The sequence below is a fragment of the Ovis canadensis genome, chromosome 18, assembly GCF_042477335.2.
Source record: "Ovis canadensis isolate MfBH-ARS-UI-01 breed Bighorn chromosome 18, ARS-UI_OviCan_v2, whole genome shotgun sequence".
Lineage (NCBI taxonomy): Eukaryota > Metazoa > Chordata > Mammalia > Artiodactyla > Bovidae > Ovis > Ovis canadensis.
The window spans coordinates 47479717-47621092 of record NC_091262.1 but is presented as its reverse complement, the minus strand read 5'-3'; the positions used below and the strand labels follow the sequence as shown (position 1 = coordinate 47621092).

Below are 141376 nucleotides of genomic sequence, written 5' to 3'. Positions count from 1 at the left end.
GAGGAGGAGAGGGTGTGAAAGGGGTGTGTGTTTGGAGACTGATTGGTAAGAATGCTGATAAACCTGCCCCCAGAATACTTTTGGCCTGAAAGCCTTTCCTTTTTGTATTTGTCGTAGAATGTCATAGAAGTGAATCAGAAAGAAAGGGGATGTGAAGAGATTTACTAGACTGTTTTTAAAAAAGAAGCTTTAAAAAAAAATTAAAAAATTTTTAAATGGAGCTTTGACTTGTTTAGATGATATTGATACCTGTTTCCAATTAATTAAAGCTTAAAAATCTCCAGAGGAATCCCCCCTCCCCCGTTTGTTTTTGAGTTGATGATTGCAATTTGAGAACTCTTGCCTCCTTTCGTGTTTCATTCTCTCATGTGGTTGAAATTGGATTCTTTTTGAGGCTATAATGTCCAGTTAGCATTGGCTCGGCCCACTCAAAAAGCAGGCTGGCCATTTATTCTGGGAAATTTTAAAAGTTTAAACCCAAGGGGAGTTTGCTAGGTTCTGCTCTTCTATGAGAAAAATCTTTGTGTCTGCCTGATAACTCTGTCTTGCTTTGATGGTAATATCTTTCTCTGATGGCCCTGGGAACATAAGCAATAGTCTCTTTCTTGTAGGCAGGCCTTTCTTTCCCTTTTTTATTGTGGTTTTCCTACTCACAACCTCTGTACAGTGCAAACCCAGTTGCTTTTTCAGTAATAAACAGATTAGTGTTTGATAATGTTGAGGAAGAGAGATCAGAACACAGATGTTTGCAGACTTCATGTCATCTAGGTTTACTTTGTTTTAAACCCACCAGTTGTCCAGCACTACTGAGATTCATCCCATATTTCTCCTCTTAAATCCTGTTCCTCTTCCTTACACTTTTTCTTACCCACCTACCACCCCGCCCCAAACTCCCACCACTCAGGTTTACTGGCACATGTTTAATGTTCAGAATTCATGCCCTTTACTGGAGCAAAGAAGACGTCTTTTTTTCCCTAAATTATTTGTGTGTGTATTTTTGGCTGTGCTGGGTCATCACTGCTACACTTTCTCTAGTTGCGGTGTGTGGGCCTCTCTTTATGGTGGCTTCTCTTGTTGCAGAGCACTGGCTTCAGGGCACACGAGCTTCGGTAGTTGCGGCACGTGGGCTCAGTAGCTGTGGCTCCCGGGTTCTGGAGCCACAGGCTCAGTCGTTGTGGTGCACAGGCTTAGTTTCTCTGGGGCATGTGGGATCTTCCCAGACCAGGGATTGAACCCAGGTCTCCTGCCTTGGCCGGCAGATTCTTTACCACTGAGCCACCAGGGAAGCCCAGAAAACCTTTTTATACCTGTTTTACATCTTTTTTTTCCCCTTTCTTTCTCCTGTGTGGTTTCTATTAATCACATAAAGGTTTAGACCCCGTGTGCCTGTCGGGCTGTGCCCAGGTTCGGAGCCATGCCAGTTTGTGGGTGACACTCGAGGCAGTGATGGAGCCACTGCACCCTCAGCAGAAGCAGCCGCCGCCGCCACAGCCACCCCACCTGGCTCCTCTGCAGATGGATGCCAGAGAGAAGCAGGGGCAGCAGATGAGAGAAACCCCGTTCTTGTACACCCAGAAGCTGGTCACACAGCAGACTCACCTTTCTGCCACACCTGGGAGGCCTTCTGGCAGCCCTGCCCTGGGTCCCTCAGCCAGAGTTCCACCGGCCACTGCAGGGGCCCGAGTTTTTGAACAGAGCAAGGTGAACTCAGAGCCTGAGGAAGAGGAAAGAGGTTTGGAAGGTGAGGATGGGGATGATGAAGTTGCAGAGGTGCCTGAGAAACAGACCCAGGCTGCTTCAAAATATTTTCATGTGCAGAAGGTGGCTCGCCAAGACCCCAGAGCAGCTCCCTTAACTGGTCTGCTCCCAGCACCAGGGCTCGCACCCCATGGACAGCAAGCTAAAGAAGACCATACCAAAGATGCTTCGAAAACCTCCGCTTCAGTCTCTGCGGCAGGGCAGCCGGGCTGGAACCTGGATGAGCAGCTCAAGCAGGTCAGTCTTTCCTCTTGGGGGTTTTATTTGTTCCTCTGAAAGGCTAGCCAGGGAGGGGTACTAGACTGCCAGGGTGTGTTGCCAGTCTGTGTCTTCTCAGCCTCCTTCAGTGACCAGCAGCCTAGACAGGGACAGACCTTGAGTTTTTCCCTCATAGTTGTTTTCTTGATTAGAGCAGTGAAATGTGTAAGTTACTCCTAAAATAGATAGTTCCAAGTTTAATGGGAAAGATTGTCAATACAGTCAATTCTTCTTGAGGAAGAGTGAAGTTGCAACAGTGTTATGAGGGATATCTAAAAATGAGATGTATGACTCCAATTTCAGATTTTCTAGTAGTAGTATGATAAGAGAACTGTCTTGCCTAAGATAGTGTCTTAGCCCCAGGCTAACCCAGGATCAAGCTTTTTAAGGGCAATTTTGTTGTTCTGCTGCTAAATGTGGCTGACGGGAAGCTGTTGCATTGTGTATATTTTCCAGCAGAGAGCCTTGTTGACATGATTTCATCTCACCCTTCTTAAACCTTCTCTGAAACATGGAAGGGTAGACCTCACAATTTTCTTTTTATTTTGCTGTGCTGCTCGGCTTGCAGGATCTTAGTTCCCCAACCAGGGATTGAACTCAGACCAGGCACTGAAAGCACTGAGTCCTAAGCACTGGACCACCAGGGAGGCCCTCACAGTTCTCTTTTAGCCAAGGCAAGCTTCAGTGATTCCTACACAAGGCAGAGCTTGAGAGTCATCTAGGGAGAGCTCCAGAATAGTTTTAAAAAATACAGACTCCAGGGTCCTAATGAATTAATTCAGGAGGTGGAGCCTAAGGACTCTGTGCTTTCTTTGCCTTCTGCTGCTTCTTGTCTTTCTGACTTGCCATGCTCCTTTTCTTCACCCAAAGAATGGGAGTGATGATCAGGTCTTCCAGGCCAAGTGACTTGGTGCGAAGGCAGGGAGTTCATAATAAAGCTGATAATATTTGGGTACTCCCTGTAAGCACATATACTTCTTTTTTTTCCCTGAAAAATACTTACTTACTTATTTATTTGGCTTTGCGGCTCTTAGTTGAGGCATGTGGGGTCTTTAGTTGTAGCATGTGAATCTTAGTTGCCGTATGCAGGATCTAATTCCCTGACGAGGGATGGAACCTGGGCCCTCTGCGTTGGGAGCTCAGAGTCTTGGCCCCTGAACCTCCAGGGAAATGTGCAGCATATATACTTCTTGTGGTCCAATGATGCTGTTTAGAAATCACTTGTGAAGAGCTATGGATTTACATAGAGCACCAAGAAGCCATATGAGAACGGTCCTTTGTAGGCTGAAAAATCAGCGTCTTTTTATCCAGGAGTCCTACCTATGCAGTTGATCTGAGCTTTACAGTAGCAGTGTTTGCAGTAGATTCCAGAGCCAGCAAAGTGGGTTCAAATACCCTCTCTTCCATCTGTTACCCTTGTGATCTTTCAGTAGGGCTCTTAATTCCTTTGAGCCCTCTGTGAAATAGAAATACCGAAGCGTACCTCCAAGGATGTTGTGAAGATTAACAGAACTAGCTCACGGTGGTAGCAGTGCCCCAGGTGCTTTTTCATGCACACAGTGCTATCCTCCGCTGCAGCTCCACAGACATGCTCGGAAGCAGGGGAGACACCGAGAGGCGCAGAGGTTTCCCCTCTGATCACCAGGAAGGTGGTGGCAGAGCTCGGACTAGGATCAGAGAGTCCTAGCTTCCCCGACAGCAGCAGCCTGGCTGCCAGCCCAGACCCGCCTCCCGGCTGATTGCTTTGGTTTAGCAAAACATCTGTGACTTGCCGGCAGCCCCCGAACTGCTGTGTGGTTGGCAGAGTTCCACGCCGGCCGCTGAGTCAGCTCCTAGCAGGAGCCCGCCCTGACAGCACTGGGAAAGTTCAGGCCCGAGGCGGCTGGGCTGCCCCTGCCTTGGCAGCTGGCCAGCCTCTGCGTGTGTGCGGTCGTTCCTAGAAAGTGCAGCCTCGTGCGAGGAACAAGTGGAGCTCCAGTGCCTGTCTGTCTTCAGGAAGTGCAGCAGGTGTTGAGGTCAAGCCATGAGAGCGTTGAAGAAAGAAACTCTGCAGAAGTGGCCTGTGGGTGCACACGTGTGTGCCGTGGCCGGCATCCAGCACCGGCTCTCAACAGCATCAGCCCCGGGCCTGTGCGGCTCAGGGCTCAGGAGGCTGGCTCTTGGCTTCTGAAACCTGAGTTCATTTTAAATTTCTGAGGCATGCTCACTAATTATAGACTGCCTGACAGAGCACTTGCCAGAATGTGTTTAAATGCCAGTGTGTGTGTGCTTAGTTGCTCAGTCGTATCTGACTCTTTGTGACCCCGTGGACTGTAGCCCACCAGGCTCCTCTGTCCATGGGGATTCTCCAGGCAGGAATACTGGAGTGGGTTGCCATGCCCTCCTGCAGGGGATCTTCCCAACCCAGGGATCGAACCCAGGTCTCCCACATTGCAGGCAGATTCTTTACCATCAGAGCCATGTAGCTGAGGCCTAATCTTTCACCCTAAATTTACCCTCCCCCTGAATTTGGAGATCAAATTCAGGGGGTCACAGGGTAAGAATGACTTTAAACTTCAGACGTGCACGTTCTTTTCTCCTTTTGAATTTAAGTTTTCAACACCGATTTGGTCTATGCCCTCCCTTTGTCTAATCCTGCTTCTGAAAGTGGTAGTTAATGTGCTTGGGGATTTTAAAAACTTTTTAGTTGTGCTTTGGAAAGGGGACTAAAAAGATGATATTCCTAGGGAGAACCTGTAAAAACTATTACAAACTAAGACTAGCTTTTTAAAAATGTATCATTATTCCAAGTCTTGTTTCTTACACATTTAACTTCTAGAGAGCAGAAAAAGATCTTATTAATGTGTGACGGTGTCCATTCTGTTCTCTCACACAACAGACTTCTACAGAAGCTTCTTGGGTCAGGCCCTCTGCTTCTCCCTTGAAGAGCCCTCCAGCTAGGTTTAGCAGAGGCAGTGTGGAAACCTCAAGGGGAATTGAGTCTTGGGTTGTAACAATTTTACTCTGTCCTGAGTCAGTTAAAGCCCAACTGCCCAATCTGAACTCTGCTGCAGATATTTTAAAACAGTTTTGTTTCAGCTATTCATACACAAAGATAAAGTTGATTTTGTCTGCAGCATAGCTAACATAGCTTGGTAAATCAACAGGAACACTCAGAAGTATTTTAGAAGATTTAAGGGTGCTGTGGGGGACTACAGCAGGCATCTGCCAACTACAAAGCAAAATTTGAAAAGTTTAAGGGCTCCACAGATTATCTTTTGTTTCTGAAATCATTTTATAGCCTGTAAAGCCAAAATTATTTGATGTTTTCTCCTTGAAGTAACTCTTAGAAAATAATTCATTCTGTATTCATGGTGGAATCCATTTAGATCAGTGTTACTCAAATGGAGACTATCTCCTCATCCCCTCCTGCTCCCAGGGGATGTTTGGCAATGTTGGGAGATATGTTTAGTTGTCATGACCGGGGCAGGTGGAGTTGTACTGCTGGGACAGAGCGTGTAGCGGCCAGGGATACTGCCACACATCCTGCAATGCCTAGGACAATTCCCCACAGCAAAGAATTACCTGGCCCCAAATGTCAGTAGTGCCAAGGTTGAGAAACCCTGCTCTAGATTGTGTAATTAGAAAGCGAACAAAGACGCTCTGCTTTCATCAGACACTGCCCTAGATGCTTCCTTTGTGTCTTGATCTTGGTAACTGAAGTGTTTGGCAACCTGGAGTTTTCTTCACTTCTGATTTCACTATCCGTGTTGAGTTTGTGTCTTCTCCCATCAGCATGTGGGTGAACAGACTGTCCATTACTTGGAAAAGGATTGGGGCCTACAGATTTATGCTCTGTCAGTGCGTTCTTCCAGCCCAATGTTTCCTGGTATCTAAGATGTTAGTGTTGACTTGTGAGAGAACTTGGCTGACCTTCTAGATGTGAACCCCAAAAGGTCAAGGCATAAATATTCAGCAACCTTGTTATGTATTAAGAGATGTGACTATTAAATCGGCGTTAGTTTTGGAACCTAAAGATGTGGGTTTAGATCCTGTCTCCACTGTTTGCTATAGCGCTTGAGATGGATGTCCTCTCCTCCCATTCTGAACCCATGCTTCCATCTTTCCCAGAGGATGATAATCCTCTCTTGCTATCCTCGGGGAACAATTTTAAAGATATTACAAAGGTGGAAGAAGAGAATATGAGTGTGAAAAATCTTCCTAAAATGTATGCCATGATGCAAAGGTTAGGTTGAATTGTCACTAGCGCCTAAATGCTTTTTGAAGCTGTAACTTTTCAGTTTTTACTACCTTTAGGAGTACGATGTTGCATAAACCTTAGTGCTCTAAAACTGTGACCAAACTCTAGTATTCTGGGCTTCTCTGAAGCATTTCAGGATTATGTGAGCTAAAGCCATTGCATTTTTGAAGCTGCTTCTTTCCATGTTAGAATAGGGATATTTCTCCTTTAGGTAGAAGTAAGCTTTATGTTGAATTCTTATAAATACTTGGTTAGGGACTTAATGACTCATCCCTTCATGTCTCTCTACTCCCATCCCTTCCTAATTTTCAGGACTTGTTCCATCAGTGAGCCCATTTCCCTGACTCTTTAAGTCTCCTTTAATCAGTAAATCTGCCCAATTCAGTTGCTACCAGGGAACGAGAAGTCACTGTTTATTTTTTTAATTTCTGTTTACTTATCTTCTGGCTGTGCGGGGTGGCTTGTAGAATCTTAGTTCCCCAACCAGGGATCATACACAGGCCTCAGGAGCAAAAGCACAGAATCCTGACCACCGGCCTGCCAGGGAATTCCAGAGAAGTCACTTTTTAAAAGCGTTCTCTTGATTGCACATCTCCTTCCAGCGCGTTGTGTAGTCCAGACTGTCCTCCCACTTGCCATAACGAAGCTTCCAGAGGAATGGCTTGCACGCCTCACCTTGTTTGTCACCTTCTGCTCACTCCTCAACACACTTCCGTCTGGACTGTGTCTCGTGTATATATCCCTGAAGCTCCTCTGGGTAAGGCCTCCCAGGGATCACCATGTTACTAAGCCCTGCCTGCCCTCACCTCCTGTGATTTCTCTGCAGTGTTCAGGAGAGTTCAGTGGGCTCCTCTCCTTGAAACATTTTCTTTTTTGCTTTCTGTAGCCCCATCCGTTGGTTTATTTTCTGTGATCTCTTTCTCTTCTGTCTAAACCTCTAGAACTCCAAGTTCCTCAGGGCTTAGTTTTAAACCCTCCTCTCTTTATGCTTCCCCTGGGCAATTTCTTTCACTTTCATGACTTTAAATACTACCTGCAAGCCATTGATTCCAATGTATATTGTTTGAGCCCATGTTTCCATTCTGAGTTCAGTGGGTGTTTTATTAGATGTTTTCCTGGCACCTCAAGTTTAATGTATATAACTCCTACTTCCCCACGATTATTTCCTCCTTTATTTTGCTTCACGATAAAGGGCATTTCTACCCACTTGGTCATTCAGAAACTTAGCGCTGACTGTCTTTGTATACCTCCTACTCTGTCACTCCATCTGGTGATGTCCATCACCAGGTCTTGTGAATTCTCTCATCTAAATATCTAGAATCCTGCCACTTCTTTCCTCCACCATCACCTGCTTAATCCCAGCGATTTACTGCTGTAGCTATCAACAAGTTTCTGTGTCTTCCTCCCCCAGTGTAATTCTCCACACAGCAGCTAGAGTGATCTTCTAAAAACCAAATCAGATTATGTCACTCCTTCAATGCCCTTCAGGTTTTTTGGCAGTTGCTGTAAGTGTGAAAGCCAGAACCTGCATGATCTGATCCTGCCTGCCTCTCCAGCCTTGTCTTTGCCAATATCCTGACCTGTCACTGTACTCCAGCCACCCTGGCCTTTGCATATGCTGGTTTTTCTGCCTGAAATACTCCTCCCCAGCCTTCTGTTTTCACCTTAAACATCACTTTCTCGGAGGCACTATTAGTGTGGGTCATGTTCTACCTTGCAGATACGGCAGATTTGGTTGTGAATATCACTATGCAATAAAGTCACATGAATGTTTTGGTTTCCCGGTGCCTGTAAAAGTTGTGTTTACATTTTACTGTAGTCTGCTAAGTGTGCGGTAGCATTATGTCTGGAAGAAACAGTGTACATATCTTGATTTTAAAATGCTTTATTAAAAAAATGCCATAATCTGAGCCTTCAGCAAACTGTAACCTTTTTGCAATAGTAATATCAAAGATCACTGATCATAGATCACCATAACAAATATAACAGTGATGAAAAATTTTTTAATATTTTGAGAACTACCAAAATGTGACCCAGAAGACATGAAGTGAGCAAAGGCTGTTGGGAAATGGCACCGGTAGATGTGTTCAATGCGGGGTTGTCACAGACCTTCAATTTGTTTAAAAAAAAAAAAATGCAGTATCAGCAAAGCACAGTAAAGCAGAGCACAATAAAATGAGGTTTGCCTGTATTGGCGGTAATTGAACATTGTGCTTTTATATTTGTGTGGTTTATTTGTTTGATAGCTGATTCCTGTACTCAGTGGTGAGCGCCAAGAGGATTGGGATGTGTTCTGCTTATGTCTTGTGTCCCAGCACCAGCAGAATAATAGGAGATATTATTATGCCCTGCATAAATATTTGTTTCTTCTACTTTCTTTTAATTTGCTCTGCTCTGTTTTATTTTTTTATGTGAATAGTACCATTTCATTTCTTTAAAAAAAAATACTATTTTTTAGAGCAGTTTTAGGCTCACAGCAAAACTGATCAGAAAGTACAGTGATTTTTTTCATACGCTCCCTGCCCCCACACATGCCCAGCGTGCACCAGAGTGCTGCATTTGTTACAGTTGATGAACCAACAGTGACACATCATTATCACCCAGAGTCCATCGTTTTACACTAGGGTTCACTCTTGTTACACATTCTGTGGGTTTTGACAAACATGTGACATGAACCTACCATTATAGCAACATACAGACTAGTTTTGCTGCCCCCCAAATCCTCTGCTCCACCCATTCATACCAGCCTTTTCAGACTGACTTCTTTCACTTAGTATTAATAGTATGCATTTAAGTTTCCTCCATGTCTTTTCATGGCTTGATAGCTCCTTTCTTTTTAGCACAAATAATATTCCATTTTCTGAATGGCTGCAGTTGATGCATTCATCTACTGAAGGACATCTTGGTTGCTTCTAAGTTTTGTCATGTATGAATAAAACTACCATAAACATCTGTGTATAGGTTTTTGTTGATAGAAGTTTTGAACAACAAGGAGCACGGTTGTTGGATTGTGTTAAAAGAACGTGTTTAATTTTGTAAGAAACTGCCAAACTGTCTTCCAAGAGTGGCTGTACCCTTTTGCATTCCTACCAGTAGTGAATGAATTCCTGTTGCTTCACATCCTTATCAGCATGTGTTAGTATCAGTGTTGGGGATTTTTTTTAATTGACGTTTTCATTGAGATGATTGTATATTCACATGCAGTTCTAAGAATAATTTAGAGAGATCCTATACACTTTGTCCAGTTTCCCCAATGGTAACATTTCATAAAACTAATATATGATGACAACCTGAATCTTGACATTGATGGGATCCACTGATCTTACTTAGATTTCCTAAATTTTACTTGTATTCTGTGTGCCTGTCCTGCTTTTTAACCCTATTTCATTATGTGTTTAACAAATCTTCTGAAATTCTTGTTACTTAAAAAAAATGCATTTGAAGCTGCTGCTTTCTCTCAAGGTTGCACTTCTGCTGTATCCCACAAGTTTGGATGTGCTTCCATTGGTTAGTACAAAATCTTGGTTGTGATTGCTTCTTTAACCTGTGGGGTTTTTCAAAAGTATTTTTTAGTTTATGAATATGTGAGTTTTATCTTTTCAAAAATATAATTTTATAACTTATAATTAAGCTCTGTCCATTGGTGTTAGAGAACTGGTGTAGTGTCAATTTTCTGGAATTCATTATGATGTCCTTTGTGTTGACCTTATATATGATCAGTTTTTATAAATTATTCATGTGTGCTTGGAAAGAATGTATACTGTCTGTTTGATAGACATGGGGTTGTATATCTGTCTGTTGGATCAAGCTTTTTAATTGTGTTATTCATGTCTTTCTTATCTTTACTAAGTTGTGTTTGTGTGATCACTTTCAGAAAGAGGTGAATTAAAATAATCCAGTATGAGACTGGCTTTCTTTTGGTTAGTATCTTGAGACCATATGTAAAAAACTTAAAAATCTCTGTCTTTTTTATTAGGTTAATTTAATCCATGTAGTTAGTGAAAGTGAAAGTTACTTATGTCCCACGTTTTGCACCTAGGCCAGAATCCTGGCGTGGGTAGCCTTTCCCTTCTCTAGGGGATCTTCCCAAGCCAGGGATCAAACCCAGTCCTCCTGCATTGCGGGCAGTTTCTTTACCACCTGAGCTCTCAGGGAAGCCATGTAGTTAGTTATTAGGACTGGTGATACCTGTTTACCGATTTCTGCCTTCTAACTTTGAATTTCCAGTTTAACTATGCTTTTACTTTGCTTCTTTTTTTTTCCTCTTCTGTCTTTTGTTCATTTGATTGATTGAATTTTCTTTAATCAACCTTTTTCTCTTTACTGGCTTAGAAATTATGCATTTTTTTTTTAACCTCACCATTACTTCTTGCATGACATTCTTCCCCTTTGGCTGTCTTCTTCCCTTATGGCTCAGCTGGTAAAGAATCCGCCTGCAATGCAGGAGACATGGGTTCGATCCCTGGATTGAGAACATCCCCTGGAGAAGGGAAAGGCTGCCCACTCCAGTGTTGCGTCCTGGAGAATTCCATGGGCTGTATAGTCCATGGGGTGGCAAAGAGTCAGAAACGACTGAGCGACTTTCACTTTCGTCCTTTCCTTGTTTAGTAACTAAATACAGTAAACTCAGTCTTGGTACTGAAAAAATTTTTTAGATATATATCTTTCTTTATCTTGCCTCTATTCTTGTACCATTGTTCATAGCTTTAGATTCTAGAGTGACTGTTATTTGCCTTAACACTTTGAGGATATGCTCCCATTTATCTTCTAATAACTATTTTTGCTATTGAGAAGTCTATTGTCAGTTTGTCACCTTTGTGAATCTTTTTTCCCTCTTTTTTAGCTTTAAATTTTTTTCTGACTCTGCTGTTGCCCTTGTATTATACTAGTGTTCTGGGTTTGAACATATTTTTATTTACCCACCTGGGCCTTAATCTGCTCCTTCAACTTGATGTTTCCTTCCCACCTTGGCTCCTATTTTTCCTTGACCACTATTCTATGAGAAGTATTTGAACCTTCTCTTTAGCCTTCCTAGTAGCTTTTCTTGAATAACCTAATCTCTTTATGTCTTTCTCTTGCATTCTGGAATATTTTCACATTCTGTTTTCCAGTGTCTGATTCTCTCTTCAGCTCTGTCTACACTGCTTAACCAAAAAAGCAGTTATCTTAATATTTCGTTTTAATTTCTATTCTCTTTTTTGGTTTAAAAAACCTGCCTCCTCTTACCATATGGTTTCAATTTCTTCCTTTAGCTCTTTGAACTTCTTTAACTTTTAAAAAACTTTTTATTATGGGCTTGTTAAAAACTTTTTATTATGAGAATTTCATATATACAAAAGAAGGAAATGGTAATGAGCCACCTGTGTCCTTTGCCCAGCTTCCAGCAGTCAGCAGCATTCTGTCACTCTTTCAGCATGCTTGTTTTAAAGATGCTTCTAGATTATTGTCACCTCTAGTTTTCGGAGTGCAGGCTCTCCTTCTGTCATGTCACTCTCCCCTCTGATGGTTTATTTCCTCTTGCAGCAGTTTGTTTTTGTTTTCAACGTGAGCCTGTTTTGAGTTGGGATTCGTTTCCGTGGGATTCCCATATGTTTTAGATTATGGAAGCATTCTGAAGGGGAGTTTTGTTTTCTCCTCTGCTGGGGCCCTACAAATTTAGCTGGTTGCCATTGGTTTGAGGTGTGTGTATTTGGAGTCTACAACTGTACCTCCACATCTGTATAGTCTGTGGGGTCACAAAGAGTCAGACACGACTGAGCGACTTACACTCCCTCTGTACCTGGCGAGAGCCCGAATTTCCATTTTCTTATGAACCCTCTTTTTCCATGAGGTCCCTCGCAGATGGCAAGGTTCCTTGCTGCTTCTCCAGGTTGGTGAGCAGTTTTTTAGGCTCCAGTTCATGACGTGGGTGGGGCAGTGGTGTGGAAATATAGTCCTTCCTGGCCTCTAGCTTTAGGAATTTATCTCAGCTCTGGTTTTTGGCATGCAGGGGGCCTGTAGTCTGGACTCTTCTTCCTTAGGGGTGATTAAATCCCCAGTCCTCAGCCCTCTGCTTTTAAGAACTATATCTGGGTGCTTTCTCCCTTGAGTCCTTCAGCTTTGGCGCCTGCTCACTAGTTTCTCTGATTCCTCCCTTTTTGTTTATGACACAGTAGACTCCGCTTTCCTTCTTGGTTTCAAGCTTAGCTGTATGTGTAAGGGGTGTGGAGTGTTAAATTTTATCAAACATTTCTAGTGGGGTTTTCTTTGGAGACAAGAAGGAGGTAGAGTTGCTCTACATCAGATTATCCTCGCTCAAGATCTTGCTTGCTACTTTGGTTTTTTATTGGTTTTTAATCGCTTCAGCATTTTAACCTCTCCTGTGCTGGGTGTTTGCCTTATTGCAGTGAGTTGTGTGAAGCAGGCCCTGATAGTCGCCCCCCCTTACATGTTTGTTTTATTTTACCGGTGAGGAAAGAAGGGTGAAATGGGCTACTTGTGGTCTCAGAGTTGGGAGGCTGGGCTGTGAGCACAGGTGGTCCAACTTCTGCCTCCATGCCTCTTCTCTTAATATTCCAGAGAGAGCAGGGCAAACATAATCTTTTCTCAGTTGTTTCATTAGCTAAAAGTAACTATTTTTTCTGATTTTCCAAGTAATTCAGACACATTTTAGAAAATATGAAAATTTGTAAGGAAGGGACTTCCCTGGTAGTCCAGTGGCTAAGACTCCACACTCCCAATGCAGGGAGTTCTGGTTCAATCCCAGGCTGGGAAACTAGATCCCACATGCTGCAGCTAAGACCCAGCACAGCCGAATAAATAAATATTTTTTAAAAAATTTGTATGGCAGAGGCCATCACAATATTGTAGAGTAATTAATCCTCCAATGAAATAAGCAAATTTTAAAAAATTTGTAAAGAAGAAAATATAGTCAACCACATAACTTCAGTATAAATGTTAACTTTTTTTGTATTGTGTGCTTTTTAAAAAATGCCTATTATAGGCACTTTGTTGTTGTTGTTTTATTTTTGTGTTCAGCTTTTATTACCTGATAGTCCATGAGCAATTTTTATAATTAAAATTTATTTTGAAGTGTTGTTTTAAAATAGTTTTATTTTTATAAAAGATATCACAAGTTATATTGACTCAATTTTTAAGATACAGAAACACATAAAGCAAAAGTCAGCCTAACCTTCCACAGGTCATTGTTTGGTCTATACCTTTGCAGAGTATTTTCTCTTCACAGATAACCTTTACTTGTTTTTAATAGATATAGAAGTTTTACAACTTAGTTTTTTACTCAGTATTATGACTATCTTTTCACACGTTTATAAAGATTTATTAGTGTTTTTATAATCATATCAGAATTATTGAAATAATGTTGAATAGATGCTCATGAAAAATTAAAACAATATAGAAAAATACAGTAAAAATGCGGAGTAAAAATGTATAGTTTTTAAAGATACAGTGTCTGGTTGCCTCCTTTGCTCTCTCCCAGCCGATCCTCCCATCCCAAAGGAGGCCGCAGTTAGGAATGAATCAGCCTCTGTGACTGTTGCTGTGTATTTACCTATTTAGTGTGTGACCACAGAATGTGTGAGTATATGTGTTAGGTATAAATGCAGACTGTGTTTGTAGATGCTGTTTGACCCTTTGCCCTTCTGTCTGTATTGCTGTGGTAGGCTAGGTTAAATATTCTAGAAGTTAGAAGCTGCTCACTCTGCAGGTATATGTATATGACTGTCTTTTCATATGTTTATTTGCCTTTTGTATTTGTTCTGTGACTTACCCTGCCTTTGCTCATTTTTCTTTTTTTTTTTTAAACTGAAAAACACAGGATTTACTCTAACACATTTTTAAGTATATAGTTCTTATTATTAGCTCTAAGCACAGTGTTGTACAGCAGATCTTTAGAACTTTTCTATCTTGCTTGACAAAGTTATACCCGTTAAGCTTCCCATTTCTTAACCTCCCACCCCCGCCCCAGGCCCTGGTAACCACCATTCTACTTTTTCCTTTCTTTTCTTGAAATTTACGTATTTACTTGGCTGTGCCACGTCATAGTTGCAGCCTGAGGGATCTTTAGTTGCGGCCTGTGAACTTTTAGTTGTGGTATGTAGTTTCCTGACCCAGAATCAAAGCTGGGCTCCCTGCATTGGGAGCCCAGAGTCTTAACCGGTGGACCACCAAGGAAGTCCCCACCATTCTACTTTCTTCTTCACTGAGTTTACTTTAGATACTTCATACAAGTGGAATCACACAGTATTTGTCCTTCTCAGAGTGGTTTATTTCACTTTATTTATGCTTATTTACATTTTGGTTGAAATGATTTTTTTGTGCATGATGTAAAATAAGAATCCATTTCTTGAATGTGGATATCCAGTTTTCCCAACACCATTTGTTGAAGGGACTGTCCTTTCTCCATTGTGTATTCTTGGCATCCTGTCAAAAATCAGTTGATCGTTGTGCATGGGTTTATTTCTGGGCTCTATATTCTGTTCTCTTGGTCTATATGTCTGTCTTTATGCTAGTACCATACTATTGTATTATTGTAGCTTTGTAATATGTTGTGTAATCAGGATGTCTGAGGCCTCAGCTTTGTTCGTCTTTCTCAGGATTGTTTTAGCTATTGGGGCCTTTGTGGTTCCAAAGAATTTTAGGATTGTTTTTTCTTTTTCTGTTAATATATGCCCTTGGGATTTTGGTCAGGGTTGCATGAAATCTGTAGATCACTTTTGGGTAGCATGGACATTCTACAATATTAAGTTCTTCCAATTCATGAACACAGGATGTATTTCCATTTATCTGTATCTCCTTTGTTTTCATTCAGTAATGTTTTGTAGTTTTCAGTGTACAAATCTTTAATCTCTTTAGTAAGATTCATTTTAGGTATTTTGTTCTGTTTGATCATTTGCAAAGTAAATGAGATTGCTTTTCTTAATTTCTTTTTCAGGTTGTTTGGTGTTAATTTACAGAAACAAAACTGATTTTTGTATGTTGATTGGGTATCCTATAGAATTCATTTATTAGATCTAACAGTTTGTGAGTGTGTTGTATGTGTGGAATCTTTAAAGGTTTCTGTTGATTCATGTAAGTGCGTGTCATCGTCCAGCAGAGGTAATGTTATTTTTTTCCTTTCCAGTTTGGATGCCTGTTTACTTCTTTTTCTTGCCTAATTGTTCTAGTTAGGGCTTCCAGTACTATGTTGAATAGAAGTGGTAAGAGTATGCATCATTGCCTTGTTCCTGATCTTAGAGGAAGAGCTTTTAGTTTTTTATCATTGAGTAGGATGTTAGCTAGAGACTCTTCATATATGGCCTTTAAAATGTTGAAACCATTCATTCTTTTCCTAGTTTGTTGAGTATTTTTATCATGGAATGGTGTTAAATTTTGTCAGTTTCTTTTTCTGCATCTCTTGAGATAATCTTGCGATTTTTATCCTTTGTTCAGTTAATGTGGTGTGGCTCATTGATTGATTTTTGAATGTTGAATCATCCTTGCATTCCAGGGATCAATCCTGCTTGGTCATGCTGTATGATCCTTTTAATGTGCTCTCAAATGTGGTTTGCTAGTAGTTTATTAAGGATTTTACATCCATATTCGTCAGATAGTTTTCTTGTAGTGGCTTTTTCTGGCTTTGGTATCAGGGTAGTACTGGCCTCATAAAATGAGTTTAGAAGTATTCCCTCCTTTTCAGTTTTTGGGAAGAGTTTGGGAAGGATTGATGTTTTAATTCTCTAAATGTTTGGTAGAATTTACTTGTGAGGCTGTCCCTTCCAGGGCTTTTCTTTGTTGTGAGTTTTTGATTACGATGCAGTCTCCTTACTAATTATAGGTCTCTTCAGATTTTCTGTTTCTTCATGATTCAGTCTCGGTAGGTTGTAAGTTTCTGGGAAGGTATCCCTTTCTTCTAGGTTATCCAGCTTGCTTGCATATAATCATTCACGACAGGCTCTTACAACCCTTTATTTCTGTGGCATTGTCGTGATGTCTGCTGTTTCATTTCTGAATATGTCTTCTCTTTTTTTCTTAATTTAACTGAAAAGCTTTGTCAATTTTGTTTATCTTAAAAAAAACCTGTTAGTTTCATTGATGTTTTTCTATTCTCTGTTTTGTTTATTTCTGCCGTAATCTTTATTATTTCCTTCCTTCTGCTAACTTTGGGCTTAGTCTGTTCTTCCTTTTCTGGCTCCTTGAAGTATAGTTAGGTTGTTTATTTGACATCTTTCTTTTTAATGTAGATGTTTGTTACAACTATAAACTTCTGAGTTCTGCTTTTGCTGCATTCCTTGAGTTGTGGTATGTTGTATTCTGTGGCCTTTACTTGTTTTTTTCTATTCTGTTATCTTTTCTGACTGATCTGTAGTAGCTCTTTTGCATATAGATCCTTGTCTTTGTGTTTCAAGTGTTTTTCTCAGTTGTTGCCTATTCAGCTTAATTATAGTTCTTTCGCCTAGTAGTTTAAATTTTTGATGTTGCTAAACCTAGTTGACTTTTCCCTTTATGATTTCTGTTATTCTTAAAAAGGCCCTCCCATCTCCCAAGATTATAAAATATATATATATGTTGTTATTTCATGGTTGTATTTCTATATGTGTATCTTAACTCCATCTAGAATCAGTGGGAAGGATGTGAAGTAGGGATTGAGCGCTTTTAAGAAGCTGTGTTAAGTGGCTACACAATGTTCTGTCACATGGAGAGCATTTTCGCAGGTTCCCTGTTCCCTTACTGTTGCACTGTTAGGCTTCTATGATTTTTTCTTATTATAAATAAGGATGTTCTGTGTTTCTAGTTGCTGCTTTCAGGTGGATTCATAGAACTGCACAGTCAGGAGACTAAGAAGGCAAGGCAGTCTCCAGGCGCTTGCAGGTGCATGGCCTACATTAGCTTCTCAACCCCACACTCTTAGATCACTTGGCAGCCTTCTTCAAGTCATTTCCTCGGGTCTTCCTTGTGCCTTGGTTTTCTCATGTGAAAAATAAGGATAGTAATACTACCTACCTCAGAGCATTGTGCTGAGGTTTAAATGTTTAATGCACATAAAATAGTGGAATAGGGCCTGGGTTAGCAGTTGTTATTAGTTGTTATTGCTGCTGGTTTTTTTATTGACATAGGGATTTTAAGGCAAGTGACTTTGAGAAAAGGTGCTGGTGTTTTAATATTTTCCTATGGGAATCTAGGAGATCCCATTGCCCCAATCCCTTCTTATCACTGAATGTTATCATTGTTTAAAGCTTTTCTAATTGAATGTGTGAACGAACTTCTTTTTTGCTGGCCCGGGATGGGGGGCAACTACAGCCTCTTCTGTTATCTTCCTGAACTTTAAATTGTTTTCTCTCAGAAATGGCTTATATTGCCTTTTAGTTCCCTTTTATGGAGTCGTCCTTTAAAAGTGGAAGTTCACCTGCTTCTCAGCATGATTCCCCCAGTCCACCCCCCACCAAATCCATCGCTTGGCCCGAAGCGACTCTCCGAACAACGGTCCCTTGGCTTCTTTTTCAGGTACTGACGTCCATTTGAGCCCCTTGTGTCTGCCAGGCCCTGTGCCAGGGGCACAGGCGCCTCAGAGGAGTAAGTTACCATCTCCGTATGAGAGAGACTCAGCCTGGGAGCGCAGGGGCAGCTGGCATCGGAGTTGGAATGTGTGCACCACAGTGCCATCCGCCTGTGGAGCGGGGGTGGGAGTGGGGTGGGCAGAGCCCTAGGAGAAGCTCTCAGATTGTCAGTGGGGTTGATTTGTAAACGTAACGCAACTATTCTGCCTGCGGAAACTTGCTCTGTAGAATCCCAAACTTGAAGGAAAGGTTTTTGTTTTTATTTTTTTACCTTATGAAGTAATTCATCATAGCATTTTTTAAAAAATTTGTTCTTTCTATACATTTAAAATACGTAGTTTGAAAAAAAAATTGTGAAAGCAATTTCTGAAGCACTGACTTCAGGCAGGTTTCTTGGCCTCTTCAGGCCTCAGGGGAGGTGCTCTTCCACTCGGCTCGCCCGCTCTGTCTCCCTGAGCTCTGCTGTGTGAAGGGATGTCAGCAACCATTATGGACGGTCAGGCGGTTGGTAGCTAACAGGTTGAATAAGCCGTGCTGCCGACGCAAATACTGCAGAGAAAAGGAGCTGGAACTTTCCTGTGGGGTGCTCAGACTTAGCCTTGTCTGGGCCACTTCACTCTTCAGCATAGAGGTGTCCTCATCCCCAACAGTGCATTGGAGTTTTTCTTCCTCCTTTTTGTAGGAACACCCCATTTCTGGGCAGTCTTCTTGATTATGGCGTGAAAGTGTGATTATATGCCTAGATGGAAAGGCAGGACTGCCACCCTCTCTCCATTCCTCCACCCTTCCCCCTTTCTGCTGCTTGATCAGAAAAGGGTCCCTTGGCTCTTTTTCCAAGCCACCGAGTTTGAATTGACTTTGTTGCCAGTAAGAACGTGGGGAAGCACTTTCTGGTTCCTGCTAAAGTTACCTGACAGCGGAAGGTGTGCATCTGATAATTATAACTCTAGTGCTTCCAAGGCCTGAGCCATTGAGCTAAGAGCAGTAATCCTGATCTTATCAGTAGGGTTTTGTAGTCCAACAGTGTTGCTTCTAACAGTATCTGTTTTACTTCCTGGGGCTCCCCTCTCCTTTCAGGATTCTCCTATAATCCTGCCCATTACCCCTTTGTGCCTGTCTCATTACCTCTTGGGATCAGTTAAAACTGGTGGGAGAGCAGAGGTGTTTTTTCTTTTCTTCTTGAGATCTGGGAATTGGACATTTAACATTACAACATTATCCACTTGTCCAGTAGCAGATAGTCACAAGTGTTAGGGGTAATACCTACAGAGACACAGGCAGAGCAAAGAAAAGGTAGTTCATGTGTTGCTTATTTTTAAAAAAGAACAGTACTAACAACAGCAGTATTCAGCTGGAATACTTTTGTTACACTTTATATTTCAAAGTTACTAACTGATATCCTTGAGCTTGGGATCAGCCCTTTGAAGTCTACCCATGGAGCTGACTATGAGGTTCAGGTCCCAGGAATTTGCCCAGATCTGAACGGTGGATGTGATTCAGAATCTATTAGATTATAGAGTAGACAGAAAGGAAACACGTTACTGTTGTGTTGCTTTCAGAGAACACCCAAGAATCTCCGTAAAGCTGTAGTGTGTGTGATGGTGTTCTAAGGACTGGACAGCTTCTTAGAGGTTTCAGAATATGGGGAACTCAAGTGAAGAGCTAGTAACTTAGCCTCTGTGTTTTAAACCTGAAGGAAAGGGTTAACTCTTGCCTTGGGGAAGAGTGAGGAATGGGGACTAAAATTGCTTTGGACATCTGAGCTGTGCTTTAATAAGATATTCCAGGTGGTCAAGGAGTAATCCTAAAATAGCCTAGATACTTAATTGCTTTTAAAGTCAGGCGCTCCTGTCTCTGGGGAGGCACAGCTCTAAGGAATGCAGTGCTGGCTCCTGAGGTCTTAGAGGCGTGGTCTGGTTGGGCTTTTTTTTTTTTTTCCCCCTTCTTCTTCCAAATCCCCAGTGAAAAAGCCCAAGGTATCTTTCTTGGGTCAGGAGACGCTGGTTAAATGTCTCTTCTCACTGGAAGTTTGGCAATAAGCTTTGGCTCCTGCTGCTGCCAAGTGCTAAGCCGGGCTTCCTCCAGGGCTGTTGGATTGTCCTTGTCACCTGTAGCACACCCCCAGAGACGGCGGCCTGCTTCCATTAGTGCTCCAAGGCGTCCTGCTCGGTCCCCTGCCCAGCGTCTCTCCATTTTCGTTGGAACTGACTTTTCTCACGTTAAGATTCAGATTTATCCTTCTTGTCCTGCTCCATCCCCTCCGTCCAGATCTAGCTGATTCTCTGACTTGGCTGGTCTAGGACAGTCGTTTCTCCCAGTTCTACTGCTCTCCCCACCCCCAACCCAGACTCTCAGTGTGGCCAGCCCCAGTGCTGGCTTTTCCTCTCAAATCTTCACTGCTGTTTACAAAAGTGATGTATTGACCTTGTGAATCATTACCAAGAAACATTAAAAACACATTTTATTAAGTGAAGAGTCATATTGCTGTCTTACCTGAAACACTAAATATTGTGATTGTATTAGTTCATTATTCTATAATTTTAATGCAGTCTGAATTTTCTTTGTTGTGGGGATGGGTGGGGAGGAGAAGAGTGTTGGGTCATGACAGATTCAGATGTTAATCTAGAGGAAATAAACAGTTTTTAAAATCATCTCTCTCTCTCTCCATTAGATTCTAACATCCAAGAAGTCTGAGGTTCTTATCTATCTTGTTCTCTTCCCCTTAGAACCTTTCACAGTATCTCGTATATCCTGGTGATCCAATGTTTGTATGTGAATGAATATAATGCAAAAATTGGAAAAAAGTTAAAATCTCCCATAATTCCAGTCCAATTAGGTGGCTACAGACATTTGTATGTGTATATCATGTATTTCCAACAAAAATGAGTGATTAAAATCAGCTGAAGCACTGATTTAATCATCTGTTTTCTGTTCAGAAAACATCCACGGCCTCCCCGCTCTTCACATTTCAGAGCTTAAATTTCCTCCTGGTATTCAAGGCATCTCACAGCCTCTTTCCACCTTAACTATTCAGACTTGCATCCTCTCTGCCAAAACATGCCTGTTTATCCCCCACTCCATGCTCATTGAGACTGTTAACCTCTCAGCCCTTTCTTCCAGGCCAGCTTGTCTCCACCTCCGAGCCACCTCCTTTCTTCCAGCTCCCTGGCACTTCGTGTTTTGGTACTTTGGCTTGCTCTGTCTATTAAATGCTGTGTGTGTTCAGCCTGTGTTTCCAGCTTTGTGGTAGAACTCCGGTGTGGGAACCACTTGGGGGGGAGTGGTGATTCTCCTCAGCGCCTGCACAGCTCTCTTAAGTGGGGCAGGTGCTCAGGAAAGCAGCGCTGAGTGAATGTCATAGGCTGTTTGCTTCTCCTAGGGGCCCCGTCTCACGTTGGATTCCACACCATGACATACCAGACAGACAGTCCTCCGGGGACAGGAAGCAGCCCACCTCCTGAGAAGGCCCACTCCATTTCTGGGCTGTTCTGACTGTTGGAAAAGTCTTTCTTGTAATCAACCTGAAATCTTCTCTCGGTTAACTTCTGCTTAGTGACTCTCATTCTGCCCTCTGGGGCTTTAGAGGGAAAGGGGGGAAAAAAAAAAAAAAAAGACAAGCCCTCTTCTTCTTCCACAAGGCAGCCTTTTCGATTTTCAAGGATGATGAATACATTTCCCCTTCCAGGGCTGAGGTGTTGAGGAGGCAGTATTTAAGTTTTGAGTGGCAGTTAGGTCAGACTCTGATTGGTCATTCTTTTCAAGGCCTTTTATGAGCAGGCTGGGAGTGCTAGATGCCACATTCTTTCAGACCCCTCAGAGCAGTCAGAAAGAAAGGAGAGTCTCCCCTTCTCGCTCTCCTGCGAGGAAGGTGGGCAGCTCCTCTTAGCCAGGAGGTTCTGTTTGGAAGGTAATGGTAAAAGGTGAGCTGTTCTTATTCTGGTACCTTCAGTAGTCCCAGGTAAGTCCCTTGGGCAAGTGCTGTGTGAGGGCTGGGTTTCTGTTTGGCTGCACCTGCCAGATGAAACCAATGAGAAGAATCAAGGAGTAAAAGAATCTCTCATTGATAGAGCTGCCCAAGGCCAAGCAAGACCTGGCATTTGTAGGCATTCTGCGTATAGAGAACATTATTCTTCATTTCCTCCCTCCATCCCTCCCTCAGGTCCCACCCAGAACACTTTCGACTGTTCTTTGCACCCACGAGGCAGTGTGGTGGTGTACCACAGAGACAGGCAGACCTGGGCTTCAATGCTGATGCTACCACTGAGAAGCTCTGAGAATGCGGGCAAGGTGACTAACTTGCTCTGCGAGCCATTGTTTTCCCATTTCCAAATAACACCCTCTCCATTGTGGAATTAAGGGAGAAATTGCTTGGCTAGCTCCGGGTCCGGCCCTGATTACACAGAAGATGTGCGGAGGCTTGCTTCCTGCTCTGCTTTCTTCTGTCTCCAGCTTTCTTTCACAACCAATTTTGAGAGATTTATAGGCAAAACACTCTGTGGCCTCCCTGGGGGAAATGAGCTGAATGTGGGTATGGTAGGGAAAGCTAGCCTTAGGTGGGTATTTGGGAACAAACTGTCAGTTTCCTGTGAGCTCCTGGTGAGATCAAAGCTGGTAAAGTGAACCCTCAAGTAAGGGAGGCTGAGAAGGTCGTAAAGGGCAGCAAGCGGCCACTCTGGCTACTGTTGCCTCCGCACATCTCTGGGCTGTTGAATCCTGGCTGCCTGCTGCCCACAGGGAGCAAAGCCTCTTCGCCGGCTGCTCGACTGCATGTGGCGACCTTCGGCTGAAACGGTTTACGTGGGGGCCTCTCTTGATCTTTATTGAGCTGACTCTTCGGGGGTGTATTTTCTCCACGTTCGCTTCTGCCATTCCCTGTGTTCCTCCTCCGCCGGCTGCTGTCAGCCACATTCTACATTCAAGAATTCAGTCATTTCCGAGCTGAAAACTTCCCAGCAGCCACACCCATACCCTGTTGATAGGTAGAAACCTCCTGTACATAAATTTGAAGTGCATAAGCGAGCTGTGTTTTGCAGCCATTGAGCAGAGTTAAGAACCAAGAAAATAACTTCTGAAGCCTGTAATCCTGCTAATGAAAGGAGGAGGGGAAGACAGGAGCTGTGGGGTTGGAAGTTCCATGGAGGAGCCCCTCCCCGTCTCTCAGCAGATGAGTCGGGGCTTTTCACGTGCTGGGGGCCAGGGATACCCTGACAGGATGCTTACAAACTGGGCACAGGCAGGGGCACAATAGAACACAAGGCCACACCGCCCAGAGGAGAACGCCACTGTGGGCAGAGGCTTCCCAGAGGAAACAGCCCGACCGTGAAGGGCAGGCAGGGTTTAGGAAGTACCCTCACCTCAGCCAGAAAATCCTGTGAATCAAGGTGGAACTTTAACTGTCTCAGACAGAGCAATGCAGAGACAGTGGACATGTCCCCGTCAGCCCCAACTGAATGTTTTCAATTATATAATGGTCCAGTTTTGCCTGGACAAAAGAAAACGCCTCCAGTCCCAGGCAGCTCTTTCCCTGTGTTTCCTTTAAACACTAAATGGACATTCCTATCTGAGGAATGGGTCAAACAGGGGGATTGCTCATAGGAATGTAGTATCCTGTTTCTGTCCAGTTCTGACAAGCATCCTTGTCCTCCCTGGTCACCAACCTAGTGCATTTCAGGGTAAAATCACAGCTCAAGGCAGATTTTGAACCTGAGTGGTTCTCGGTGGGCCACGACTAGTCCACAATCTGACCGTCCCAGTGCTTGGACTGTCCTGTGACTCAGGCAGAGCTGGTGAAAACCAGTCACGACGTCTCCATCCTCAAGGCCTTCTCCTCTGTTCCCAGAGCCGAACCCTCACACTCGGGTGTTTATTTTCACACATAGTCCCACCACTGGCGGCACTGGCGCTGGCATGCTTGTTTGTACACTCCCTTCCTGCTGCGGAAAGCCCTGTCTGAGATTCTAGGCTGTGGATTCCTTCCTCCCTACCCAGCTGAGTGTTAAATAGCTTCTTAGTGAGCATTCAGAGCGCCTTGAGGTTACTGTGATTAGCAAAAAAAGAAACTGTTTTTGCCTCTCTCTTGGTGACTGATAGAGAAAGAATCCTCCTGTGAACAGAATCCGCTTCAGATCTCTAGCTAGAGAGTTGGGAATTGAGCTGCCACGGTAAACAGCTGACATAACAGAAGCAGCAATGATCCCCCATTAAATGTCTTTCAGCTGATAGGGGCTCCCGGGATAATTGACTTTCCAGCAGGAATTACTGGCTCAAACGAAATCACTAGGCATTAGGGCGACCTGCTGCAGCCTTTGAAAGGAGACCGTAACTCTGTCTGGTTTTGCTGACCTGACAGGCATAATTCATCTTGATTATTCATTGTGCTAGTTGCCACCAGATGACACCAGGTTTCTGTTGACTGTAATTACAGCGTGGGTTTTAGCTTTTTTTTTTTTTTTTGAAACAGTGTTCCACTTGGTTGTTGGCCTCCCTGAGCTGAAGGTGCTGTAGGAACGTTTCTACAGCCTCTGCCTGGGGAGATGATGTGAGCACAGCCAGATAGCATTTCCTGAGCACTTCCTTACACACGTCTTTCAGTAGATAAGCAGGGAAACAATTTGATGGAGCCTGTTTCATGTCAACTGACAGGGTGTCACTTCTTCTTGGTTATCCTTAACCTGGTGTATGGTGAATTGCTGCTCTCACAAAGCTCAGCCCACTCCCCAGCCCGAGACGTCCTTCCCCAGCCACTTACACACCCCAGCCAGCTGGCTGGCACACATGTGCTTGTGCATGTGGGCACTTTTGGCCCTGAGGGAGAGAAGAGAGAGTGATGGTCTCAGTGTGTCCAGTGCCATCCCTGGGTCCTTCACTGACAGGTGGGATGAGGTGAACAGGCGACTTCTGCTCTGACATTTCTTTCTCTCCACTAGCAGAGGGCCTTTCAGACTCTCCTGTGTGATATACGTATATTTTTTTGAAGAGGTGCTTAATTGGTTCAAATAATAAGTTAATGCCTTTTAACAATGATTATAGTTGATCAGATATTCACTGGTGCCTTAAAATTGTCAGGCAGTGTGTTGTGTGCTACAGGTACAAAGATGAAGACACTTTGCTTTCAAGGAGCTTACAGTATGTGGGGATGACAAATAATTCCAAAATAATATGTCATATTCTAAGCTCAAGATGAACAGAGAGTGCTTCCAGAGAACTTGTGCATCTGTGTGTGAAGGGAAAGCTCTAGGTAGAAGATGATGCCTGATTTGAGAAAGAGTTACTCAACTGAATAAAAGCAGGAGGCAGATTTTAAGAACATAAACAAAAGCATGTTTGCCATTTCCTCCCAATCAGTTGAATGGTGTTGGTTTGACCTAATCAATTAAATTAGGATTAGGTTTTCATTACTTCTCTAATGAAAATGAACTTCACCCTAATGGAACAGTCTCTTCTATATCTTGGGAGTAATCTCAGGCCCCGGGGGCCCTCATATCACTAGGCAGTTCTAATCACTAGAGTTAGGGCTTCTGGTGGAGAGGCTTGGCTGAGAGACCACAAGATCTTCTGAGATCTTCATCTTGCTCCCTTTGACCCTTTATCTTCCACTGAAGTGTTGTGCACGAGGCCAGGCTAGGTATCTTCACAACATACCGTATAATTTGCAGGCACACCATAAAACATACAAACGTATGCCACACTGGACCTGCAGAAAAATGGTTCACCTCAGAACGATGGCTTCCGGAACATCAACTAGGGATGAGCCAGTTCTCAAAGCTAGGCCTTTGTGTCCCCTCTTCCAGGGTTATCAAGTATAAGTGACACCTACTGCCCTCCAGCAAATGAAGACGATTCTTCTACCTGACTCCCTCTGGTATTGGAACCATAATTGAAAGCACAAAACCAAGGTGTCCCTTTTAGGGGGGCAGAGGCAGTTACTCAAGCGGTCGCTCTTTCAGTGTGAGCCAGGAGAGCACAGTTGCTCAGGGTCCCCCTCTGTGCCCTAAAAGACTGCCTTGCCCCCTCACTCCCTGCATACTGACCCTGCCTTCTGACCTCTTGCTTCGTTCCCCTTTAGAATGGTGGTTTGGCCTGGAGTGACGATGCAGATGGAGGCCGGGGAAGAGAGATCTCTCGTGATTTTGCCAAGGTCTGTGATGTTTCCTTCGTGATAACAGAAGGGGCCGTTCTGCAGTGGGTTATTATATCTGCTCCCCAAGGAATGAGGATAGAAGTGGCCTGTGAGTCACATCTGTAGTCATTCAGATGGTTGTGTATCGCTGTTGTAAGACTTCCTACATAAGATGGAATTTATTTTCACTGTGGTGTGTTTTTTTCTTTTCTCTGGTGGGTTCGGGATCGCAGCTGTATGAACTGGACAGTGACCCGGAGAGGAAAGAGTTCCTGGATGACCTCTTCGTCTTTATGCAGAAGAGGGGTGAGTGTGCACCCTACTCATCATTTCAGTTCACTGAACATTTATTGAGTGCCCACTGTGTGCAGGTCACTCTTAGCCATCCTCCCTGTGGAGTGCCGGCATCTTAGCCCAGGAGGACAAGAGCCATTTATTGCCAGTGGGTCCCATACTTAGCTGAATAATTGACAGGTTGAAGAGGGCAGAGAGGGCCTGGGTAGAAAATGAATGGAATGATCATCCAAATTTGGTCCTGCTTTATTCTTGTCACTGTTCTGATTAACTGGTCTCTGGAGTCATTTCAAATTCAAATATACTTTTTTTCTTAGCCTTATAGTAAGTAGTCCTGGATATCACTTAAAACTCGTATATGGGGCTTCCTGCTGGTGCATCTGGCTTAATACAGACTTAGAATGGCCAATGAAAAAATGGAGGCCCTCCAGGTTGTGTTGGGAGGATTCTGAAGTGATCACAGGAAGGAAAAGCTAACTTTTTTTCCCCTTATCCATTGGCTGTTTGACTTTTGCATCCACTGGCTTGGTTGGGGTGCTCCTGCAGTTTAAGTGTAGGGCACATAGACATCACGCCTTCCTGCTTCTGGTCTTTGTCTCCTTCTCATTCTCCTGCACCCACCCACCCCCAGCCGTCTCCACTTGGGACCATGGCAAGTCTCAGTCTTAAGCCCACAGTGACTCAACTTCCTGGCTTTGTATTCTGTCACAGCAACGGGTTCACCAGCTGGCAGCCCTCAGGAAGCATGGTCAGAACCCCAGCCTCTCTAGGAGATAGTTCTCGGCAACCTGGGTGACGACATCTTCTTCACCCTCAGGACAAAGCCTTAGGGGAGCTGCTCCTGCCCGCATGTTCCCGGGGACCCTGCCTGATCGTGTAGCCCTTGGTTTCTGTGTCAGCTCCTTTACTGAGACCTGGGAATGAAGTCCTCCTCTTTATTGTAGGTGGGGCTGTAATGACGGCCTCCAGCAATGAAAGATCCTGAGTTAACTCCTCTTCTTCCCTCTCTCCCTCTCCCCACCAACCTCATCCCTCTTTCTGTCCCCCTCCTTCCAAAGCCTCATTGCCTGCTTAGTAGTGTGCCTATTACCACTGGTTTGCTTGCAAAGGCAATCGAAAGTTTTGAGTCTCAGTTTCCCCTCATCTCCAAGCCTATCAAAGCAGTCTAAGCAGCTCTAATTAGTTTACTCCTCCAACTGTTATCTGGAGCTGCATGTGTCAGTAAAAAACAAGAATATAATCCCGAAAGATAATGTGACTGGCAGCAATGAAACTCCCTGGTTGCCCTGAGAGAGAGAAATCCACTTAATACTTTGGTCTCCCCTTCCAATTACCTTTTAATTATTTACAAGCTCCACAAGCCCAGCTGGTGCAAGCCCAGGAGCCGATCTCATCTCAGAAGGGCTGCTATAGCAATATAGATTTTAATCAGCAGTGTGGCTCCACTGCTTTAGATTCTGCTTTATTGTTTTTCTCCCTTCCCAGAAGGATTTTTAAAGGAAAATGGAAGTTACAGCAGCTTAGCCAAGAGTGAAGATCCATAATTGTGTGTTTACTGCTCTGGGTCCCCACTAGGCGAGGCTCTCCTTGAGGGCGGCCGCTTTGTCATTTCTCCGTGTCCACAGTGCCAGCACAGGGCCAGACCTGGGGGCAGCGACTGGGAGGAGCCCTGGTCAGGACACATTTCCTGTCGGAACAGTCCTGTTGGTTTTCCTAACTCAGCTGCCCCAGTGGTGGTGGGGAGCCTCCCCTCCCCCACCCCACCCCCAATTAGCTGCCTGTGATTGGAGGTCAGCAGTACGGAGGGATGTATGCTGAGTGTCCTGCTATTGCACAGCACTGGGGCTGCCAGACTGCGTCTAGTCTATTCCAGAGTGAACCCAAAGCAGAAGTGACTCTCTTTGATCCTGTCTATGTACGGTTATTCAGGCCCTGAGTAAATCTTTTTTCTTTCTTCAGCACTTACGTTCGGTATTTCACTATTTGCTAGTGTCAACAATAGAAGGGAAACAGTCGAGTCAGTTTTGGTACTTGTTAATTACTCTAGTATAAGGTTTCTCAGCCTCAGCATATTGATTTTGGGGACTGGATAGTCCTTTGTGGTGGGGCTCCTCCCCAGTCTTGATAACCAAAAGTGTCTGCAGATATAAATGTCCCTGGAGGGACAAAAGTGTCCCCCTGTTTAGAACCACTGCCGTAGAAGGGTAGGAAAGAAGTTGAAGTTCAGAAATTTCCTCTGCAGAGAAACTCTTCAGGGAAATCATCCTAGCTCCACTCAGAGAGCAATACCTGAGGGTGGCAGGGCCTGTGTCTGGCAATGGGAGGAACTTCCCGCCTGTAGCTGAAGGCCAGCGGAGTGGGTGCTGGTCCCCATCCAAGGCTGCAGTGCAGGGACCCGAGAGTTGCTGTAGCTCCAGCATGGCAGGAGTAGAGGCAGAAGTGCCGTGGTGTGTACGTGGTCCAGACAGGGCTGGAAGAACCCTTGTCTGGCCTAGATGATCAGGTGGCATCAGATTGTGAAGAGCTGTGTTTGGCCAAGAAGGTAGCACTCCCAGTCTGTGACATAGGCGAGTTATTGAAGGGAACACCCGGGGAGTGTCGCCAGAGCTGTGCTTTCAGGAAGCTCGCTGTGGCAAGCAGTGTGTAGTTGGGCTGAAGAGGGAAGACTGAGGCAAGGAGACTGTGGAGGTTAGGTTGTTCTCTTTAAAATCACAGTGATCTCCTCCCTGGAAGACTCATGTCTGATGGCCTAAATTTAGAATGAGTGGTTCAAGGGGACTGGGAGCAGTTTGTGCTTCTAACCATATGAAGCTTGCTGTCTTTTCTCTTTGCAGAATGGTGAGACCAAGGGCCCCTAGGCATTTGTGATTTGTCATTCCTACATTGGAGTCTGGGGCACTCAGGAGCCCACTTGTGTTAGCTGGCTGGGTGCAAGGAAGAGCCTCATAGACCTTGGCAGTGGGTCAGCAGCTCATCCTCCAGAGCTAAGATGAAGGATAAGCAGTTGATTTCAGAGGAGCCCTGGAAAGCAGCCATAATCTGAAAGGCCCAGTGATGCCCACCTGGGCCGTGAGTGGGCTGGGCAGCTTTGACACAGAAGCTATACCACAGGGGAAGTGCACCGGGCTCCAGGGGAGGTGGCAACCAGCCCGAAGCCCCGAATGACTACAGCTGCAGGTGATGAAATGGCTGTGCAGTGGGAGAGGGGCCTGGCCATAACTGCTGCTTTGTGCTGGGTCTCTCCAGCTTGTTAACATGTTTGGGTGAATTGACTGCAGCAGATGGGCCTTTCAGCTCAAGGTACCTTGGTTTCTAGCCCAGACTGGGTGACCTGTACCCTCGTGACCCCTTCCCCCACCCCCAGCAGAGAAACCTGCCCCAAAAGGCACTTGAGAAGAGGCCAAGGCAGCGCCCAGTCGGGCGCCTGTCCTGCCTGCCTTAGAACGGCTGCTGCAACCTGTGGAAGGCCTGTGGACTGAGGCAGGTGAAGCTGGGGCCAGCATCCATCCTGAGCAAACCCTTCCTCTTCCAGGGGCCACAGTTTCCTTATCTCTAAAAAGAGAAGGCTTCGGTTGGAGTCAATCTGGAAGTTTCTTCCAAGTTCTCTGTTCTGTATTATGTGTCCGTGGTTGTGTCTGTTGAGCTGTAAGCAAACAATGAGCCACCCTTCATAACCAAAATAGAAGAAAAGCCCCTTGAGCAGTTTTCTATTAAAATAGTTGTGTAAAAACTACACCAGGGAACCCCACCCCGCCGCCAGACCAAATGCTTCAGTCCCTTCCTTGCAGAATCATGTGTTTATTCTTTTGCTGAGTGAAGCCAGACTGAACTAAACAAGTTTCTTTTGCTTGTGCTTCCCACACAGACGTTTCTGTAGAAAGATGGGTTAGGTTTCAGAACTCTGATGCCCCCTTTTCCTCACCTTTTGCCATGTGTACATGCTGGTGTGTGTGTGTGTAAACAAAATTCTTTGACTAATTTAACTCACTGTGGGTGATTTCTGAGGTGTTATTTATTCCCTGGTAGATTTTCCAGGGGGTACTATGGGCAAGGGAGGCAGATGTTGATTTGAAAGTCTCATAAGCAAAGGCTTATGAACAGTCTTCCCTCGTCACTGAGGAAGAAGAGCTTGTTCTCTTGTTCCCCAGGCAGTGAAGCAGAAGTATGATTTCATCAAAGAGGAGGAAAACGATTTTGCTGTTAATTTTATTATTGTTACCCTATGTACTTTACAGAACCCCTTCAACCCATTATCTGATATACTGTTGCCCATAGCTCCACCTCTGTGGGATAGAGAGAGCAAAGGTTATCACAGTAGCCATGAAGAACCAGCCCCCAGGTTAAATGACTCCCCTGAGGCCACAAAGCCGCTTTAGCACATGTTTCCTCATCCCCAGGCCAGGATTCTTTGTCTCACCCGCACTGCCCCCTAGCACCAGCAGCTCCATCACTTCCCACTGGGGCAGTGGACAAACCTCCGCTCTCCTTCAGCCTTCTAAGCCCCACAAGGACTGTGGCCCACCTCCACAGCTCAGGGCCCAGGAGGGTCTGACAGCATCCAGCTGATAAACATGGGGCACAGGTCTTCATGCAAGAAGAGTGTTCATCTCAGGGTGAGACAGCCTGTCTCTCAGGGAAGGGCAGATGTGACGGGTCACGGTGGCACAGAGGCTGCCGTCTGTCAAGGCAGGATTAGGGGGGCACGGGAAAAGCCCTAACAGCACCAAGGGCCCCCTAACCAAGTGCCCGCAAGCGAGGATCTCTCCTCCAGCACCTGTGCCAGCTTGGCACACCCGACGGAGGGCCTGCTTGGTCGCATGGAAGACAAGTTGTGTTAGGACTGCACTGGAGAACGGCCCTCCCTCCCCCACCAGTTCTGTTCAAGGCTGCACCCTGACCTTGGTTTTCCCAAATGGACTGTTGGATCTGTTTTTGATGTGTATATACAAAGAATTTACTGTGGGAAAGGGGCTTGGTCTGCCTCAAAGTGCAATTTGAGTGTTTTTCCTTCTGTTGTGTGCTTATCTATCCATCTCAGGCAAGGAAATGTTCGTGACATATATTGCTTTGCCTCTTGGTGGAGGGAGTTCCTCATATATTCTTTGTACCTTGCATTAAATGGTCTGTGCCATGGACACTCTTCCTGATAGACTAAAATATGTTTGTCTTTGTCAGATAAAATATGCTCTGGGGCTTCATTTTCCAACTTTATCCCCAAATGAAAGTCCAAAATACAAATCTTTGTCTCAGGATCAATCCTTTGTTTTAGGCCAGATCTTTTTCTCTCCCCAGGTAGTGGCTGATGTTCTAGTGCTAGGGTTCCTCTCCCACTTTTTTTTTTTTTTCCGGCTCTACCAGAGCTTTATTGCTGCATGTGGGCTTTCTCTAGTTGTGGCAGGCAGGGGCTGCTCTGTAATTGCAGTGCGCTGGCTGCTTATTAGGATGGCTTCTCTTGTTGCGGAGCACATGCTTTAGGGCATACAGGCTTCAGTAGTTGAGGCTCTCAGGTTCTAGAGCACCAGCATTAGTCGTGGCACATGGCGTAGCTGCCCCAAGGCATGTGGAATCTTCCTGGACCAGGGATTGAACCTGTGTCCCCTGCGTTGCAAAATGGATTCTTAACCACTGGACCACCAGGGAAGCCCCGTGTCCCCACTTTTAAATACCTTATTACTAACCAGTTATCCATGATAATAGGAAGAGATCCCTGGTTTTTGAAAGGCATGGTTAATTTGAATAACTCATTATTATCTTTAAATTCAGCCTCTTCCCCTTCAAAATCATTGATTGGTACTTTTAGCACTTGGTAAAATTGGGTTGAGGGCTTCCCTGATAACTCAGTTGGTAAAGAATCTGCCTGCAATGCAGGAGACTGCGGTTCGATTCCTGGGTCAGGAAGATCCACTGGAGAAAGGATAGGCTACCCACTTCCGTATTCTTGGGCTTCCCTTGTGGCTCAGCTGGTAAAGAATCTGCCTGCAAGTGGGAAACCTGGGTTCAATCCCTGGGTTAGGAAGATCCCCTGGAGAAGGGAAAGGCTACCCACTAGCCTGGAGAATCCCATGGACTGATACTTTGGCCTCCTTTGTTCCAGAATGAGCCAGTATTCAGTAGACCATCCAAGGACTGGTGTAGGGAAAGTCTGAAGCGAGCGTTTGACCCGCTTACACTGTGGGAACATCTGCTAGGTCTTGAGAGGCTTGAGGCACAGATGGGCAATGGAAGCTCAGACAGCCATGCACTGCTCAGGGAGAATGGCCTTGAGTTGTTGGGCCTCTCCCCAGTCACCCCTCCACCCTTCTCCTGGACAGCTCAGGCCGGTCTGTTGATCAGCGGCAGGTGAAGCAGAGACCCGACAGTCCACCTCCTTCTAACTCCTTAGTTTTCTTCTCTGAGCATAGTTTCTATGGGAGGAAACAGCACCACCATAGCCCTAGTTTTATTGTCGGCCGTAGCAGAGTACAAGACTGCATGTGCTATTAAACTTCACCTAAAGTGGTTGGTCTGAGCTAGAGTATCAAGAAGGGTAGTGGGTCTGAAGTTAGCCTCTCAGATTGTGGTGCCTCCAGAACTCCACTCATTGCTGGTGGGACTATAAATGGGCATCACTACTGGAAATCTCTTCAGTGGTGTTTACTAAAGCTAAATGAATGCCAACCCTATTACCCAGCAGTTAAACCTCCAGGTGTATCCCCAATGGAAATGAAAGCTCTGGTTCATTAAAAGACACACGCAAGAGTATACATAGCAACACCATTCATTATAGGCAAAAACGGGAAAGAACTGAAACATCCATCAATAGTAGAATGGGCAACTAAACGGTGGCATAGTCCTCTGGTGCAGTAAATACCACACAGCAATAACAAAGAATGGATTACCGTTGTACCCAGCTGGGATGGCTCTCACAGGCCTAATGTGTAACACAAGAAGCCATTCACAGAAAACTATATATACTGCATTCTTCGGTTTGTGTAAAGTTCAAGAAAATCACCTATAGTGATACAGGATAATGGTTACCTCTGAGTTGGGTGGTGAGTGGGTATTGATCGGGAAGGATAATGGAAGAGTTTTCTGGAGTGCTGGAGATGTTCTGTATTTTGCTGTGAGCAATGGATAGTGGGGTGTACACAGCAGAAAAGATCTGGTGGGCTGTATCCTTAAGACACTCATCTAGGCTCTAGGCACTAAGCCCTGTGTCAGTCAGGCCTCCTCAGTGAGAGCTCGTGGTAGAGCGCTGAAGGGTGCGTGTAGGCCCAGTCCAGTATCAGGATATCTGTGCATCCTCGCTTCACCCTGACTTGTAGACCAGTCAGCTCCACACACATGGCACGCCACCACTCCCTGCTGCCTAGTGTCCCAGTGGGAAATATTTTCTACATGAGCGAGTCACAGGCAAAATACCACCAGTCATTCCCCTACTTGTTCCTGGGGAGCAAGACTAGAGCTGGGCAGGAATTAATATGCAGAGGAGTAAGCAGGAGGCTTGCTTGCCTCTCTGCGTTCCCGCTTAAATGGGAACTTAACTCTTCTAGGCTCCCAGCTCTCTTGACATGCTGTGGAAATGATTAATGATCTTGTTCAAAGTCAGGAAAAGCAGCGAGGGTCTTGGGCAGGGCCACGCCCTGGGTCCTGGGCTCTCACCCCTTCCTGTAGGCAGGAAGGCAGCCGTGTGCCTTCTGTCCTGGGTCCCTGCCCCCGATTGCTTCTGGTCATCCTTGGAACGTGCCCACTCTCTGTGGTGGGGAGGAAGCGGCCCTCCCCTAACATGCCCACCATGCTCGAGGAGACCATCTCCCCGCTCCGCCCTCGTCCCTGCTCTGCTGCGTTTCCAGTCCCGGTGCCAGGGAGGAGGCCGAGGACCAGGAGCAGGCTTTGCTTGGCTCCCATCTGCGCTGAGGGCTCCGGACAGCAGCGTGAGGGCCAGCGCCCAGCGGCATGCCCACCTCCCAGGGTTAAAGCCCCCGGAGCCCCCAGCGGCTTCCCTGGGTCCCAGCCTCATAAAAGCCTTTTCCGCATCTCCCTCGGGCTGCTTCAGGCTCCTTGGCTGAAATCTGATAAGGGGCCTCTTTGTTGGAACTGTCAGTCTCCTTTATTGAGGAGGGAACTGGAGACCAGCGGCATTTCTTGGGGTACAGATAAGGCCCTGGATTGCTGTCAGAGGGACCATGATTAATTACCCTCAATCCAAGCGCCTGCTTTGATAGCAGTGACTGACAGCCCACAGGGTTTCCCTCAACGTGCTCCTGCCCACTCTGGGAGGCGTAACGGGGGGCGGGGATTCGGCCCCCTGCAGGGCCAATGCTGGTGACCCACGGAGAGTGCTCTGCAGTGGCTGCTGGCCTCCTTCCTGGCTCTCTGCAGGTTGCTTTAGCTTTTATTGTGGACTGAGGCCTGCTGTCTCTCCGGTGAAGAGGCTCTGTAGAGTAAGATGTAATCCAGCCCATAGGGTCGGCCAGAAGCTCCCCTACTTCCCCCCAAGGCTACGGGAAGAGGCATTGCTTATGGACTTGAACTTCGAATTTTTATTCCTAGACTCATAGGACTTTAGAGCTGGAGTCACCTAGTCCAAATTCCCTGCTTCAGCCAGACAGGGAAACTGAGGCCTGAATATGTCAATCTCCCATCCCCCCAGTATGATGTTTTTGGGTGTTTTTTCCTTGTTCAGGGAGGGAAACTCAGCTAAAAGTTCTTCTCCCCCTCTTTTCGTAGTTGAGTCTCTTTGAGACACAGGAGATGGCTGCTAGGTCCACTAAGCACAGGGCAGACCACAGAGCCAGACTAGCCTGAGGACCCTGCTTCTCTCTTAGTTGCCGAAAGAATCAAAACCAGGGCAGGTTTCATGTCCGGATTGGCTGCTTAATGTGAGAAAGCCATGATGTCATCTAAAGTTGGCTTGCAGGGTATGGTCAGCTTTGTTTCTGGTGAGACTGAGGGGCCCACCTGCCCTGGACGCTCCTTTTAGGGGTTTTGTGGAGGGCCATCCGTGGGAGGAAAACACCTGTTCCTCTTACCTGCCGATTCCTGGAACTGGGGTGCCTGACCAGGCAGTAGGGCCCCCGCTGAGAGAAATCACGACCCCCCGCATGCCCAGAGTGGGGCTGGGTGGCAGAGCAGCCCTGGTGTAGGGGAGAGGTCACCCTGGGGACTCAGAATGCCACTTTGCTCCTAGCTCATGAGCTCCTAGCTCATGCCCGTTTCCCATGCCCCTAGGCAACTCCCAGCCTAACGCAGTCACTTGCTGTGTGACTATAAAGAGGCGAATATTTAATGATATTTCCACATCTATGATGTTGTTCTCTTTGAAAGAAGTCATCTCAAATGACTAGACATTTAGTCCGGTGACTGCTCTGAGGGAATCTATAATTCCTCCCTGGGGAGTTGCCTTTAGAGGCAGTTTGAGCCCCACGAGGAAGTCTGTCATGCTTGATGGCCACAGCTCATCTTCACACAAAATCAGTATAAACCGCCTGCTCGCTTCGTCCTGTTTTCCTGGCTTGTTTCCTTGAATGACTGTTTTTTAAAAGTAAAACACACCCTTATATTTGAAGATCTACCACCTTGGAGAGAATCAAATGAAAATAGTATAAACTCTGAAAGCTATTCGCAAGTGGAGTTCCAAAGCCATGTGTTAGCTGGCTCTCCAAGGAGGCATTTCTGAAGGACAGCACACCCTCATCTGGGCAAGCCCAGCTTGGTGGTCACTGACTCAGCCATGCCTGTTCTGTGTATATCTCAAACCCAGCCACCTTCCCCTCTTTAACACTTGTCTCCCCTTCTCTGTGGCCCCACTGAATGACTTCATGGTTTCTTTACCGTCTCAAAATCCCCAGCTCTCCATCCATTCCTGTGCTGCTGGTCCTCTTATTGTAAGACTCAGATGCCAAGGGCTAGAGTCCTCACTTCCCTAGTCTGTTTAATAAAGGTTGTGACACTCATGAACCTGCCAGTATCCGAGAAGAGAGGGTGACTTCTGTTCAGGGCTGTCAGCATTAGCCACTTAGAGCTAGTGACGGACCCAGGCGGCCACACCACCGACAGGAGGAAAATGCATTTAATATTCCCCGTTGGGTTAGCACAGAGCTGGTTGCTTTGACTCTGAGAAGCACATTGTTCAATCTGCATGGTAGTTTCGCATATTAAACTTTATAATGTTCAAGACATGATGAAGGAAAAAACAGTCCCTGCTTTCATGGAGCTTACACTCCTCCTGGGATACCAGACAAGCATAAGTGAAATATGGGTAATTGTTTGTGGAACTTGTAGTGGTTATAATAGATATTCGGAGAGGAAAGAAATATATTCAAACCAAGGTAGTTAGAAAATTATTCCTGGAGAGAGTGAGCATTGAAGGCCCATATAAGGAGGATTTGAGCACATCGTTTTAGAGTTGATAAAGAGGAAGAATAAAACCCAAAAAACAGAGGAGGAAGAATTTGGGTTGTGGGGTGAGGGCGAGAAGACCCAGCTGATTGAGTGAGAGTAAGTTATTGGAATGTTCTTGAGACACATCATACATAATCTTCTAAGTGGGGGCTTCCCTGGTGGCTTAGATGGTAAAGAAGCTGCCTGAAATGCAGGAGACCAGGGTTCAGTCCCTGGGTTGGGAAGATCCCCTGGAGGAGGGAATACAACCCACTGTAGTATTTTTGCTTAGAGAATTCCATGGACACAGGAGCCTGTTCAGCTATAGTCAGTGGGGTCGCAAAGAGTCTAAACTAGGAAGTGAGTAATGGGGTGAAAGTGGTGTTTTCATCAGATTGTCTGGCAGGAGCATGCAGGTTGAGCGCGTGGATTCAAGGCTGCTGGGGCCTCTAATGGGAAGCCAGTGAAGGCCTGGCCCAGGGTGATGGCTGTAGAGAGCAAGCGAGCTTTGAAAGGTGCCTCAGAGGAGGAATCGGTGAGCCTCCAGACAACCTAAAGGTGAGGGAGAGAGAAGAGGAGCAGTCTCCCTCTTAGGTTCCTGCCCAGGACCTCTCAGAGCGATGGTGTTGCTGAATGAAGAGGCAAGGATGGGAAACGGAAGCTCGCCTAGGGGATGAAGGGGAGCTGAGTGTGAACATCAGACCTGGAAGTGAATGGGTCACATGTAAAGATGTTCTGGAAGCTTCTGGAACTGAGAGCTTCTGGGTCCTATGGGAGGGAACCTTGGAAGTGGTCCTCCCAGACTCTCAAGGCAAGGCCGTGAAGGCTCAGGCAGACCAGCCGCAGAGAAGGGAGACCTTAGCCCTGTTCTGCTGGGGGACCGATTTTGTTGCGTGAGACCTCTGTGCTTAGGACAGGGATGAAGTCTGATGTGCAGAACAGTTACAGGGAGGAGTTAACCAGCGTGCGCGCTGTTGTGTCTTAGGAGCATGCTGGCAGTCCTCTGGCATCTAACCAGTGATCCTTTGGATTCAACTCCATGGCCTTTGTCAGGACAAAGGTCTTCGAGACCTCTAGCTCCCTCCTACACTGAGGAAAGCGGCCTGGGACCACCACAGCAGTGCCATGTGTTTGCGCTCACACTGCTGCTTCCTCATAATCGTGGGACCCTTCACTCTACTCTGGCTTGAATTACCCTATAAAAAGAGCGAGGGCAGCGTGCGAGGACTGAGATGAAAATGCCATTCCTTGAGGGGAAAGAAGCAGGAGCTGAAACAAACAGCCCTTCTCTAATCAAGCTGGCCTGATGTCCACCAGGCAGTCAGTGAGACCGCAGCAAGCCAGAGTGGGGGTGGGAGGGGGTCTGGCGGCGGGGGGGGCAAGGCAGAGGAGGAGCAGCCGGTGTACAGTAAAAGGACTTGCCATCAAAAGGCAACAAGTCTCATACTGTGCCCCGGACGGTGACCCTTCCCGCTGGAATTCTCCCCTCTGACCTCCAGATCATTAATCCCGGGGCTGCCAAATGACAGTCATCCATCACGCCTCCTGACGAGCATCCCGGCTGCCCAAGAAAGGAGCCTGGCCGCGCCCTCCCTGCCGTCCCTGGGTGCTCATTAGTGGGCCTTCCTGCTCCGGGCCAGGTTTCCTAATCAAGTCCCTGACTCCTGTCACTTCCCTTCGGGGCCAGGGGGCGGAAGCAGCTCTGACCCTCCCTCTTTCAGAGGCCAGGGAGGGGGTGGAGTGATTAGTGGGAAGAGAATTGTTGAGTGGCTTTTCATCCCCTTGGAGACCTGTGTGCCCAGCAGCTCCTTTGACATGGTGGAGACACAGGAGAGGGAAAAAACCCATTTCTCTATCCTGCAGCAGGAGAAGAGATGAGGAGAAAACAAGGCAGGATGCAAATAAATTAAAGCACGACTATAAACGGCGCTGAGAGCTGCAGAAGAGAAGCCCGGGGGCTGTCCAGGTGGACAGTGGGACCGGCCCTCCCCTGTGCAGAGGTCAGGAAAGAGTTAGTTCACTGGGGAGGCAGCCGAATGACTTCTGAAAGCTCTAGAGGACTGAGTTGCCAGATCATTCAGTTCAGTTCAGTCGCTCAGTCGTGTCTGACTCTTTGCGACCCCATGAACCACAGCACGCCAGGCCTCCCTGTCCATCACCAATTCCCGGAGTCCACCCAAACCCATGTCGATCGAGTCGGTGATGCCATCCAACCATCTCATCCTCTGTTGTCCCCTTCTCCTCTTGCCCTCAATCTTTCCCAACATCTGGGTCTTTTCAAATGAGTCAGCTCTTCGCATCAGGTGGCCAAAGTATTGAGGAGTTTCAGCTTCAATATCAGTCCTTCCAATGAATACCCAGGACTGATCTCCAAATCATTAGGAGTCATATTGCTAGCAAAAAATAAAATCTTTGAAGTCATGTAGTCTGGCTCTCTTATTTACAGCAGGGAACAGACCCAGAGAGGCCATGTGTTTTACCCAAGGCTACGCAGCCCGTGAGTTGGACCTGTCTTTCTGTTCTTCCGAGGAGACCTGGCAGCTAGTCTGATAGCTTCTAGGCTTTAGGAGTTTGACTCAAATTACACTTCTGAGCATATTTGTGAACATATTTCCAACTCAGCAAAAGGTGGGCATGCACAGATGTCTTCTTTCTCTGCCTGAAAATGACCTATCCTTGTGTTTCTCTCCTCGCACCGTTGCAGGGACCCCTATCAACCGAATCCCCATCATGGCCAAGCAGATCCTGGACCTGTACATGCTGTATAAGCTGGTGACGGAGAAGGGGGGCCTGGTGGAGATCATCAACAAGAAGATCTGGAGAGAGATCACCAAAGGCTTGAACCTGCCCACGTCCATCACCAGCGCGGCCTTCACCCTGAGGACCCAGTGAGTGGCCCGCGGAAAGGCGGCTGAGGCTTGCAAGAGGGAATTAACCTTGAGGCAAGGAAGGAAGGAAATTCCACCGTGTGGTGAGCAAGACGGGCGGAATGCCTGAAAGAGCCAGGAGCTTTCTGAGCTGAATCCCTCGGTCACCTAAGTAAACCTGAGCGTGCCTTTTCTCAGGCGTGTCCTGTGTGCTGTTGCTTCACCTTTCCGTGTTGTTTCACCTTTCCGTGTTGTTTCGTTTCATTCATTCCGTTTCACCGGCAAGCCCACCAAGTAGGTTTTGTCCCTGTTTTCCAGATGACGTGAACTAAGCCTCAGAGCCTAGATCGTTCGGTCAGGGCCGTATCAGCTAGTAAGCAGGCTGGGGTTCATACCTGGACTTCTGTCTCTGAAGTCCACAATCTTTCCAAGACATCTTCTCCTACACAGTACCCCCACTCTGAGCCTGACCCTTTTTCTTGACATTCAGCTTACCCACAGGAAAGCAGGCAGGCCTCCACTGGGATTAGTGACCTGTTTTTATACCCATTTGAGTTAATTATAAGGGTGGCAGGAGCAGGGGGAGCACTGAAGAAGGGGGCCCAGAGGGCAGTCTGTTCTTTGGGAGCTCGGGATGTTGCTCTGTGAAGAAGACAGAAGAATCAGCTGTGTGTGGCTTGGGTGGGCATGTTAAGGCCTTGCTGAAAAGTAGAAGGGTCTTATCTAATGAAATGGTTCCTGCAGAAGTTGGGAACAGAGCGACGGCCAGCAGAGCCGTCTTTCTCCCAAGGTTCTTAGGTAGAGAACTGCTTCCTTGGCGCATCTCACACGAAGCGGGACGGCACTGCTAGGCCTACACACAACAGGAAGAGTTGCGCCTAGTTGCGCCTGTCTGAACAGCTGACTCAGAACGGTTAGGAGATCGAGGAGCCAGAAAGACATTGCAAAACATGGCATTTCCCCTTTCTCCCAGGACACTGGAAAGGCACCACACGGACACAGAACATTAGTGATGTTAGCTGTTTCCCTGATGAGCCATGACTCCAGTTCCAGCCTCACTTAGCCCTGGGTGCAGTTAGGGAGCCTGGGCTGGGGCGTCCCGCTATCCTTAGGGTTCCTCTTTCACCAAGTTCTCCAGGTTGTGCTCCTTCGTCCTGGAGGACAGAGCCTGCCCCACAGAGGCCCCTTGCAGAGGATCATCAGCTTATACTGGGCGGTCCTGGCACTGCATTTTGGGTGATCCTTCCTTCCTTCCTTCCTTCCCTCCATCCAGGTATATGAAATATCTCTATGCCTACGAGTGCGAGAAGAAAGCCTTGAGCTCCCCTGCTGAGCTGCAGGCGGCCATTGACGGCAACAGGAGGGAGGGTCGGCGGCCCAGCTACAGTTCCTCCCTCTTTGGCTACTCACCCACCGCCGCCGCCGGGGCCCCTGCCCTCCTCTCCCCACCCAAGATCCGCTTCCCCATCCTTGGGCTGGGCTCCAGTGGTGGCACCAGTGCCAGCGGCTCTCGAATGTCCCCGGCAGCTCCTCTCAGGAAAGGTCTGCAGGGCTCCTGGGGGAGAAGGGGCACCAGGCTCCCCGGGTCCAGGGCGCAGGCGGGAGGGCGGGTTGTGGGCTGCGTCCAGCTCTGGTGCCTTTGTCAGGTGATGGAGTCCCAGTGACCACCGTGCCCGTGCCAAATCGCCTGGCTGTGCCTGTGACTTTGGCTGGCCAGCAGGCCAGTACCCGGACGGCCACGCTGGAGCAGCTGCGGGAGCGGCTGGAGTCAGGGGAGCCTCCGGAGAAGAAGGTGTCCAGGCTGTCAGAAGAGGAGCAGCGTCTGGTGCAGCAGGCTTTCCAGCGCAACTTGTTCAACATGGCGCGGCAGCTGCCCATGAAGATCAGGATCAACGGCAGGGGTGAGCAGCAGCCTGTGCACCAGGCCCCGGCTCCACTCAGGGTGGGTTCACGTCCGGGGACTGGGGTGGGGGCCCTCCAGGTTCTGCCCCCAGCCCTCTCACCCGATCTGCACAAGGATCTAGAGACCAGGGAGTCACCTGGGGGTTCAGTGGCCACGGAGACCTCAATTCACCAAGCTGAGGTAATTTTCCAGGGTGCCTGAGTTCCTCGGGCATGCCCTGTTCTGTAGCAAAAAGGAAAAGCAGTTGTTCAAGGAGAAGGAGCCGGAGACCTTCAGGGCCAGTTGCGGGGTCTTCCCTGTCCACCCCTGCCTTTTGATCTGTCTCAGTTAAAGGGCTCGCCCTTTCCCCCACTGCCCCACCACCTGGAAGAAAGACAGCACCCCACTCCCAAGGCCCAGCAAGGGGCCAGAGCTGCCTCAGGCCGGCAGCCAGTGGCCCTCAGGAGGGAAGGGAGGAGGAAATACAAGTTTGGCAGCATAATTGACATCTGTCCCTTGCCCTCCACATTTTTCAGATGCCCCACCTCATCCCTACAGCCACATAGCCCACACCCCTCATTCCTGTTTCTCCCCTTTCCCCCTCACACATTTCTTTGCCATTCTTGACTCTCTCAGGACAAACATGAGCAGGCTTGTGTTGGGGGAAAATCAGGTGTGAGGGAGCTGTGCACATTCCCAGGCAGCCCCTTCCTGTCCCACTCTCCCCTGGCGAGGAGCCCAAGGAAACTGGAGATGGTGGCCCAGAGCAGGGCTCTGCCCTATCCCCCTCTCAGGCCAGCTGCCCCTGGTCGTGCACAAGCCAGAGGCTGATAGATGAAGCAGCTCATCTGGAAGAATTCTTGGCTCTCGACATCAGGAACGGACAGAGTCGCAGGTGGGCCGGGCAGAGGCCTCGTGTGCCAGTGCCTGCCGCCTCCCATAGACCGTGGATGGCTCCGATGGAGAGGGAGTGACGGGGACTGGATAGGCAGACCCCCTCCTTGAGGACCTCCCAGTCTAATTAAGGGGAGGGGGGAGCCAGGCGAGTTCTCAGTGGATGGGGCTGGTCTTAGTGATCTCCCGACGCCGACCCCTCCCCCCATCCTGGCCCCCCATCTGGTGGATAATGGGTGCTCAGGGTTTGTTGAATCGCACTAAACGCATCAGTGCACAGCTGTGAGCCGAGGTCAGCCTCCTTCCCGATGTGACCCTTCTCTCAGAGCAGAGCGAGCTAGGCAAGTGAAGTGGGTCAGTGGAGAAAGCAAGCGATAGGATACTGACCAGCCTGGGTCTCCTGCCAGACCTTACACTGGGAGAAGGTTACACGGGTGCTTTCTAACTCTGGGAGGCCTCAGCCTGCTGTGGCTGGGCCGGGAGGGTGGCCAAGCCTCGGAGGGGACGACAAAACTGCCCAAGGGCTTGACCGGGCCTGCCGTCTCCCTTGTCCCCAGCAGAGGACAGAGCAGAGGCCTCGGCAGCAGCACTGAACCTAACCACAAGCAGCTTTGGGAGCATCAGCATGTCTGTGGACATCGATGGGACCACTTACGCAGGTGAGGGAGGTGCAGGCTGGCAGCCAGTCTGGGTGCAGCTCCCTGCAAGGCCCCCTCGCCCCCTCCTGTCTGAACACCTTCCCAGGGGGCTTCCTTTCATGCTGTCTCAAAGTTCCAAAGGTCAAGTAGTTCTGGATGAGGAGGACTGAGGACTGCTAACAGGACTGCTAACTCCACCTGTGACGGAGTCATAGAGACCCCTTGTCTAACCCTTTTATGACCAATGGTTGGCTCGTTAATTAAAAGAAAGTTATTGCATGTAAGGAATCATAATCAACTCCATCCATGCCTTTAACATTGTATTGTAAACTAAATTGGGGCTTCCCAGTGGCACTAGTGGTAAAGAACCCACCTGCCAATGCAGGAGACATAAGAAACGTAGGTTCAGTCCCTGGGTTGGGAAGATCCCCTGGAGGAGGGCATGGCTACCCACTCCAGTAAACTTGCCTGGATAATGCCATGGACAGAGGAGCCTGGTGGGCTACACAGGCCATAGGGTCACCAAGAGTCGGACACCACTGAAGCGACTTAGCACGCATGCATGCGTAAATTAAATGTGGCTGCCGTTACAGTCTTCCGAAGCACAAGCCTCCTTTCTCTGATGGGTTCATCTCTAATCTTCCTAAATGTGGTCTGGGAACACTTCCCTTAGAGCCTTTGGGGCCTTTCAGCAAATTGACTGCCCGCCTTAGCAGTTTAGACGCACCTGCTGGCAGGGCAGTGTCGGCAGCAAGCGCACCTCCCCACCTGGAGCCTCACCCAGAGTCAGGCAGCATGAGATGGTGAGGGACTGAACCCCTGCACCCATCTCTGCTCTCCCCATCTGCTCACACTGCCTTCTCCCCTCCCCACTCGCTCAGGTGTGCTGTTTGCCCAGAAACCTGCAGTCCACCTCATCACAGGATCCGCCCCCCAGAGCCTCGGCAGCAGCTCAAGCAGCAGCAGCAGTTCTCACTGCTCGCCAAGTCCTACCTCATCCCGGGGCACCCCCAGTGCAGAGCCCTCCACCAGCTGGTCCCTCTGAGGGGCAGGACCCAGCTCTGCACTCCCCACTCTTCCTTCAAGAGCGGCGGAAGTTGATGCACAGAATTTACCTCATCTCACGGAGCCCACATCAGACACCATTTGGCCGGATGTTGAGAGTTTGGACATGTCCGTCTGCCCAGGCTCCATCAGGTCCTGCTGTACTCTAGAGGCAGGGAGAGGTGGAGGGGCCTGACAGGGCAGCGTTGTCCAATCAGGGATTGTTCTGGAGAACTGGGCAGGGTCTGTGGGCGTCCAGCTTCCCCCAGGGCTCCCAGGCCCCCTCCCATCCCGGGCACAGTGTATCGACAATCTGTAAGCTGACACAGGGCTGGAGACTCTCCACACCCTTTCCCCTTTAATTTATTTCTCTTTCCCTGCCTTCTGCTGTGACTCCAGGGTCGCTGGTCTCTTTCCCTGCTCAGCTCCCCCATCTTTAACTCCCATGTGGGGCTGCTTGGAGCCGAGAGCACACCTCTGTGGCCCTTCTCTGCTGAGCATGGGATGGGGTCCTCCCTGTCCACCTTGCTTACCATGTTTGGCTCCTGGAGTGTGGGCCCCTCAAATTCATGAAGCAGTCCTCAGGGCCCCATACCCCTTTCTAATGGTTCCGAGCAAGGGCTGATAAGGGCAGTCCTCAGGACCCAGGGCCTGCTGGGGATCTGCCAAGGGAGAGGCAGAGCCCCAGGGGCGGCCCCGACAGGCCCTGGCACCCACCCCACTGGCCCTTTCCTGACCCACCCAGACCTCATGCCTGCCCCCCCGCCCCCTTCATGGGTCCCTGCTGGCCAGCTCTCCCAGGAAACAGCCCACTTGTCCCTCAGGCCCCTCCTTTCCTCGGCGAGGGGCCACCTCAGCCCCTACATCCCCAAACCTGCCAGTGTCAGGCTCATTGAAATACCTCAGATTTGTAATTGTTGATGTTTGATTCTTCAGGAAGTATTTGCATCTCTGAAATCTTTTTTATATGTGTTTGCTGACTTTTGTGGTATTTTTTACTTTAAAATTTTTATTGTTGTTACTGTAGCACCAAAGAAATGAAAGCAGATGTCCCCCAAAGCCGAGCAAATGGTTTGGTATCCCAGCCCCTCTGGCCCTTCCCTAAGATCCCCCAGTGAAGAGGAGGGGGAGGCGGCAGGAGAGATGACTCAGGGATCACAGTGGCGGGAGGAGGTGGAATGGAGGGACCCCTCTCATGCAGGTTGGGTCCTGAAACCACACTGGTTGTCAGGATGGCCCTTGACCCATTTCCCACCAGAGCAGGGCAGCCCTTCACCGGGCTAGGGGCAGGACATCTCCCCTTGACTCAGCATTCCCCCCCTGGGGCCGGTGCAGGCCATGGAGGCCACGAACCCTGCAGGGGTCGAGCTGCCCCAGAGGGTGAGGCGATGCTGAGAGAGCTCTGTCTCTCCTCTTGCACGCTGGGGTGAAACAGGCTGCTCCTGTGTCATGAAGAAGAGGTGATTTTCACACACGGCTCTGCAGTGTTCACTAAAACCCCGCCCACTGTGACATTATCCGGCGGGAGCGGTGGGAGGCTGAGGTGGACCCAAGCCCACATATGCCCCACGCTCAGTCTGGCTAGGAAAGGAAAGGGAAATCAGACACGAGCCCAGATCACATACCTCAGCCCGGTGAGCTGCAGCGTCACCGACTGCATCTCCTCTCTCTCCTCTAGCCCCCAGCACCGTCTCACACACACACACAGCCCCATCCGCTGGGGGCTGACCCTCTCCTGGCCTCACCAGGCCGGCACAGGGCTGAGCAGAGAGGGGCATCTGGTGTCTGTGTCAGGGAGGAGCCTGGCTGGCTGGCGCTGGGCCCGCTTGAAGGCATCACAGACGTTTGGCCAGTGTGTCTTTCTCAGGACTTTGGTCACGAAGGATGGACCCTTGCCACCCGGAGGACACAGGGACCGTGTGCTGAGTCTTCCTGGTTGTTGGATCCTCTCCCTTTCCCCGGGCAGCTTGCCCAGCCTCACCCTCTCACCAAGGCCTCGCTGCCCTGAGGGGCAATAGCAGGGTCTCAACCTGAAAGCCAGAGGGTAGGCGTGCCGGCCAGTGCCCCCAGAATGGGGCCCTGGGCCAAGAAGAGCTCTCCGGACAGTGCAGCCCTGAGGTCACATGGCAGCCATTGACCGGGGCCACTTGGTCCCCTCCCCTTCCCCGTCTTGTATTTAACCAGGAGAAAAATGTGATAGCACATGGGTAGCCTAGGCAGTGGATGAATACCTCAGAAGTCCTCTTGCAGCAAGTGTCTGTATATGTTGTGGTTATTTTCTATCTACATGTTCTCGAATGTTTATATTTCAATAAACCTCTACCTCTTCACTCAAGCAGGACACAGGTGCTTTGGCTCTTTCATTTGACAGTAACAGGAAGAGGGCAGGGGACTTCGGAATAAAAGGGGCTAAATAAACTACTCTGATCCCTTGATTTTTCCTGAACTTTCTCTTCACTGCTCACTCACTGTTTCCGCAAAGCGCTTACTCTCAGCCTGTCGTCTGTTAGCTGGGTGCCTCTGATATGCGTGACCACCTGCACTGACCCCTGGCGTCACATCAGGGTCCCAGCAGGCACAGGGCCATGAGCAAGCCCTCTTTCAACTCCTGCTGAGTAAGTACAGTCCCCACACTTGCAGAGCTCACACTCTTGTCTGGAAGGCACACACAACTCTCAACAAAACATGATTGGAACCCATGGGCAGGTAAATGCTGGAGCAGCTCACTAGGGAATCCCTGGAAGGCTTCCTAGAGGTGGACACTTCAGCAGGAAGAATGAAGTTGCAAACTGAAGACCTGAGGAAAAGCGGACAAACCAATCCATGTGGTATCAAAGGACCTGGCATTGGGAAACTGGATAGTACCGGCAGACAAAAGTGTGGCTGGGGCCAGGATGGAGCCCAGGCTGAGGGACTTGGGCACTATCCTCTGAGCATCAGGACACTACTGACATGTTTTGAGGAGGGCACAGGCTTAGAGGCTTTTCTAGAAGGGTGACCTGGAACTGGGAGACATTCTAGTTGTGGACATCCTGGGACACTGCCACTGAAACAGGCCTAGACCCAGGCTGCTCAGCACTTTTCTCTACCGCAGTGCACATCCTGTGGGCACAACCTGGGACTAACAAAACTAAGAGAAACAGGCAGAGAGGTCAAGCGCTGGGCAGGTTTGTGATTGTCCTCCATCCATAACAGACACCTTGCCTGTCTGCGACCTTTCTCTGCCATTTTGAAGTGCTGGAAAGTGCGAGTGACATTGGGACAGTCTTGAACCTCTCACTGATACTTAAAAAAATTTTTGAAAGAAATAACCGACCCTTTAGTACTTTACTTATTTACCCGTAATTGGGATAACACGTCACAACTTCCCGTGACGCATCACAGGGCTGCCACGTGGAGATTCAGTGGGCCTGGTACAGGAGGAGGGCACCAGATAAGAAGCATGGTCCAAAGACACAGAGAAACAGCATGGAGTGAATGTGAGGTGACGCTGGGAGAAGTGGCAGCTGAATAAGGGTCCAGTTAGAAATGGAGAATCCGGGAAGAGCAAGGCACCAGGCCTGCAGTTCCATTCCACTCTAACAGGGAAAAAAAAAAATATATATATATAGAATATCTAAGACCTTGAGAAGAGTTCTTCAAACTAGACCCTCCAAAAAAAAGTTCATCAAGAGATACCAAAAAATAAAAAACTGGAAGGAGATACTTGTAATACAGAACTGACAAAGGAGTAGTGGTCAGAATTTTTTTAATGTTTATTATACAGACAAAAGCAGTCTTAAGATCAAACCAGTCAATCCTAAAGGAAATCAGGCCCTTATTGTACAGAGTGAAGTAAGTCAGAAAGAAAAACACTAATACAGTATATTAATGCATATATATGGAATTTACAAAGATGGGAACGATGACCCTATATGTGAGACAACAAAAGAGACACAGATGTAAAGAACAGACTTTTGGACTCTGGGAGAAGGCGAGGGTGGGATGATTTGAGAGAATAGCATTGAAACATGTATATTATCATATGTGAAATAGATCGCCAGTTTGGGTTCGATGCATCAAACAGGGTGCTCAGGGCGGGTACACTGGGATGACCCTGAGGATTGGGATGGGGAGGGAGGGTCAGGATGAGGAACACATGTACACCCATGGCTGATTCATGTGAATGTATGGCGAAAACCACCACAACATTGTAAAGTAATTAGCCTCCAAGTAAAATTAAAAAAAAAAATCAGGCCTGAATATTCATTGGAAGGACTGATGCCAAAGCTGAAACTCCCAATACTTTGGCCACCTGATGTGAAGAACTGACTCACTGGAAAAGACCCTGTTGCTGGGAAAGATTGAAGGCAGGAGAAGGGGATGATAGGGGATGAGGTGGTTGGATGGCATCACCAACTTGATGGAGATGAGTTTGAGCAAGCTTTGGGTATTGGTGATAGACAGTGAAGCCTGGTGTGCTGCAGTCCATGGGGTCGCAAAGAGTCAGATATAACTGAGCAACTGAACTGAACTGAAGACAAAAGCGAAAAAAGAAAGCTTGAGCAGATGGGGCAAAGTCATAGACAGATGTTCTGCAGAAGGGGAAATAAAATGACTGCACATCAGTGATCAGGGAAACATACAGAAAAAACATTCCCTGTCATCAGATTGTCACAAGCTGTAGTCTTAAAATACCAGGCCTTGGACTTCCCTGATGGTCCAGTGGTCCAAAACAAGGGACATTTGATCCCTGGTCCAGGAAGAGTACACACACTAAAGGACGATTAGACCTTTGCACCACAACTATGGAGACCTTACGCTATAGAGTGTGAGCACTGCAACAAGAAGTCACCGCAAGAGTAGCCTCTGCTCGCTGCAACTAGAGAGAGCCCGCCAGCAGCAATGAAGACCTGGTATGGCCGGAAAAAAATACACCAGGCCAAGATGGAGAGCTATGGGAGCTCTCAGATTGCTGGGGGGACTGTAAATCAGCCTAACTCTGAAAGACACTTTGGCTTTTCCTAGTAAAATGGAACATGAACATGCCGTGGGGCCCAGCAATTCTGCTACCAGATTTGTACCCCAGAGGAAATCTGCACGTGTGCCCCAGAGCATAGGACGTGTGTAGCTGGCAGTGATAAGGAGGCTGTAGAAGTCCCAATTACTGAACACTGGTGTGGGCCAGGTGTGCTTTTAAGTTCTTTGCAGGAATTAACTCGTTTGCTCCTCTACACGTTTATGAGACGGGAGCTACGGGGAGGTTAACTAAGTAGCAATGAGGTTCCAGAGCGGGGAGAGGAGCAGTCAGTGGCAACGGAGCCCAGGGTCTGTGCCCTAACCACGAGCAAGGCAAAGCACTCTGTACTCAAGTAGCTAATGTAACACTAAACCCACAGACGTGTGAGGCAGTGGCTTTGTTCATTCTGCGGATGAAGAAACTAAAGGGCAGAAATGTGCACGAGGGACATGTAGTCAACGGCAGGCTGGGAACAGACTCTTAACGCAGTTGTCCCACCTCTCCCGCATGTACCTATTTTCACTTAGGGCCGGGGTAACCCAGCGCGGTGATGAGAAGGAAGCAGAGCGTAGAGAGTGGGTCTGCTTGTCGCTCTGGCCCAATCGTCCCCACGCCGCGCACAGCAGGGAATCACCTGAGGAACTCCAGCATCCCCGGGACCAGCTTTCTCGGCCACTACTTTCCCGGCCACTAGCCGCAGCCTCCCTCACCTCATTGGCCAGGGCTCGGTATGTGCCTTCCGCGCAGCCAATGGGGCGAGGGGGCGGGGCGACTGGGACAGTCGCTCGGCGAGTGGAGGGAAGTCCCCAGCGCAGACCGCGTCTCCGCCCGCGTCCCTGAGAAATGGAGTGCAAATTACTGCCCGCAGAGAAGGAGGGGTTGGTGGCCTAGGGCTTCTGGAAGAGAAGGTTTGTAGCCACCACCGGAAGGAAGGGGAGAAGGAACCGACCAGACCAGCAGGACTGGGAAGCGTGGGGCCACCCGGCTGCGCTTGGAGACGGCGAGTACAAAGCCCCGCAGCAGCCGGGACACAGGGACACACATGAAGGCCAAGGGTGGTGGGGTGGTCTGTGCCAAGGGAACAAGCTGGAGCCGGGTATAAGATAAGCCAGTGGAGGGCAATGTTCGGCCTCCAGGGAGGACCTTTGGGACAGGGGCCAGTCCTCTGGTTTGGAGGCATTGACGGTGTTTTCCCTGGTAAGGGATCCAAAAAGGTCCATGTGAGCAGAAAGGATGGGTATTTACTGTCCGACTCCAGAATGTGCGGAGGAGCCCTAGGGCAGTGAGACCTCAGGCTGGCCCCAGGAAGGGTCTGGAACCCAGAAGCACTGCCCATGGAAGGTATTTTGCCCTCCCAAAGACCAGCCCAACCTGCTGCCTGAGCTACAGAACAAAATGAGAGGACCAAACCAAAGGTCAAGTTTAAGCCTTGTGCATACATGAGACCCCCTGGTGTGTGTGCTTAGTGGCTAAGTCTGTCAACTCTGCGACCCCATGGACTGTAGCCCGCCAGGCTCCTCTGTCCATGGGGATTCTCCAGGCAAGAATACTGGAGTGGGTTGCCATGCCTTCCTGCAGGGGATCTTCCCAACCCAGGGATGGAACCCAGGTCTCCCACATTGCAGGCAGATTCTTTACCATCTGAACCACTAAGGAAGCACAAGACCCCCTGGGCTGAAGCAAAATCTCTCTGTCCCAATTTAACTTTCTGAGACTTGTCAGTTCCATTTGCTCTTACTGAAATCCAGCTTTTTCCACAGAGAAAAACAGGGTCTCCAGTTTAGTTTTATGTGTCCAGTCTTCAGCCTTGGATGGATTACTCTTTTGTCCCAAGTCAAGTGGCCCTAGAAGGAGAACGTTGATTCAGTTGGGTTTGGTACCCAGTGCTGGATCTCTCAATGGAGAATTTGGCAGCCCCCACAGTGGCCTGTTTATGGCAGGGATGGCAGAGAACATTTTGCAGAGGACAATGCTGGGGAAACAATCCCAGAGATGTTCTGTCCTGTCACCCTGCCAGAGTCACCCTCGGCAAAACCCTGCTTCATTTAAGGCAGTTGATGGAGGGAATGTTCAGTGATGGCATCAAAGAAGATTCTAGGGGCATGTGGCCCAGCTGACAGAGCTCTTTGAGAGAAGGAAGCATATAGGAAGGTAGGGAGGGAAGTTCAGAAAAAGAAAAACAGCCAGATGACCTCGAGGGGGATGTAACCCTAAGTGGTCTGGCCCGTGGGCATTGAAGGTGGCCCTGCTGTCAAGCTCAGAATAGACAGTGTGAAATAAGAAACCACCCTTCTGGGACAGGTTAGGGAACCAGGGGGCTTACCTGCTGTTTTGCTGTGTGACCTCAGGCAAGTTACTGCCCTTTTCTGGGCAGTTTCTTATCTGTGAAATGGACACTGTAGACCACAAGTAAATGAAAACGCACTGTGAAAAGTCGAAAGCCCAGTGCCAAGGCAGTGAGACAGAGGGTCCTAGCCATCACTCAGCTGGCTCAGGGGCAATCAGTGAGCCACCCAAGCCCCACAAGGATCCCAGAATCCCCACTGGCCACTCCCTGCCCAGCTCTACTCTGAGCCACAGGATCCCTTTGGGAAAGGGCCAGGCCGTCCTCACCCATGAAGAGTCAGGAACCTTATGCCACATGAGCACTGCAGGCCCCATGGCAGGTGGGGGACAAAGACAGCCTCTGACTGTAGCTACCTACAATAGACTGACAGAGAGCTTGTCCTTGGGGGCTAAAGGCATAGACACAGGGTCCTCCCCTCTCCCCAAGAGTCCTTGTCCCCGCTCCTTGGTTTCCTGAGGCCTGTCAGTCCAGATCCTCTGTGCTAGGACTGCCTGGCTTACGGGGGCTGGGCCAGGGGATGACCTCAATCGTGTGCTGTAGGGCGAGGCTGTGAGCCTGTTCCCTGGTGGCTCTGGGCCTCAGTCTCCACACCACTTTTCTTCCCCAGCCTGGGCACTGGCCCTGGCCGCCAGCTTTTCTGAGACTCCTCTCTTCTATGGTTCCAGGGCTGTGGCTGAGGTCTGGGAGTGGATAAGGCAGAGGCTTCCCCCGACAGAGGGCACAGGGGCAGGGCAGGTACCAGGTATGGAGTAGCCTCAGGGAAGGCCGGGCAGCTGAGGAAGCCAGGTGAACTAGCTAAGGCCCACACTGGAAGGACCCTTCAGGCCCCTGACTTTCCCTCCAGTTTGCAGATGGAGAGACAAGGGCAGAGAGAGAAACTGGGCCTGGATCACACAGAGAGGTAGGGAGTGCCCCCCTGGAGAATCCTCAAATGATGCCTTCAGCTGAGAGCTGGCTGGAGGTGCCTGTCCTCCCAGCACTGGAGCCCTTGATGCTCGGAGCTGCACCAGCTCCTGTTTCCTGAGGACGCAGTTCCCAGCCTGAGGGTCCACTGATGGACCTGCTCTGCTTTGCTCAGGATCCCCAGAGAGCAGCTGAGGCAAAGGAGCCCCCACCCAGCTCCTCCATGCAGAGTCATAAGGATGAGGCCCGATCACGGTTAGTAGGGTATCCAAGCACGAACAGTACATAAGCTCCAGGCTGTGAACATGCTACATTGTCTGTCATTGGTGGCTGCTCATTATATCCGATTGTTTCCTGAACTTAATAAGAAGTGGGAACAATGCCTTGTTGGTGGAACAATGGATAGATTATGTGGCTAAAGCCACCCTACACAGTTGATCTTGGGTCTGTCTCTGGTTTTATGACTTTAATACTGATCCCCAAACTGGACCCCAGGTATAAGGAAGCTCAGGGGCACCAGAAATAGGCGCGGTGATCCTCACATCTTCCTTTGAAGTAGGTACTGTCAGTATCCCCATTTTGCAGATGAAGAAACAGAGGTTTAGCGAAGGCAGACTTGTTCATGCTAACCTAGTCAGTTGGTGGTGGTCAGTTTTCTTCCCCTCCAAATTTTTCAGTGACTAAAAATTTCCCTGAATCCAAAAATATTGATGGGTGATATTCCCTCAGTGCTTCCGGTATGACTGATTCTACCCCACCGGAGAGCTGCCAAGTCCCTAAATCCCCTTCAGTCTCCACATCCTTCCCTGTCTCCCCACATGCAGTCCCTGCACCAGGTCGGGGCCACAGAGCCTTGACCCTGAGGCATTTGCTTTGTGCCAGTGAGGACTGAGTGCCTGGTCCCCACCCAGGGCCACCCCGAGATGGAGCAAGGGCACCAAGGCTCAGATCTTGGCCCTCAGTAGAGACATCCTGATCCTGAGTCTCAAGCCTTCTTCTCTCCACCTCCATAGTTCACCCCACCTTCACCTCCCAGATGGCCTCGGCCTCTGTCCCAGACCCTCTGTTTCCTGGGCACAAGGACCCAGTGTAGTCTTAGAGGGCCTGGCCCACACCATTTCATCCTCTGTCTGGGAGGCCCTACTTCAGCCTCATCCCCAGCCCTGAGGGAGGGCAGCCAGGGCCAGCCAGGCCAGCTGTCACCTTCTGTGAGGGTGGGCGGGGGCCTGCTCCCAAGCTCTGAGGGGGCCCACCCTGGACACTCCTTGGGTCCCATTGTGGGCCTCGGCTCTGGCAACACCTGGGGCCTGGTGGGGATGGCAGGACCCTGGCCCCTTACCCTCATCCCATTCTGAACCTCATTAACCCAACCAAGGCCAGTGGGCCACTCCCCTGGGAAGCAGGCCATAAAGAGGTGGAGAGAGCATGACTGAGGGACAGCAACCCAGTGGGTAAACCAAATAGGGTCACAGTATCACCAGGAGTCAGAACCCCTGAGTCCCGCCAGCCCACTCCCAGCGCACAGATGGGGACCTGAGCCCAGAGTCAGCAGAGGGTTTGTCCAAGGCCAGCAGGCCACAGCCCATCTCTGTGTTCCTGAAAGCCTGCTGCCAAGAGACCCAGGGAGGATTCCACAGCAGCCTGCCCCACAGACAGTGGACTGGAGGCTGAGGGGTGTGGGCTTGGCTGGTGCCCACTCAGTAAATGCCAGTCTGGTCTCCAAAGAGAAGCCAAGCTGGGCCCAGACCTCCAACCGGCATGGAGCCCACCTTGCCTGCACAGACTCCGGGAAGTCGCCTGGGTTCTCTGCTGGGGCCTGCACCTTGGGAAGGGGGCTGGTGCGGAAGACTCGGGAACACCTGGGTTATTGGCCCCCCTTCTTGGCCGGCTGCACTGTCCCGGTTCTCACATTCCCTTCCTCAGGTGTGGGCAGACCTAGGTCACGCTCACTTGAGGGCACGGACCCTTGCCTCTAGTAGCTCTCGTTACAGCTTCCAGGGCCAGCTGGACTCGGAGTCCTGCTCCTGCCCCCAGTCATCCCGTTCAGCCTGGAGTGCAAAGCCCTTGTCCATTTGTGAGCAGAAGGGCTGCCTCAGCCCAGGAGGCTCCCCACTCTGGACCTGAGCCCCCAGCTCTGCAGAGGCCCGGACAGGGAGTTTGGGACCTATTATGCAGACAGAAAATCTGAGGCCCCGTGAAGGGAAGGGGCTAGTCCCTATGACAGAGCTGGGGCTGCCTGCTTTTTTGCACCAGGTCCCTGGTTTCTGGCTTGGGGAAGACTCTAAGCCCTTCAGGAAGGGCTTCATGGGAGTCCTGACTCCAGATGGGCCCCTCTTCCCCTGACCCCGGACAGCTCCCAGTTCCTTCCATCTTCCATCTGGATTCTGGCAGCCCTCTGGTTGTTTTTCTTCTCCAAAGCCTGCATCTTGCTCCTGTCACTAGCCAGGGCCAGGCAAGGAAGGACAGATTGCAGCCCCATCTGAGGGGAACCTCACCCCCATCCTCTACCCCCACACAGGCTCCTCCATCTGGGCAGGGCCTGGCATGCAGAGAGAAGCCCAATTTCCAACCTGGACTCCAATCTGCCTCCTCCACCCCTATGTGGATGAGGTGTCTGGGGGCTCACTAAGTGGCCCCTCCTGTGGACATGCCAGCCTCTGCAGCTGTGTCAGGGTCCTGGAATTAAAGGAGGGGAAAAACAAGACAAAGAACATCTGGGTCCCCAAGATCCCAAGTCACATCCAACCCACCCAACAAGAAGGCAGCAGGAGGACTTCCCTGGTGGTCCAGGACGAAGACTCCAAACTCCCAGTGCACAGGGCCCCGATTCCATCCCTGGTCAGGGAGCTGGATCTCACATGCTGCAACTAAGACCCAGCACAGCCAAATAAGCAATTTTTTTTTTTTAATAAAAGGAAGAGGAAGAATGGAAAAGATTTTAAAAAGAAGGTAGCAGGAAGCACATTGGAAGGTGTCGTGGGTTGAACTGTGCCCCCCGAAAGAAAAAGGTGTTTGCATTCTAACCCCCAATGCCCCAGAGTGGGACTTCAGTTGGAGCTGGGGTCTGTACGGAAGTACATTTAAAATGAGCTCATTAGAGTGGGCCCTGTGCTGTGCTCAGACACTCAGTCATGTCTGACTCTTTGCAACCCCAGGGACTGTAAGCCAAAGAGGCTCCTCTGTCTATGGGATTTCCAGGCAAGAATGCTGGAGTGGATTGCCATTTCCTCTCCAGGGGATCTTCCTGACCTAGGGATCCAACCCTATAAATAGGGGAAATCTAAAAACACGGGTACAGAGAGAGTGCCTTATTCACGTGAAGCCAGAGGCTGGGGCGATGCCTCTATGAGCTAGCGTGTCAAAGACTGTCAGCATCCGCCAGGAGCTGGGGGAGCAGTGGGACTAGAGGCCCCCTCACAGCCTTTGAAGGAACCAACCCTGCCGACACCTTGATCTCAGACTCCAGCCTCCAGGGCTACGTCGGTAAGTTTCTGTAGGTTAAGTACTACCTTGTACTGGGTTATGGCAGCTCTTGGGGCTTCCCCCGTAGTTCAGCAGTAAAGAATTTGCCTGCCATGCAGTACCTGCAGGAGGTGCTGGTTTGATCTCTGGGTTGGGAAGATCCCCTGGAGGAGGACATGGCAACCGACTCCAGTATTCTTGCCTGGAGAAACCCATGGACAGAGGAGCCTGGTGGGCTATATATAGTTCATAGGGTCACAAAGAGTCGGGCGCAACTGAAGTGACTTAGGAGGGAGGGTGGCAGCCCTAACAGGCTAACCCAGAGGGTACATAAGATCAAAGCCCCATGGCAGCTCTTTGCCCTAAAGGGACCCTGATTCAGAAGGGGGACTTTTGCCTCAAAGCAGCCAGGCCTGCAGTAGTGTGAAGGAACACTAGTAGCAGCGAACTGTAACAATAGCAGCTAATATTTTAGGACTATGTGCCACGTGTCCAGCACAGCACTGAGCCTTTTACAGGCTTGTCCAGTTTAACCCTCACAGCCAGCTGCTGAGGGAGGAAAACTGTTACTCTTCTTGATTTTTACAGATGAGACCCAAAGAGGCTTCCCTGGTAGCTCCGATGGTAAAGAATCCACCTGCAATGCAGGAGACCTGGGTTCGATCCCTGGGTTGGGAAGATCCCCTGGAGAAGGGAAAGCCTACCCACTCCAGTATTCTGGCCTGGAGAATTCCATGGACTCTATAGTCCCTGGGGTCACAAAGAGTCAGACACAACTGAGCGACTTTCACTTCACTTCACTTCCCAGAGAGATGGAGTATACAATGTGGGCACACAATAGTGTAATGCGGGGTCAGGATTTAATGAGCTAGTGGTCAGGTTCCATAGCCCACAGTCTTTTTTTTTTTTGCCTTCTTGGGCTTTTATTGTTGTGGTGCACCGATTTAGTTGCCCTGTGGCATGTGGCATCCAGGGATCAAACCCGTGTCCCCTGCATTGGAAGGTGGATTCTTAAGCTCTATTTTGGGGATAGTGAAGCCCACAGAATCCTGGGATTGCAAAGGAAGACAGACTGAAGTAGAGACTCTGAAACGAGGAGGGTGGAAGGAGCCTGAGGTGGGGGATGGGACTAGAGGTGGAGAGTGCTGGAGGCCCCAGGCACCCCTCACACCCCCTGCAGCCAGTCACTGGTGCAGCATCAGACCCTGTCCAGCTGCTGCCCCCTCTCCCTGCTGTGCTTGGCCCATTGGCTGCTCCACACAGGACCCCCATGATGCAGGACCAACTTCTAGGTCACCCCCTCTGCACAAGCACAGGGCCTGGGGCTCACATTCACTCACAGGTGAGTCCCCGGAGGGGCTCCCAGGAACTGGAGAGAGGGAGATATCACAGGACACAGGCAGGAGGCTGGGAGACCCTAGTGCTGGGGCCCACATCTACACTGGTTACAGGCCAACTGCCTAGTGTTTGCACAGGGCTCCTCAGGGTCCACCTCCTTCCTTCCCAGAGCCTCAATCTGCCCACAGGGCCCAGCCCTCGGTCACTGTGTTCTCTTGGACATGGGCCACTGCACACCCCATAAAGAAGAGAGTCCCTCCAGGCCCCCATGGAGACCTCTCTGACCTTCAGTAGTCTGGGCTGAGAAACAGACAAAAGCAGAGATTTTTGTTTGTACGCATGTGCGGAGGCAGAACTGGTATTGCAAATTTGCTTCCTTCAGGAACTGGCAGCCCTCCCAGAGCCCAGCCCTGGACCCCAGTTTGAGATCCACTGATTTAGACCAACTCCACCTTCTCTGGGGCTTCCCTGGTGGCTCAGGCAGTAAAGAATCTGCCTGTAGTGCGGGAGACCTGGGTTTGATCCCTGAGTTGGGAAGATCCCCTGGAAGAGGGCATGGCAAGCCACTCCAGTATTCTTTTCTGGAGAATCTCCATGGACAGAGGAGCCATGGGTTTGCAAAGAGTCAGACACGACTGAACGACTAAGCACAGCACACGGCACAGCCACCTTCTCTGGGGCCTGAGGCCAGCTCAGCGCTGCGGCGGAGACCCCCCGTCCCTCTGCTTCAGGCACAGCAGTCGAGCGACTCTGGTCCGGGTCTTGTCGCACAGCACACATCCCATCCGGGTCCTCACAGTGCTCCACCCCCTGGCTCTCAGCCATCTCCTCAACATCTGTATCTATTGCTCGGTGTCTGTGTGTGCGCACATCTGGGAGGATGTGCGTGTGTCTCTGGGTGAGTGTCTGAGGTGTGTCTTGGTATGTGCGCGTGTCCCACTGTCTGCCTGTGCACGTGTGCATATGGCCAGGAGACTAAGGGAGGATGCTGGTCAGGAAGAGGCCCCCTCCAGGAGGAGCTGGAGTGGAAGTCAGGTGGACAGGGCCTGGGACCCCCGAGCCGGTGCTCTGGCCCCATCCCACCCGTCATAGCAACTCCTCACCTACTCCACATTTCATCTGGATCAGGGACTATTCACAACGCACCCAGCTCCATATCTCTCCTCTCTGGGCCTTTGCAATAGCTCTTCCTTCTTGTTGAAATGCCCTTAAAAAAAAAAAAAAAAAAGATGTTTCTAACCATGCTTCATAGCATGTGGGCTCTTAGTTCCCCGACCAGCGGTCAAACCCACGCCCCCTGCATTGCACTCAGAGTCTTAACCTCTGGACTACCCTTTGAAGTCCTGAAATGCCCTTTTTGCTTTTGCTCCTTGAAGATGCCTAGTCATCCCTCAGTGAGGATTTTGAAGCCCAGAAGCCCCCTCTCTGGGGAAGACTTAGCTGTCTGCCGCCCCACCCACAGCTCTGAGTGCCCCTCCCCTCATCAGACACATTAAATTCTAACTGCCTGCCTGATGTGTGCCCCCTCCCATACCAGAAGCTTTGAGGGGCAGGGAGTGGTCTGCCCTGACTTCAGTTCTTCTGTGTATGAAAGAGGGCAGGTATGCAGTGGGTAGTTAGTGCATGCACGCTGCATGAGAAGTCAAAGCGCGAGCGTGACGAGGAAGAGACAGAGGGAAAGAAGCGGAGCACAAAGCCAGGGGCATCCTGAGAGTGGGGGAGGTTCATCGGCATGCCGGGGAGAGGCAGGACAGTGGAGATGAGAATGGGAAAGGAGAGGAAAGGGGTGCACAGATTGCACGGATCTGGGGAGGCCCAGACCTTTTTCTGCCTCTGAAGCCTCTGCGGTTCCTCCTCTGTAAATTTCAGGGCCACTGCTCCCTGCTGTCAGCATGCCCTCCGGTACTCAGCCACCTTCTCGTGAAGCCTGAGATGTGATTCTTGCCCCTGCAACTCTTTCCTGAGGGCACAGGGACCTGCTAGACCTTGAGTGTGCTAGTAGTAGGGATGGGGCGGTCTGGGCACCGCATGGACCTCAGATCACCTCGTTTTCACCCATGTTCAGTGATTCCTGTCCAAGTTGCATGGATGTTCTCACTATGTTCTGATGGCGGGGATGGGGAGTGGGGCAGACAGCTCCATCACGCCTCCCTGCACACATGAAGCCCTCTGTCCTGAGCGCTTCCACTCGCAAGCATCCTGACTTGAGCTCCGCAGCTAAGGTTACCTCACCTCCCTCTGGCCTAGCCCTAGGCTGGCAAGTGGGGCTCAGCCATGAGGAGGGGATCCAGGACTTGTTGGCACTGACAGGTTTCCCACATGCTCCCAAGAATGATCCAGAATGTGGTATCCAGGAATACTGATACCTGGGAAAGGGCATTTGACCTTGGCCACATAATTTGGGGTTTGGGGCTCTAGTCTCCTCTCCTTTGCCTGTGTTGACAGAGGCTGGCCCACCTCCTGCCCACAGACCATCCCACCAGTGTGAGAACAGCACCCCCTACCCAGCCCAGCTTGGACACTGCGGGGTGGGCCAGCCTCCTGGCCCAGGGCTGCCCCAGCGCTGCTAGCAGCACCAACTTCTCTCCAAGCAGCCAGACACGCTCTGCTTCCAGGGCCACACAAAGCTGTCTTTTCACCTTGCAGCTGCTCTAAGCAGGCTCCTAGCTGTTGGTGGCCCTGGCCCAGTTCCTCTGAGAGTCTCTTGTTCGCCTGTGTAGACCCCCACTCTGCCCCGAGTCATGATTCAGCCTCAGGGCCGGTGAGGGGCTCCACTGCCTGGGATCTGTCTGCTCAGGCTAGCCCTTGGGCCTTTACCCTTGCAGCTCCCTCCCCCTGAGTTCCTGACCTCCACATTGTCTGAGACTCAACTCTTCCAGGGCCCGCCTTTGACCATCACAGCCCACAGAGGCTTCTTAGAACTCCAGGCTTCAACTCTGGACCAAAGGATTTAAGGCTGGACAGTTCCTCAATGCCCACCAGCAGAGGGTGCTGTTTTGGTGGACCTACAATGTGAACGGTGCTCACCAGAGTGGAGCTGTGTAGGGGCCCTGCTCCAAGCTGTCCCTCCTGATCATTCTTTTCCATGGTGTCCTTAGGGCCCCTCAACCTCAGGATCCCCAAGGACAGCATGCCCCCCTGCTTCTCTTCCCGCAGCACAGGTGGGCACAGCCTGGCTGAGTTAGTACCTGGATTCCCGGCAGGGCTGACAAGTTCCCTGTTGTGGCCCCCCAGGGTGAGCATCAACAGTGGCTTCTGCAGGAAAGTTGAGCCCGTGGGCATCTCAGCTGCCCCCATCAAGACTCCATCTGGGCCCTGAGGCCATCCCACCATGGCTCCTGGCCTAGTACCAGCATCTCCTGCAGATACACTCAGTCTAGGGGCCCCTCCCAGTCTTCAGACCCACTGTTAGGGCCCTGAACAAGCTCTTCCCTGCCCTCTCGACTGGTTTCCCATCTGAACCTGGAGAGGAGTCAGGTCTTCCCAAATGTAAGGAGAGGGTGTCCAGCATCTCCTGTGCCACCCTCCTTCCCTAGCTACTGCTCCAAGAATGAAGACCTGGGAATGAAGTATAGGGAGGGCTGAAGGTGTAGGGGGGCTAGTGTTCAGGGCCATACCAGGCTCCCACTTGAAGGGGGCTTCTGCTCATCCCTACCTCAGGGGCCCCCAGGGCCAGGGGACTGTCAGCTCATCTGACAGTCTGGCTCATCCGGTCCAGACACAGCTGGGCCTTTTCCACTTCTGTCTGCAGTAGCAGGAAAGTGGGAACAGAAGGGACTCTGCCCATCCTCTGCCACTCCACCCTCTCCCACCTCCCGGCACCATCACTGGTCTTCTGTGTCCTTGTCTGGCCTCCTCCACTCCTCTGTCCCTGTGATTCCTACAGCTGGTGCTGCTGCTGCTCCAGGCAGACCTCAGAGCATTCCACCTGCTGGGTTGGTGGGGGCGCGGAGGGGAAGGGCTGAAGGCAGCACCAACCCCTGGAGAGGGCGGGTCCAGCCTCACCACACACATCCCCCACCCCCAGCAGGGCAGGGTCTGTAGCCCCTGATAAAGCAGGTCCTGCCTACCCCACCAGCTGTGATAAGCCTAGCTGGGGGCCCAGTAGGGACCTGTGCCCTGAGGCTCTGAGGAGCTGCCCAGCCATTGTCACTGCCAGCTCCAGATGTGAAACCCTCCACCTCCAGTTGGACTCAAGACACATCCCCTTTCCCACCCAGCTCCTCATGGTTCTGGAGCTCCAGGAAAAGTACAGGGGATGCTGTTGTGGGATGCTGGAGAGTTGACAGGCAGGTCAACTGGGTTCCCAGGGTCCCTCCTGGTCTGGTAGGGAGCCAGGGCTCTAGAAGGGTCAGTTGTGGGCTAAGACCCCCAGGCCACTAAAGGCTTAGGCTCCTAGGCCATTGAAGGTGGCTCCCATGGGGTAGGGGTGCTGGATATCTCCCCCAGAAGCCTCAGTTTGCATAACCCTCTCTGCCTCCCTGGGGACTGAAGCTTCACCAGGGCTGCCTGGGCTTCTGAGGAAACTCTCCTGTCCACTGAGCTGAAACCAACTACCTCCCTCCCTCTTACTCTTCTCGGGAGGGGAGGGGCAGAGGTTCCCCAGTCTGTCCTTTGCGTCTGTCTGCTGCTCCCAGCCTCAGCAGGCAATGCACGAGACACCTCCGAGGGGTCCATTCAACAGATGACGCTTTCACCATGGTAGCCCTGCTGGGGACTCCATTTCCCTCTGTCTCCTTTGGATGCCCTGGACCCTGACAAGATTTCTTCCTGAGAATATGACACCAGATGTGGGCCCCAGCCCTGAGCATTCTGGAGTTTTCAGTCTAGTAAGGGGACTTTGTTTGCTCAGGCGACATCCTTGGGACTCTGGACCAGCAAGGAGGATCAGGGGGAGAGGACCAGAGTTTTACTTTCTGCTTCAGAGCCAGCAGCTCACTGGGCCCTGCTGAGTCCCAGCTCGCATTCCCCCCTCCGCAGCACCTGTGCTTGCTCAGACGGGCCTCCAGTGCTGCCCGCGGGCAGCCAGCTAGCTTGGTCCACTGCCACCTGCTCTCTGCCAACCACACCCTTCTCTGCCTCCAGGCTTGCTCAGGGGCCCTGTCTGAGCACCTGCCAGGTAAAGAGCAGCCAGGCTTCAGCAGGGGCGCCAGAGACTGCCAAGCCCGCCTCCCCTACCTTCACCCGTATCCTTCAGCGGGGCTCAGTGGCAAGCACACTCCAGTGGCCAGGGGCAATGGGCGTGATGGGGACAGCAGGCAAGGCCAGGCATCAGTTCCTGGGGTTCTGCTTCCGTGGGTCCGACAGGACAGAGGGGAGGCCCTTCCTCAGATGTGGAAACTGAGGCCCTGGGGCTGAGCAAGCACTTAAACCCTTCAACCCCAACCTTTCGCCCAGTATGCTCCCTGGTGATTCAGATTTCAAATAAACACCAGCCTCAACCTCCTGAACAGTTCTCAGTTCCAACAGACTCCATGATCTGTGAGTGCTGACTATGGCCTGGCCAATGCTGAACAACTGCGGGTTCATTTGATCCTCCCTGGTTCCGGGTAGGGAGGGGCGGAAGTTCAGAGTTTGGAATTCATTTGCCCCAGGTCACACAGGTAGTCAGTCCACTGCGACCTGGGCCCACGTTCCCCCACTCTGCTGCTCTCCTTCCTAGTGTGGGAGTATAGCAGTGGCAGGGGGCAAGGGAACATTTGGGGAGATGCTGCATTTTAGCTCTGATATAGGGGGTCAGAAGCCCTCAGTTCAAGTCCCTGCTTCAGCACCTCTCTAGCTTTCATGGCTTCAACTGGAAGATGGGGCCTTACCCACAACTGACCTGCCTACTCCTCACATACGTTCCCAACCTGCCTCCGTCAGGATGTACCTCCACCCACCAGGCCCTCTCCCTTCTAGACACCTTGACTCTCCTCTCCGAACTCTAGGCTCAGGTTCCTATAGCTTTCTCCTCAGCTGTGCCCCTCGGGTTCACCGTCACACAAATCATCTTCAAAATGGACCATGAGGACCAGCTCATGGCACAGCACCCATAACTCCACCCTGGCTGAGTGCTCTGTCTTTCCCACTTAGAGGCAGGGACTCTCTATGGGCAGCCCCCAGCCATTACTGAGACCTTGAGCTTGCCTGGCTTGGTTTGAGGGTGAAGACTGAGGATTTATCACAGTGGTTAGTGGCACAGGCCAGGCCATTGAGCTTGTGTGGCCAGCGCAGAGAAAGCACAGCCACCAAGGGCTGTGGGAGGAGAGAGAAGGGCGCTTGACCCACCCTGTGAACTCCCAGGAAGGCTTTCCCGAGGTGACCCTTGGGCTATGGCCTGAAGGTGAATTAACTGTCCTGGAAAGGGCAGAGATGGATGTGGCACACCGAGCAAGAACAGCAGGGCAAGGAGGGGGATCAGAAAAGCTGGGGTCTGGAGAGAGGTGGGTTGAGCCAAGAGCCCAGGGGGGCACAAGGGAGATGAAAGGGGCTGGAGTTGCTGTGAGGCCCAGGTGGCTAGTGGCAGAGTGCAGGGCAGAGGCATCTCCTTGGTGTGGCACAGAAAAGACTGGGCAGGCACATGGGTTGAGGCTCTGAGAAAGAGCTTGGACCTAAGGGGTGGAGGATGTGGAGTAAACCTCTGCATGTGGCCCAGGCCCTGAGCTTCTCAGCCATCCACTGCCAAGGTCTCAACCATCCAGCACTGGAGGAATGAGGGTTGTGGGTGTGTGAACTAGGGGTGAAGGAGTTGCCCATACTTTACTTTTTTCAAGTGCCTGATACTCTGCCTCTCTTTCTTCTAGGTGCGAGCTCTTTTAGGAACAAAGAAACAAAAGAATGAGGCTCTAAGGTAGGATTTCAGGCAGGACAGTTGCTGGACTTAAGATTGTAGAGAGGGAGTGACCCCATGGCCTAGCCTACCAGGCTCCTCTGTCCATGGGATTTTTCAGGCAAGAATACTGGGGTCGGTTGCCATTTCCTTCTCCAGGGGATCTTCCCGACCCAGGGATTGAACCCATGTTTCCTGCATCTCCTGCACTGGCAGGCAGATTCTTTACCACTGAGTCACCTGGGAAGCCCTCCTTTAAGTTAATTGCCTTCAATACTGCTACCAGAAAAGCCGCATTCTGTTTGGCTGGGAGAGAATAGATACATGTACATGTATGGCTGAATCCCTTGTTGTTCACCTGAAACTATCACAACACTGTAAATTGGCTATACCCTAATACAAAATAAAAAGTTAAAAAAATAAATTATAATGCCAACCCTCTCCAAAAGTATAACCAGGAATTGAAAAGAGAAAAGAATTTTATTATTTTTTAATTCTTTGGTTGCACTGGGTCTTCATTGCTGCATTCGGGCTTTCTCTAGTTGTGGTGAGTGGGAGCTACTCTTCCTTGGGGTGCACGGTCTTCTCATTGCTTAGCTTCTCTTGCAGAGCAAAGCCTCGAGGTGCACAGGTTTCCATAGTTGCAGTTCTGGGGTTCTAGAGCTCTGGCTCTAGCTCCAAGACATGTGGAATCTTCCTGGACCAGGGATTGAACCGATGTCCCCTGCATTGGCAGACAGATTCTTATCCACTGTGCCACCAGGGAAGTCCTCTATTTTACTTTTGAAAAAGAAAGCTCTGTTTTTTTCCCCTGGGTTCTCCATGGTAGGAGGGCTAGTGGGAAGAGGGTCCGACTTACCCCCTCAGAGCCTGGTGCCCACAGCAGGGCTAGGGACAGAAACCTCTCTGAGCTGTTCCTCCCTCAGCTGCCAATGTGATCCCGGCTTCCAGGAGCCACAGGATCTGCGGGCAGCACAAAGAGGTGGGAGGAGATATCAGAGTCCTCCCACCGCGACTGAGTGGATGAAACCCTTAGATGAAACCTGGCTGTTGTGGCCACAGGCCATGGGCCAAGCTTCGAGGCCCACGCAAGAATGGCAATTCGGACTCCTAAAGGCCCAGGATCTAGGGGCGCAGGCTTCCAGGCTCTCGGGCACCAACTGCACACTAGAAGCGGTTCCTGAATTTTTATACTGGGGAGTTGGGTGCATTTGGTTGGAGGGGGACCAGGAGCCGGTTTCAGGCTGCAGCAGTATAGCAAGCACCCCGTTTTTATTTAACTTCGGTTGTTTACTTCCAGTAGGGATGGTGGAACTAGTGGAGATTTTGGGGGTACTAAGCACCCGCTCGAGCCACGCCGTCAGACGCCAGTTTAAAGAAGAGCCAAAGGTTAGACACTGGAGAGCTCCTTACTCCGAGGGGGCGGCTCCGCTCCTGCCGAGCTTGGTTGGCGGGGAGGCTAAGCCTCGCGTCACGGGCGTGCCCAGCTCTCATTGGGGCGGGACCAGGACTGGGCCAGGGAGAGGGCTGGCGGGTACCCGGCTTCCGCGGTGTGGTCTGCCGGGGAGGGGCGGGGTCTGCAGAGATGCTGTGTCCCTGGCGTGGCGCGGGGACAATTAGAGGCCGCTTCGCTTAGCGACGCCAGCGAGAGCCCGGGGGCGGGGAGCGCACGCTCGCAAACCTAAAAGACCAGACCTCACTTTTGTCATCTGGAAAACAGGGCCTGGTTAACCGGCCCTGGCCGAGAGCGGAACTGTAGGTGGGCGGGGCTTTGGTGAGCCGCGGTAGAGAGGTTCAGCGAGAGACTCGGGGCGAAATTGCAGCCCAGTCTGGCCGCGGCGGAGCGCAGGGCATTTCTTTGGTGGGGGCTTATGAACTGAGAAACAATGCTGGTCCACTTACTGCCATCCTCCAAGGATGCTCTAGGAAAAAGACACACACACCACCATCCCCTTTCTTCCAGACCCCGTCCTATCATCACAGACCCCGCGTACAAGACTGTCCGATATCGGCTCAAACTGCTGTGCACCTACACTGGGGCTTGGGTGTGCCGCCACGGCTTAAAAAAAATAAAAAACCTGCACAAAGAATAAGGTCTCATTTGCTTCTTCCACATAACCGGTAGTTGGGACCGTCCGCTCGAGTCTCCGTGATCTTTAGCGCCCTCCTGGGCCCCGGAGCCAGGCGTTGCGCTCAAGCCCCGCCTGGTTTTCACGGAGGCGACAGCGAAACAATGCCCTCTTCCCGGCGCGCAGGGAAGGGACAGACAGGCACAGGCGGGGTTGGGGCTCCAGCTTTGGGCTCTCGGAGCTGTCCGCCACGGGCTGGGCCCCCCGTAGCGTCTTTAGGGCCTACGTGCGACGCGACACGGTGGGAGGGCGGACCGCGGTCAAGGACTTCCCCTCGACCCTAGAGGAACCAGGTTCTGCCGCTGCTCCTCGGAGCCGTACAGAGAAGACAGGTCCTCCAGAGCCTTCGAGTCGGGGGTTAGAGCGGCCTCGGGGCTGAGCCAGGTCTAGCCCGGGCTGAGGACGGCTGCGTCACGGGAGGGGCGGGGCTGCCACGGGCGGAGGCCGGAGCCGGAAGCGGAAGAGGCGCTCGGAGCGGGGAGTGGGGCCTAGCAGCAGCTTGAGCCTGGGAGACCGTGAGTGTGGGGCCCGGGCCCGCGACGGGAGCAGTGGAGGGCGGTGAGTCGGCGGGGAGGGCGCGCTAGGGGTGGGTCCCGGGGCTCTTGGTTCGGTCTCGGGCTACTCCCTTTCGTTTTCTTCTCGGCCCTCCTCAGGCCGCGGCCCCGACCTCTCACCCCTGACCCGCCGCTTCTTCCCCAGAGGGCGATTACCACAGACCCCGACCGCTCGCTCCCGCGAGTCGGCGTCCGAGCGTGAGAGGCCTGAGGCCCCTGCAGAGATCCATTCAGTTTTGGCCCTGTAGCCTGCCCGCGGAATGGGGTGGGGGCCCTACCTGGAATACCCTGGAGGGGCTTTCAGACCCTCCCCTCCCCCTGGCTCGAGGCTTAGTTCGCAGACACCTTCCCCGCGCGGCTTGGAGTTTGATTCGAGCCCAAGCTGGCCTGCCTCCCCCCACCCCCCACCCGCCCACCCCAGGTCGCCCCTCGCATCCACTGGCGGCGGTTACGGGGGACGGGGCTCTGAGATCTCTGGGACCCGAGCGACAGGAAGGGACGCGAGCGAGGGCCGCAGGCCCCCTGCTTGTTTTGTTGTGATGATGGATCCGCTCCAGCCCTGAGGAGGGGCCAGGCCCAGCTGACAGTACAAATGCCCGGGCTGCTCCTCGCTCCGGGAGTCTCTGTGCTTTAGTTCCGGGTGCGGGTGTCCTGGCGTAGGGCTGGGGTGGGAATCGCCTGAGCCAGGGCTCCGTCGAAGCGGAGTTGGCAGCCTTCCAGCTTCCCTCCTCCATGCCCTTGAAAAGGAGGAGCGTTTCACCCGGTGGTGGCGGCTTGCAAGGTGGCAGGTTTGAGGTTGCAGTGGTGGGGCAGCGTCAGCCAAAAATAACCGTGGGGCGCTGGGGTGGCAGGGATCCGGGCGGGCAGCCGCTGACCTGGCTGGCTGCTCTTCTTGTCAGCCCAGTTCTCTGGCCAGGAGCAGCAAATGAGATGTAAGCTTGTGCTCAGAAAAAAGCTGGCATCCTCTGCCTGGTTTTCTTCGCATTACCTTTTTCTTCATTGTGCAGAGCAGAGCCTTCCAGAGCATAATTGTGGCCCTTACCTTCTTTTAACAACCTGTTTGCAGAGGTCTAAGAATTAGAGATAATTGACGAGAAATGGGCCCTAGAGCCCTAGCTGGAAATAATGAGCATCTGGTATTTCCAATATTTCAGCTGCCTAGAATGTGTTAAAGGAAGTTATATTCTCTATGATTGCCTTGTGTGTGGTGTTTTATATAGCTCTTATACTTGTCCTCTCCTTTGCCAAGTTGGCTGGGAGGTCGTGTTATCTCCTTTTTCCAGATACGGTAACCAAGGCCCAGAGTGACTTGTAAGAGGTTAAGAGACCAGTAAGCAGCAGCACTGGGATTTTGTTCAGGGTTTTCTACCCAGAGCTCTCTGCCCTATGGTTCCTTGGAAGGGACTTTTAAAATGTCCTTAGGTGGCGCTAGTGGTAAAGAACCCGCCTGCCAATGCAGGAGATGTAAGAGATGCAGGTTTCATCCCTGGGTGGAGAAGATCACCTGGAGAAGGGCATGGTAACCACTCCAGTATTCTTGCCTGGAGAATCCCATGGACAGAGCAGCCTGGCAGGCTACAGTCCATAGGGTCACAGAGTCAGACATGACTGAACTGACTTAGCATGCGCACATGCAATGCTCTTAAGGCATTTAACACAGAGTTACCTGGAACCTTTTTAATGTTGTTAGTGAAAAGCTGCCTTCAGTACATCTGTGGGCCCAGACCTGTGCTAGGCATTTGACCTTAAGGCATGTACTAGGCATGTTACTTACAGGGTGGCATAATTTAATCCTCACAGAGCTATCCCCGTGTTGTAAGAGGAAGCTGAAGGTTGCAGTGGTTTAATAACTTGCCTAAAGGCACAAGCTGGAAATGGCAGTGCCAGGATTCAGATTGACTTCTCTCTGACTTTGAAGCTATGCTGTTTCCATTAACGTGACCGTGTCTGTACATGAATCTTGTAGGTCCCAGGAGGGAGTCTTTGGCCTGTTGTGAACTAGATCAGGTCTTCCAGGTCTGATGCTTTGCCCAGTGAGGATGGGCAGTGCCTTTGTTCTGATCACTGGAGCATCTTCCGTGTCACTTAGTGAGATGTGAGATACTGCCTTCATTGCATTGCTTGGGGACCTGACCCAGCCATAATGGCAGGGAAACAGTGAAACATTAATCTGCTGATAACCAAAACAGAGCTGCAGTCTGAGCTCTTGAGCTGTTACAGAATATTTAGGGTTTTGAGTGATTTGTAAAAGGTTAAGAGACCAGTAAGCAGCAGCACTGGGATTTTGTTCAGGGTTTTCTACCCAGAGCTCTCTCCCCTATGGTTCTTTGGAAGGGACTTTTAAAATGTCCTTAGGTGGCGCTAGTGGTAAAGAACCCGCCTGCCAATGCAGGAGATGTAAGAGATGCAGGTTCCATCCCTGGGTGGAGATCACCTGGAGAAGGGCATGGCAACCACTCCAGTATTCAAGGGTTGCTGGGGCCTAGACTTTCAGGTGGAGGGCAGAAGACAGCTGCTAGCCAGGAGATTGAGGGCAGTGACTTTCTTGGGATCCCAGGAAAGCTCCCAGGTGTTTTATCAGATATGCTTTGGTGACCTGCTCATTCAAGGAGAGCTGTTCCATCCTTTTCTCCTCCAGACAGACCCTTCTCATGAGATGGGGCAGCCTCAATGGATTTTCCAAAAATGTGCTTCATCAGGCAAGCCCAGGACTGACCACCATTGGTTGACTATGGCCAAGTGAAGGATTGGGAGGGAGGCTGGCTGCAGTCTCTGACCGAGCCCTCCCAAGGAGGCAGTGTCATGTTTTGGGGTATGGGTGGAACGGGGAGCTGGCCTCACATAGCACATGGCTTAACCAACCTGGCAGTTTCCTGTGGTGAATGTAAATTCCCACTGAACTAGGAGTAATGGGGTGGGGCCCTTTTGGCCTGCCTCTGTGAACATAGAGCCTGTCAGACAGACAGCCTTCTGGCTCCTCCTGAGATGGGCACAGAAGAGGGTACTGGAGCAGGGGATTTAGAAGAGGGAACAATAATGGTCCTGTTGGGGGTGAGGCACTGCCTGGGCATGGCACCAGTGGCAGGTGGTGTAAGGGTGCGAAATAGGCCTCAGGCAACTAACTTGGTTGCTCTGAAGACACCTGGCATCTTTGCTGATTCTGAGACTGAATTTAGACCAACAAGGGCTGCATAGACCCCCATGTCTGCTTGACCAGACCCTCAGGTGGGCTCGGGAATGTTTTGGGGCCCCTCTTTGTCCGAGGACTAGCCTGCTCATTTCTGCCTGTGGCTCCTCACACTGATTTGTAGTCCTTACTCCCTTGAGTGGGGTACCGTTCAGGGCCTCAACCAGGCAACTTGGCTTCTCAAACTCGAGGTCTTTCACCCCTTGCTCCTGCGTGTTGGCTCCCTGCCAGCAGCCTTTTGACTGTGACCTCTGGCTCAACAGAACAGGCCCTTCCTAGGACCCTACAGACGAGCAGGAGGGAGCTGAGCATGAGAGGCTCCCTTTCTTCCCCGGGGGTCTTCTGTGGTGGTGCTCACCAGCCCCTTCCTGCATTTGGCCTCAACACCGGTCCTGGCTCACCTGGTTCCCTGAGTGCTCAGGCCACTAGGCCAAAGCTGTGCTGGGGAGGCAGCTGTTTGTTTGTTCACCAGTAGAGAAGGGTGTTACCCATTGTCTGCTGTTTGACCAGTGTGACCTCAGAGTTCTTCATCACTTCATAAACCCCTGGGAGGGGCTGCCCCCAAACAGAACAATGGGCCTCTTCAGGAGTGCCTAGGCAGCCCAGTGGCTGGCTGCATGTTCAGCAGGGCTTTCTGTTTCCGTGGCCCAGATGCATCACTGTAAGCGATACCGTTCCCCTGAGCCAGACCCATACCTGAGCTACCGATGGAAGAGGAGGCGGTCTTACAGTCGGGAACACGAAGGGAGATTGCGATACCCGTCTCGAAGGGAGCCGCCGCCACGGAGATCTCGGTCTAGAAGGTGAGAGGGAGTTAGGTGGGAAGGGAGGACCCCTTCCCCCTTGGGCTGGGGAGATGGTCTGGAGGCTTGTGACCCCTGGGCCTCTTCAGGCGGCTGCGCCTCTGCCTGGCTGCACCTGGGTCACCACCCTGCCCTCTCCCGTCTCCTCCTCTGACCTCAGCTGCATCCCCTGGCCTTCGTTCACCGCCATCCTGCCACCCCTTCTTTGTCTGTCTTTGAGTCTTCCTTCTCCTAACATGTTCCCCTGTTTTGTAGGCCAGCATCTCCCCTCCTGACCTCTGAGCCTTGCTCAGTGTGGGTTAGGAACATAATCTCAGCCCTTTCCAGAGGTTGGTCTCTGGTCTTATCTCCAGCCCTAGGCCAAACTTACAGTCTTAGCAGGCCACCGAGAGCTCTGTGATAGGGGAACCCTCAGAGGCCCTCTGCCACGCTACCTGGCCCCCCACCCCACCCCCCATGCTCTGCCTCTTGCTGCCCTGGAAGGATGCCTTCAGGAGCCCCAGGTCTGGAGACTGGAGTTCACATACATGTGCTCCCCCTCCCCACCTCCCATAGTCCAGATGCCTCTGCTCCAAAAGACGACCCTTGTGAGCCCTTTGCAAGCACCCCACCACAAGTTTTGCCTGGCAGCAGGAGCCTGCGTGGGGGGAGGAAATTCTGACCAGTGACTCTTGGCAGCCATGACCGCTTGCCCTACCAGAGGAGATACCGGGAGCACCGTGACAGCGACACATACCGGTGTGAAGACCGGAGCCCATCCTTTGGAGAGGACTACTATGGATCTTCACGTTGCCATCATCGCCGGCGATCACGGGAGAGGGAGCCGTACCGGACCCGCAAGCATGCCCACCACTGCCACAAACGCCGCACCAGGTCTTGTAGCAGCGCCTCCTCGGTGAGTGGTGGCCAGAGTGTGCTGGCTGGGGCTTGAAGGCCTCGTCTCTTTCTAGCCTTCTCTCAGGTGGCTGGTCTGGGTGAGTACTGCCAGCCGTATGCACGCGCGTTTGGTGTGTGTGTGTGTGTGTATGTGTTGTCTGGTCCAGTTGCAGGGCTGAACAGGGGCCCAGCTCCTCTGTCTTCTGGCCCACTGGCAATGGCAACTTAGGGGTTCTGGTTCCGGCGCTGGCTGGCCTCTGGCCTCCCTGTCTCCACACTGCTCCAGGCACAGGCCACGTGTGTGAGTGGCCAGGGTCACTTCTTCAGGATCCTTAATAGGGTTGCTGGTATGTGGTCTGGAGCTGTTTGACCTGGTCCTTCCCACCCAGAGATTGCCCCGCCACACAGCTGAGTGCTCTAACTGGCGTGGACTGCATCCACCTCTGCAGTCTCCTCTCCACACCCCTCACCAGAGGCCTGGAGGCTGGAGTGCCCATGGGTGGAGGGCTGGGTCCGTCCGTCAGTGAGCTTGGACTGGGACCTGCCCTCTGACCTTCAGGCTTGCCCTCTTCAGTCTAGCCTCTTCATGTGAGGGGCAGTCAAGGCGAGGGGGATGAGCTGCCTGTGGGGCGGGGCAGAAAGGCCCCAGCTCCAGGCCGTGTCCAGTTGCAGGTCACACGCCCAGAGCAGGGCCTGGAAGCATTCTTCTTGCGGAGTGTTGTACAGATCTCTGCTGAGACCAGGAACCTGCTCTGCGCTCAGCTCTCTGGGAAGGAAGGCCAGTTTGTGTCTTGGAGGGTATATGCCGTCTTGTCTTCCCTTCCCAGCCCTCTGCCTTGGCTCCCTGGCTCCCGGCCTCGAGGCCCCGAGGAGTGGTGGTGCCGCAGTGGAGGGGGGCCAGGTGTCTCTCTGCCGAGCTTTCCCGTGACTTCTCTGAGTGGCCGTGGGTTGAGGGTTGACTGGGCACACGGCATGGCCTGGTGCCCTCTCTGCACACTGCCACAGGTGTGTGGCTCTGCTTCTTCTCTTTTTGGTGCCCTTTGTTGTCATGAGGCTCAAGTTGGGTCTGGCCTGTGAGTCGCCTCGGTGCCAAGGCCAGGGCAGGAGCTGGCTTGGGGCCTGTGTGGGCCGTTGTGGTGGTAGGCCTTGGAGAGTAGGCCGGCCCAGAGGATCCAGCGCTCCTTCTCTGCTCGAGGCTGGTGGTGCAAGGGCTGCCGACGGAAGGCTGGTTCTGCTGGTGATGCTGAGTCTGGCCACAGATGCTGTCTAGGGGCAGGTGGCAGCTGTCGGGTGTGTGCAGGACCGCGTGGGCAGACAGACTGGGCATTCTGCAGCTGAACCAGAGTGGCCTCTGACCGTTCTGGATGATCTGACCAAGGCTCGGCCCGCCGTCTTCTTGCACCCTTCTCACTGCGTCTTCACCCTGGCTGAAGCCGACACGGGAGGGCCGGGAGGGGGAGACTCAGTGGAGGAGGGAGTCAGGCCTGCGACTCTCCACATGGCCCGGCCCCTTAGCGGCAGAGGCTGGGCGTCTTTCTGAGCATTTGCGGCGCCTTTCTTTTAGATAATGTCCGAGTTTTCTTTACATACCTGTAGCTGTTTTTACTTTTCTGTTTTTGAAGTCAGTTTGTGTCTTGACGTGTCCCTTGCAATATCCCTATCGTTATATATGCTGTGTGCCTTATGAAATGCTGGGATCTGGAAAATCCAATCAACCAACCCACCGGCTCCTCACCGTCTCCACCTCTGCCTTTGACTGACACCTCAATCTGTCAATCGGAACCGCCTACCATGCGATTGGTCGGATGGCGTTTCGGGGGGCGGTGCATGCAGAGAAGCCAACAGAGCAGTAAGCGCAGCAGCCGGAGTGTGGAAGATGACAAGGAGGGCCACCTGGTGTGCCGGATCGGCGATTGGCTCCAAGAGCGATGTACAGCCACCTTTCGTAAAACTTTACCTCTCTACTTTCTATCCCCCTTGTTAGACGAGACCTCTCCTGCCCGAGGGGCCGCTATTGCGCGTGGTGCCTTAGAGGGGCCACCAGTAATTGCCTGAATGACACAGACTCTAGCAACTTCTGTTTTTAAGAGTGTAGCAGTGAGAAAGAAACCTTTTATGTTTTTGAGAATTTGAATGCTGTGAACTTGCAGGAGCTGCCAGCCCTCCGTCCTCCAGGCTCTCATGCCCTGTTTCTTTTCTCTCCTAGATGAGATCGTGGGAAACCTGGGTGAAGGCACCTTTGGCAAGGTGGTGGAGTGCTTGGACCATGCCAGGTGAGCTCTCTTCCTGGGAAGAGCTGGCCCGAGGTTCTTGAAGGTGGTGGCAGAGCTTAACCTTTTTCTCTCTGAAGAGTAGCACCAAACTCCTGTGCATGTTGGGTTTTTGCTGATCCCCTAAAATAGGGAGAAATTCCTGGGATTCCTGGGCGTGTGGCATCTCTGCCTAAGAACTGTTGGTCACTGAATGGTGCTGTTCCAGTTTCCCCACTTCCTCAGGGCTGTGGTGGAGATCAGAACAGGGCAAAACCCTGGCCCCTCCATGGTCTGGATCTGCTTCCTATGAGCTCTTTTTAGGGGCTTGGCAGGGGTTTGGGCATACTGCTGAGTCCAACTCAAGCATGAGCCTCCACCGTCTGGAGGTCTGCCTGAGAGGCCATGCAGGCCCCCATTGAGAGAGGAGCAAGACCCTGGGCTTTCTCACCAAGTGGGCTGCTGCCTTCTGCAGCGTGGCTAGAGTGTGCTCGGGTAGAGCAGGGGTACACCTGTGTGAGTTGGGATCCTGCTGGGGGTCCCTTGCCCCGTTATAGACTGAAGAGTGAAAAATTTTTTTGTCCCTTGCCATTCCTTGAGACCAGAACCCTTGCCTCCTCTCCCTTAGGCTGGGAGGCTGCCGCCTGCGAACCCACTGCCTTTGAGCCTTAAATGGCCTCTCTTTGGTGTGGCACTTTGGCCAGAAAGTGCTTGTGTCCTTGCTGTCTCATTTGAGCCACGTGTTGCCTGTACGTGACTCTTGTATGATTTTAGGGATGAAGAAATATGCTCAGGGTCCGCCTGTATCCCCCAGCTCTCGAATGGAGGAGCCTGGGTACTGCTGTACTTGGCGCTTCCATGTTGAGGGGTGCCTGGAAAGGACAGTTAAACCTAGCAATTCAGCCTGCCATGTGACCCCAATTTAAGGTGGTGATTATTACCAACGAAGCCTCCCTGGGCACCCAGTTCCCATTTAAACACCCTTCAGACCCCTTGTGGCCCAAGAAGTTAGGGACATGTAGAGTATACAGTGGTAGAGGTGGCAGATCTGAGAGCTGTGCCGCCTGGGGCTCTCTGTGCTGTCACTCTGAGCAGCTAGATGGGAAGCGAGTCTTTGAAGTCACTAAAGGGCAGGCCCAGAGTTCAGGGAACCTTTAGCGAGTCCAGAGGGAGTTGGCCAGTGGGCTTGTTGTGAGAAGGCAGAATTCAGTTCCACATAAGGAAGGGCCGCCCAACTCTGGCAGTAGCTGTGTGGAAGTGATGAGCTCGTCTCAAGGGTCGGAATGCTATTAAGGGATGCTGTTCCAGGAGTCTGGAGTTACGGCTTTTCCTCTGAGGTCCTTTCCTACCCTGAAAATCTGGAAAAATGGGATGAGAAAAATGCACGGTGTTCTAGAAGATGCCTCTGCCCTTCGACCTGTGAACCTTTCTGGCACCAAGGCCAGCTTCCCAGAGGCCTTAGGCCACACCCTTGTGGGCCAGGGCTTATCACTCTGGTTTCCCACTGGGCATATGAGTACTGGCTCTCCCTGAGAGTGTTGCGCCTGGTAGCCTAACCGCCCCAGTCATTCTCTGCTGGGCACCTGCTCGTGGCATACAGGAGTAGTTCTGGGGGTAAGGTGGGAGGTGTGGAGCAGGAGTTATTAAAATCCTCATTGGACACTAAATAAGGGTTCCTGGCACTCAGGGTCTCTGACAAATGCCATGGCTGGTATTGAGGCAGGTGGGGCCAAGAGGTTCACTGAGGGATCGGTCCTGGGGTTCAGTGAGGGGAAGAGCCTCTGCTGGCACCTTTCCCTCCTGCCAGGCTCTCACTCCCTCCTGGAAGCCCAGGAGGAGCAGTTTGTGTAGAGTTGGTGATGTGTTCAGGAAAGTCAGCAGGTGCAGCAGAGGGTTCTGAGTGGGTGGCCTAGCCAGGGTCAGGACTGACTGGACTCCAGGTCAGGTAACTGAGCAAGCTCTAGGGCTGGTGCTGGTCAGCAGGATAGGGCTCTGCTCCTCTGCCCACTCCACCCAGGGGCTGGCAGCAGCTGAGATCATAAAAACCTAAGACTGGCACGGTTGTCAACAGCAGCTTCGTATTGCACAGGTAGAGGTCTGGAGTTGTGTGGGGCAGGCTGGGCATCAAGAGTCTGCTGTCTTCAGGGCAGCCCTGTTCCTGGAGTCCTAAGTAGCATTTGCCAGGAGTCGCTGGGTTGGGGTGGAGGGTGGGGGAAGGGCTGCATACCTTTTCATGAGGACTGCTGCTTCCTTCCCCGGTCCAGAGGGAAGTCTCAGGTTGCCCTGAAGATCATCCGCAACGTAGGCAAGTACCGGGAGGCCGCCCGGCTAGAAATCAACGTTCTCAAGAAGATCAAGGAGAAGGACAAAGAGAACAAGTTGTGAGTGTCGGCAGGAAATGGGTGGGAAGCTTCCTAGGGGTCAGTGTGTGTCCAGTCCAGTGGCCCAGACCCACTGGGACTGAGCAGTGTCTTTTGCCGGGTTGGCACCATGCCTTCTCCCAACAGCCAGAGCCAGGGGAGTCCGGTGAGTGAGTCTTGCTGGAAGGAACATCTGGGTTTCAGTCTAAGCTCCACTGCAACCAGCTCTCTGTTCTGAGGTGGCCTCCTTGCCCTGCATTTGTGAATTAGAGGCTTCACTGGGTTGTGGTGGGCATTAGACAAGATATAAACCCAAAACTGTTCAGGGTGCTCATGTAGTCAGAGATATCCGAAGGAGCACACAGACACGGAGCGTTCCCCTCCGCTAAGCACTGTGCTGAGCCCTGCAGACTCAGGAAGCTCGGCAGAGGGCACTTGTCCTGTGGAGTGGCCTGGTTATGCCATCTCTCTCTGAGAGCAGGGACTGTGCCCATAGTTTTCTCTTTGTGAATCTGCATCCTGTCTGTGACCCAGCAGCCTGGGAGGGAGTGGGGACTGTCTTCACCTGAGGAAGCAGGTGGGCAGCCAGCCCCCAGCACAGACCCTGAGCCCCATCCGTCCTTCTCCAGCCTGTGCGTCTTGATGTCTGACTGGTTCAACTTCCACGGTCACATGTGCATCGCCTTTGAGCTCCTGGGCAAGAACACCTTTGAGTTCCTAAAGGAGAATAACTTCCAGCCTTACCCTCTACCACATGTCCGGCACATGGCCTACCAGCTCTGCCACGCCCTTAGATGTAAGTTCCCACCTCAAGTGGAGCAGGGGGAGCCTCCTGTCTGCAGCAGAGGCACCTGGTGGCCCTGCCCTCCCATCAGGTGCTCCAACACATTGCTGACTGTTCTGCTGGGCCCGAGACACTAGGGCCCCTTTGGTTGAAAGGCCTTCAAGTAGGAATCTGTGACGACGGAGAGGCTGCAGTCCCCTCCAGGGGCCTGCGGAGCTGGCCTCTGACCCCAGGCTCTCCGGAAGAGAAGGGAGAGAGCTGCTCTAGGATTAGCCCCGTACCATCCCCATGCCTACCTTCCTGCATAAGATGAAGAGGTCGCAGACTGACCTGGTAGATCCCACCCACAGATCCTGTCACACAGACACCATGTCTCACCATCATTTCCCGTCTGTCCGCCAGTCTCTTAAGGTGGTACCTGTGCTCAGTGCTGCAGGATTTGTAGCGGTTGAAACAGGTTGGAAAGGCTCACTGGAGAGAAGGTGGCTAGACCTAGAGCTAGACTAGCAGGGTCTGCATAGATGGCGGGACTGGGGAGAGCGTTCCGAGCCAGGTGAGCCACCCAGCGCTGGCACAGAGCCTGGCACGTGCTGCAGCTCACTGTGGTGAAGAGAGGGCCCATGTAAAGAGAGACGGGCTACACTGTCGGGGGGGTCGAGTGCCAGATGGAAAAAGTGATGAGTGGCAGGGTACAACCATCGGTGGGACAGGGTTGGAGGGAAAAGGCAGACGTCCCCCTGCTCGGGGATGAGGGGAGAAAGGCAGGACTGGCTTCATTGTTTCATAGGGAGCCCTGTGCTTGGTTTAATGCTCTCCTACTACTATCTTTAGATTCTAAGTAACTTTTGAATAAGGAGACCTACATTTTCATTTTGCCTTGGGCCTTGCAAATTATGTAGCAGGTGCTTGGGAGAGGGAACCACCCCAAGACTGATCCTGCAGCTTTGGTGAGAGACCTGGTCCCCTGCAGACAGATGGAAGGAGGTTTTCTAAATGGAAGGCATCTCCCCTGCCCCCTCAAGAATTAGAACCCTCTGAGTTCATAAGTACAGAGAACCCTTGAGAGGGAAGCCCTGGCAGAGGCAGTGTGCCACTGCTGGGGTTAGGGGCTGAGGGCTCCAGCAGGCTGGCTCTGGAGGAGGGAGCTGGCCTAGCGCTGGCAGGCGGGCCAGAGAGGAAGCCCAGGTTTTCAGTGTCTGCTTCCCTCCTCTCCTGCTCCCCCAGTTCTACATGAGAACCAACTGACCCACACAGACTTGAAGCCAGAGAACATCCTATTTGTGAATTCTGAGTTTGAAACCCTCTACAATGAGCACAAGGTATTTATTGGTGGGGTAAAGATTGAGGCCCTGTTCTAGGAGTCGGTTACCTACCAGTGCAGACTTCTGACCTGGCTCCCCTTCCCTGCCCTTCAGAGCTGTGAGGAGAAGTCAGTGAAGAACACCAGCATCCGAGTGGCTGACTTCGGCAGTGCTACCTTTGACCATGAGCATCACACGACCATCGTGGCCACCCGTCACTATCGTCCACCTGAGGTGATCCTTGGTGAGTGACTGCAGCTCCGAGCCCAATAGAGCAGGCACTGTTTGGCAAGCTATGAAAACAGGGAGTGTGGTGCTTGTCCACACCTGGAGCCAGTGGCTTGAGTCTCTGTGGTTGTTGACTTGGTCTTAAGAAAGGGACTTCTACTGGGTTTGGGCCAGGAGTCTTGCCAGACAGCGTGGTAGCTGCCCTGTGACCTCTAGGCTGGGAGCACAGAGCTGAGTCTCATAGCCCACCCCATCTTGGCTTTCAGAGCTGGGCTGGGCACAGCCCTGCGATGTCTGGAGCATCGGCTGCATTCTCTTTGAGTACTACCGGGGCTTCACACTCTTCCAGGTAAGGCCTCTCCCTCATCACCCCCCAACCCTAAGCTGCAGAGGCCTGGTGTGGGAGGGACCCCCACCCACCCATCAGCATGCTGTGAGATTAGACTCCTGAGGGTTGTAGGTGCTTGGGAAGGAAGAGGTCAGTCAGGGTAGCTGGAACACTCAGGGACTCCTGCAGTCAGTCATCAGGGACGGAGAACTGGGGTGGGAGGAGTGTTCAGGCAAGGGGCACAGCGTGAGTGAGGGCATGGAGGTGGGCTGGGGCAGGGCACTTTCTGGGGAGAGGGAGGAACTAGCCAGAATGAGTCCTCATGCAGCACACTGGAAGGGTCGAGAAGTCACCCTGAGGGAAGAGGCTGGCTTCCTCCCTGGTCCCAGGCTGCCGCCGCATCAGAAGGGCTGCGGCTGCCATCCCATTGGTGGGTTTGCACCTCCTGGGGCAGGGAGAAACCTTGACCGTCTTTCTTACCCCTTATTCTCTGAGGGACCTTGAGGGGGTGGAGGCTGTCATGATTCCCACTTGCTGTGTCCCTCACCCTTCCACAGACCCACGAGAACCGAGAGCATCTGGTGATGATGGAGAAGATCCTAGGGCCCATCCCATCACACATGATCCACCGGACAAGGTAAGGATGTGTCTCGGAGTGACCTGGCTGAGCTGTTGCCCAGACCTTCCTGCTGGGTCAGGCCAGGGTCCCCTGCCTTGCTTCGCTGCTCTTCTCTGCGCTGCTGCTCTTTCTGGCTTTAAGACTCCACCCTTCCTGTCTTTTGTTTTCAGGAAGCAGAAATATTTCTACAAGGGGGGCCTGGTTTGGGATGAGAACAGTTCTGACGGCCGGTATGTGAAGGAGAACTGCAAACCTCTGAAGGTCAGTTTCTGGCTTCCCTCAGCTCAACTCATGCCAAGGAGACCCCAGGCACTGGGCAGAGGCCAGACAGCTAAAAATGGCCTCCTCGTTCCAGCTCTGTGGGAGCCTGTGCCCACGGCTGCCAGGTGCTGGCAGTGAGGCTTCTTGCAAACTGAACTAGAGGGGCCCTTAGCTCTTCCCCTTCCCCACAGGGTGGCTCTGATGTAATCGGGGCATCCGAAGAGCCAGATATCCGAGACCCTGCTACTTCCCATTCCCTTTTTTCTCACCTGGCAGGACTGAGGGGAGGGTGAGGGAAGACCTAGACATGGCCAGGAAGCCTCTGTCAACTGCATTTGGTGCTTGGACAAGTGAATTTCACAGAGGGGCTGTGTACCCACCTGTCAGAACTTTGCACATGGGGGCAGAGGCATCAAGTCAGCAAGATACCCGGTAGCCTGACAAAGTTCAGAGCAGACATGATTGTAGGCGCGAAAAGCAAAGAGCTGTTCCTTGTCCAGGAGGGCAGTAGTCGTCCTCCAGGGGGGCATGCTGCCTCCTCAGCCATGCAGCAAGGCTTCCCAGAGGCAAGGGGACCAGCTGTGGCCTCCCACGGCCCGCCATCACACTGAGGCACCTTGTGTCCCTGAGCAGAGTTACATGCTCCAAGACACTTTGGAGCACGTGCAGCTGTTTGACCTGATGAGGAGGATGTTAGAATTTGACCCTGCCCAGCGCATCACACTGGCGGAGGCCCTGCTGCACCCCTTCTTTGCTGGTCTGACCCCTGAGGAGCGGTCCTTCCACACCAGCCGCAACCCAAGCAGATGACAGGCGTGCAGCCACTGCACCGGAGATGGAGAGCGGGACTGGACTGCCCGGCCCCTCCTCCAACCTCTACCACCGGCCCCAGGGCCAGAGCCACGCAGTGAACAGTGCAATGTGAAGGAAGGCAGGAGCCTGCAGGGGAGGAGACCTGATGCCCAGCTGCCAGAAAGCACAGATTTGACCCAAGCTATTTATATGTTGTAAAGTTATAATAAAGTGTTTCTTACTGTTTGTAACCCCTGGTACCAGTTTGTCCATCTCCAGGCTCCTTGCCTTCTCCCCTCCCTACCTTATTAATAAAGTCTTTCTTAGCGGTGCCACTTGTGGAGAGCTACGTGTGAACTGGGCCAGGCCCGGAAAGGCTAGCCAGCAGCTCGGGTGTCCCCCTGAGCCCAGGAGAGCAGCAGTAGGCCTGCTCAAGTCTGGAAAGGCACCTGGGCCTGTCCTGCACCCGCTTCCCTGCTGGCCCCTGTGCCTCTCAGCCCCAAAGAACATGCCAGGACTGGCCCACCAGCTTTACCTTTCCTTCCAGCCCTGTCTCTGGCCGAGACGTCAGGCTGTGTATGCCCAATAACTGGCTTGTTGAGGTCAAGTGTGAGGATCAAGGCAGGTTCTCAGGGCTGGGGATCCAGTGCCTCACTGCACTGCAGCCCACACAGCAATGTACCACAGCACACAAGATTCCTGTCGTCAGCTTTATTTTAGTGCTGGTTTTTGGTTCCCCAAGAGCTGCATGAGTTTTGGCCACCTGACGGGCCCCGTGGGAGCTGGGCACTATGGGTAGGATGCCTCTGAAAAGAGGTGAAGATGGAGGAATCATGCCATCTTTACCACCACTGGGGAAGGCCCAGGCTGAGGGCAGGAAGAGGCTCCAGTGCCACCTGGGGAGAAAATAGAGGCTTGGGCACCAACTCCCAGTGGCCCCTCAACACAAGGCCATCAGCCACAGGGTCACCATGACTCACTGGAGCAAGCAGAGTCTTCTGGGCCAGGGTTCTAGCTTGCTTTTCTCTGGACCCATTGAGGAGACCTCACCGCATTAACAGGCAGCCAGAGCCTGTTGAGTGGTTGCTTACTAAAATGCCTGTAACCCAGCATTGCTCCTCAAACTACGGCCCCACCTCTGAAGAGAGGGCCTCATTCAGGAGCTTCTCGGCCCTGAGAGTGAGCAGAGGTTCAGGAAGGATACACAGCACGGGATTCACAGTCACTGGCCTCCCTCTACTGCTGGAGACTCTCTGAGGGAGGCTGGGAGGAAAGGAGGGACCAGCCCTCTCTGCCCTGCCTAATCTGCCCCAGCTATGCTCCTATAAGGAAAGTGGTAAGTATCCTGAAACCCAGGGTACCAGGGCCTACCCTGCGTCCATGATCCTTGGCAAGCCCTTCCACTCAACCCCTTAACCATACTGGGTGGGCATAGAGCAGAAGGAAGCCTGAAGCCCTGAAAAAGGCTTTAAAGCACAAGCCTCTGCAAGGGCCCCTCTCGGGAACTTCAGGACATGGCTCCCGTTCTGCCAACTTCCAGGGACTGTGAATAGGGGCTCAGTGCCTTAGGATCTGAGCAGCACTGTGTTCCTAAGGCTGAGGCCCACCAGCTAGCTCATCCAGAACTAGCCTCATTTTGGCATCTGTGAGACAGGGTGCTGGCCCTGAGCCTATACATCTAGAGAGGACAATCAAAGGGTTCAAGGCCCAGACGCTAAAAGCTGGGGGGGTGGGAGGGACATGCGCCCACAGCTGCAAAGGACCATTTCAGGGGAAGGGCAGAGGGGGCAGGAAAGTAGGGGTCTGGGTGCAGGCAAAGAGGAGGGGGCGTGGTGGCTTAGGACAGAAGCACCAGGGAGCCTCTTCTGGTTCAGCACCAGGCTCCCCCAGGGGCCTCCCCAATACTGAACATTAAAGCTGCACCCTGAGGGGTCTGGCCCCAGACTAGGCAAAGGCTCAGTCCCCAGCTAGAGAGTATGGGATTGGGGGGCACTGCTGGCAAGATGGGCACTGTGGTTCTACAGTAACATAAGCTTATACTACCTGTGCTGAAGACAACAGAAAAACAGTTAAAAAATCCCAATACAGTAATACCATTCAGACGCCACCCTGGCTCCCCCTTCCCTGCCTCTCAGAGTGATGGAGTGGAAAGGAGGAAGGACCCTTGGGGGGGAAAAAAAAAATCTAGCATAAAACTTGATCAGCTCAGGAGAAAGGGTCAAAGCCCCCATCATCTTAACGGTGGGGCTCGGGGAAGGCCTCAAAGCCCTCAAACTGAACCGAGAATGCAAGTCTGCCCTCTAGCGGACAGCGGCAGCGCAGCCAGTTCTACACGATCAGAGGAAGGGCCGCTTGGGTGGAGGAAGCAGGGGAGACAAAGCCACAAGCTCTGAACCAGAGCAAGCACAGACCCCCCCCCCCCCCCCCCCGAACAGGGCTGCCCCACCCCGTGAGGCGTCGGCCCAGGCCCAGCGGCTGTAAACCTGACATGTACGGTCTGTGAGCTGCCTATGTCTGTAAACAAAGCCCCACCTGACCATGCAGGGGGCCGAGTGTAGAGATGCCTGGAGCCACTGTGCACTTAAGCCTGCCACTCACCCCGTGCCCCCAGCAGGGAAGCTTTCCCTGGCTCAGGGCACATGACAGGTCAGTTTTAAATATGATCTGCTCTTTCAAAGAAACAAAATGAAAAGAGAAAAAATTCAACAACAAGGTCCATGAAGCTTCACATCCTTAAGGCGTTCGCTGTCAAGTTCAGTGTCAGGAGCAGAAGGGGACTACGAGGTCCAGCCCACCCAGAGCCCTTCTAGGCAGAGTGCAGTGGGATGACAAACTTGCAGCCGAAGGGCGAGTGGTAGTTGATGCCCACCTCCTGGAAGACCTGCTGGGGAATGCCGATGTCACACAAATAGACACGGCCTGCATGCTCCCCCAGAGGCAGAGGCAGGCCCAGAGCCAGCGACCACTTGGCATCGATGCCCTGTTCACCTTCATGCACAGGAGGGTCTATGCTGAGTACTGGTGCCCGGTTCTGGTTGGCCCAGGCCACAGCTGCCTTGTACCAGGGCTGATCCCGCAGGAAGGCATTCTCGGGGCAATCCAGACAGTTGATCACCAGGTCCACAGGGCTAGTGGGCAGATCTGCAGGTGGAAAGAGTGCCATCTGTAACCCCTATAAAGCAGAGAGCAGTCCAGGCTGGGACAAGAACCTCAGTGACCCCAACCAAGAGTGTCTTATTCAGACACCACTCCAATGCCTCTGCAGAGGCCAGGCTTTTCAAGGTTGGGCTGGGACTCAGGCTCCAGGAGTTCCAAGACCTGGTTGGGCTGGGTGCTAGAGACCAAGGGTATGTCAGCCCAATGGACCACTGTCCTCGTGGAGCTCCCAGGCTGAAGCACTGTCGTGCTGGGTGAGCAGAGCTTCTCAGGACATGAGGCGCCTGCCTCCTCTGCACATCTAACTTCCTAGTAAATTATAAGCTCTGGGAAGGTGGGCTCTATTACCAAGTCAGCCTTGAGGGGGAGGATGTGACCAGGGCCCAGGAGAATTGGGCTGACTGCCATTTGCCATCTAGCCCAAGAAGTGTGAATAGGCAAGAGCGTGCTCACTCTATACCAGTCTGGCCTGCTCCCACACTGGCCTTGCTGGTCCCCTATTATAAAAATGAGTCCTTCTTGCAGCCCAAACTTAAGAACAGGGAAGGAATCTCTCACTTCTCCCAGGTGTTTAAAAAGGCTTCTCTGCTCTCACCAAGCCTCTGGCACAGTGTAAGAACAGATGGCTCAATAAGCACGTAAGTCCTGACCAGCCTAAGAGGTTAAACTGAGACTAGCGGAAATCAGACCAAACTCAAGGGTAAACATCCTGGAGCAACTGGGATAGGAAGCCTTGTGGGCAGCTAAGGAAGAATAACTGCCTGAAAAAGGGCATCATATTACAGCTCTTAAGAGGGGGAATCCACATATGAGAACCCCTGCCCAGGTCTCAGCCTTAAGTACTAACATACCTTAATTAGAGTCTCAGAACAGGCCACCACAGGTGGGGATGGGGGTGTCCCTGTGAGCCCTGAGGCTTTTGAGAGTGGGAATGGCATCTTCCCTTCGAGGTAAGAGACTGAGGTTCTGGCCCTATCTTGCCATCTGATCCCTGGCAAGGCCCTTTCTCTGGGCCACATTTACTTGCTCCACTTCTCCCCTGTTCTCATTTCAACCCACTCCAATCAGACCACGCTTCACTGCACCACTTAAAACTGCCCCTGTCAAGATCACTAGGGGCATCCACACTGCTGGATCCAGCAGTCCAGTCTTTGAGTCTGAGTGAGATGGAGAGTCACTTTAGGAATAAGTAGCAGAAAGATATAATCCAGCTCGGGTTCCAGACGATCATTGCGTCTGTTGTTTGAGCACAGACTGTAGACGTACACAGAATTATTAAGGCTGTTGTAATAACTGGATCGAGAAGTGATGGTGGCTGAAGACTTCAGATGAAGTCTCGATCTCCATCTGAACAACCTAGAAAGGCTTGCTGACACAGCTGCTCACACCCTCTTTTCTTTACTTGTCTTCCAGGTACCAGACTCTCCAGGCTTTCCTTCTCCTTCAATGACCACTCTTTCCCTGTCTCTTAGCTGGTCCCTTAAACTTCTATCCAAAGAACTCACTCTAACAACCTATCTAGTCTCTCTTCCTACACGATACCTTATCCAGGCTCATTACAGCTTTAAACACCACCTCCCCACACTTGTAACTCCAGACTGGATCCCTTCTCTTAACTCCAGACTCATCTCCATCAATCAACATTTCCACCTGCCTATCCAAAGGGCATCTCCAACTGAGCTTCTGCTCTTCTTCCCCAAACCTCTCCCAGCTCTTCCCATCTCAGTGATGGCACCTCCATCCTTCCAGTTACTCAGGTCAAGAACCTTGGAGTCATTCTTTACCCTTCTCTTTCTCTTATCCTTTACATCCAATCTATAAACTCTTATCTTCAATACTGCTTCAGAAACTAACCACCTTTCATCACTTTCATGCTGTCTCAGCCACCATCACTTCTTATTCTAATTATTACAACAGCCTTAATAATTCTGTGTACATCTACAGTCTGCGCTCAAACAACAGACATAATGATCGTCTGGAACCCAAGCTGGATTCTTTCTGCTACTTATTCCTAAAGTGACTCTCCATCTCACTCAGACTAACAGTTCAAGCCTTGCGTAAAGACCCACAGGCCCTGTATGATGGGCCCCGAAATGTCTAAGTCTACCGCTTCCCTCCACCCAGCCCTCCAACATTCTCGAGCTCCCTTCCCTGTTTTATTTGTCTCCATAACACTTACTACCATCTGACCTGAGAGAAATGTCACTTGTCATTTGTCCTAACCAGAATGTAAGGTCCACAAAAGCATGGATTAAGGGAAAAAAAAATCTATCGCCATATCCCGTGTCAGGAACAGCGCCCATTCTGTACTTATCTGTGAAACGAGTAAATGGATCCCCACCTCTCCATCTGAGTGGTGGGAGGAGGAGGAAGGTGAAGGGATGGGAAGTAGGCAAGTCGACACCAAAGGTATTTATTTCCTTAAGACTCTAAGACTACTCATGAGCAAAGTGCTCTTTACACCTGTGGTGCTATTCCGCCTGTCGCCACTGGGCGGCGCCACCAGACCATGAAAGCACTGAGGGCTCCCCAACCCTGTGCAAGGGCTCACCTTTGAGGCTAGACACTTGTTGGCCCTGGGTCTTGCTGAAGAGAGACAGCTCATTGGTAATGGATTCCAGCATCTTCACGAAGTTGGGCAGAAAGAGGATGACCTGGACATCGTGGTTGGCTAGGTGCCTTCCACAACTGATACCCTGAGCCCCCTTCACGTGAGGCCCACATAGCAGGGCCACTGTAGGCCTCTGGTGAACGTTTTTGGGATTCAGCCTGGAACAGAAGGTAAAGAAGCATCATCAGCCGAGACTTGCCAAAACTTTGCCCCCTATACTGGTATACTGGACACCCCCTGGCACCAGCTGCTCTCAGGGCCAAGGTTCTAGAGGGGATGGACAAAGTCCACTATAGGCCAAGCTCACAGGGTGGCCTTCCCACTGTCCCAGACTTCATCTTTGGGTCCTCTTAGGTGGCGCTAGTGGTAAAGAACCCACCTGCCAATTCAGGAGACATGAGACCTGGGTTCGATCCCCAGGTCGGGAAGATCCCCTGGAGGAGAGTATGGCAACCCACTCCAGTATTCTTGCCTGGAGAATCCCATGGACAGAGGAGCCTGGCGGGCTACAGTCCACAGAGTCGCAAAGAGTCAGACATGACTGAGGCGGCTTAACACGCACTAGGTAGTTCACTTGACCTTGTTCGGTGAAACACCACTGCCAGAACACTGCTTGCTAACCAAGAACACTTTCTGCTCTATACACTGTAGGACCTATTACATCAAACACTTCTCGGCAAAGAGGTTTTCCCACCTCTGCAGCCTTCTTGACTCTTCTTCCCCAGTGTGCCTGCTCTGCTGCAGCAAGACTGGTCTCATCACTCTCTCTGGCACCTGAAGGCTCTTTCTTGCTTCTGCTCAAACTACTTCACCTGCCCAGAGAGCCCCTCACTTACGAATCTCTGACCCACTCCTTCTAGGGTTACTCTGGCTCAGTTCCTAAGAGACTCACAGCAAGTACCAAAGAGGGTAGCTGTAAATCATACTCAATTAGTTGCAAGTCCAAGTTCTCGTCTCTGAGCTGCCAGTAAGCTAATAAGGGCAACGCTGGAGCTACTACATTTCATTGACTGCTGGGTGGATGAGTGGATGTAAAGCACTCTGAATAGGAACCGACACAGAAAGGGCTCAATTGATGCTGGTATCACTATAGTTCTGGTCACAGAGAACGTAGAAGGCTAATGGCTCCCCGGCTGGGAGCTGCCTTGGACACTCACTTCTGATGAAGTCACTTTCTTATGCCATTCAAAGAGGAGACACCCCCCCACACCCCAAAAGAAAGGCTGAGACCCCTCTGGTCCAGAGAAGCCATAAATAAGGGAGTTAAAATCAGCCCTAGAGCTATGCCCAACTCCCAGACAGTGCTGTCTGCCCCTGGGCAGGAAGGCAGGGGAGATGAACAGCCAGAAAGAGGCTTAGGTCCCTGCTTGGGGTGGAGCAGGGACAGTCACTTATGGGTTTTCCCCAAAGAGAGGAAGACAGATGTCAAGCCAAAGAGGAAACCCTCACTCTCCAAATAAATTCAGGGGAATTCGGTGATGTACTTTCATATACACCAAGTTATTCATTTTGCTCCACCATGTTTGCATCGTAAGGAAATATACGGTGAGTACTCCTTCCTGCTCACAGATAACTGCAGAGTTCATCTGACTCGCCCGGGTTTATTCCCTAAATGAACTCTTCCTCTCACAGAGGCATGCCCCATCTGAGAACTCAAAGCAGACCAGACACCCACAGACCCACCGGCAGGGGTCAGAGTCCAGGCGCTGGAGACCGAGCTTCACCGCGAGCCGCCAGCGTCACGTGGGCCAAGTCCTTCTGCTCTCCTGAGCCCTGGCTCGCTCATTTTAACCCCGGTCTACTACTCACCTTCGAGGTGAGGCAGTGGGGAGCAAATTAAATGCCATTGGAAGGCACAGTGAAAACACGCATGGTACTTAACATACCATGGTACTTAACATCACTTAACAGATGATGCTGTTAAAGTGCTGCGCTCTCAATTCCAGAAAAATAAACGACCCAATCAAAAAATGGGCCAAAGAACTAAACAGACATTTCTCCAAGGAAGACATACGGATAGCTAACAAACACATGAAAAGATGCTCAACATCACTCTTTATTAGAGAAATGCAAATCAAAACCACAATGAGGTACCACTTCACACCAGTCAGAATGGCTGTGATCCAAAAATCTGCAAGCAATAAATGCTGGAGAGGGTGTGGAGAAAAGGGAACCCTCCTACACTGTTGGTGGGAATGCAAACTAGTATAGCCACTTTGGAGAACAGTGTGGAGATTCCTTAAAATATTGCAAACAGAACTACCTTATGACCCAGCAATCCCACTGCTGGGCATACACACCGAGGAAACCAGAATTGAAAGAGACACATGTACCCCAATGTTCATTGCAGCACTGTTTATAATAGCCAGGACATGGAAACAACCTAGATGTCTATCAGCAGATGAATGGATAAGAAAGCTGTGGTACATATACACAATGGAGTATTACTCAGCTGTTAAAAAGAATACATTTGAATAAGTTCTGATGAGATGGATGAAACTGGAGCCGATTATACAGAGTGAAGTAAGCCAGAAAGAAAAACACCAATACAGTATACTAACACATATATATGGAATTTAGGAAGATGGCAGTGACGACCCTGTATGCAAGACAGCAAAAGAGACACAGATATATATAGCAAGTTAGAACCGGACATGGAACAACAGACTGGTTCCAAATTAGGAAAGGAGTACGTCAAGGCTATACACTGTCACCCTGCTTATTTAACTTATATGCAGGGTACATCATGCGAAATGCTGGGTTGGTGAAGTACAAGCTGGAATCAAGACTGCTGGGAGAAATATCAATAACCTCACATATGCAGATGACACCACCCTTATGGCAAAGAAAACAAAGAGGAACTAAAGAGCCTCTTGATGAAAGTGAAAGAGGAGACTGAAAAAGCTGACTTAAAACTCAATATTCAGAAAACTAAGATCATGGCATCTGGTCCCATCACTTCATGGCAAACAGATGGGGAAATAATGGAAACAGTGAGAGACTTTATTCTCTTGGGTTCCAAAATCACTGCAGATGGTGACTGCAGCCACGGAATTAAAAGATGCTTGCTCCTTGGAACAAAAGCTATGACAAACCTAGTCAGTGTATTAAAAAGCAGAGACATTACTTTGCCAACAAAGGTCTGTCTAGTCAGCTATGGTTTTTCCAGTAGTCATGTATGGATGTGAGAGCTGGACCATAAAGAAGGCGCCAGAGAACTCGTGTTTTTGAACTGTGGTATTGGAGAAGACTTTTGAGAGTCCCTTGGACTGCAAGGAGATCAAACCAGTCAATCCTAAAGGAAATCAATCCTGAATATTCATTGGAAGGACTGATGCTGAAGCTGAAGTTCCAATCAACAGTTTGGCCACCTGATGCAAAGAGCCAACTCGTTAGAACGGACAGATGCTGGGAAAGATTGAAGGCAGGAGGAGAAGGGGACAACAGAGGACGAGATGGTTGGATGGCATCACCAACTCAATGAACATGAGTTTGAGCAAGCTCCAGGAGTTGGTGAAGGACAGGGAAGCCTGGTGTGCTGCAGTCCATGGGGTCGCAAAGAGTCGGACATCACTGAGCAACAATTAACAAACATGAAAGTGATTATGGAGGTATCTTCTTCAAAGGAAAGCCAGCAACTGTTGCAAAGAACAGTACTGTTAGCCCTTCTGAAAGCTCAAACACTGAGAGAACAGACAGGCACAAGGACAGTCAACCACAAGAAGCTGACCAAAGAGGAATGGACTTGAGAAGGACATTCAGGTCCTGCCCTCAAACTGCTATTTCTGGGAAGCCACTTAATGGCCTCAAATACTTTCAGGAAGAGCTTATTCCAAGGGTTGCCCCTATGGCTGCTCTGGGAGGAGGTTCAACAGTCAGCAGACCCAAGAGCATGCTATACTGCAGAGGGCAACTTGCACTATGTCCTCCTTTGCGTCTCCACTGGCTCTTCCCCAGCACAGGCCAGGCCAGAGATCCGGGTGGGAAAGCAGGCCCGAGTCAAGGGGCAAGGTGGATGAACACAACTCTACAGGGAGAGGCGTGGAGAAGCAAGGAGGGGAAACCTCACTGTCAGTGTGGATCACCTTAGCCACAACCCTCCCACAAGACTAGCAATGTCCTCCTCTTCGCTGACAAACCCAGCAGACACCTGTCAACCTTAAATGTGCTTGCTCGCTCAGCATCAGCACTGCTAACCATCCCTTTATTCCTCACACACCATTTCTTTGGTTCTTAAGCCTTGCCCTCTTGGTTCTCTTACCTCTCTGGCTTTCAACTTTCTTAGCTACTTTGGAAGGCTCATCTCTGAACTAGGCTTTAATGCTGATGTTTCCCAGAATTCCATCCCAGGCCCTTTCCTCCCTTCATACCTTCTCCTTAAAGGAGCCTGCCTATTCTTATACCACGTACCAGCTGATGACTTCCAATCTCTATCTTCTGCTCAGACCTTTTTCTAAACTTCAGATCCAGATTGCTAATAGTCCACCTGCATATCTCACAGTCCTAAACTCAACATATCCAAAACAAAGCCTACCACCTCCTCCATGCCTGCTCCTCTTCCCACGTTCCTTATCACAGTGACTGCTGTCACTGTCTAGCCCAGTATCCAGGCTAGGATGCTTTAAGTTCAGTGATCACTGACACTTTATTTTCAATCACCTTTCATATCCACTCAATACCCTGCCCTCTTGATTCTACCTTAAAAAGCTCCCTAGTCTACCCACTTCTCTGATCCCCGCCCTCCCTACTTGGGATTACCATCACCTGGCCCCTGGCTCAGTTTTCTGTTACAATTTTCTAACTGGTCTCACGGCCACCAATCTTGTCTCTGCTAATCTACTCAGCCAAAGTTTTTAAAACACAAAACTAATCATGTTATAGCATTACTGAAGTACCCTCAGCAGTTCCCTATCACTCAGCTGTACCAAAACTGGGTCTCTGGAGGTTCTTAGAAGGCAAGCTTCTGCTAGTTGGCAGGAGTCTTAGAGTCAACTGCTACCAGGAAGGAAGAATCAAAGAGTGGTTTGTTGGAGAAGAGGCTTCCCAGGTGGTGCTAGTGGTAAAAAAAAAAAAACTGCTTGCCAACAATGCAGGAGACATTAAGAGACACGAGTTCAATCCCTGGGTTGGGAAGATCCCCTGGAGGAGGGCATGGCAACCCACTCCAGTATTTTTGCCTGGAGAATCCCCATGGACAGAGGAGCCGGAGGGGGGGCTACAGTCCATGGGGTCACAAACAGTCAGACACGACTGAGCATGCATAAGCATTGGAAGAATAATGAGGACTCCCAGGACAGGGTGAGAATGGCAAACAAAAGCTGTGAAGTGTCCAGGAAAGTGACTTCACACAGACTCACGTTAGAAGAGCAGCAGCAGAACCCCTGCGTGTGTGAGGCACCATGGTGGTGCCGAGGCAGAGCAGCGTCATCCCACACTCAGCCCCCACCCACCTGGGGGCATTTACCTGTTGGGTCCTCCGAGCAGGGTCAATGCCATCTGACTGGCACACACGCCTGTCATCTCCAGTCTCCGCTCCAGAGTCAAGCCATGCTTCTCAGCCACAGCCAACAGCTTTTTATGCAGCTCGTAGGAAATACTTGGGACAACCAGGCCAGAGTCTGCAGTTTGAAAGGACGTGAGGAAAAAGGCAAAGTGATTACAGGAAATCAGTTCTTCAAATAGTGAAGTTGTCCATGAAAGCCAAGACTTCAAGACTGACCCTCTTCAGCCCATCTGCACAGTCCAAGACAAAGGCATGCTATGCAGCTCTCCAGAGCTCAAGCAGTGGATATGGAACTACGTAACAACCTGTTCAGGCTACCACAGAGCTGGGGAGAACTTAACCTCTAAGTTTACCTTTAGACCATGAAGGCCAAATCCACCAACATGTACCTGGTACTATCAAGAAAAGGCTGCCAACCACATTAAAACATGCTTTTCTCAAAGTAGGGGAAATGCCACTCCCGTCTGTGAGGTTTTCCTCATAAGCAGACCCCTTATTCTTGCCTAGAGGGGAACAGACACTAGCTAACCCTCCTGACCCTCTGGTCCCCGCTATTCACTTCTCAGGCAGGATGACCTGTTCATCCCACCTGCTCCCCACATCCTCCTCCTCCTACTCTACTCTACTTACCCCTTCTGTTTGACCAAAGAAATTCAACTAGAAACTTGCTTTCTCGAATAATTTGTTGTTTTCTCCCTCTTTGGGTGACTGCAACCTAAAACTCTTACCAAAGAGAAAGAGTACATGGAAAGTAACCTATGGTCTCCTTTAAGCTACTCAGAAGAAATCTTCTACTCACTGTAAACGAACTGCAACTCTATAAAGGTTAGGGAAAATCACAGCCACTGAAAGCACACCCTCAAAAAGACTTGGTTTCACAAGGCCAAAGTCTTCAGCAGCTTGGTACACTCGAAGAAGTCTAGAGCCTTACATGTCCAGGAGCAAGGTGCTGTTTCAGAGCCCAGAAAACCAGGAGAGGAAAGAAACAGCAAAGTCAAAAATTGTGATCTTTTGCCTTGATATCCAATGCCACCTTACAAAGGTTAAAGCCACTGGACTGGCCCCAAGGGAGCAAACTCTCTGCCTGGAAGACCGAGAAATACAGGTTCCAATCAGCAAGTTATCAAGGGATTTTGCATATATCTAGTTTTGTCTGGATGGATCACATGCCCCCCACACCACTTTAAAAATTGATCTGCTGCTGGCATGTGGGATCTAGTTCCTTGACCAGGGATGTACTCTGGGGCCCCTGGATTGGATGTGCGGAGTCTTAACCACTGGATGCTCACGGAAGTCCCTCAGGTGCCTTTTTAGATCCGGTGTCCTCATCTGTACTGGACTGTAAACCCCTCAGAGTAGGGAAATAAGCCTCTTCCCTCCTCGATCCCCACCTCAGTTCTGTCATCTCAGCTGTATTTATTTACCAAAAGAGACAAGATCTCATTAGGTACTCAAATGTATAAAACTCTAAGGCAGAAGTTTTCATCAGAAAGTTCATCACCATCCTGTTGGTTCCAGAGCCCTGTATAGAAAAATTTCTCTTCCTCACTGATGATTTCAGGAGAAATTTCCTGAGGTTCTATCAGTTATCCAGTCCTGCCTACATAGATCCCTAAAACCACAGAGAATCAGGCTGTGGCTATACATTTTAACAACAGAAACCCAAGCATAAAGACTGAACTTACAGTACCCACATCTGTATTCTCTCAAGGAAAGGCAAAATAATAATGTAATAATAAAAACCATCTCCATGTCAAAATGAACACTACCCTGTTGGTTAACTGAGCTCCTCCACCTGTCTGAGTCCTAATCCTGCTGGGGGCAGACATGACAGGCAGTGAGCCTCGCCTCGCCCCTTCTGAAATGTGAGCCGTTGACACCCCAGATGCTGATGCTGGAGGCTGTAGCCTGATTGCATGTCAACAGCTGATTAAACAGCCATTTATTATGGTCGGTTTCAGACATGCACATATTATCAGAACTAATTGGGAACCACTGATAGCAGTGTGAAAAGGGTGAATGAATTCTCAGGAATCCTAAGACACTAACAACCCTAAACCTGTCAGACAAGTCACGCACCTGCCTACTTCAAACACCCTCTTCACCTGCAGAGTCACGCAAGGCGAGCTTCCCCTTCAGTCTGTGCAGCTCTTTGCCTACTTATTCCCTTTCTGGTGAATCTGAAACAGGCCAGGGCAGTGCATCCTGTGCCTGGCACTCCACTAACCAAACTTCCTTTCCGGAACTAGGTCTTGCGTGACACATGCAGGTGCCTCCTCTCCAGTTTTGAGGGCTCTCCAGGGGCAGATTGAGCATTTTCTGCTTTCTCCTCACAGTTCTTAGAGGTACAAGACTGATGGTACAGCGGGAAGAGAGCTTACCCTACTCTCGATGGCTGGCTACTGCAGCCAGAAACCGTGTCTATAATATCTCACTGATTTGTGCCAGGGGGAAGGGGCCCTGATGAACTGGCACATTTTGTAGCCCAGGGAAGGATCTGGCCAGGAATCCTTTCTGTTCAGTCTACCAGTCACGGCATCCAGGACTTCACCGTACTCTACTCTGTATCTCTAAAAGGAACATGCCAGCACCACAAAATGTTCCTTTTCAACATTTATGCACAAAGTCCAACAGGCAGCCTGGCTTATCAGAAACAGGCAGAGGGAATAAAATAAACTCCGAAGGAAGGACACCAAGAACATAGCGTGTGAAGGGCAGACAATAACAGTGCCGAAGCCTGAACATGGGCCAAGCCCAGTTATGTTTGGGTTGGAAGGTGGATGTTAATTGTTTGGGAACCAAGGCAATAACATTAGTGGGTAGGGCTTCTCAATATTAATATGTTCTTTACAGCTGTCGGTGAAATAAGAGAGAGATAATTATAGCCAGTCCGTGACAAGCAGAGCCCTTCTTAGGATCTAATTAACCTTAGGGTATCAAGGAAAACGGCTTAAGGACACCCAGTACAGGTCAGGAGAGAAGACGCTTCCTCCCCGCACAGCTCGCCCCACAGATAGAGGCAAGGCCGTGAAGCCCCGAGGCTCAGCATCATGTACGCTGCCCCTTCTTCCTGTCTCTGTCACTTTCACACTGCTTCTTTCAGCACACACCACCTGGGGCCTTTCCCTCCCTTATGGACACGCGGACATGTCCTCACACCCTCCACTGTACTTCCCCACCCTCAGAAGCCTTCCAGTGCCATGCATGTCAAGTCTTCCTCCACAGCCTCTGCATGTACATCCCTCCCACTCCTTCAAACCTCCCAGCCCTTCTGTTGTGTAACAAGGCTCCCACAGCAAAGTGTCCTCTCCAATCCAAACTCAATCCTCACACTGGCAGGGCCTTGTACTTGGAAAGGCTGTGTGTATCCCATGTCTTATCAATGAGGAGCAGAGCTCAGTTACAGGCACAGGGACTTCTCTAGGAGTATAAATTTTTATTCCACCCTGTGGTGGTCACATAACTGGGTGGTGATATCATGAGTTCTTTTTTGGAGTATAAAACCACTGGTAAATTCACACCTTCAGACACACAATGTACAGACAGCCTCTGTAGACGTATATTAAGGCTGCCATAAAACGCAATTTGGTGTCAGGTGTACCTGTGAAAGAAGAATTTGTTACAAGAAAGCTAAACACTCCTAATACTCTTTATAAGAGTCCACAAGGCCTCCCATGATCTGGCCCTGCATACTACAGCTCCTTTACCTTGGAGCTCAACCCTAGAGGCTCGAGGCATCTGGCTGCCTTCTGGGTCCTGAGTGCTCCAGGTTCTGTGTGGGCTTAGGAAGCTCGCTCCCTCGCGTGCTCCCCCTCTTCTGGCGCTCTCCTCTCTCTCCCAATGCTCCTCCACACCACACGTGGCTGACTCCTTCTTCAGGTCTCAGTTTAAATACCCCTCAGTCTCAGCGTGTTGCTTACTTCCTTCATTGTGCTTAATGCATTTGTAAATAACCTGTGCCTTCCTCTGGACTATCTACTCTGCTAGACTGTAAGCGCCACGCAGGCAGGAGCTCTGTCTGCCTTGCTCACTGCCATATCCCCTTTCCCACCGCGCCTTCAGTGCTAGCACAGTGCCTAGTGGAGGGGCTACAGAGGTGTGTGCCGAATTCACGAACGGATGGGAAGGAAACCTGTACAACAGCCTCGGGGCATTCCATCCTGCAGCTGGATAAGAGTCCAGCTGTAACCAAAGGCAAGTGTGGGTAAGATGTTTCTGACTCCCCACTTGTTCCTTCCCCCAGTAACAACAAGACCAACCTCCTAGCCTCACTGGACCTCATTCCTTCAGATTAAAGCTCTAGTGGAACAAGCTTTGGATTCAAGAGGTAAAGGACTTCCTGACAAAGATGACTCATTGATTACAAAGGGGAAAGTATCTTTACAAAGAAGAAATCTGTTGGACAACACCTTACCAAGTGATCAAACTTGCCTCAGGGAAGGACAAACTGATGCTGTGTCCTCTTACCATGTGATACCCCGCAAGAGACAGAGCGCCACCAAACTCTGGGGAAAATGTTTAACACGAAACACATTGGAAGGAAACAATCAATATATCAAAACTAAGGGGTATTCTACAAATCAACTGGTCTAGACTCTTCACAAATGTCAGTATCACAAAAGACAACAAAAGTTGTGGGAACTGTCCTGATTAAAGGACATGAAAGAGACCTGACAAATAAATGTAACACGTAATGGTTGATTAAAAATACAACTATAAAGGATGCAATTGGGACAACAGGAAAACTTTGCATATGAAATATATATTAGATAATACGTCTGTATTAATTTTAAATTTTCTGAGGGCAAACTTGTAGTGTGACTGAAGAGAGCAACATCTTGTTGAATACATACATAAGTAGGGGTAAAATGTAAAAAACAAAATATAATGAGTTCAACTAAATCTCAAGTTGTTCAGGGGTGTGTGTTTATTTCTATAAAGTAAATGTAGCAAAATGTTAACTGGTGAATCTAAATTTGTTCATTATATTATTCTAGTAACTTTTCTGAAATTTTGAATTTTTTTCAATATAAAAAGTTGGGGAGGGACTTCCCTAGTGGTCCAGTGTGGCTGGGACTCCATGCTCCCAATGAGGAGGGCCCAGGTTTGATCCCTGATCAGGGAACTAGATCCCACATGGCCACAACCAAGATCCAGCACAACCACAAATATATAAAAAAATGTTTTAAAGGTGGGGAGAAAAAAGAAAGATCCAAATATGATCAACAAATGTTTACAAATGTAATAATACATCAAGCCAGTGGTAGGGTGGGAACGGCAGGAAACAGAATAAATAGAAAGAATACGAGAACAAACCACATTCTTAGTCTTACAATCTAGCTGGAAGAAAAAAATATATGTGTGCAAATCCCAGAGAACACAAAACTGTGTTAGCCTGACCACAAGTGTAAAATGTGGATTTCAAGCCAGGAGTTGCAGGTAGTGTGAAACCCTCAATCTGAACCACACTTGAAAGAGGCAGAATCCTAGTCACAGTGATAAGAGAGAGAGAGCATACTGGGGTGGGGGAGGGGCTATGAACAAACCCAGGGGCTGGAATGGGTGTGGCAGGAGCAGATGAAAACTCCCTGTCAGGAGTCCAAGGCCCACAGGAGGGCTAGCTTAGGATGGTGGGCGGGGCCAGACGTCAGAAGGCATTATAAGCCAGGTTGTTTCATGCAGGATGATGTTATACAGAACTAATTTCAAGAGACAAAGGGAGCCTGCAGGGTAGCACCATAAACTAGAAGATCATGACAATTTCAAGGGCCACACATGAAGAAGAGACTCTGGAGTCAATGAACACTGAGGATAAAGGTAAACTCCTTGTCAAAACTGCTGCAAAGAAATCAGTGTCTATTAAATTAGAAAAAAATGGCCTCCAGGGTTCTTTCTAGTCATGAATTTTTATGAGGCAAAGATAGCCACAAAGTTTCACGCTGGACACTTAAAAGAATAGTGATTCCACTAAAAGAAATGGGAATACTAAGGAGTAAAAGATATGGGTGGGAGTAAATAACTAACTTAGCTCTGATATACTGAATTCAAGCAGGATGGTGGATACACTCAAATCAAACTTGTTTCTTGCTCTGGCTAGACACTTGTGGCTGTGAAATGGCAAAGAGCATATAACAGCAAAAAAGTCACATTTGCAGAGACCAATTCAGTTTTTAAAATGACAAACTGGTCCCTTGATCAAAACTCAGGTGTCAGGCTATAATGTGATGGCTCCAGAACCCCAGCCCTTAGTTTGAACTTAAACTCTTAAAACTCTGGGACTTCCCTGGCGGCACAGGGGATAGGAATCTGCCTGCCAATGTTGGGGACACGTGTTTGATCCCTGGTCTGGGAAGATCCCACATGCTGCAGGGCAACTAAGCCCACAACTATTGATGTCTGCACACCTAGAGCCCATGCTCCACAACGAGAAACCACCCAACGAGAAGCTTGCACATTGCAACAAAGAGTAGCCCCTGCTTGCCACAGCTAGAGAAGGCTTGCACACAGCAAAGAAGACCCAGTGCAACCAAAAACAAATAAATTTTAAAATAAATACATAAGAAGCATATAACAGTGTAACCCCAGAGATGTTACGAAAACTGTGATAAGCATATGAAGAGCTTAGAATGGTGCCCAGGATACAGCTGATACCCCCGAACATCCAATACTATGACATCGATCATAATGTTTCTCCTTCCCCTCCCCTTTCTGCCACCTCTAAATCTTGCATACGCCTCCATAATTTACTTGTTTACATATCTGGTTACCCTATATTCTAAGGCCCCTAAGGTGATGGACAATGACTTATCCAGAGGATCCAGAAAAATTAGTGCCTAGTAAAAATTTTATAAATGTTGATGCTTTGAAGTAACTTTACTATGAATGTCTCCGCAATTCACACTACTGACTGAACAATAATTATAAGCTGGGCACTGCACTAGCTGCTTTCTACATTTCCTTGACAGGAAAGCAGGATTTATTGGTGAGCATGAGTATGGAGGGGCAGCGCCAAGGCTCTTGTGAGTGCAGGGCCCACCATTTGTCCAGAGGGCCACGATTAGGGATGTATCTGACCCCACAACCATTCAAGAGCCGCTTTTCTGCCACCATGTTTTCAAATTCATCCACATTAAACTTAGCAAGTCCCCAATTCTTGGAGATATGGATCTTCTGGCGGCCAAGGAACTTGAATGTGGTCTTGCAGACGGCCTCAATCACATGCTCCTTGTTCTGAAGCCTGGTATGAATGGACATCATGGCTTGGCCAGTGTGGACCCTGGTCACTGTGCCCTGGGGCTTTCCAAAGGCACCTAACATACAAGTCTGGAGCCTAGACTGATGACAGCATGGCTGTCACGAACGTCCACTGGAAAGGGCTATCTCCAAGGCCCCTTAGGGCAACACGCTGCACACACTATCGGGGAGGGCGCTGTTTGCAGCCACTGCACACCAGGCCCCCGGGGGAAGCGGGGAAAACAGCACAGTCAGCTTGACTGGCTGCAATCATATGACCTCATTTAAATGACAAGTAGTATCCCTTTGTAGACAAGGAAATAGGTTCAGGAGTCCCCACATGGCTACATAACTCAATTCTCTGACCCTACAGAAGCCTCTTCACGGAAGCCTTTAATGATTAGTAAGTCCCTTGTTGTGGCAACACTACTATTTGCTTTCTTAGGGCTCAGCCAAAAAGCACTGCAGGAAGAAAATCACAAAAACATGTAGACTTGGCCTATTCTAAATTCATGCAATCTAACTACAACTAGACTCTCATCGCCATTCATGCCCCGCACATACTATGCCTTTGAATCCTCTTGCTCATTCAACCCTCTTCAATCTGTTTTCAATCATGAAATCCTATCAAATTCCCCTTTGTCACTTCTCCCACGTTTGTCTTCTTTTCTACTCATAAGTCCAAACTCCTGACACATGAGTTGTGTCATCAGCCTCACGTTTCTTCCTGCTCCGGTCTCTCTCCTTAAATTCTAACCTGAATTCTGTATAAGACCTGTCTTCCTAAAGACTAATAAATCTTTCTAAAACAGATTTTTGGATCATGTCTTTTTCAGAATCCTTCAGTTGCTCTTCATGGCCATAAAACAGGGGACAGCATTAGCACATGAGGCTCTCTGTGCTCTGGTCTAAAGCTGTTTTCAACTCCCACTCCTCCCTCCACCTGCCACAAAAATCTCTACCCTGGTCAAACCTGCCAACAGCCAATCTCCCACACAGCCCTTTACTCACACTCTGCACCAGCACCTGCCCAGCCTACCCATAAATATCTTCCTCTTCCTCTCTGATGAAATCTTGCCCAAGACTGTTTCAAGGCTTCTGCCCTGCCCCTTCTATGAAGCTTTCCCTGATCACCCCACCTTCAGGACCTCTCCTGCCTCTCAACACCCCATGGATTTAATGTCCACATTCTCACTGGACTTCAAGCATATATGGTATCTTTCCATTTCCCAGTACATCTTAACAACATGGGTGCAAGGACTGTCTTAGAGTGACTTACACATAATAAGCACAGCATTTTGACTGGCCCAAACTATCTTAAATATGACTTTTACAATATTATTAATGTTGAGCAAAGATTCTTCTCTGAAGACTTATCACTCTCCTAACTGGTGTTCTTTGGGACCTCTCACCTCTGAACATAAGAGTGCTCACACACACCTTGCATTCTATAGCCAAACTTCACTAACATGTCTGCAGCCGCTGGATAATATTATTTAGCAGGGTAGGTCCAAGCTGGAGCAGTGTCCGACAATCTGCTGGAGACAGGAGCACAGTTCAAGGACCCAGAGGGGCTTTCCAGAGAGAAAAGATTTGGGTTAAACAAAGAGCTAAATTTAGTTGCTTCCTGAATGTGTTTTCTCAATCAATAGACCTTTTATAACACTACCCCCACCACACACACAGTTGGCAAAGAGTATTGCCAAGAGGAATATGAGCAATGAGAGAATAACAGCTTAGAAACTGTTGACACCACTTAGCATGCAGCCAATGTGTAGGATACCAGCAGCGAGCTGCCAGATTCCTGACACCCAAACCATTACCAAATGGGTAGTAAACACGTTGTTCTTTTGCAACTCTGGGTATTAGCAGAAAATAGGTTTGGAGTTCTAGGACGTGAATGCCACAGGCTAGACTGGGGAGCAAGCCAAGCCACTCTTCACAATTGCTGATCTAAGTTGGTCTACTTATAAGGGAAGTAAAGAGAAAAGACTATATTATAATCTAAGTGCCATTACACTATCCTTCTCATATCCTTCTTTCTCTTTTAACTTATCTACATTCAGAAAAGGAAAAGAAAAGTGACAGACAAGGTTTGTAAGTGCCTTTGCCTCTCTGGACCTCAATGTCCTCAACCTGCAAAAATGAGAAAATTACATTAGGTGATCAAGTAACCTAACTCTTTTGGTCCTAGCTTGTTTCCCCACATTTTCCAGACAGTTTGCCTTATTGGCAATGGCACCCCACTCCAGTACTCTTGCCTGGAAAATCCCAGGGACGGAGGAGCCTGGTGGGCTGCAGTCCACGGGGTCGCTGAGGGTGGGACACGACTGAGTGACTTCACTTTCACTTTTCACTTTCATGCATTGGAGAAGGAAATGGCAACCCAATCCAGTGTTCTTGCCTGGAGAATCTCAGGGACGGGGGAGCCTGGTGGGCTGCCGTCTATGGGGTCGCACAGAGTCGGACACGACTGAAGTGACTTAGCAGCAGCCGCCTTATTCTTATACTAACATTTGGATAGGAGATCCAACTGGAGAAGTGCCCCCAGCCAGGCACTATGTGAATAACACTGAGTAAAAACCTGCTTCAAGACTTGTGCCTTGAAGCCGGAGCAGAGACAAAATCACTTGTGGGAGAAACTGCTCAGCAAGATAACTGCGTGCTCACTGTTTCCAGCACAGACCCTGCCTGACAAAAGGACTTCAATTTCACTCCTTATCACTGCTGAGAACAAAGAGAAAAACCAGACAGATGACGCTACAAGACCTCTTCTCCCCTCAATGTCGACGCTCCAGTGAAATCCAACTGGCTGCGACACACCACAAGCCGCCATACCTGAGTTCTTGGCCAACGTCTAGCACATGTGCTTTGCAGTATGTCTGTTAATCACAATTGTGATTTAAAAATATAAGAGGAGGGAACTTTCATTTCTTTCATTAAATTAAACAAAGTGTGAAGACTAAGCTGGGAAAATGAAGTACATAGTAAGAAAAAGTTCCCACGTCTCCTATTGTCTACCTTGGCAAATGTATTTTTTAGGTTCTTTTGGATCTGAGAATCTTTCCTGATTTTTGCAGCTACTGTCTCCCTTTTAGCCACTTCACTCTGAGGCAGGCAATAATCTCCCCAAGCTTAGGAACCTCCAGGAAGTCACATATAGCATGAGCCAACCACCTCAGCTTCCAGAGAGTTACCAGTAGAAGCAGCTTATTTTTTCACTGAGGGCAGTAAAAAGGACAGCAGTCAAAAGTGGATGGGTGGCAGGATCTGAGTATACTGCTAGCCTGCTGAATGAAGTTATTTGCCTTAACATGGGTGGTTAAAAAAAAAGAAAAAATTAAAGGAATCCATCAAGTCACACTGCTGGTATCACTTAAGTAATCTACGTTAGCAAAGAGGCATGCCTATCAGAGTCTGAAAGGTTAAGAAAAACTACTAATTTCTATCTTTTACTGACAATCTGCTTATTTTCTTTTCACATGGAACCTTTTACACCCAGAAAAACCAAATACAACAGAGCCCCACTGATGTCTACAAAAATGCCATACCGTATCTGATTTTCCCCAAAATGAAATTATGCTGTCTCCATAAATCTCCCGTAACTGCTACTAGCTTTCAAGCTACTGCTACCCTATTTTCAAGACTTCAAGCCAAAATGATTATTATCCTTATTAAAATGAACATGATTCCCCCTTTAGCTCCCAAATCACTCAATAACGATAGTTTCTATTTGTATTCCAAGAAGCCAAGTTAATAAGTTTGGGCGGAAGGGACAGAGACAGGGATGACACAGACCACCTGTCCCACAGCTGCCTCAAAGGCCACATTTGAAGAAAAGATTCTTATGCTAAAAGAGATAAAGACTTTTAAATTACTGAGCTAACACACACAGTGACCTATACATAACTACCAAGGTACCAAGTATAGGTACTACTACAAGACTACTGTCATTGAACTTTATGACTAGCTCCTTAATGACCAGGGCCAGCAGGAGATGAGGACAGTATAGTACACAAAGGTAATTTATGGAAACCCTACTTTTAGCCAATGGTTTCAACCACTCAGCTCTGACCATTTCTTACCCCAGCAAACAACCAGTGCAACAGCTGAAATTCTGGTAAAATCTACAGGCAGTAATAGGAAAGCCAAAGTGAAAACAGATCTAACTATGTATGTCAAGCTAAAGAGTTAGCCTCTATGCCTTTAGTTGTTAACCATAACCTACTTAATAAACAGCAGACCAGATCCTGCCAGGCACAGGATATAAATGGGTATGTAGAAAAATCAGCCCCCATCCCAATCGAGCAGTAAGCAGGATGATAAATTGGCCACAATCTCTAAAAGACGATATAATGGGCCAATGACCATGCCACTTAAGCCACTTCCTACTACAAGACTCTGACTCAGAATCTGCATCTCTCTGATTCAAGCACCAAAAAAAAGTGGGGCGGGGGTGAGGAATAGCCAGTGGGGTGTGGGGTTAACGTACCTGTGCAGAACTCCTTGCTCACACTGTGGGGCACTGTGATCCGACGGTAGACAATGGGCTCTGACTCCAGGATGTTCTCATCGTGGCGGTACCGAGCAGGCCTCTCGTTTGGGATGCCCCGGGAACGGGTACCGCTTCTCCTCTCATAGGTATCAATTTCCTCAAACACAGCTGCCTTGTCAAAAAGGGCCAAGTTCCCTTCAAAATCAAAATCTGTGTCTGGGATCTCCTCAATATCATCCCCAAAACACTCATCATCTTTATTCTTCATCTGGCCATTCTTTAAGCCACTTTTCTTTGGAGTTGCCTGGTTTGGGTGCCTGCTACTAGATGACCCTGCAGAAAAAAACAGGGACTAAAGTCAGTATGCTCACACAAAGTGCTCCGTGGGGAACACAAATTACCACAAATCTCATGGAATAGTAGATTTCATAAAGTACCCAAGTAACAGTGAATATGAAATACATAGTACTCCTGAAAATCTGAAGTTCTGCCCTTCATAAAGGAATTGGTAATGATCAAGGCTTTTTTGACAACTGACTATATCAAAAAAGTGGAGGGCAAGTATACAGCAGTCTCTCCACACAAGTCCAGGTGGTCTGATTCTGAATGTCCAGCCATTGATTAAGAGAGAAATAACCAGAGTAAAAGAAGGCCAAGTCCTCGTAACTTGAAGTTCAAAGAAAGATTCTGGCCAACTGGCTCTGAATCCCATGCTTACCAAGCAAGCCATTTTCTGATTTTTTAACTCAGTCTCAGGCTAGACCTCAGCAGGAAGGGAATCCCTGGGTTTAGACAGATTACAGATCTTGAGACGGATATACATCTGTCACTATAAGTTGATGTATTTTGACTTACAGGCCTGTGTTTAGATCTTCTGGTGACCTCTTTTCTTAAAATTTTATCACTCTGGGTTAGCAATTTCTGAACCATCAAATGATGACAAGGACCATACTGACGTAATCCTGTAGAGGCCATACCAAGGTGCATATCAACACCACAGCACTCAAGTCACTCTCTGTCTCTGAGACTCTATCTGGCCACCACATGTCAGTCAACTACTCCTCCAGCAGCAAAGACCCCACAGAATTCTCCAAACCACACCATCCCAGAGAATCCTGAACTGAATTTATAGTTTGATCCCCATCTGACCACCCCAAAAGGATGAACCAGGTGACTGGTATGCCAAATGGAACCTTCAACATAGTCTGAATAAACATAATGTACTTCCTTTTGTAAGACTGAGCTCCTCAATTTTTAAAACACTCAAGTAGAGGTTAGGATGATCAGGAGCAAACCCCCTCATACAGATCATCCCAACTATACTGCTCTAACTTCTCACAGCAACTCCCTTCTATCCAGTGGACCATGAGTCAGGAGACCTAGGACCTAGTTTCAGTTCTGTTATTAACATGTTATATAATCTTATATCTATCATTCAACTTCTCAATTTCCTTGTATGTAAAATGCTCACTGTGGTACCCCTAACAGGGTTTCTAGTACACAGCAGTCCGTCAATAAATATTTAACGAATAAATCCACATCAGCAAGATTAATTACAATTATTCTGCAAGATGTATACTATGCATATGTAACTCATGTCTAAATCTTCCTCGTGCCAAATATTGATATGGAAAAGGGCTATGCTGGCAGTAAAGATGAGATTTAGGCCTCAGAGAAAAATCGAAGGCTGACCAAAATTATAAAAGGAAGGAAGAGTTGGCTGAGTCACCATAAAAAGCTGAGATTACGAACCACTGAGAGGCTTGTCGAAGTGTGGATGAAGTTCTAGTTTCAATAATTTGACAAAAACATTTAATGAGAGCATTTTGTGTGCAACAGCTAAGTACCTGGAATACAGTACATAATCAAGACAAGTTACCCATAAGGAAGGAGAGATATAATAACTAAAATAAAATAAAATAAGAAGTTTACACAAAGTGCTATAGAAGCACAGATGAGAAAAGAGAGCTGGATTAAGAACGGGAGAGAACAAGCATGAAAATACACGGTCAGGATAACACCATTAGCAATATTTGCAAGCAAGGGAAGAAACAGAGAAAAAGTCCAGTTTGCGGACTATCATTGTACTGCCTCTATATTAAGTCAATATTATTAAATCAATATTAGGACATAGGTCTTTGGCCCAGCGGTCTCTCTCCAGTGGTTGTGTGCACACCCAGGAGGGCAAAGGACGACCCACTGATGACCCACAAAGGATGATGTGGGGAAAAGATACTGAGTATTTTATTTACTTTTTCTTCTAACTAAAAAGAGGAACTTAAGGCACAGATGGGAATCAGCACCCTTAAGAAGTTTCATACTACCCAGTCACTGGCAGTATTTGAGCTACCTGAAGAATGAGTAATGTTCCATAACAAGAAGTGGATTTACATCAAAATGTTTAAACTGTTGTAAAATATACATAACATACAATTTACCATTTAAACCATTCTGAGTGTACAGTTCAACAGTATTAAGTACATTCATGCCGTACAACTATATACATTTTTAACTACTGAAGCATACAAAAATGAGTAAGTGGCTTTAAAAGATACCTTAAAAAAAAAACTATGCAATAAAGATAATGCCAATAACGCAACCATAAGTGAACCAAAGAATGGCAGAGATAACACTTCCTCTATTCCTCTCACAGGCCTTCTTTAACCAGAGTGTTTTTAAAAATTAACCAGACCTAAGAAGATAGCCTCCAAAATTAAAAAATAAACAAAGTTATTCCAAACATGAATCAATATGGATTACCACTTCACCCTAAGTGTATACTCTTTATCATAACCCTGGGGCCAAATCCAGCCCAAACATCACCTGCTTCTGTAAATAACGTTTTATGGGTATATGGTCACATTCCTTTGTTTACATATTGTCTAAGGCTACAAAGACAAAGTTAAATGTTTGAGACAGAGACCTTAGGGCCCATAAACCCTTAAATATTTAATATCTCACCCTTTATAGAAGAAGTTTGCTCACTCTGCTCTACATCATGCCTCTCAGAGGTATTTTCTCCAGCTAAGACTGCCATTAAAATTAAAAAGGAAAAATATTTTCTTCTTGAAATTCACTGAACTTAACCAGAATTCTCTGCATCTCTGTTTTACTCATGGTGTTAAGTCTGTCACTTGCCATTCAGATCTGCCAGCCAGCACCACGCCTACACCATAAGCATACCAAAAAAACCACCTCTGATGAATTAAAAATCAAAACAGCCACATCAAAAAACAAAAACCCCCAAACAAACAAACAAAACTCTAGAGAGGTTATAAAAGAAAGGGAAACCTGAGACTAACCTATGAGAAAGAAAGGGAACCATCAAAAACTACGCCAAGCATGCTGCGTGACTGAAAAGGACAGGAAGATGAAGTCAACAACAATACAAGAGGGAGCACGAGGCAAGGACTCCAGAGGAAAGGCGTTCAGTCAAGTGCAGCGTGAGCTGACATTAAACTGTCCTGAACCTATCTCAGTGACAGATGAAGACAAGCAATTAATCAATGGGAAAGAAGACAGAGGAAAAGCAGCAAAACAGGAGACCATTGGCGGCTTGACACAAACTACAAACATAACTCACAAACCCACAGTTCTTATTTTAGAAAGCATCAGCTATTTTCTCATGTTCCCGCTGAATACAGAACTTCCATTCACTCATTTGACAGAGATACACTAAGGATCAGCTATGCTCCAAATGCTTTTAATAAAGCAGAGAGCAAAAAAAATAATTTCCTTCTAAGAGGAAATACTATGACATCACATATTAGCAAGAAAAAGATAAAGAGAATGTAAGATAAATTAAAGGCAGGCTAACATGCTTAGTTGTCCCTTATTCTTCCCTTTCCTCATACTTTAAAAAAAATATTGGGAAGTCCTAGGGGAATAAACTATCTCAAAACTTGGCTTACTCACCCCAAAGGGCCTGGCCCTGTATTAGACTGGCCTTTGGCCCCTGGGAGAGAAAAGCACTTCCCTTGGAAAAGATAAACAGTGCTTCCCAGATTTCTTTACCTTTCAATTACCAGGGCCAAGTGTGTGTTAAGACTAGAGGCTGGCCACCTTCCTGTGCCATTTTGCTGCCAGCCTTTGGCACAGAGGCTCTTTGGCCAGGATAACTTATAACAAACCCATTGTTGTGTAACACTCAGTGCTACTTATTTATTGGAGTTTGTCACACACATATTGTAAAGGGGAACTCTGTCCTGCACTTAGCACGCTAAAGGGCACTTGAAGGTCAAATTACAAACGTTTTAGTGCCAGTCTCAATGGGCTTTATGAGGAGGTTCCTGAGAGTATCTAGTACCTTCTTTTCAACTCCCAAATTCTAGACCCTAGTAATCAATCAACCTCTTGGGTTCCAGCAGCAGCACCAGGGTTTTCAAGTTTGCTGGATATATGAAGCACATCCAAGGAGGTAATGAAGTCACATTAGGACCTCAGAAGGACCATGAAAACTTGGCAAAAAATAATCTTAGGACCTTAGATGGTGGGATCACTGTTACATTAAACAGACCATATAAGAGGACTTAAGAGGTTTCCCTCTGCTCTGTGGAACTAATGTTCCATTCAACTAATGTTCCTACTTGACAATCAAGTGTTAGTTCAGCAATCGCGGTTATAGAAACTATTCTTTATAACCACCCTCTCAACTCTCAACCTAAAAGAGATTAAAATCTGCCCGTGCTAAATCTCTCATCAATGTTGGATTAGGTAACTAGAACCAACAAATCCTTCAACAACTCATTACTAACTTTGAGAGACAGTTAGAAGCCAGAATTTATGAGAAATTATATTTTTATAGCTTTATCAATCTACTAGTCTCAACATCAATCTACACACACCAGAAAAAACCTGATTTATAGCTCTCTAATGAAAAAAATACTTAATCTCCATTTCCATCAATGGAAAAAAACATTAATAATCTACAGTTGTGGTGGGAAGAAACCAATATACTTCCTTGACATCCTTAAAATGCTACATAAATGCTAAATCAGTCAATTCCCAGCAGACCTTTCTTCTTATTTTACAGGGTTTGCTGATTAAATAAATTTACTCTGCTTTCCATCACAAACCAATTCCATCACATCCAATCACCAAACTCCCAGGCCATGGCCATCTTCCACACAAATCTGGATTCAAAATAAATTTTTGGAAACAGAACCCAACATTTTACTGCCATGATCTCTTAACCTTATTTACATGCAGTAATAATCTAGGAAATGAGAATGGATCAAACAGCAAAAGCAAAAGAAGCATCAACTAACCAGAGCATACTTCTGAGAGTGACCCCACTTTTTACTAGATCAGAGTGACTTGTTAAAGATCAAATAAATTACTTGTTTTGAAGTTAACTGTACTCTTTCAAAAGAGTTGCTATAACTGTTAGTATCAGGGGAAAAAAGAAAAAGAAAGAAACTGATAGTTTCACCATACATCCAGCAATCATACTCATGGGTATTTACCCAACTCATCTAAAAAGTCCTGTCCACATAAAACCTGCACACAAATATTTACAGCAGCTTTGCTCATAATCACCAGAAGCTAGAAGCAACCAAGATGTCCTTGAAAAGGTAAATGGATAAACAAACTGTTATATCCATACAATGGAATATTATTCATCAAAAAAAGGCAATAAGCTATCATGCCACAAAAAGACATGGATGAATCTTAAATAAATAATGTTAAGTGAAAGAAGCTACTCTGAAAAGGCTATATACTGTGTGATTTAAATTATGTGATTAGAAAAGGCAAAACTACAGAGGTAGATGGTAAAAAGATCAGTAGCTGTTTGGAGGAGGGTTGCAGCAGGCAGTCAGGGAGGGAAAAAGGGAAGGACTAAATAGGTGAAACACAAGGAATTCTGCTTAGTATTGTAAAGATATTAGATATAAGATATGTATTTGTTAAAACCCACAGAACTTTTTCTAGAGTACAGAGTGAGCCTTAATATATGCAAAAGAGGGAGGAGTTTGGAGGATCCCCAGATGGGATGCAGAATGCAGGGAAGCAATCTGTTATAAACACATGAAACAAATCAATGAAGGGAATGGGGGTATGCCTTAGGGTTAGTACCGTAGTTCTGATACATATACTGGAATTGAATAATTTAAGTCAGATGGCAGATAGTATGCGTTTCTCACAGCTGGAGGGAGAGGTTACAGATGAGGAGGAGGCTAGAATGATCCATGTGGTAATGGATTAAACTTGGTCACATCATGAACTCATTTAGCTTAATCTAGTAGTGACGGTTACATATAGAAGTATTTACAGATATATGTATCTATGCTGGTTAAGTATACACATATATATTCTCCTGCTCTGTCAGCCTTTGAAAGGGTGACACCCGGTAGCAAGGAGCACACCTAGTACCTAGACAGCAGTTTGTAATGCCATTCTCCAATAAAAGGAGACAGGACTCCCTGGAGACATGGCTGAGTCTAGGGCTGGGGCAGGAAATATAGAAGATAAACCTGGAGCACCTTGTAGTGGTAGATAGTAAGGAAGTACTGAGGGAGGCGGAACCCATCCACAATGATGAGAGCATGTCCAAGGGACACAGGAGCCAACTGCAAGAGCTCACAGTGGCCAAAGTCGAAACAATTTGATTACCAAAATAAAGTGGCACTGAATTATAAGCCAAAGTGTAAAATAAACACTTGTAAGTCCCTGTTGTTGTAGTTCAATTGCTAAGTTATGTCCAACTCTTAGCCACCCCAAGGAACTGCAGCCAACCAGGCTCCTTCTGACATGGGATTTCCCAGGCAAGAACACTAGAGTGGATTACAGTTTCCTTCTCCAGGGGACCTTCTCCACCCAGGGATCGAACCTACGTCTCCTGCATTGCAGGTGGATTCTTTACCGCTTAGTCACTAGAGAAGCCCTGTAGGTCCATACTAATAAAAATAAATAACTGAACAAATAAATGAGAAAGAAGAGATGTATCTCTAGTAGAGAAGAATTCCAAGTAACTTATGTAGATAGTCTGCATAACTCTCCACTCCTTGGATGTGAGCTGCACATACTGACTTCAAAGAGAAATCTGACACACACCACCTCAATCAGGCAATCAACGTCAGTGTCAAAAGAAATACAATGTGGGACTCCCCTGGCGGTCCAGTGGTTAAGCATCCACCTGGCAATGCAGGGCACATCAATTCTACCCCTGGCCCAGGAAGATCCACAAGCCACGGGGAAACTAAGCCCGTGAGCAGCGACTACGAGCCCACGTGCTGCAACTACTGAGGCCTGCACACCCAAGAGCCTGTGCTTCGCAAGACAAGCCACCACCATGGGAAGCCTGCCCGAAGAACACGAGAGTAGCCCCCATGCTCTGCAACTAGAGAAAGCCTGCCTGCAGCTACAAGACTGAGGGCAGCCGAGAAAAAAAGTCGTATCATGCTGACGGCACATACTATTGATATGGTGCAATGAAAATGACACTCTCTCTTTGTGTCTTCCTCCCCAAAACACATAACCTCAGTCTAATCATGAAAAAAAACCATCAAATACTAATTGAGGAATATGCTACAAAATATCTAACCAGTACTCATCAAAACTGTCTAGATCATCAAAAACAGTGAAAGTCTGAGAAACCGTAAGAGCCAAGAGAAGACATGACTACTAAATGTAACGTGGCATGCTGGATGAAAGCCTGTAACAAGGACATTAGGTAAAAACTAAGGGAATCTGAATAAAATATAGACTTTGGTTAATGTATCAAAACCAGTTCATTAAATGTAACAGATGTACCACAGTAATGTAAGATATTACTAATGGGGAAAATATACAGGAAAAAATAATTTGAAAATTGCTAATGAAGATTATCTTCCTGCATGAGAGATTATAAACTGCTTGAACATTCAAACTTTTAACAAACAAGCCAATTTTTTGGTAAAGAAAAAAGGTGTTTTTTTGTTTGTTTGTTTGTTTTAAAGAAAGAATAAAGAAACAGAGAAGGTTAAAGTCTAAATGGGAAAAGTCATTTTCTACCCAAGCATTCTACAGTTTTTCAAAGGACAGAGAAGAATTAACAATTTAATTTCAGTCTCAGGTCAACTCAAATAGTTATTTAAGAAGCACTGAAGGAAAAGTGCCTTGAAATACCTTTTTTTTTTTTAATTTTTTTTCCCAAAAATTTCAATAGTTTATACTCATAGAAATCAGGCAACTTCAAAACTTAAAAAATTTTGGCTTCCGAAGGGCCACATAAATTTCTAGTGAATCTGTTATAATTCACTACTATAACATTATTCCAATAAATACGTTAAAGAGCATACCTGACTCAGGGTGAATTAACTACAGTTCTCTAATAAGCAAACGGCACTCAACAATTTGTCAGTACCACACAGAACTGGACATCCACACACATCAGTGTATGCTCTCCTTGGTGGACTGGCAGGGAGAGTGAACACAGTAAATTTAAAACTGTCAGTCTGTCAGAAACTGTAAGATCACAGAGATGTCTAGGCCCATCCCTTCCTCTCCTCTAACTGAGGATGGGAGGTAAACCATAAGAACTAAACGTATTCAAGAATCCCCTAGAACAGCCTGAATGCAGGTTCAACTCAGACATCACTACTACCACCATTTACCAGATCAAAAACATCACTTCTGTCTATGTGAACTCGAGCCAGATCACTGACATTTTTTGAAGGAAAGGAAATGTTGGGAGAGGGCAAGGAGCAGGTGTGAACCTCAACAGCTTATTTCCTTTCCCTTTAACATCGTGAGGAAATAGCACTGGAATAAAAGAACCATGCTATATTTTTGCGAAACCCTGCCAGGATCTTTTTTATTAGAGTAATAAAGGACTTATTTAAAGAACAGCAGTGGATAAGTGGACATGAAACATCAAGCTAAGAAAACACATTAACTTAATCCAACTTACAAGAGTTGTGCCGACGACGGAAGCTCTTGGACTGACTCAAGGATTCCGTGTGCCTGTCCACGTAGCTCTTTGAGCACTGTTGCTGCTGGGGAGAGATGGCAACATCTTGGCTCTTCACATCTGTCCTCTTGGGGATGTTCTGAGGGACACTGCTCGAAGAGGCTGGCTTCTTGACCAACTTGCCTGTGCCATTTTGATTGATACCAACTTGGCAACCAACACCAGAGGAGCCTAATTCTGTCTGATGAAGATCTCCAAAATGCTGGGTTTCTCCAGGGCCTGGTATCTCCAGAATTTTTAATTCTGTAATGTCACCTGCCCTGAAATACATAAAAGAGTCCAAGTCTCAAAACTAAAATAGTGATAACGGTGATGAAACTGAGATTATCAGCAACAAGCCACACCTTTGGAGGGCTTCATTTCAATGAGTCATCAAAGGCAAAACCTAAGAAAGATGGTGGCGTACTTAAAGACAAGACTTAGCCACCAACATTCAATGGACACAGCACTGACCTTTAAAAGAGACCTATTGTTATAACATATACTAATGCATGTATATGGAATCTAGAAAGATGGAACTGATGAACCTATCTGCAGAGCAGCAACGGAGACACAGACATTGAGAACAGGCAATATGGATACGGCTGAGGCGGGGAGGGAGGAGGGTGTGATGTATGGAGAGAGTAACATGGAAACATACATTACCATATGTAAAACAGAGAGCCAATGGGATTGTGCTGAATGACTCAGGGAACTCAAACCGGGCTCCGTAACAACGAGAGGGGTGGGATGGGGAGGGAAGTCGGTGGGAGGTGCAAGTGGGAGGGGACATAGGTAAACCTACGGCTGATTTATGTTGACATTTGGTAGAAACCAACACAATACTGTAAAGCAATTATCCTTCAATTAAAAATTTTTTAGAAAAGAAACAAAAAATAAATTAAAAGCTTAGAAAAGGAAAACAAAAAAGAGACCTATTGTTAAGGGAGTCGGAGACGGATGGACTGGGCATTTCAGGTTAGTAGATACGAACTGTTAAATATGGATGGACGGACAACAAGGTCCTACTGTATAGCACAGGGAACTATAGTCAACATCCTGGGATAAACCATAATAGAAAAGAACATAGAAAAGAATGTGTGTGTGTTACTGAGTCACTTCGCTGTACAGCAGAAATTAACACAACACTGCAAATCAACTATACTTCAATAAAGAGACCTACTGTTCATCATAAAACCATCATTAATATCTTAGATTTCTAGAATGCTTAATGGCTTTTTTCATTAATTTACCTACCTGCTCACTCAAAAGGTATACACAGAGTACTTACTATGTGGTAACCCCCGTAGTAGAAGTGGGGTATATAAAGACGAAAAGTAATATATGCTCACACAGAACTCGAAGTCTGTTCAGCAGAAAATTCAAGTAGGTAATCAAAAGTGTTGAATACTATGACAGAGGTGTGTACTGGGGACTAGAGCCTCCCAGAGCAAAATACATGTTAGTCTGGTAGAGATGGATGAAGCACTTAAGCCAAGTCTGGTTGGGGAGGGAAAATAAGAGTTGGCCAAGCAGAGTATGGGAGGGAAAGGGGCACCTTAAGCCAAGGCTCAGAGACTGAGGCCATGTGAGGAACTGCAAAAGTTACTGTTGTTAGTGTAAATGTTATAGCGTTACTAAAGAGACAAATGCTTGTAGAGGGCCATCAGGAGGTAAGGCTGAAGAGAAGATTAGGGATCAGATCATAATCACACTGGGTTTTTCTGGTGTCTATAAGAACAGTGAAGAAACTAGAGGCAGGGGCACCAGTTAGGAGATGAGGCAGAAATAAGAGGGGATGTATAAGACCATGGCATCTGGTCCCATCACTTCATGGGAAATAGATGGGGAAACAGTGGAAACAGTGTCAGACTTTATTTTTTTGGGCTCCAAAATCACTGCAGATGGTGACTGCAGCCATGAAATAAAAAGACGATTACTCCTTGGAAGAACAGTTATGACCAACCTAGATAGCATATTGAAAAGCAGAGACATTACTTTGCCAACAAAGGGCTGTCTAGTCAAGGCTATGGTTTTTCCAGTGGTCATGTATGGATGTGAGAGTTGGACTGTGAAGAAAGCTGAGCGCTGAAGAATTGATGCTTCTGAACTGTGGTGTTGGAGAAGACTCTTGAGAGTCCCTTGGACTGCAAGGAGAAATCCAACCAGTCCATTCTAAAGGAGATCAGCCCCGGGATTTCTTTGGAGGGAATGATGCTGAAGCTGAAACTCCAGTACTCTGGCCACCTGATGCGAAGAGTTGACTCATTGGAAAAGACCCTGATGCTGGGAGGGATTGGGGGCAGGAGGAGAAGGGGACTGAAAGGTCGGGCAAGGTCGGGCATGTTGAGGCATGCCCGGGCGTGTTGAGGCATGCCCGGGCGTGTTGAGGCATGCCCCGGAAAAGTGCCACAGACAAGTCCCGGAGGTGGGCCGACAACCAAGCCGTCCAATCAGGTGCCGACACGGAGCCTTTGGACACCAACCACCGCTGAGCCCACGCTTTCTTCCTTATATGGGAGCCCGGCCCTGGCTATAAAACCCTTCTCCACCCCTCATACCTCGCAGACTCCCTTTGCTTCCTTGCTCACCCGCCCCCGGGAGTTCTGCCCGAGAGCGACCGCCCAATAAAGGCCCTGATCAACGGTCCATAGGGGTGGCTCTTTCTTCCCGCTGCGTTTCTTACAGGGACGACTGAGGATGAGATGGCTGGATGGCATCACTGACTCAATGGACATGAATCTGAGTGGACATCGGGAGTTGGTGATGGACAGGGAGGCCTGGCGTGCTGCGATTCATGGGGTCGCAGAGTCGGACACGACTGAGCGACTGAACTGAACTGATACAGCAAGTGACAATGCAAAGAGAGAAAGGAGGATGGAACCAAAAAAACATTTGGAATCCAAAGAATTTGGTGACTAACTGAACATGAAGATCAAGAGAACAAAGAATTCATTATGATTCCTAAGTTTCTAACCTGAGTGAAAGGTGTCCTTAGTCAGGGAAATACAGTGGACTAGTGGCAAATGCAAGGTGTGTGCGCTAAGGGGAGGAGTGTTTTTACTATGGGAGAGGCCTGGGAAAGTTAGAAAGTGATGAGAAGAGAGACAGTATAAAGGTTCAAAGTGAAGACACAAAAGAAAAGGGTTAGGGTCTCAAAGGATACAGAAAACGCTAACACAAAGCATATGTGATAAGGTTAGCCTTGAACACAAAGGGTATACCTTCTGTGAAGACTTCAGAGGAGGTAAGCAATAAGGAGGGATACACACCTACAGAAAAGGTTAGGTCTGGGTGTTGTTTAGTAAGTCAAGGAAGCTCTTGCCAGAAAGTGTTTTTTTAAAAAAACGTTAAGAAAGGAAGGTTTCTGTGAAACTTGTGAAAAGAGGGATGTGAAGACAACATCTAAACTTGAGATCTGTTGGCAAACACTAAAGAAAAAATACATTCCTATAGCTAAGGACTTTAGCTACTAGTTAGAGTGTGTCTCTGGAGATAAATTATAATACAAATCTACAAAGAGAGATAGTTATGTGGGGGGACGGGAAGGGGGAATCAATAAAGGCCTTACATATAAGAAAGAACAAATAATACAAAACTGAGAAAGGAAATCTGAAATCGTAAAAAAAAAAAAACAGAAAGATGATTCTAAATCTGACACATTTAAATATAATATTGCATGTCTGACAGAGATAAAAAAAAATGTTTCACAAACCCTGAATCATCAGCTGAAAGCTAATCACTACACAAAGTCTGCTGAAACAGCATCAGAACTAGAAGATCTAAGGTGGTAAAATCTACCCCCTGACAAAAGTAGTCCTAAGCAAGAGAATATTGGCAATGAGACCTAGGTCAAGCTCCGCAGATCACCAGACTGGATTTGAAGAGTCAGTCAGGACACTCACCTGAAAGTGACTTCTGGCACAAGGCACTTCACTCCATTGTGGAAAGGCCGGGTGAGAGAAATCGTCTGGCTGACCTGATCCACTGCTGACACTCTTCCCTGATAGACACCCAAGCTATCTCCACAGTTGATGGACACAATACTGCCCAGCCAATCTGTAGCCATGTTTCAGATGTGAGATTTCCGTGGAGAGAAGGAATCATGCAGTGCACCTGAGAAACAGACAAATCTCCAGTAAAATTTAGCAAACATTGTATCAGGTTATATAATAGGTGCTGCTTAATAACACATATTCTATCACAACCTTAACTGAGGTAATAAAGCATTAAAAATAAAGCTTTTTTTCCCCACTAGGAGTAAGCATACTGATGAATGAGCAATATCATTACATATATAGTTCTTTTAAGTACTTTCAACCATATGTACTAGCTACTTACCTAGACATACTTTAAATGATAATAAAAAATCCTCTACAAAATTTATTTTGAAAGTTGACTGAAGGCATTACAGAACACTAAACCTAACAACTACGGGGCATAGACTCTTTTCCAGTTCACCAACATATGCTGGGCCTTAAACTAGTATCAATTCATTTCAAAGGACTGAAATCTGACAGAGTATACTTTTTGTCCAAAGTCAGAATTAAATTTGAATTCGATAATAAGATTTTTCAAATCTCTCCAAATAACTGTAAATAGAGCAAAACATCTCTACATAACCAATGAGTCAAAGAAGAAATCAAAAGGACAGTTAGAAAATAGTTCAAAGTCAAGGAAAATGAAAATAGAACATATCAACATTTGTGGGATGTGCTTAAAAAAGTGTTTGAAAAGAAATTTATATATTTATATTTTCTAATATAAATGCTTATATCAGAAAGGAAGAAAGGTTTAAAACCAATGATTGAAGCTTCCATCTTAAGAAGCTAGGCAAAAAGGAGCAAATAAACCAAAGGTATTAGAAAGAAATCAAAGAGTAGAAATCAATGAAATAAGAAACAAGAAAAATACACAAAACCAAAAATCTGTTCTCTTGAAAATATCAATGAGGCTGATAAATCCCTAGCTAGAATAACCAAGAAAAAGAGAGAGAACATATATTGTCAATGTCAGGAATGAACAACAGGACATTACAGGCATTAAAAAGATAGTCTTACGTCAGTAAATTTGACAACTCGGATGAAACAAAGAAATTCCTTGAAAAACAAGTTACCAAAAGTGATACAAGTGTAAAACAGACACAATCACTAACACAAAAAAGCTAGAAATAGATCCATACAAATATGCCTAACTGATTTTTGACAAAGTGGAAAAGTAATTCAAAGGAGGTGATATAGTTTTTAACAACAAATGGTAATGGACAAAAATTACTAGAACTGATAAAACAAATTCAGCAAGGTGACAAGATACAATTAACATACAGAAACTGGCTGCATTTCTTTACACTAATAGTGAAATATCAGAAAGGGATATAAACAGACAATCCTTTTTAAAAATCACCAAAGATTAAAAATAAAAACTTCGGAATAAACCTCACCAAGGAAGTGAAAGACACTGAGAACTACAGAACATTAATAAAGGTAACTGAAGATGATTCAAAGAAATGGAAAGATATCCCATGCTCTTAGATTGAGAGAATTCATATTGTTAAAATGGCCATAATTATCCAAAACAATCTACAGATTTAATGTGATACCTATCAAGTTACTCATTATATTTTTCACAGAACTAGAACAAACAATCCTCCAATTTATATGGAACCATCAGTTCAGTTCAGTCACTCAGTTGTGTCCAACTCTTTGTAACCCCATGGAGTGCAGCACACCAGGCCTCCGTGTCCATCACCAACTCCCAGAGTTTACCCAAACTCATTTCCATTGAGTCGGTGATGCCATCCAATCACCTCATCCTGTTGTCCCCTTCTCCTCCCGCCTTCAGTCTTTGCCAGGATCAGGGTCTTTTCCAATGAGTCAGTTCTTCACATCAGGTGACCACAGTATTGGAGCTTCAGCTTCAGCATCAGTCCTTCCAATGAATATTCAGAACTGATTTCCTTTAGGATGGACTGGTTTGATCTCCTTGCAGTCCAAGGGACTCTCAAAGAGTTTTCTCCAACACCACAGTTCAAAAGCATCAATTCTGCCAGTCTATGTCTGACGCAGGGTGCAGCATGCTTGGGGCTGGTGCATGGGGATGACCCAGAGAGATGTTGTGGGGAGGGAGGTGGGAGGGGGGTTCATGTTTGGGAACGCATGTAAGAATTAAAGATTTTAAAATTAAAAAAAAAATAGGAAACTATTGTATTGTTTCTACCAGCCCAAGTAAAAACAGAAAATAGCAAAAAAAAAAAAAAAAAAAGCATCAATTCTTCAGCGCTCAGCTTTCTTTACAGTCCAAGTCACACATCCATACATGACTAGAAAAACACAGCTTTGACTAGATCGACCTTCGTTGGCAAAGTAATGTCTCTGCTTTTTAATATGCTGTCTAGGTTGGTCATAACTTTTCTTCCAAGGAGCAAGCGTCTTTCAATTTCATGGCTGCAGTCACCAGTGATTTCGGAGTCCAAGAAAATTAAGTCTGTCACTGTTTCCATTGCTTCCCCATCTATTTGCCATGAAGTGACAGAACCAGATGCCATGATCTTAAGTTTTCTGAATGTTGAGTTTTAAGCCAACTTTTTCACTCTCCTCTTTCACTTTCATCAAGAGGCTCTTTAGTTCTTCGTTTCCTGCAATAAGGGTGGTGTCATCTGCATATCTGAGGTTATTGATATTTCTCCCAGCAATCTTGATTCCAGCTTTTGCTTCATCCAGTCTAGCATTTCGCATGATGTACTCTGCATATAAGTTAAATAAGCAGGCAACTGCAGCCTTGACATATTCCTCTCTCAATGTGGAACCAGTCTGTTGTTCCATGTCCAGTTCTAACTGTTGCTTCCTGACCTGCATATTTCCTCAGACTTCTCAGGAGGCAGCTCAGGTGGTCTGGTATTCCCATCTCTTTAAGAATTTTCCACAATTTGTTGTGATCCACACAGTCAAAGGCTTTGCCATAGTCAATAAAGCAGAAACAGATGTTTTTCTGGAACTCTCTTGGTTTTTCGATGATCCAACAGACACTGGTGATTTGATCTCTGGTTCTCCTGCCTCTTCTAAATCCAGCTTGAACATCTGGAAGTTCACAGTTCATGTACTGTTGAAGCCTGGCTTGGAGAATTTTGAGCATTACGTTGCTAGCGTGTGAGATGAGTGCAATTGTGCAGTAGTTTGAGCATTCTTTGGCAGTGACTTTCTTTGGGATTGGAATGAAAACTGACCTTTCCCAATCTTCGGGCCACTGGTGAGTTTTCCAAACTTGCTGGCATATTGAGTGCAGTACTTTCACAGCATCATCTTTTAGGATGTGAAACAGCTCAACTGGAATTTCATCATCTCCATTAGCTTTGTTTGTAGTGATGCTTCCTCAGGCCCACTTGACTTCACATTCCAGGATGTCTGGCTCTAGGTGAGTGATCACACCACCGTGGTTATCTGGGTCATTAATATCTTTTTTGTATAGTTCTCCTGTGTATTCTTGCCACCTCTTCTGAATATCTTCTGCTTCTGTTAGGTCCATACAATTTCTGTTCTTATTGTGCCCATCTTTGCATGAAATGTTCCCTTGGTGTCTCTAATTTTCTTGAAGAGATCTCTAGTTTTTCCCATCCTATTGTTTGTCTCTATTTCTTTGCTTTGATCACTGAAGAAGGCTTTCTTATCTCTCCTGCTATTCTTTGGAACTCTGCAGTCAAATGGGTTTATCTTTCCTTTTCTCCTTTGCCTTTAGCTTCTCTTCTTTTCTCAGCTATTTATAAGGCCTCCTCAGACAACCATTTTGCCTTTTTGCATTTCTTTTTCTTAGGGATGGTCTTGATCACTGCCTCATGTACAATGTCACAAATGTTAGGTCCATGAATCAAGGCAAGTTGGAAGCGGTCAAACAGAAGACGGCAAGAGCAAACATCAACATTTTAGGAATCAGAGAACTAAAATGGACTGGAGCGGGTGAATTTAACTCAGATGACCATTTTATCTACTACTGTGGGCAAGAATCCCTTAGAAGAAATGGAATAGCCATCATAGAAACAAGAGAGTCCAAAATGCAGTACTTGGATGCAATCTCAGACAGACAGAATGATCTCTGTTCCTTTTCAAGGCTTAACCTGGCACTCTGTTACAACAGGTGGGGTGGGGGTGGTGGGATGTTCAAGAGGGAGGAGACATTTTGGGAGTTTAACCTGGTACTCTCACAAATAGTGAGGTGGGGGTGGGCAGGAGGTTCAAGAGGGAGGGGATATATGTATAACAGATGATTTATGCTGTTGTATGGCAGAAACCAACACAACATTGAAAAGCAGTTATCCTCCAATTAAAAATAAAATTTTAAAAAAGCGCCTCCAATATTATCTCCTAGAAACAGTATTATCTCTATCAGATTCAGTTCAGTTCAGTCACTCAGTCGTGTCCGACTTTTTGCGACCCTATGAATCACAGCATGCCAGGCCTCCCTGTCCATCACCAACTCCCAGAGTTCACTCAGACTCACATCCATCAGGTCAGTGATGCCATCCAGCCATCTCATCCTCCGTCGTCCCCTTCTCCTCCTGCCCTTAATCCCTCCCAGCATCAGTCTTTTCCAATGAGTCAACTCTTCGCATCAGGTGGCCAAAGTACTGGAGCTTCAGCTTTAGCATCACCTGCCAAAGAAATCCCAGGGCTGATCTCCTTCAGAATGGACTGGTTGGATCTCCTTGCAGTCCAAGGGACTCTCAAGAGTCTTCTCCAGCACCACAGTTCAAAAGCATCAATTCTTCAGCGCTCAGCTTTCTTCACAGTCCAACTCTCACATCCATACATGACCACTGGAAAAACCATAGCCTTGACTAGATGGCCCTTTGTTGGCAAAGTAATGTCTCTGCTTTTCAATATGCTATCTAGGTTGGTCATAACTTTCCTTCCAAGGAGTAACCGTCTTTCAATTTCATGGCTGCAGTCACCATCTGCAGTGATTTTGGAGCCCAAAAAAATAAAGTCTGACACTGTTTCCACTGTTTCCCCATCTATTTCCCATGAAGTGATGGGACCGGATGCCATGATCTTCGTTTTCTGAATGTTGAGCTTTAAGCCAACTTTTTCACTCTCCTCTTTCACTTTCATCAAGAGGCTTTTTAGTTCCTCTTCACTTTCTGCCATAAGGGTGGTGTCATCTGCATATCTGAAATTATTGACATTTCTTCCACAATCTTGATTCCAGCTTGTGCTTCTTCCAGCCCAGCGCTTCTCATGATGTACTCTGCATAGAAGTTAAATAAGCAGGGTAACAATATACAGCCTTGACGTACTTCTTTTCCTATTTGGAATCAGTCTGTCGTTCCATGTCCAGTTCTAACTGTTGCTTCCTGACCTGCATATAGGCTTCTCAAGAGGCAGGCCAGGTGGTCTGATATTCCCATCTCTTTCAGAATTTTCCAGAAAATTCAGAATTTCTGAAAATTCTATCAGATTACTTATCACATTTTCTTTATTGATTGCTTTTTGTTCCTATCTGCCCACTGCACACATCATCTCCCAACGTGAGATGATGTAGGAGATGATATATGAGAAACTCCTTTAAGGACTCATGTTATTACTAATGTAAATAACTAAATTTCTGATTATTTCGTTAAAATGTTATGAGTAATAACCAAATTATCCATATTATCTTCGGGTATAAAATGCACATTTGTGCCCCATCTGTGTTTCTACTTTTTTATATTAAAATTTCAAAAGCAAAAAAAAGATGTTTAAATATATGTGTGTGTATATATACATACACACATACACATTACTCATATACAGTTGAATGTTACTCAGCCACAAAAAGAATGGAATAATGACATTTGCAGCTACATGGATGGACCTAGAGATGATCATACTAAGCAAAATAAGTCAGAAAGAGAGACAAATACCATGTGATATCACTTGAATGTGGAATCTAAAATATGCTACAAATGAACATATCCATGAAACAGAAATAAACTCACAGACACAGAAAACAGACTTGTGGTTGCCAAGGAGGAGAGGAGGTGGGGCAGGAAAGAACTGGGAATTTAGGATTAGCAGATGCAAACTATTATATATAGCAGAGATAAACAAGGTCCTACTAAACTGTACAGCACAAGGAACGATATTCAATATCCTGTGAAAAACCATAATAGAAGAGATAATGAAAAAGAATGTATATATGACTGAATCATTTTGCTGTACAGCAAAAATCAACACACTATAAATCAACTGTAAATAAATTTTTTTAAGTTGAACAAATTATATAAATAAAAGAAATGAAAGGGCTGCAGTAAAAACATCAGATAAAAGATTAAGGCAAAAACATTAAAAGAGTTAATTCATGCCTAAACAATATATATTATCACTGAGGGTACAACTCACTAATAATAATATACTGCTATAATTTTCCATTTAGGTAATATGATTATGTCAAAACATAATATAGAATATAAAACAAGTATATAAAATATTCAAGAATTTTTAAAGTCAATAGAAGAGAATTAATACAATCTTCTATAATGAATCAAGCAGCAAAACAAGTATTTTTAAAAATAAAATAATCTAGATACTGAGTTTAATAATCTTATCAGGCTTTGTATTTCCAATGAAAGAATACAAATACCGTATACCTTGCTTCAGTTGTTAAGACAAATGGTAATGGATATTCATCAGTAGAAAATCAACCCTGATATAAGTTTCATAATTTATATACACATTTAATCAAAATGGGTCATAGACTTAAACGTAAAATGTCAAACTATAAAACTTTTAGGAAAAACATAAGAGAAGCCTTCAGGATCTAGGGTGAAGCAATGACTTCTTCAACTGGACACCAAAAGCATGACCTATTAAGGAGAAACTGATCAGACTTCTTGAAAATGAAAAACTTTCATACTGCAAAAGGATCCGGCTTTTTTAAAAAAGTTACAGACTGGAAAAAAAAATTTACAAATCATATATATGACAAAGACTAATGACCAGTATCTAGAATACATAAATAGAACTCTCAAAACTCAGTGATGGAAAAAAAAAATCCAATCCATAGTGGGCAAAAGACACAAAAGACATTTCAACAAAGAACTAAACAGATGGCAAATAAGTCCATGAAAAGATGTTCAACATCACTACATTAACCACTAGGGAAATGTAAGCTAAAACCACAATGACACACTACATGCCCACTAGAACAGCTAAAATAAAACACACTGACAACACCAAGTACAAATAAGGATGTGGAAAAATTAAATAACTCATACATTCATACATACTCATATATTCATACACGGCTGATGGAAGTACTAAATGCTGAAGCCATTTTTTTATTAAAAAAAAAAAGCAGACATCTCTGGTGGTCCAGCGGTTAAGAATCTGCCTGCCAATGCAGGGGACACAAGTTTGATGCCTGGTCCAGGAGGATTCCACATGCTGTGGGGCAATTAAGCTCATCTCCACAACTTCTAAGCCAGCACAGTGCAACCACAGAAAGCCTGCACGCAGCAACAAAGACCCAGCGCAGCCAAAAAATAAATAAATAGCCAAAATGGAGGCTATTAAAAAAAAAAAACCTAAACACGCAACTCACATGACCTAGCAGTTGAACGACTGGTCATTTATCTCAGAGAATGGAAGACTTAACTCACAAAAAAACCTGTACTTGAATGTTTATATCAGGTTTACTTCTAATAGCCTCAAACTGGAACAGGCTAGATGACTTTCCACGTGTCAAAGGTTAAACACAAACCGTAGTATGGAGAAAAAGTGAAAAAAGCCAACCCCCAAGGATTACATTCTTTATGATTCCATTTGTGTAATATTCTTGAAATGACAGCTATAGAAACGGAGAAGAGAAGAGTGGTTCCCAGGAGTGAGAGAAGGGCCAGAGACACAAGGAAAACAGGGATGGCTATAAATGAGCAACATGAGGGATCCCTGTGGTTAGGGAAACATTCTGCCTCTTGACCACATGATGCCAATATCCTGGTAGTGACCAGGATAGGTCTTCCATTCTCTGAGATAAATGACCAGTCGTTCAACTGCTAGGTCATGTGAGTTGCGTGTTTTGAAAGATGTTACCAATAGGGAAAACCAGGCAGGATATATGGAATCTCTCTATTATTTCTTATAAGGACATATGGATCTACAGCTATCTCAAACAAAAAGGTAAAAAAAAAAAAAAATCAATGTCTTCTACCACATTAACAAAGCAAATGGGAAATTATGTATGATCACATCAACAAATGCAGAAAGATAATCTGACAAAATTCAACATCATCCATGATATAAAAAAGGAGCAGCAGCATCTATAAAACAATTATAGATAACATCATATTAATGGTGAAACAATGAATTCTTTCCCCCGAAGACTGGGACAAGACAAGAATATCAACTCTCACCAGCTCTACTTCTTATTCAACATTATATTATAGGTACTAGCTACTGCAGTAAGAAAAAGAAATAAAAAGCATAAATACTGGAAATGAAGATGTAAAGTTGTTTTTATTTGTAAACTTTATTGTTGACTGTGCATGTAGAGAACCCTAGGGAATGTAACCCCTCCCAAGAAACCCTACTAGTATGAAACTTTAGCAGGGCTTCCCAGGTGGCGCTAGTGGTAAAGAACTGCCTGCCAGTGCAGGAGACTTAAGAGACACAGGTTCGATCCCTGGGTCTGGAAGATCCCCCTCCCTGGAGGGGGATGTGGCAACCCACTCCAGTATTCTTGCCTGGAGAATCCCATGGGCAGATGAGCCTGGCGGGCTACAGTCCACGGGGTCACAAAGAGTCGGACACAACTGAAGCAACTGAGCATGACTTTAGCAAGATCACAGGATACATGCTCAATATAAAATAAACAACTGTATTTTATATAATAGCAACAAACAACCAAAAATAAAACTTTAAAATACTATTTAAAATAGCGCTAAAAAACACAAAAACTTAGGAACATATCTAATGAAAAATGTGCTGGACCTCTATGATAAAAACTACAAAAGATTGCTGAGAAACAGGAAGAGAAGATCTAAATAAATGGAGAGATGTACACATTCACAGACTGAAGAGCTTAATGTTGTCAAGTCTCCTCAAGTTGGTCTGCAGATCAAATATAAATAAAGATCCCAGTTGGCCTTTTTGGAGAAACTGGAAAACTGGTCCTAAAATCTATATGGAAATGCAAAATACTTAGAACAGCCAAAACAATCATATAAAAGAAAAACAAAGGCAGTTGTTTTACACTATCTTATTTCAAGTTTTACTATAAAACTATAGAAATCAATGTGGTACTGGTGTGAGGAGATAACCAGACGAACCGAACAGAGTTTAGAAACAGACCTATACAAACATGTTTAACTGACTTCTGATCACAAGGTATCAACATAAATCAATGGAGAAATCAAAAAGTATATTTTAATAAATGGTGCTAGACCAACTGGATATATATGAGAAAAAATATCTTTCTATTCCTATCCCATACCAGATACAAAAAATTAATTCAAAATAAACTATCTAAATATAAAAGTTGGAGAAGGAAATGGCAACCCACTCCAGTACTCTTGCCCAGAGAATCCCATGGATGGAAGAGCCTGGTGGACTACAGTCGACAGGGTCACAGAGTCGGACATGACTGAGCGACTTCACTTTCATTATAATATAAAAGTTAAAACTAAAGCTACTGAGGGGGAAAAAAAGAAAAACAACAGAACATCTAAGTGACCTTACAGTAGAGAAAGATTTCTTAGACAAAACTGAAATACACAGTACTAATCATAAAAGAAAAAAAATCTGATGAATTAGACTTCATCAAAATTTAAAAGTCCTGCTCATCAAAAATCATCATTAAAGAATACAAATTGGAAGACGTGTCAAAAAAAAAGACGCTGGGAGGCAACTAGAGCAGTCTATTTAAGAGACAGTGGTAAGCTGGAATAGGTAGAAGCAATGGAGAAGGGAAAAAGTTGAGATTCAAGACCAAGACTGATATAGGTGATGGCCTGAATTTGGTAATGATTTAATATAGTAATAGGTAACAGAAAGGGATGGGGGGAAATCACCCTTAATAAAATAAAAGGTGAATGGAACACATGTAATCCCACAACCTTTACACACATACCATCATATTATGTAACAATAGCAGCAGCTAGTATTTATTGCTCATTTACTATGTCTCAGGACTGAGTTAAAACTTTAAGGGCCTTCTTTAGGGGCCTTCAATCTTCATGACAACCCTATGAGATGATTACTTTACTAACCCATTTTACAGATGGGGAATTTACAACAGAGAGATTAAAATGGATATTTACACACTTATAATCAGAGCATAAAGGCAGCCTCTTAGTAAAATAGCATATTCTCCATGTGTATGTGCTATTCCACTGCATTCACATAGCAGTTTTTTCCTCAGTGGAATTTAGATAATTCCATTTTTCACAATTATAGTTAATGCAGCAATGATCAATTTCATTCAGTGCTTATCTTGAATAGTTTTCTCAAGATAAAGCCTCAGTCAGTCAAAATGTAAAACCACCTAGATTTGATTACAATACACCATAGTAGAAAACTATCTTTTCTCCAAAACAAATAATTTTCAATTTTTTTTCAAACCGAATCATGCTCTGGATGGGTTAAGATAATCATACATTTAAAACAAAGGTACTGTAAAAAAAAAATTTAGGGAGGTATTCCATATAATCTAGCCCCATTTCAACATCATCCCAATGAAGGCTACCTCCAAAGATCAAGAATTTCAAGAAAACTCCCAGATTTATGATGGCAAAAAGATGTTTCTGCCCTCTATTATAACCACACCAAAACAAGAAAAGAAAAAAAGAAAAGGAAAGTCACAGTTAAGGAGAAAATATTCCCAATAGATAGGATCCAGAATATATAAGGAATATTTACAAATAAATAGAAAAAAAAACATCAGTTTCTTAAAGCAGGCAAAAGAAGCTATGTGAATAGTCAATAAACATATGAAAAGCTGTTCAGCATCATTAATTATCAGGGAAATGTGAACTGAAACATAATGAGACACCCAAATGTCCAAGATGGATGAATGCATAAACACTCCATAAAAATGGAGTATCATTCGGTCTTTAAAAAGGAAGGTTTTGATGTATGTTACAACATAAATGAACCTTGAAGACATTAAGTGAAAATGAAGTAAGACACAGAAGGACATATCTTGTATGATTCCACTTACATGAGGTCTCTAGAACAGTCAACCTCACAGGGGCAGAAAGGTTTCCAGGGCCTGGGAGAGCACAGAAATGAAGTGTTACTATTTCAAAGGTACAAAGTTTCAGTTTGATATGACAAAAAAGTTCATGATGGTAATGACTGCATGACAATGTGAGTGCACTCAATGCCACTGAACTGTACACTTAAAAACTGTTAAAATGATACATTTTATCATTTGTATGTAAATGATAAAATGTATACTTTATCATACAAATGATAAAACGTATACTTTACCACAATTTTAAAAAGTATTAGATTGGGAAAAGACCACCATAGATATTATATCCACTACTACAGATCAAAAATGAAAGCACCAAATGTCTGTGATAATGCAAAGCACTGGAACAACTCTTAACTGCTGATAGTGTAAAACGATACAAGCACTCTGGAAGAGAGGTCAGCAGTTTCTTATAATATTAAATATATATCTGTGACCCAAAATTTCCTGTCTAGGATTTACCCAGGAGAAATAAAAACATATATTAACAAAAAGACTTGTATACAAGCGTACAAAGTACCTTTATAACAGTCAAAAACTGGAAACGAGGAGAGAGGAAACAAATCATGGTATTAATTATACCACAGAACACCACTTAACAATAAAAAAGAACAAACTACTTATGCTACTAATACAAGGTTGATGATACTCAAAAACTGAAAGTCACAAAGATACATTTATATGAGCCTATTTATAAGAATTTCTACAAGAGTAACTATAGTGAGAAAAATCCGAAGTCGTCCACCTATAGGTCGGAAAATTGACTAGAAAGAGGCAGAGGGACTCATGGAGTAAAGAAAATGTTCTTTGTTTTTACTGATGCAGTAGTTACAAGGATGTACACATCTAGCAAAATTTACTGAATTGGGCATTTAACATCTGTGCATTATTATTGTATGCAAGCTGTATCTTAATTTTTTTAAAAAAGGAGGAAAACTACATGCAGCCAACATAACCAGTATAGTATGACACAGAATATTTAGTCATTCCTTCAATAAGAAGAGATTAATTTCCCAGAAAGGTTTTCTATAAAACATAAAGATGAAAACTCACACACTGGACAATGCCTGCAAAGATTTCTATTAGGCATCTCATAAATGTCCAAAACAGAATTCTTAATTTCTTTAGCCTAACACTCAACATCCCCCAATTTGTTCCTTCCCAAGCTTTTCTCACGGCTTTTCAGGTGGCTCAGAAGTAAAGAATCCACCTGCCAAGGGAGAACATGTGGGTTAGATCCCTGGGTTGGGAAGAGCCCTTGGAGGAGGAAATGGTTACCCACTCCAGTATTCTTGCCTGGAAAAATCCCCTGGACAGAGGAGCCTGGCCGGCTGACAGTCCTTGGGGGTCACCAAAAGTTGGACACAACTTAGCGACTGAGCCTCAAGCTTTTCCCATCTCAATAAATGGCATCAACATACACTATACTGCTTAGACAAAGGGGAAAAAAGTCAGGAGTCTTCTTGATTCCTTTCTTGTCCTTCATCCCATACATTCAATTCATCAATAAGCCCTATCGTCACTACTTCAAAGATAAGTCCATCTCTCTCCACATCCACTGCCACTTACCTACTCTAAGTCACTATCATCTCACAATTGCAGCAGTCCCGTTATATCTCTGCCTCGACTTCTGCCCCTCTAATTCTTTCTCTACACTGCAGCCAGAGTAAATTTTAAAATGTAAATCAGTTGTCATGATTCTGCTTAACCTCCTTTCCATAGACTGCAAGCCCTACACAATCCCATTTCTACTAACCTCTACAGACAACTTCATCTCTCACCACTCCTTTTCCCTGTTCTCCAGACAAACTGACCTTATCACTGTTCCTCAAATACATCAAGCTTGTTCTCTCCAAAATTCTGCACCAGGTATTTTCAGAACACTCTTTCCTCAGTTATACGAATGGCTAGTTCTATCTTGTCTTTCAGTTACCTTCGAAAATGTCACCACACTAAAGAGGCCTTCCCTGGCTACCCAATTTAATGTGGCTAAACTCCCTATCACTCTCCAACACTTTGTTATAATTTCAAAATGACTCACCACATGAATTATCTTTGTGTCACCCCAACAGAATGTAAGCTCCACGAGGGCAAGGGACCTTGTCTGTTTTGTTCAGACAATAAGATTGCCTCTAGAATGGAAGAGGAACTCAGTAAATAGTAATTCAATCAAAGGAGACATAATGAACCTAACAGAAGTTAATCACTCAAAATCTAGAGTTATCTAAATGCCTTAGCTCTCCTTAGAAATGGTTCCAAAAACACAATATCCCTAAGCATATTCTATGTGAAATTGTATGTAAGATATGAAACCTAATACTGTTCTACACACAAAGGGAAGTCAGCAAACAGCAGGTGACATAGGGGCTTCCCGGTGCTTAGCGGTAAAGAACCTGCCTGCCAATGCACCAGACCCGAGGTTGACCCCTATGTCAGTAAGATCCCCTGGAGAAGGAAATGGCAACTCACTCGAGTATTCTTGCCTGGGAAATCCCATGGACAGAGGAGCCTGAGAGGATACAGTCCATGGAGTTGCAAATAGTCAGACACAACTTAGCGACTAAACAATAACAAACAATATTAAGCATAAAATGAAACACTGGCTTAGCTGTTCCACAAAAAAATAGAAAAGAAATAGAATAACATTTTAAACAGTTTTCAAATATTAATTTCAGAAATATATCTACATGAAACATAAGCCTAAAAAAAGAAAAACAGTAGAAATATATTTAAAGGAGCATAAAAAGCACTCCTTCAGTTAAAAAAAAAAAAAAGAGTGTCTCATTAGAAACACAAAAACCTAAAGACAAACTCCAGTAGTTCTCTATTACTTAACTGAGCAAGTATCACAAAACTGTGCTGACAGAACAGACAATAAAAGACACAATGCATTAGCAGGCTCATCCATAATTTTTTTTTTTTACTACAGAGTATTCCAAACATATACAAAGATAGACAGAACAGCATAATGAACCCCACATACTCATCAATGAGTTGCAACAATTATCAATTTATCTCAAGGAATTTAAGAAATCAAGTGAATTTCCAGTGCAACACAATTTCCACGACACTGATGACAGAAAAAGGCACAAAACAGCCATGATTTTATGCTTATTTTCCCTTTCCTGATTGACCTGTGTCTACTTAATGCCACAAAATATGAAGTTCCTTTCCTATCATTTATACTTCATCATAATCCTACTTTGATGTTTACTTTAGATTGATGCAAAACGAAAAGCTGCAACTGGCCGTAAGAAATGCCAGAAATCAATTAGATGGGAAAAGACTTCTACTTCTCCATTCAACATATATCTTTAAGACACTGATACTACACATACAAGTTTATATTTTGTCAATAATAACTAATAAGTAGGATTTTTAATAGTTTTAAAGAAAATTTCTTTATTAACTGGAAACAGTAAATCTAAAACAAGTGGAGTGCCAACATGGGGATTTCTAATCAGATGAACACACTAAGGGAGAACACACCCAAATCAAGACACAGTATTTTGAACACCCCAGAAGGTTCCACTGTGTTCCCACAAAGGTAGCCATTATTCTGATATCTATCACAAAAGAGTCATTTACCTGTTTTTGAACTTCATATAAATGGAATCATAAAAGTTCTCTCAAAGTGTTGCCTTCTTTTGCTCAACGTTACACCTGGGAGAGTCACCCCTGTTGCATGTAGCAGCAGTTCATTCTTTCCAGTGGCTATATAGTATTCCATTACATAACTATGCCTCAATGTATTTATCCATCGTAGTCCTGATAAGATGGACTATTTCCAGTTTGGGGGCCATTATGAATAGAGAATTAAACAGTTTTGTATATACCTTTGTAGTGGACAAACGTACCCATTTATGCTGGACATATTACAAAGCAGTAGACACAGGTTCAATCCCTGGGTTAGGAAGATCCCCTGGAGGAGGAAACAGCAACCCAGTCCAGTATTCTTACCTGGAAAATTCCATGGAGAGAGGAGCCTGGCAGGCGACAGTCCATGGGTCACAATGAGTTGGACACGACTGAGCAACTGAGCACACTAGACACAGGATGATTCTACTCAAATGCTATTAGGATTTCCAGACTACCAAATGCCGCACTATGAGAAGCTACCAAATCATTTCTCTTGTAACAAGCCTTTAGATAACAAAGTCAGGTAGACCGAAATGGTCTTCCACTCATCATGCAATTAAAGTAGCTGTCAGAAATGATTCAAAAGCAAATCGCTGATTACAGAGCTACAAACTTCCATCTCATCCACATCTGACAGAGCTCTTCAGCATTCAGATCCAATCCTTTGATCTGCTGCTGCTGCTAAGTCACTTCAGTCGTGTCTGACTCTGTGCGACCCCATAAACGGTAGCCCACCAGGTTCCGCCGTCCCTGGGATTCTCCAGGCAAGAACACTGGAGTGGGTTGCCATTTCCTTTTCCAATGCATGAAAGTGAAAAGTGAAAGTGAAGTCGCTCAGTCATGTCCGATTAGTAGCAACCCCATGGAGTGCAGCCCACCAGGCTCCTCCGTCCATGGGATTTTCCAGGCAAGAGTATTGGAGTGGCTAAGGACAATTAAATCAACAATTATGGATAAGTGGTTAGTTATGGATTTCTGAAAAACTAGGTATCTATGTAGAAACGTGTCTATAGAATCAAAAGCTTGGAAATGACAGAGATCTTGAAAGAAAACATCTACTAGTACAATCCTAGTACTAAGTCCCTATCTTCCACAAAAGGCAGCATAGTGAAAAAGGCACGGGCTTCTGAAGTCAGACATTAAAGGCCAGAATTATGAGCAAATTATCCTAATCTGAGTCTCAACTATCTCAATTATAAAATGGGAAGTAGAGCTGACCCTCGAACAACATGGGCTTGAATGGTGCAGGTCCACTTAAAATACCTATTTCCTTCACCAAATACAACAGTACTACACGATGGGCAGTTGCCTGAATGTGAGATGCAGAACCACAGATACAGAAGAACCATGTATACGGAGGGCCAGCTATAGGTTAGTCTCAGATTTTCAACTTTGCAGACGGTTGGAGGCCCTGGCCCCCAACTGTTCAAGAGTCAACTGTATACCAATTAAACGATCTCATAGAACCACTGTGAAGATTAAATGAGATAATCTATATAATTTTTACCATATACCAAATTTTACTTCAAATGTCTCCCTTTTTGGGCGGGGGGGGGGGGGGCAGCTTGCAGGATTTCTGTTCCCTGACCAGGGATCAAACTCATTCCCCCTGCAGTGGAAGAGCAGAGTCTTAACCACTGGGCCACCAGCGAAGTCCTACAAACACCTTCTTTTCACAGAAGGAATACTGGCCAAATAGGGGATTCAAGTTATGGCCCTAGAAAATTATACTACGAGGGTCACCTTCCGTCTCACCTGAAAAACTACAAAAATGCCTAAATTACCTCTACAACATCTTGGAAATGAAGACTCAATCTTCAAAGTGGAATACACACATCCTTAGGAGTACACAAAGACATGGAAGCAAGGGAATCAACTTCCACCCTACTCTATCATGAAGCTGATCTGCCTAGATAGCAAATAAAGACTTTCAACCATAAAGTTTATTACTTTAAAACAGGAGTCAGAAAACTACACCCATGTACCAAATCTGGCCCACTGCTAACAAAGCAGAATTGGAACAGAACCTAGTACAGCTCTCTGCTTACTGTCTGTGGCTGTTTCTGCACGTCAATGAGAGAACTGAGTAGTACTAACGGAGACCACATGGCCCACAAAGCCTACCAGCAAGCCCTTTACAGAAAAACTTTGCTGACTCCTGTTTCAGGATACAGTTCTGTGGGGTGCATACAAGTTCAAAAAGAAAAAAGAAAATAAGAAATTCCCAGAAAGATAAAACTACCAAAACTGACTCAAAAAGTTTAAAAAAAAAAAAAAATCCAGACAGACTTACACCAAGGAAAGAAATTGAATGAGTAATTTTAAAATCTTCCCACACGAAAAAGCCCAGGCGCAGAGGACTTTGCTGGTAAACTCTATCAAACGTAAAGAAAGAAATAATTACCAATTCTACATAAATTCTTTCAGAAGACAGCAGAATAACGTTTTCCAACTCACATTATGAGGGTAATTTTACTCTTGATACTGAGTCCAGTCCAAAGACATCACAGGAAGAGGATACCTCAGACCAATATTCCTCATAAAAATTTTTAATATCAGCAAATTGAATTCAGCAATATATAGAAAGTAGGATACACCAAGGTTCAACAGAATCCATTCTAGGAACACAAGACTGGCTTAACATCTGAAAATCAGGTAATGTAATACACCATTTATACACAGCCATATCTTCGAGGGCTTTTATATCTAAAAAAGATTATCTATATACTTTTAAAGCATCAAATTACTATTAGATTTAGAAAACTTTGTATTTATTTCTCAAAAGTCAATATTTACAACCTAACAGAAATTACATACTAAACCATTTTCAATTAAATGTTTAAATTACTTAAATTTATGATGACCCTTCCATTTCATTAAACTACACTGGGCAAATGAGATTAACCAGATGATACTTTCTCTCTTCACTTCATTAGGCAACAAATTTGATAAGAACACTCTTCAGATAAGGCTTCAAATACACACTGCATATAAAAAAGTGACAGATCCTCAACACTGATCACCAAATTCTCAGCTGTAATTGTATCCATAAAACAAATCACTACAGACACAGATGCCCAAAGTCATGCCGTCACCTAATTTAACCACAATAGGGCAAATCTCCCACCCCATCTCACCCACCAGGTCACCAGAAAAGACTCAAATGCCTTGCCAAAATTCGGACACATTATCATTACAGATACTGTACTCCTTTGGGATACTAATATGGATGTCATGTCCTGTTGTTCTGATTGAAGAATTCTAATAACCCTGCTCCTGTAGTTGATAACAAAAAAATGCTGTATTTTCACCTTGCATTACTTACGAATCCTGGACTCTCAAGAATCTTAATTAAACATTTTCTAGTCCAGCGTTTTTCAAACTACAGTTCTTTAGCAGTCAGACCCATTACAGGTCAGAATCAGTTTAGTGAGTTACAATCAACTTTTTTTTTTTTCTTTCAATGAAATAGAAAATGTCAGAGGGTACCACACACATAGAAGGCAAATTTTTGTTTCCTGTGTACACACTCTATGCATGCAGGGGTCACAAAGAGTCAGAATGCAAAATACATTAACTGTGGGTCACAGGTCAAAAAAGTTAGAGACACTCTATTAGTCCCACAGTCCTCAAGAAGGCTTCAACAAGATTCTTAGCACTCAAAGAATTATGTTTTTTGTAACCATTTCCATTTCGTACAGAGAAACCAAAAAATAGGAATTCTGTGCTCAGTACATTTAATCTTCCATTCATAAATAAAAGACTAGACTCCATCAGGTTTCCAGCTGAAATAGTGACCTGCTCAGAGGCAATCACTTAAGTTTTGATGGGATTAAGACCTTTATTTGACAGAGCGCAAACTGAAATCCGTTTAGTCTGTGGCTAGGAAAGTTAAGTCGCTCAGTCGTGTCCGACTCTTTGCGACCCGGTGGACTGTAGCCCACCAGGCTCCTCCACCCCATAGGAAAGAGAACCAAAACCAATCTGGGTCTCGAGATCCTCATCTGGTACGCCAGGAGAGGGCTGTTTGGACTCCTTCCACCTCTGAAATTGGGAAGTTTGTTGACAACCAACTGGCCAAGCAGGTGAGGACTATGCCTCCCCCACACCAAAACACTTGAACCATTCAACAAGTCAATTACTGATCAATTCAACCAATATCACACAAAGAGTACCGATAATAAGAAACTAAGACTTTCACTAACAACAGTAAAGAATCAAGGGGAAGTAAGTCTCCAGGAATAGCAGAAGCTGCCCCCTGCCAGGTATCACTAATTTCTCAGCCACCCTCTCCTCTCAGACTCCAGTTCATCTCCGTCCCCCAGATATCTGTCACGGATGTGGTACTCGCGTTCTTCCCTGCCACCGTTCTCCACTGTGCAAAAGGAAACTGGGGCAGGGAGCAATGTGGGGGTGGGCTGCAGGAGCCATTAACAAAGCTAAACTAAGAGCCTAGGCCGCTAACGCCTCCCACCTCCCACAATTCCTCGACTGCTGAGAGTCCCGTTCCCTCGACCTCCACCTCAAACCATGCCCCGGAGGCAAGTCCTAGTAATGGGCCCCAGCGCACCCGAAGCGGCCCCTATCTCGAACCCTCCGCTCTAGAAGTCTGCAAGGCCTGGAACCACGAAGCCTAAAACCAAACTCCCTGGCAACCCTGGAAGACCCCTCCCACGAGCGCCCACCAGCCACCCGCCCCCCCGTCGCGCCTACCTCTACGCCTCCAAGCCTACGCCTCCTCGGTTCACCACACCAAGCCTGCCTCGAAGCACCCCAAGACCCTGAAACTAAGGGTCTTCTTCACACCCACCCCCACAGCCACGGCCGCCGCCGGAAGCGCCCTGCGTCTCCACGCCACCGTCTTGAGGTCACTTCCGGCGCGACGCTTCGGAACCCGGTGGAGGGGCGCCCGGGAAATTTGAGAATTTGTAAACAGTAACTACTAGGACCAGCTGTGTGGCCTTCCAGAACCGCGCCTGCTAGGCCTAGTTCCCTGTGCCCCGGCTACCTATACCGGGTGGAGTCTGGGTTCGAGTTGGAGTCCTGCCTGCGTCCCAGGCTCGGTTGCTGGGGAGCTGTCTTCCCTCTCGTAGCATTGATGGAAAGCTCCGACTTTCCTTCCAGTTCCTCTTATGCTAATCACCGAACCAGAGCGGAAGACTTTGGCTAGGAGGCTGCCTCTGTTCTCATGGCCCCTATCCTCGATCAGTTGCAGCTGTGGGATGCAATTAATAGATCCCCGTGATGGATTAAAGGAAAAAAATTTCCTTCGTGGTTGATCTTCAAAGTTTATCAGCTTCAGCTCGTTCGGGGCTTAGTGTCAGCCAAACTGTGCTTGAATACCTTTCCCCACTGCCACCCCTAGTACTCAGTACATGGGAAAGTGCCACTCTCCTTCCTGTGGCATTTTAGAATCTCGGTCGCCTTGATTTTGAAAAAAGCAGCCGTTTAGGATCAAGACTGAATGTAATGAGTAAGTTTATAGTTGCCAAGGTCATCTTGAAGCCTGACATCTGGTTTAGGAACCACTGCTTGAGCAGGCAGCGTAGAGGAGGGCAGGGGTTCCAAATCTGGCTCATGCAAAATAAGTCGAAGAACTTTAAATTTTTTTCTGTTTTCAAGAACTGTCCCTTTCCTTCCTCCGACACTAAAAATTCTGTTTTAGTAGGTCTGGAGAGTCCATGGCATCTGTTATTTTAAAGGTTTCTTCCAGTCAATTCTTAGCAGACCATGGTTTGGAAGCCCCTGGTGTATCAGACTCAGAGTTGAATCTTTGCTCTACCTTTTCTTTTTAATTATTATTATCATTTTACAAAGGAGCTGTGCCTCTCTGGAAATAATAGCTAACAGTTACTGTGAAATTAATGAGATTTGCTGACCATGATTGCTATTCCACACACACACACAAAAGGTTGTTAATTCTCTTGTGCCTCCCTTTGGTTATGGTGGTATGCATATGTGCTACGTCTCTTCAGTATAATCCACTCCAAGTTATTTTTTAAACGCACAGGAGAATCAACCTTTCATCTTGTTCTCTGTAGCAAACACTGCTGTAACCCCAGAGGTCAGTTGGATATTATGCCTACTCTTGCATCCCCATCACCTTGCACTGCTGCTGCTAAGTCGCTTCAGTTGTGTCCGACTCTGCCTTACCCCATTGACTGCAGTCTACCAGGCTCCTCCGTCCATGGGATTTTCCAGGCAAGAGTACTGGAATAGGGTGCCATTGCCTTCTCCAATCACCTTGCACAGTTCAGTTCAGTTCAGTCGCTCAGTCGTGTCCGACTCTTTGCGACCCCATGAATCGCAGCACGCCAGGCCTCCCTGTCATCACCAAATGCTGGAGTTCACTCAGACTCGAGTCCATCGAGTCCGTGATGCCATCCAGCCATCTCATCCTCTGTTGTCCCCTTCTTCTCCTGCCCCCAATCCCTCCCAGCATCAGAGTCTTTTCCAATGAGTCAACTCTTCGCATGAGGTGACCAAAGTACTGGAGTTTCAGCTTTAGCATCATTCCTTCCAAAGAAATCCCAGGGTTGATCTCACAGTGCCTGCCAAATAGTAGGTTCTAAAATAAATGTGTATTGAATGAATGAAAGGATTGTCCAAAGATCCTCTATATAGACTTTCCCTGGAACTCAAACTGGGAGTCTCTAGTCAGATCTGAAGTCTGAGCTGATCAGTCACTAAACTTTGGAAAAGATCAACAACTGCCTTAATTCTACTAAATGAATTGCTCTGCTTAGAGAATTCTGCTGCATTGTTTTGGAACTTTGACCTCATGGAAAGATCAATCACCCAGACTTTTAAGTTTCTTAAAGCTCTTAAGAATTATTGAGTTTCTCCTTTGATCTACAGAGAATGGCAAATACATTCAGAATTAGAATGGAGAATCGTTGTTTCACACAGTTTTAAACAAATGGTATGTTTTCTCAGCAGAATCGGGGATGTTTACTAATTACACAAAAAATTCAGATTAAAGATCAGCATCTTATAGAGTTAGGGAAACCAGGAAGTCATGCTATAAAGTCCTTCCAAACTCCTTGTCCTTGCTACAACCACCATATATACAGACTGACTCAGTGTGTTAAAACTGAACACTGATTGGGACAAGAAATACACACTATGTGCCTGAAACATACTGTTGTACAAGATAGCAAAGAAGCTATCAAAAACTACTACATTTTTGTCAAAATAACTCAGATGCCAACTTGAAGAGGCTCCCATTGGTCAAAAGTAGGACAGTATGGGCATCAATAATAACAATAGAAATTCATCAAATATATTAAGATCCATGTGTCACTAATGATAATTTTTGAAAACTTAATTGGAAACATATTTAACTGTACACCTGGTGCTCTCACTCCTATTCAAGAGAAATGAAAAATCTATATTAAAAAAACCCAACAGTACACGAATGTGCTTGGCAGCCTGAGACTGGCAGTAGGCATTACCATCCCAGGACAACATTTTGGCATCCAGAAAAAGTTACATAGAGTTTGGAAGAGGAGGAATCCAGGCTGATTATAACAGAGGCACTTTTTATGGTTATACCCATTTGAGGATTGTCATCGGCAAAAACCATACTAGAAATTGATTTCAGAACTCCTCTACCTTATAGCAATTGATAGTATATAAAATTGCTTACTAATAGCATAGAGAAACAGGTTGTTTTTTTTTTTTTAAGTACAGAGACTTCCCTCGTGGTCCAGTGGTTAAGAATCAGCCTGCCAATTCAGGAGATAAGGGCTCGAACGATTCCAGGTCTGGGAAGATTCCACATGCTGTGGGACAACTAAGCCCATGCACCGCAACTACTGAGCCCACACTATAGAGCTTCATGCTCCACAACAAGAGAAGCCCCCTCAATGAGAGGCCCAGGCACTGCCACTAGAGAGCAGCCCCCACTTGCCACTACCAGAGAAAGCCCTCTCACAGCCGTGAGGACCCAGCACAACCAAAAAGAAAATTAAAATAAATTTTAAAATATAAAGAAAATTCTCATTCCATAGTTCTTTGATTGGTTCAGGAAACATTTGTAGAGGAGCTGCCTACTAAGTGTCCCGCACTGTGCTAGGTACTGGGATAGGAATAAAGCACTGCTTTCAAGGTGCTTACATTCTAGAAGGAAAAACAAAGAACCACAGATGAGCATGATACAAAAGCACAGAGCACCAGGAAAGCACATAAAACAAGGAATTGGGAGAAGCAGATACCGACAGGGGAGCACGGGGTTTCCTAGATATGACATCTGAGCTGATGTACAAAGGATGAACAGGGATTAATTAGGTGAAACTTGGAGAAAGATCATTTCAGTGAAGGGAGAGTTACATAGAAGGCCAAGGAAATGTGCATTAGCACAGCCCACCCAGGGAAACACAGGGAGTTCAGCTTGGAAGGAGCATAAATATAAAGAGAGGAGGTGATGATAGATAGATCCAGAAAGTTAGGCAGGAGCCAGATCCAAGAGAGCCTTCCATGCCATCAAGAGCTTGGATTTATGCCAAGGGCAATGGGAAACAAATGCAGAATTTTAAGCAAAGAAATGTCCTGGTCAGACTTATGTTATGGAGAATGGACTTAAGAGAAACAAAACTGGTGGGAGTGAGATCAGATGAGAAATGGCAATAATTCACACTAAGGCATTAGTAAGTCAGGCTGATAAGGAGAAGACAGTTTATAACAATGTTTGGGAGAAGTAGAATCAATGCCTAGGTTTATGGCTAAGACTGAAGATTGTTTGATGGTGCTGTTTGCTCAGATACTGAATAGAAGAGGATGAAGATCTTATAGATAAACAGTAAGATGATAAATTCTGGTCTGCTAATGTTGCATTTAAGGTACTGTGGGAGCAGTTAAAATCCTTAGATTTGGGACCCTGGCAGCCTTGCCCTTGACCCACTCTATAGGTACTTTCTGCTCTGATTTTCCTTTCCTGTGGTGTTCAAGTGACAGCCTGCTCAGAGCTCACACCCCTCCTTCCAGACCTGCTCCATTTTGCCTTCCTAGGATTCCCTAACTGTCTCCCAAATGGTTCCAAGCCCACTTTCAGCCTGTAGACAAGCCTCTTCCCTAAGCCTGTCTTCCTGATGGTGAACCTCACCATCATACAACGCCCCCAAGCCCAAGGAGTAGCCAGAAATGGGACTACTTGGGAGGAGTGAGGCTGAAGAGTGGAAATTCAGGCTGAGATGAACACATGTGTGAACATGAGAAACCCCTCACCACAGAAGGGAGCGGGAAGAAAGGAGGAAGGAATAGGGACCTCCATGTATCCTCTGGCTCTGGCCATGCACATGCCAGGAGTAGGTCATTTAATAGTCTGGAACGTGTGGCCATCTCGTGGGAAACTGGATATATAGATCTGGAGCTCAGGAGAGAGATATGAGGTTTAGAATTCATCAATAATCAGGCAGTAATTGAATTTCCAATAATGGAGTATCCAAGGGTAACACATAGTATAAGAAGGGTCAAAGGCCAAAGAAAGAACTTCGAACGACACCAACATTTACAGGATACACACAGGAAGTAAGTGTTTTGGGGATAATGTTTTGTAGGTAAAACCAGTGAACAGCACCCACTTGCCTTTCCTGACCTATGCTGCTAAGTCACTTCAGCCGTGTCCGACTCTGTGCAACCCCATAGATAGCAGCTCACCAGGCTCCCTCGTCCCTGGGATTCTCCAGGCAAGAACACTGGAGTGGGCTGCTATTTACTTCTCCAATGCATGCAAGTGAAAAGTGAAAGTGAAGTTGCTCAGTCGTGTCTGACTCCTAGCCACCCCCATGGACTGTAGCCCACCAGGCTCCTCTGTCCATGGGATTTTCCAGGCAAGAGTACTGGAGTGGGGTGCCATTGCCTTCTGCGTTCTTGACTATAGGAAGGAGCAATTGTTTTAACAAGACTTGCTTCTGCCTTAATGTGCTTTTGGCCACCCTAACAGTCTCTATCAAGCAGGAGTATAGGAGTGGGTTGCCATTTCCTTCTCCAGGGGATCTTCCCGACTCAGGGATCGAACCCGGGTCTCCTGCATTCCAGGCAGACGCTTTAACCTCTGAGCCACCAGGGAAGCCCCTCTATCAAGGATATCAACCATCAAAGAATTAAACAAAGTCTTATATCAGTAACAGCACAATACTCATCTATAGTTCTTGACTTAACAGTACCTGTCATGGAGTTCTAGAATGGTAGAGATGAAAGGAAACCTTTGAAATTATCTACTTCATCCCCCATTGTATGGGTAAGGGCTTAGCAAATTAATGGTGGATTCAACATTGGGACTCGGGTCTCCATGACTTATATGTAGGCGGAACATGCCCCAGTCTGCCTAAAACAATCTCAGTTCACACCTGTTACTTGTAATAATT

General features: G+C 47.4%; 3 protein-coding genes, 2 long non-coding RNA genes and 2 other non-coding genes across 16 annotated transcripts in view; 2 read left to right on the top strand and 5 right to left on the bottom strand.

Moving 5' to 3' along the window:
- The window catches only part of ARID3B (AT-rich interaction domain 3B), a 47930-nt gene extending 1705 nt beyond the window's left edge, over positions 1-46225 (top strand). For 2 of the 3 annotated variants that reach the window (XM_069560166.1, XM_069560167.1), the window contains exons 2-9: positions 1370-1995; positions 25856-25927; positions 26143-26215; positions 39270-39453; positions 40706-40974; positions 41079-41333; positions 42766-42867; positions 43728-46225. In XM_069560166.1, the coding sequence (XP_069416267.1) occupies positions 1447-1995; positions 25856-25927; positions 26143-26215; positions 39270-39453; positions 40706-40974; positions 41079-41333; positions 42766-42867; positions 43728-43891 (1668 nt within the window). In that variant the 5' untranslated portion in view covers positions 1370-1446 and the 3' untranslated portion in view covers positions 43892-46225. The remainder of the gene's footprint in view (positions 1-1369; positions 1996-25855; positions 25928-26142; positions 26216-39269; positions 39454-40705; positions 40975-41078; positions 41334-42765; positions 42868-43727) is intronic. The other variant, XM_069560168.1, reaches the window with a different exon arrangement.
- Positions 46226-64211: 17986 nt separating this feature from the next.
- On the bottom strand, positions 64212-64713 carry LOC138423832 (uncharacterized). Its single transcript, XR_011250470.1, has 2 exons — positions 64610-64713; positions 64212-64474 (listed from the first exon to the last, which is right to left on the bottom strand). It is a non-coding gene; the product is annotated as an uncharacterized lncRNA (long non-coding RNA).
- Positions 64714-65956: 1243 nt separating this feature from the next.
- On the top strand, positions 65957-80472 carry CLK3 (CDC like kinase 3). Of its 6 annotated transcripts, none has more exons than XM_069560179.1 (13): positions 65957-66394; positions 70272-70423; positions 71102-71318; positions 73133-73229; positions 73506-73572; positions 75813-75929; positions 76538-76704; positions 77917-78011; positions 78108-78237; positions 78488-78570; positions 79107-79186; positions 79339-79429; positions 80063-80472. In XM_069560179.1, exons 2-13 carry the CDS (start codon positions 70272-70274, stop codon positions 80237-80239), a joined length of 1473 nt encoding a protein of 490 aa, XP_069416280.1. In that variant the 5' UTR covers positions 65957-66394; the 3' UTR covers positions 80240-80472. The 6 variants fall into 6 exon arrangements, with proteins under 6 accessions (XP_069416280.1, XP_069416278.1, XP_069416283.1 ...); XM_069560177.1 differs by having other exon boundaries at positions 65958-66437; XM_069560180.1 differs by having other exon boundaries at positions 66319-66437; positions 70249-70423.
- On the bottom strand, positions 74465-77578 carry LOC138423829 (uncharacterized). The gene is made up of 2 exons (XR_011250467.1): positions 75776-77578; positions 74465-74906 (listed from the first exon to the last, which is right to left on the bottom strand). It is a non-coding gene; the product is annotated as an uncharacterized lncRNA (long non-coding RNA).
- Positions 80473-80917: 445 nt separating the features above from the next.
- Positions 80918-135879, bottom strand: EDC3 (enhancer of mRNA decapping 3). Of its 3 annotated transcripts, none has more exons than XM_069560172.1 (8): positions 135723-135879; positions 127335-127385; positions 116054-116264; positions 112110-112429; positions 103217-103552; positions 91453-91606; positions 85929-86146; positions 80918-83362 (listed from the first exon to the last, which is right to left on the bottom strand). In XM_069560172.1, the coding sequence occupies exons 3-8, from the start codon at positions 116215-116217 to the stop codon at positions 83028-83030; spliced, it is 1527 nt and encodes a 508-aa protein (XP_069416273.1). In that variant the 5' UTR covers positions 116218-116264; positions 127335-127385; positions 135723-135879; the 3' UTR covers positions 80918-83027. The 3 variants fall into 3 exon arrangements, with proteins under 3 accessions (XP_069416273.1, XP_069416276.1, XP_069416275.1); XM_069560175.1 differs by lacking the exon at positions 135723-135879 and adding an exon at positions 129412-129502; XM_069560174.1 differs by lacking the exon at positions 127335-127385.
- LOC138423983 (small nucleolar RNA SNORA70) lies at positions 98866-98994 on the bottom strand. Its single transcript, XR_011250558.1, has one exon. It is a non-coding gene; the product is annotated as a small nucleolar RNA SNORA70 (small nucleolar RNA).
- A 5126-nt stretch (positions 135880-141005) lies between the features above and the next one.
- On the bottom strand, positions 141006-141078 carry TRNAS-GGA (transfer RNA serine (anticodon GGA)). Its single transcript has one exon. It is a non-coding gene; the product is annotated as a tRNA-Ser (tRNA).
- Between the last annotated feature and the right edge of the window lie 298 nt (positions 141079-141376).

Excerpts from the sequence above, each read along its gene's own strand:
- CLK3 (XM_069560179.1), top strand. The coding sequence starts at position 70,272 with ATGCATCACTGTAAGCGATACCGTTCCCCTGAGCCAGACCCATACCTG. Across the intron at positions 75,930-76,537 it reads AAGGACAAAGAGAACAAGTT|CCTGTGCGTCTTGATGTCTG; the intron begins GTGAGTGTCGGC and ends GTCCTTCTCCAG. Across the intron at positions 76,705-77,916 it reads GCTCTGCCACGCCCTTAGAT|TTCTACATGAGAACCAACTG; the intron begins GTAAGTTCCCAC and ends CTGCTCCCCCAG.
- EDC3 (XM_069560172.1), bottom strand. The coding sequence starts at position 116,217 with ATGGCTACAGATTGGCTGGGCAGTATTGTGTCCATCAACTGTGGAGAT. Across the intron at positions 112,430-116,053 it reads GTGCCAGAAGTCACTTTCAG|GGCAGGTGACATTACAGAAT; the intron begins GTGAGTGTCCTG and ends TATGTATTTCAG. Across the intron at positions 86,147-91,452 it reads CTGCTCGGAGGACCCAACAG|GCTGAATCCCAAAAACGTTC; the intron begins GTAAATGCCCCC and ends CTTCTGTTCCAG.